This window comes from Protopterus annectens, chromosome 4.part1 (assembly GCF_019279795.1).
Source record: "Protopterus annectens isolate FY-2018-M chromosome 4.part1, PAN1.0, whole genome shotgun sequence".
Lineage (NCBI taxonomy): Eukaryota > Metazoa > Chordata > Ceratodontiformes > Protopteridae > Protopterus > Protopterus annectens.
In genome coordinates, this window is record NC_056734.1 from 7,900,379 (window position 1) to 8,044,557 (window position 144,179).

The window sequence follows — 144,179 nt, forward strand, 5'->3', positions numbered from 1 at the left end:
ACATTGCTGCAAGAATATTCCCACACTCCACACACTAAAAGGCATACTCCCATCCTCTTTAACAAACATGTTACAATCTTTGTCGCTCTATGGATCTACTACTAATAGCTGATAAATGGAAATGTCAATGTGCTTTATATCGACACTCTAAAGAGCATATACTGAGGCTAATCCTCAGAACATGCAAATAAAAGGGAAGCATTTTTTGCAGAGGAGCTGTATCCCCACATCCCCTTCTGATTATATATTTTATCTCAGTGATCACACAGCCCACAAGGAAAGGGGATACTCAGACCCCGAGGAGTGTTGATTCCACATAGCTGTCAACAATTTACATATTTCGATAGATGATATAGATATAGATAGATGATATAGATATATAGATATATTTGTATATAATTTACATCCATTTTATCTACAGTATCTATCTAGAGAAAGAGATATTAAGGATTACATAGTGGATGTTAAACAAGCAAGATGTATGAGGTTTTTTTCTAAGTACCAAAGAAATCTGTTGCTTTTTAGTTTTTGAGGTCCTAATATTGTATTTCTATGCAATGTATTATTGAAATGGTATTCCTACTTGTGACAAAAGGAGATACTACCAGCACAGCTAGCTAGAATTTTGTAAATAATTATATGTCATTGGTGAATATCAAAATGATTTATACAGGATGCTTCTGTTACAAATGCATTAGAAATGCATGCCATGTGTATACCAAACTGCTCTGTACAGGTGTTTGTGTTGAAAAGGTATTTATAAAAGTGTTGTGTTTAAAATGTATCCAAAGTGTGCCCTACTAGAAGAGAACAGAAATGAACATGCACTACTGTAACTGTTTAAATGTATATATTTTAACAGTGGAAACTGGGATATAGGAGGGTAACCTCAGTCTAGTAAACTTTAGAAAAATATCTGAAATTAAATTACTTTATAGCATGCAATAAAGAGGCTATCTCTCAAGTTTTCAATGCAGCCAGAGACATAGAGTCTGTGCTAGGAAGGTTTCTGTATTGTCCTTGGAGTGAACTAATTGCTACTTTTGAAGCATAAAGTAATGCAATTGTTTTATGTCTTCCAGCATCTGCCAAATATCTGAGGAAAAGCCCTTGTCTGTATATTTTTACAGGTAGATGATAAATGCTGCCAGCTTCTAGCAATGGGTGTTTTGGCCTGGGAACTAGACGTCAGATGACAAGAAGTGATGTCATCCTGAAAGCTGTCCCAGCAGTAATATTTTGGATAGTAATTTAAGTCTGTTAGTGAGACAGAGCATTCTGCATTCTGTCTTGGCTCTGACAGCAACAACAAGAAAAAAACATTCACCGCATCTGCCTTGCTATAATGAAGTAAGTTTCTAGGGAACAATATAACTCCCTTAGATACAGTCAGGAATATAGTAAAGCTTAGTTTAGATGTTTTTCTTTATTTGTGTGAGCCTGTACTGCAATGTTATTTTAAATATTTCCTGTGTTTTTTTTTTAATTCTTATGTCATTGTGAATATATATTTAGCATTGTCTAGTTCTTTTATTTATTATTAAATATATTTAAACCTTTCATTGTGGTGGATCTGTGTAGACATATTTAAGCTTTGAGAGTACTTGCATATATTATTTGGTGATACTGTGTGGGCCACTCCTAATAGCCTTGGTGTTGGTCAAACTACTATGTGTATTAGTATTAATATTACACAGTAAGATTGGACACCCTTTGTTAAGGGCCTTAAATAGCTGATAAGGAGTGATTGGTGGCAGTAGAAACTATCTTATATTCTGGGTAGAAGGGGGCATAGCTAGTAAACCTGTGCCAACCTCAAAGAGTGTGTGTGTCAGCTACTTGGGCAGGGACACAAAGCACTGGTTGGACAGAGAGAGTGCTGGAGGTCTTAGCTTGGTCACTCAGCTGAGATCTCAACTCTATAGCTGTGCCAGTAGGAAATCTTATTGGGGATCTGGAGGAAGAGGATGAAAACAGCCCCAGACTGAGTGGTCTCTGTGTGCTCCTAAGGGAAGTTACACTTGATACAGAGAGCTGCATCTGGAAATACTGTGTGCGTACTTGTCATCCTCTCAGTGAATATCCCCAACTGTTGCCAGTGGTGGGGATTGATGCCCCTTGATTACTGGTCCAGTGGTGGGTCATCACAATACTACAAGAATTATTATTTTTGAGCTGCAATATCTGTAATAGACATTGTGATAGAAAATAGCCCTCAAGAATCGAAAGTAAGTGAAAGCATCTGGTGTAACGATGCAAAGAGATAAAGCTGTAGTCTAGAAAGAAAGAAAAGATCATTTCTCATGGAATACAAGGTGTTTGGAGCCTTGATTTTTGCCAGCTAGTATTCTCACTACATAGTACAAGACCAACGAATAATAGGAAGAATTGCAGAAAGAGCCAAGTGAACGGTTGGATTTACAAGGACTGTTACATATACTGCTGGAGGTACAAAAAATTATGTTTTATGACAGCAGATGAAGAGTTTTTTTTTTTTTGTATCTTATCTGTTTGCCCATGTACATAAAGTGCACTGACCTTGCGAAGCCTGATATTTTTTTTACCAACTATACTGTGTGTTTTTTTTCCAGGCTGGCATAGCAGGGTCATGTCAAGAAATTACAAAATGTTGTCATTGCTTTGCCACCTGCTGTGCACATATATTTAGGACTGTTTCCCGAGCTGAGAAGATCATGAGACTTACTTCCTTGAGGTAAGAGAGAGAGAAAGAGTTGTGCTATATGAACTGTTACCCTTTTGGTTTGCCCAAAACAGAAAAGCATCTAGAAGTTATGGGAGATACTATAGAACATCTGAAGCTCTCTCTCTTTCTCTCTGTCTTGCTGTGTTACAACTGTGTTGTATTTATTTATTAATGCTACTCCTTTGATCACATTATCTCTTCCTGCTTTTCACTCTTTTTATTTTTCCTTTCCATTTAATCCTTTCAGACAGTTAAACTTTATACCTTTAAACAAAATGTATTTCTTTTGTTTTGTTTTTTGTTCATGTAAAAAATATTATATAGGTGAGACCAAAAGGACATTGGCAGAAAGAATAAAAGAGCATGTAAGAGGTGTTAAAAAGAATAAAATTATGAGCGCCATAGCGGAACATTTTAATGATAAACATCAAGGGGACATAAAATGTATGAAGGCAACAGTGTTGGAACAAATACCAGTGCAATATGGGAATGCAGAATTACAAAAAAACATGTTGATACATAAAGAATCTGTGCTAATAATGAAATATAACACACTATTTCCTTGTGGATTAAATAAAGAATGCAACTGGCAAAGTTTTATATAGTTTTTTAGCTTTATAGGGTGATTGTATCTTAATTAATTGTTTAATTGATTAATCAGAGTGTTAAATAATGATATAAAAAGAGCATGTTTTAATAAGTGAATTTTTACTCTGTAAAGGCTGTGGCCGAGGCGCTAGAGAAATTTGTATTGTGGAATAAATTTTATTCAGGAAAGTAGAGCTGTTATTCACTGGTCTCATTTTTTTGGTGGTTTGCATCAAAATGTATTTCTTATTTAATGTACTGCTCTGATTAAGAATATCATATTTATCATTTATTCATTCTGCCATTCCTTAAACTGTTTCTACTGTTGTAATTTGTTACAGCTGTATTTCTTTTAATTGTTACTGTTCTTTCGAGCTTTTCTACCCAGGTTTCCACTGAAAATGGGTTATTTTATGACCAGCCAGACCTCCCCTGTAAACAAATAGAAATAAACAATAAATATGCATACTGCAAAACAAATGCACAATGTACAACAAGCATGCCAGACTTATAGAATTTAAATCAGGGGAAATATATTAATGTTAGTCCCCTCTTCTGAGAATGACTTCTTAAAATATGGCAAGGATCCTTTGAGGTGAAAGAAAACATGCAAAATATGGACTATAAAATAAGATAGGCAGGAAATATGAAACTATATCAGATAGATTGAATACATATGTTAAAACCCAAGAGAGAGGCTTCACTAATCAGCCTGTGAGGTGAGACCGGTGACCATAGCTCTCAACCTTCCATCTCCAAAATGAGGAACACTAGCCCTTATAATGTGGAACAAATGGGCAAAATGTGGAACACATACTAACAGCTTACTAACAGCTTCAACTAGGAAGATTATAGGATGATTTAAATATGCTCCTTTTACTTATAAAAAAGATCTTTTGATGAATTATTATGATTCATTTCTATTTACCATGAATATCAGTTAAAAATGTCCTAATACTGAATGTGTGACAGACCCCTTCAATGTGGAACTTTGAGGAACATGAACTTTTAAGACCACGAATGAGGTACATTCCTCATAATGAGGTACGCTTGAGAAGTATGCCGGTGCCAATAGTGTAATACCAGGGGAATCTTGTCCCTCCTCTTTAAACAGAAGGCATTATGTTATTTAGAGTTGCAAAATGAATGTAGCAGTTCAATTGTCTTGGTCCTGAAACTGAATAACTGTATAAGATTTTGCAATGCCTTCTAGAAAGTGAATGTGTTATCCAAGTTTGACATTTATGTAATGCCCCAAATGGATAAGTTAACAAAGCAGATAAGGAAACAAGGTTTTTGTCCACCCTACATTTGACAAACAGATACTGGTAAGTTTCTCTTACTACTGTAGCCATAGAAAAGGCCTGAATGTCTGTTTTATCATACTGTCTTACCTTTTGAAGTTCACAGTGGATCTGCCACTTTTCAAAGGCTCATGCACAAACTATAGAAAACCTCACAGGTAATCAGCTGCATGCTTATTTACTCAGATGACTGAGAGTCACATTTATCCAAAATAAAACTGTGATGGGATTTATAAGTCAGGAAGGACTTACTTTTAATACTACCAAGGATAAGTTTTGCATGACAGAAAACCAGATACTTAGGATATGTTATTGGGAAAGGGGTGATTAAAACCCTAGCAGATAAGATAGCAGCAGTGAAAAAAATGCCTGATATCCAGCATCAAGCACCAGGTAAAGGCATTTCTAGGGCTAGTAAGCTATTATAGGAATGTCATATTCATTTTTTTCCATAGCATGTCCTCTAACAGGAGGTTTGGAAAATAAGGCCTCTAGTCAAGTAAGGTCATCTGTGGCAGCAGATGAAGCTTTTAATCAGTTAAAAATATTATGTGGTCAGACTAGTAGTCGTCTGACTTCATAGGTTTGTACTAGGCCAGCTACCTTCATGAACTGTTTAAGCCTAGACATGTTTTGTTGATGAAAAACTAAACCTGCATGTCTTGTCTGTGAGGTAAACACTTTCACCATTATGCTAACTCTGAAACCCAGTCACCAACTTTGATAAACCATTGACCATTTATGAAGTAAGGAAGGGCCCATACTTTCAGAAGCCATAAGTGGTCAAGAACACCTGGTTTGTTAACTTACAAGAGAGTTTACAATGCAGAGATGATATACTCAGGCTTTTAACAAGAGTCCCTCACCACTAAATTAGTACTCACTTCACAACAATACTATTTATTATCTCAGAGTTTTACTTCAGTCACTGTCCATGCACCATCATAATGACCATTCAATAAATTAAGAACTGACAGAGACATATGCTTTATCCCATAAAGGCAATCATGCTTTAGAAATTTACATCAGAGATGCTTGCCAATGTAAAACTTCAAAGCAACAGTATAGCCCACTGAAGCCATTTCAACGGGTCTGTATCATCTGATCAAAACTTTAGGTACTTGAATACCTAAAGCTCAATCTGTAAATGTCAAAAACTAAAAACCGTGAACGACCACTTCCATGAATTTTTGTTCAGCGAAAGAATTTGCTGGTCCATTATGCATAATTTGCCCCTTTGTCCAATGCAGAGTGATCTCAGAGTTGGTATATTTAGTTAGTGGGGTGTGGGGGGCACAACATCCCGCATCGGTTGGTGTGTGTGTGTGTGTGTGTGGGGGGGACTCACCACTTGATTTGGGTTTAAAAGGGTTTTTTTGCTTTTTTTTAATAGGGCATTGTCCATTAATTTCAGTGGGGACAGCTCACACAGTTCAAAATTGCAAAAGGTGGCATTAAGTTGTGGTGAAGAAATCCCCTTACATGCCCATCCTTCCTTGCTCAGAGTGAGAATGCTTAACATGACATCTTTTTAATGTGTCATGCATGCATTCTCCTGTCCATCGTAAAGGTGACACTGCCATGCATCAATGCCTAAAATACTTACAGCTCCACTTAAATCACACCACTGTAATGCAGGCAGGTTCAGTGCTTTCCGTACTACTACAGTGATACAACTGTAGCTGTAGTACCACTCAGTATAACACTGGCACTGCCATGCATCACTGTCTAAAATACTTACAGCACCACCTATATCACATCCGTGGTAGTGCAGACAGGCTCAATGTTTTCAGTACCACTAGAGTACAACAGTAATTGTAGCACCATCATTCATCTTTGGAAGGACTCAACAGGTCCACCCTGGTCTCTGAATGTGTAACATGATTCATTATAATGGAATGTCAAACAATGTAATCACTGACCCCTAACATAGTATGACTCCTTTGCATTAAGTACCTTGGCATTGAAAGTCACTGTTTAGGGTATACCCATTGCCCTGGCTTGATGTCATACCTGGGCAAGCTGTTCAATCAAGGTAGCAAAGCAGTACACAGGAGGCTCTGTACTACTCTACCATGATTGTTTTTGGATCCTCCTCTGTATATTTATATGTATAATAGATGCATTGCTTTGGTTTAGTTATTAAGAAGGCAGGTTATATTTGTGTGCATGTATGGTGCGTGTGTGTGTGCATGTGTGTATATGTGCATACACTTATGTCTGTATGTATTATATATAAATGTCAAGATTCACATTTCTCATATCAATGACACTTGTTTGTTTTCTAAAATAAATTAGGTTGCATAGAATTCATATTCATCTTTTTATCTGGGGGCGAATCTTCATTTTGTGCAGGGGGATTGCCATTACCCCTTGTTTAATAAAATCCCAAATGAGGTCACTGTAAATTAGAGTTTTCTTTGTACTGACCTTATTTATAAGCAGTACAATTCTGAAGTCTATGATATTTCCACAGCTGATAGTCATACCTAGTATGTACTTGTTTGTCTTTTCCCAGTTAGGGGTTGCCACAGCGGAACTCAGGTCCACTAATGATTGGCAGTCGATGTTTTATGGTGCCGTGTTGCCAGCCTGACACCCAACCTTCAGCGAAGGCAAGACCATTTGCGCATGTCTTTCAAAGGCCACTCAACTGTGGGGAGGACATGCAGACTCCACACAGAAAGCACTCCAGCCGAGAATCGAACAGGAGAACCCCTTGCTGTGAGGTAACAATGCTACTGCTGTACCACCATGGATAGCATACCTAGTATGTACTGTTGTCAATTAAAGTTTTACTTGGATGCTAGCTGCAAATTTTCTACAAATGCAGCACCACCCAGAAAATGTAAACCAAATGCCACATTTTTTAAAAATATAAAATATTAATACTCCACATAGCTACGTATGTATAACATTAACTATTAATCAGTGCTGAGAAACATTTATAGTAGAGAAGTCTGATGTCTAAAATGTAAACATAATGGGCAATGCTTTAAGACACAGGCACAAAGCTGAAGTGCACCATGATAGTGTATGTAAAAAACCTATGTATGTTTACCATTATACAGATTTAACTAAATTGTGCCCTTTAGGGAGTAGCTTCTGATGTGTTATTTAACTTCATCTTTAGTCAGTTCACTTACATTTTACATTTAAAATGATAAGAGTATTAAGTAGTTCACCTTCTTTACTTTGTGCTGAGACTTCAAAACTGTAGAGAAAAAGAGACACATGACCTTATAGCACTCTTAATTCCTTCCTTGCTGTTTTCATATTTCTTTCACCATGGCAAAGCGATGTTTGCTATTGTATTTTTGTGTTGCTCTGTTTTCTGTTATTATAAAGTCACTATGAGGTGAAAGCAGGCTATGAACCACAGCAAACATATTATAAATATGATGAAGTTTAATTCAATAAATGCATCATTTGATACTAATATAAACATACAGTGTCTCTACATAGGTTCATTTAGACATTCTACCTCAATGGCAGATACTAGAAATGGTATGCAAACAGTAAACTCTGCAGAGTATGTACTGCACTATAGTTTACATTGTTTGCTTAATTTTTCTAAGTATGTAAACCATAACTGTTAACATTTCTATATTTGACTTCCACTTGCCACTTAAAATGCTAACCATAGTATACAAGACACAATTAAATAAACTAGCATTGCTTTGCCAGTGACTGTATTATTTGGTAGAAAATGGTGGGAGTTGAAATGTCAGTGTTTTTGCTATACTCTTTTATGTTAGGTGTGGACACAGTTGTTATACCTAGACTGATTTTTGTGTATGGTTACTGTTACTGCATGCTTTACATCTGCAGAAAGCATAGACAGAAATGCAATGTGCAGACTGACCCTGCTGTCATCTCAACCAGTGCATATTAATTTATGCTTAGTAAGCAGAAGGCCTGTGTAAAGACTCCCTAGGCAACTGGAATGCCCTGTGCTCAGCAAAAGAATTTTGAGCTGGATGCTGTGTGTCGACATGAAAGCACTTATTCAGTGCATTGTCATGCAAGAGAAACAGTGCGTAATTAATCCCCCCACCACCTAGTGTGCTGCAACTCCTGTATCTCTTTTGGCTCTAGAACTATGAATGCTTTGCTTGAGGCTGCCTACTAGCTGGGGATCTTATTACAAGAACCTTACAGAAGATAATAGCATTGATGTAGAATGGTAATTAGAAGGCAGCCATCACAAGGGACTAACAGTTTTATTTAAAAAAAAAAAAAAAAACATCATTTATGACATGTTTTGTGCATTTTATATAAAAATATCAATGGCATTTAAGTGAGGGAGTTTTATTTTGATACAGTTAACACACCAGAATGTAACATAAATCTCACATCAGCCGTGATAATAAATAAAATAAATACAGTCTACACTCACAGTGTGCTCATATTCAGTTTTTCTTATTAGAGCTTTATTATGAATGCAAGAATGGATGTGGTAAAATGTCATTTCTACCTAGTTATGAAGATCACCGCTTTGAAGCAAATTTATATCCTATTATTCAATGACTCATGAACAAGCTTGCATGAAATACTCCATCCTGCTTATATTAATTTTTCTAATAGTTTAATTGTCAAATAAACACTCTGCTTCAAAACAATCATGATAGTATAGCAGAGAGCCTCTGTCATCCCACTTTACTACCCCAGTTCTGGTTCACAACTTTGTCCCCAGTTATGCCATCATAGTGCATGTGGGGTATTACCTACACAGTACCGAGAACACTGAGGTACTGCATCCGACTACATCAGGAGTGGGTAATGTGATTCATTACTAACATTATATGGTAATGAATCTATTATGTCTTTATCTTCTGAAATCCAAATTCTTCTTTTGTAATCAGAGTTAGGTCCGATCCTTATTGACATATGGCAGTTGAGGACAGATGGAGCCCCTGTTTATGAGATTGGATTTCAAGTAACTGCTTGGTTGGTTACTTCATGCAGAATTACTTATAGGGTGTCATAGTATATGTGGCGCTTTTCTTTCCACTTAGAGTAGTTAAACGATAAACAGTATATTCATCATGCTTCATGTAGGCCACAAGCAATCTATGTGCTTCTAACATGTAATATTATGGTTTAAAAATCATTTTTAATTACTTTTGTTTCATTTTACACAGTTTTACATGTCCTCTGTATATATTTACCCATTTAACACTGTGCTACCTGTTTACTCACACAAAACCAGTAGATTAAGGGAAGGTAAATTACTTAAACTCAATAACAAAGCTTTGGATTTATCTTCTTTTCAGTCTGATGTTGATGTCAAAGAGTTATACAGTTAAACATGCATTCAGTTTCACTAGACAATGGAAATGAACTTGTAGTATAACATAAAGTTTGTACTATACTGTTTCTGTCTGTTCATTACCTAGGATTATAGGTTTATAGGTTGCAACCACTAGGGCCCTTATAAACCTAGTTGTGCAACCCAAATGTGACCCACAAATCTGATTAATATAGGTGATGACTTTCTGACTGACTCTCTCCATCAAAGATGTAGCAAATAGACCCAGGTAGAATTTCTGATTACCTATTGATTGGTCCAAGTTGCACTTAAATAGGGATTGGGAGGAACTCTGTTTCACGCCTAAACCTTGTCACCATAATAAACAGAACATGCTGGAGGGATAGATTCCTGTCCCAGAGACTTCCCATACTCTGGAATAAACTACCTATCTATATCAAACAAAGCTCCTCATTAGCACTCTTCAAAAAAATCTTGATGATTGGATGGGAAATAGGAAACTCACCCTGGGATCACTTCTGTGGCTCTTCTCGACAGTGGCACAGGAAAATAATTTTCTTTGGTGGCAAAAGCCAGGGTACCTTTTTGGCTGGGCTTCTATAGGCCCCAGAGCTGACAGCCTAGTACCTACCTATGAACCTATGAACATGGATGCAGAACCTGTTCCAGAGAATGGAAATTCTCTAAGAAACATATTTGTCTTCCCAACATGTTCCATTTATGTCACAAGCAAAATTTAGGTCTTTTAATCTGCTAGCTCTGATTCTTTTTGTTTTGTGGATGAGCAAAAGGTTCATCAAAACAGGGTCCAGGAATGCCTTTTATGCCAGGCAAAGATCACCTCAAAGAAGTCTGCATGATACCGAAAAAGAGACAGGGCTTTGAGGTGATCAGCATAGGACATTGTATTTACTCCCTGTATTCTTTTTGTAAGGAACCTTTGTGGACATTCCAGCTGCTGCATGTGTTTGGTCAAGCACATACTAAAGGGAGCATTATAATCTATTATGGGTCTGAATGAGGGCCGAGTACAGTGGGGTGATGATATCTCAGGACTTAGATTCCATGCCCTTGCTTATAAGTTGAGCAACACAGAAGGATTTTCTTATTATTTTGGACACATGTTGGTTTAAAGCTAGGTTATTACCTACATGGACTCCCAGATCCATGCTAGTGAATTCACTTTTAATGTATTTTATTGATGATGTAGTTACCCAGGGTGGAAGACTTCACAAAAGGTAATACAATGCATGTCTTGGTGTTGAGTTGTAAGTCAAGGCTTTGGGACCGATCATTTGTCTGTATTAGACCTTCCTGAAGGATGTTCTTATCTTTTGGGGATTCAATGACTGCTCTCAGTTTGCAATCATCTGCAAACCTGGTTAGCCAAAGGCCTTTTACATTAGCTTTGACATCTGAGAAGTGGATGCCAAAGAGGAGTGGGCCAAGCACAGAGTCCTGGGGGACTTTACTGGTGACTGGCCTCTTTGAGGTGGTAATCTCACCAATTCTAACCTCTTGGGCCCTATCAGTGAGCCAGCATGTTATAAAGGGGTTTATACCTAGTTACATAAGTTTGTTGACAATGTCCATGCGGGGTATTGTATCAAATACTTTAGCCAGATCTAAGTAGGCAGTATGCACCATTTTCCCCTCATCCATTCCCTTAGTGACCTTTTCAAAGAGGTCTACTAGATTCAGTAAGCATGACCTTCCTTTGACAAAGCCAAACTGGGAGGGATCCAGTGTTTGGAGATTTCCTATGTCCATGTTGATAATTTTCATAATAATTCTTTTCATGGCTTTGCAAAAAAGACTAGTCAGATTAATGGGTCTGCAGTTTCCAGAATCTTTTGAAAGGTCTCTCTTATGAAGGGAGATGATTATCACAGTCCTCCATTCACATGCCACAGTATTGCGTTAACATTAAAGTCAGTAGAATTGTATAATGTTTAGCATAACCTGCTCCAATAAAGCACCCTTAATAGCCTTATAACTATAATATACCACCCCCTTGTAGCTCACAAATCAAAGGACTGGAGAGTATGGGTGTGGAATTTCCTAACTTCTCTCTAGCCATCTTGGTGGATATGGGCATCATGAGACAATGCAGAAATTGTCTCATGTTTACAGACAGCCACTTAATCCTTAAAAAAGCAAACACAGTATGAGAGATGTGTACTTAGGCAATGACACTAGATGCTAAACTTTTGCATACAAGTGCACATCAAGTTGTCAAAATCACATACACACCACCCACCTCACATAGTACACAACCCACACATAAACTAATGTCTGCTGAGACACTTAAAAGCAATCTTCCTAAACAATGCAGGATATGTGTGTGTGATTTGGACATACACTCAGTCTAAATGGTGGAAACCGAATAACATAGCTATGCAAAGGAGGTAAAACAAAATGGTTAAGTGATTTATAAATGTATAAAGAATGTGATGTGATGTGAGAATGCCAGTGTTAATGACCACAGCAAAATTCTGCTAGACATGCAGGAAAGTTGTAGAAATATGATAAGAATTGTTGCAACAATAGTATATGTGTGTATATACACAGGCTATTATTGCCACTGCATGCCATGTCATCTAACTAAGTTTAAGATTTAATGGCCTTCATAGCACAACATTGTAGACTGGTAACATATGAATATGGTAAACATGTGTCGGCCTTATCTTCAGACACACAGGAGTCATGGATTACCCATGCTGGTAGATACAATGGTATGGGTGGTTTTATGTATACGACCTACACTGACCTTTCAGTGTCCAACAGAGGATACAATGAATGTATATCAGGCATCTGCCTCAAGAATAGTCCATCACTTTCTCAATGCTGTACTGCTGCATGTTGAGGAATATATATGATATCTATGTACCTCAGAGAAGAAAGGCAATACCATGCAGGAATTCTATGATATAGCCTGTTTTGCTGTGGTGCTGGTGACCATAGACTGTACTCACATCACTCCATCAATTGCCAGGTAGTCTGTAATGCATAAGGTATCATCTGAAATATGTTTGCAGGACTTCCATGCAGTTAATGTGGCTCTCACAAATGGAGCATTTGTGACACTTACAACTAGTTTGTGAGGGGTGACTTCCCTGAGGGACATCTTATCGGCAATGCTAGATATGTCTTAAAGCTCTGGTTGATGACACCCATCCAAAATCCACCAACTGTAGCAGACCAGGGAGCATGTGCTTTGGTTGTTGAAGGCATACTTTTCTTTGTCTGGATGTATTAAGTGCTGTCTTGTAGTATGACCCTGACATGTACTAAAATATTCTCAATGTGTGCAGTGCTACACAGTATGGCAGTTAGGAAACAATTGCAGTGAGGAGGCCAGTTAAAAGATGAGCAACTCCCACCACAACAGACAGTAGAGGGTGAGCTAGATGAGATGTTAGTGGTAGACACTGCAGTGTGGGGTGGGCATGTTAGGGGGACATGTGTACAGTATGCTGTAGCATTGACAAGAGGCAGCATCTGGCACATAACTTCAACCCGTAGTAAAGCATATATATATTACAGCAAAATTGATGCCTAAAAAAACAGTATAAGACAGTGCTTACCCATTCTTTATCTGGACTCACTCTGCATCAGACATAGGCAACCCAAGCAAACTACAGAGGCACTGGGAAGGCTGCAGTGCTGCATGTGTGTGGGTATGCTGGGACACAGTCTCAGCAGTTGTTGCTTGCACTATGATTAAAACTAATGAACGAGACCAGGGTATGCATGGATGTTGAGCATGCATCCCATGCATCTCATCCATGGCCCTGCCCATGGGTCCTGCCTCTACCAGAAGTTTCTTGGGGGTAGTACCATAGCTCTGACTAGATGTAGGTATGCTGCATGACAGTGAGTGATGTCTGTTATAAGATGAGTCACAGCACTCTGCTGCCTGTAGGAATATCTGTACCTGACATCCATCTAGATCATCTAAAGTATAGCACCATTCCTGTAGGCATAGGAGTGTTTTGTACAACTTACCTCAACAAATAGGTACAGAAATACCACCACAAACAACTACCCGTGAATATACACATACACACGCACATACATACACACACACACACACACACACACACACACACACACACACACACACACACACACACAAAATGCCTAACACAGACTTACGCACACTGACAGTTGTTCCATCCAGTGTTACCATACATTGAAGTACACATTCTGCAACATACACCCTTCCATTGGTACAGCATTTGTAGTGCAGTACCGATATTCAGTTCTGTACTGGCATTTCTGAATGTTGGCATGAAAATGAAATTTGATGTTGCTTTTCTGCAATACTGAAGTGCCTTACTTCTTCATGTGTGGTTTAAGTTGTAGAAAGTGGCTTGCTGCATATTAAAAATAGGAGTAATTTTTGTTTTCTTTTTTGATCTGCTTATAATTGAGGGGCTCAGGAATGGGACCTGGTGGGTCCTTAGTTTTAGGAGTGTAAGCCAGATCATGAAACTTTTCTATTTCTTTTGTTCCTTAAATTACAGTTGAGGGGCACTTGATCTTAGAATCACTCTACTCAGGAGCTATGGCTCTGTTGAGTCTCACAGATATATTCGTTGTGTCATGTGCAGACCTAGGCAGTTCTGAGGTGCATTTCTCATGCATGGTATGCTAATGTTGACAGGAGGCTCGCTGCACTTCCACAGAAACACAACCATAACCACAACAGGACATAGGCTGAACCTTTATTGGTACAGAGTACTTATTAATTTATGCGTGTCACAAAGGAATGTAATATACATTCATATTTCTGTCCTAGCATATTGCAAAGCAGAGGTGGCCTTATTCATTTAAGAGCTACATTTCCCAATTGCTTTAGGGTGTCTCCCCAATTAACCTTCTCACCACTTGTATATAATCTCTCTGTGCTTCACTGAATACTTTACCCTTGTTAAAAAACTCAGCAAGCACTATACAGTTGCCTGCATCAAATATATATATATATATATATATATATATATATATATATATATATATATATATATACAGCAATAATCACATTGATTCACCACTAAACATACATCGGTGAAAGGAACATCTTGCATATACCATCAGTAAGTAGCAGTTCTGCTTTCTTCTGGGTTAATTAGCTTCCACAGATCAATTCCCTTTCCCCAGCACATTTCTATGTTTTCCTCCATGACACAATTTGTGTCTCTGCAGCTCATCATCATCAACATCCCCCCTTTTTCCCATTTTCTACATGGGGTTCGGGTGTTATGACAATGGTCACCATCTCGCTTGATTCAATGCCACACTCCTAATTTCTTTGACAGTCATGCTTCTTGTAGGTTTTCTCTCACACATTCCCTCCATCCATCCATCTCTTTGCTGGGTGCCCTCTTTCCACTTGCCTTCCTCCTGTGTGTCCCAAATCATCTTCACCAGTTTGTCTTCTGCTTTCCTACACATGTGCCCAAATGACAGTAATCGGTTATATTTGACCTTCTCTGCAATTAGAGATACTTGTCTTCTGCTCTGATTTCTTCATCTGTTACACAGTGTGCATCCTACCACCTGTCTCAGGCACTTCATTGCCATCACGTTTAGTTTCTCCAGTTTATCTGCCTTCAATGCCCAGGTGTCTGTACCAGCAGTACTGGCCACACCAATCTTTGAACACCTTACTTTTCAGCTTCTTGAGCATTTTTCTGTCATACACTACCCCTGGCATTCAGTATCACTTAGCTACAGTCCCTTTAATTCTGGCTTTGACCTCATCATTCATACTTCTGTCTTCCTCAACTACCCCTCCCACATACTTGAAGATGCTAACCTGTTCCACTATATTCCTTCTATCTCAGGTCTCAGATTTTTCTGATTACCCCCATTTTCTGCCATTACAACTGTCTTATTTTGTACTCAGTTTCATCCCATGTTCCTTCAGTTTTGTATTGCATTACCCTATCCTTTGCTGAAGTTCTTGATCTGCATCTGTTTGTAATACCACATCCTCCGCATACAGCAACTTTGTTGATCTGTTCCATTGCCTGTTTGGTAATGTAGTCCATCGCCAATAGCACTGGGCTCAGAGCTGATCCCTGATGTACATCCACTCCCACTGAGGAATCCTCTGAGTCTGAACAGTGTATTTGTGTCATTGAGTCTTTGTACATAGCCTGCACTGATTCTACCAGTGTTTCTGGGACTCTAAACTGTCACAAAACTACCCAAATCAGCTTTCTTGGAACCTTGTCATATATGTTCTCCAAGACTAGGAATGCCCAGTTGGATTTTCTTCATCTCTAGCTTCTTCTCAACTATTTATCTCTGTGCACATATCAGGTTAGTTTCTTTACATCCTGATCTAAATCCAAATAGCTCATCTCCCATCTAACTTTCTATTACTCTGTGTATTCATTTATCAGTCACCCTCTCCAGAACTTTCATGCAGTGTCACAGCAGACTGATGCCTCTCTGCACTGCTTACTGTTGTGAATGTCCCCTTTGTTTCTGTATACTGTCCCTAATATGCTTATTTCCAATTATCTGGGATATATTTTTCTCTCCACGCTGTTATGAGCATCCTCAAGACCCATTTTCCCCTAACTCACCCAAACTCTTGATCATATCTACTATGACCTCTTCTAAGCTTGCTACTTTCCCTGACTTCATTTTCTTACTCTTCAAGGGTCTGCTTCTCCTCTTTATTCATTGTAGACTGTGCCTGGGTCAGTACAGCTTCTGTGGGGTTTTCTTCATTCAGATGCTGCTGGAAGTACTCCTTCCATTTGCCTTTGATGTCCTGTAGACTTGTGAGCAAGTTGTTGCTGGCATCTCTTATGCAGAGTTTCTGATGAATATCTTCCTGATTTTTACTTGCAACCTGATATACTTTCTTTGTGCCTTGTACTGCGTTACTTTTCAAAAGCTGATGGAGTGCCTCTGATGCATTGTTTTTGGCTATTGCAACTGTTTTTGTAGACTCATTATTAGCTAACCAGTACTCCTTCCTAGCCTGGTCAGTCTTTTCTATCTTCCAATGTTTCCTGTATTCCTTCTTTCTTTTGATGACTTCCTGAACTTCTACATTCCACCACTGGCTTTTCTTATGTACCTTATTTCCATACCTGCCTCAGGTGCATATCTGTTCTATAGTCCTCAATCATAATGTGTTGAGGCATTGCCATTCTTCTTCCACTCCACCCATTTCCTCTTCTTCCTGATGTGCTACTGCCTTGACTATTTCTTTGAACTCTTATGCTTTCTCTCCAGGCAACTTCTAGGTCTTCACCCCAATTGATTTAGAGCCTTCTCTGACCACTGCATAAAGCTCATTATAGAACCAGTGGTTTATGCTGTTGGCTGACTGTTTAACTGGGGATGACTTTGCAATCACTAATTCTACCCCAGTGCTCATTCCTTACTAGGAGTAAGTCCACCTAAGTTGCTTATTGGCCATTCTTGTAAATGATCCTGTGACTGTCTCTGTTGCTGAAGCATGTGTTGGCCACCATTGAGCCATTTGCCAGACAGTAGTCTAGAATGGCATCTCCTTCTTTATTCCCCATTTGCCCAATAGTAGTCTAGAATGGCCTCTCTTTCCTTATTCCTGTTGCCCCATACAGGGTTTATATATCATACTGATTCAGGCCTCTGACCTCAGTGACCATGTAAATGAGCTCTCAACTCATTAATGTTGTTGAACCATTCATTCTATGTGTCACACCTATATGAAAAGTTTCAGTAGCGTAGCTATAGTGGCATGAAGGGGGCAGGTGTCCAGGGTGCAAAGTGTTGAGAGTGCAATTTGGAGATGCTCTTTGATCGGTAGTGCAATACCGATATTCAGTTCGGACCTGGCATTTCTGAATGTTGGTATGCAAATGAAATTTGATGTTGCTTTTCTGCAATACTGAAGTACTTTACTTCTTCATGTGTGGTTTAAGTTGTAGAAAGTGGCTTGCTACATATTAAAAATAGGAGCCCTTTTTGTTTTCTTTTTTGATCGGCTTATAATTGAGGGGCTCAGGAATGCGACCTGGTTCGTTGTGTCATGTGCAGACCTCGGCAGTTCTGAGGTGCATTTCTCATGCATGGTATGCTAATGTTGACAGGAGGCTCACTGCACTTCCTTAGTAAAGCCTGTTAAGCATGGGGTCACTAAAGAGCACTTTCTTTCTAATAGAAAGTATGAGCTATAAAGCCTAACTTTGTCTGTTAGCCTTTGCACCTTTTATCTTCATTTTAAACATGTTCAGAATGACATTGTCCATCTCAAACTCGGACACTGTCGGTGCTATTAAGTTGTTCTATGTTGTGCGGCCATTCTTACAACATGACAAGGTATGAGCATTAGATTATGAAACCTAGTGAATGGCCATAACCTCTCATGGCACTGGTACTTGCTGCATGCCCTGGAAATACTCACAAGAAAGTAAAAGCATTCTCGTTTTCCTTCACAGACAGCAGCAGACTGTTTGCTGGGGGACTGATTTGAGGGTTCCAGTATAACAGCTATGACTGGCACTGTCTTGCAGTGTCATATATTATTGCCGCAGACTTTCCCTGTACTGGTGAGCAATGCAGACACCACTACAGGGGCCCAAAGAGGTGCCATCCAGACCTTCTTCACCAATGAGAAGAAGATGTCAGTGAGAGCTCCTGGGATATACTGTAAGTATTTTTTTTTATATTTTTCATTAAATATTTTCTAAATATTAAATTATTATCATACAAGTTGTATCTATTTTTAACCAATGTTGTCACATTATGTCTAATATGGTATGATTATTTAAACTGTAGAAGTTTTTGTATTATTTATGAAGCTTGTAAAATTATTATTCTTAAAATGCTTTTGTAACTGTTCAGAGTTTTTTCTACCGGTGTCTCTGCTAAAATTGGATTCTTACCCAGTCTAACTTTTCAGTAATCAAATATTAGTAATAATAATAATAAAAATAATAATAAGTTATGTATCTCTATTTGTGGTCCATGTCCCAGGAGACTATAAGGCTATAGAGGAGGACACCCAGCAATACCAGAAGAGATTATCCCACCTTTTATAGGTATAAGCTACACAATCAGTCTGCAGACTATTACATGCCTAACCAATAGCCAGACAGTGACCAAAGGTGAAAATCAAACCCTAGCCTTGAGTCTGTGAGGTAAACACCTCAACTACTATGCCAAATCACAGCCCCTCTCAGGTGCAAGGTGAATATACCTGTTTTAAAATATACAGTGAGAGGCATAGTTATTACTTCCTCAGTATAATTATTGGACACACACCCATAATGCAATAAAAGACTTTCTAGTTAACCTAACTGAGGCAGATATGCTGCAGAGCTGTAGCCAGCTTAATTCCAAGTAAAGTTCCCTAATGTAATATGTAATGCCCTCAATTCTAATTTGAGCAGACAAAAAAGTTTGCTATCTGTAAACTATAGCAAACGTAACGGAAATATGTTTTTTTTTAATTGTATTTATTTATAAATCATCCTGACGTAGGTCTCCATCTTAAGGAGGGAGAAAGCATTATACTATTTTAGTTCCATTCTTCTTGTCATTTTTATTAATATATCCTCTAATGAAGTGGATTTATCAGAAATGAGCAGTCTTCCAGTTTGGGACAGGGAGGGGCAGTCTGTCAGCAACACCCTCTCCTATATGAGCACTTTTTCAGCTCTTTCTAGGGTACATCATCACAGTAGTCTTCCTGCTTTGGCATGTTGCTTAACTTCACAGAGAGTTTTGAGTATAGAAATTTCACACTCGAGATTTAACCAGCTTAATCTGATGAGGAGGGCAGAAAGTACTTCTCAGTAAACTCTGCAAACTGCTTGCCACAGATGTAGCAGATGGCTTGCTACAGTCTTAATACAACACGCTGAGCCCTGCCTGAAATGTAGTATTGGAACTGTCATTTCAGAATGGCGGTACTGATCTACCAACCAATCACCATCGGCAGATTGTGCCTACTGACACCTTGCACCTGGAATAGCTACCTTCCACACCTTGCTCTAACTATACCTCTGATATGTTATCACCTTTAGATTAGTGTGCATAGCATGTCAGCTGTTTAAATCCAGAATGTCACTGCAGTACTGTCTCACTATGTGTGTTTGTTCATTCCTGGTTTCATGGCTGTAGTAATACGGGTTCTATTCCCTCCACATGTGCATTAATTATATGGAAAGAGCAGTAAGCATAAGGGGGAGAACAATTCCAAGTATACTGTCCTTCGGTTGAGACTTTACTGAAGCCCTGTGTATCTGACTTTGTGGTAGCACCAGTGATTTTATCTGGCTTTGTAGCAGTCATCAAAACAGAGTAGTGTACATTCCATGGTGCCCTCTGCAATTTCACATACATAGTTAAAATTCCATTCTAGTGTCCCCTGGCATGAAACAACAGTTCTAATGGAACTTACACTATCCTCAACAGATACCTACCTATATGCGCAAGAAAGACAGGATAATGTCTGTAGAGAATAGAGAAGACACGTCTAAATACTCCCACACAGAGACATTATTGCATTTAATCCTACTTATTGCACACAACTTCTCTTGACATTCGCAGACAAGGCAGCCTGTTAGTATACAGCTGTACATACATCTGGTTCAGTTTATAAAGGTTGCACATAGCAGGTTACATATGTCTGCATTTGTAGTATACCCCTGCTAATTCACACTGATGTTTTCTGATGAGGCTATTGCAGTTTTAACTTAACATTTTTTGTTATTTATGTAGTACTGTATTTCATAGTATACCCGCGGTAGTGGTGCTGCGGTAGCGTTGTCGCCTCACAGCAAGATGTTGTCACGTTTGATTCTCAGCTAGCGCGTCTTGTGTGTGGAGGCATGCATGAATGGGCATGCCTTCGTTAAAGGTTGTGCATCAGGGCTGGTAACTCGGCACATAAAAATCCACTACCAAACATTAGCGGACCGGAGTTCCGCTGTGGGGACCCCTAACCGGGATAAGCCGAAAGACACAACAACAACAACTGTATTTCATAGTATGTTTGTGTTTTTCTTCCCCACTCTCTTTGTTGCTATACTTTCTGTCTAATTATTGTTTTTTGTTATGTAGCTATGTTGTTTTTCTCCAGTTAATTTTTCTTTTAATGTAGCAACATCCACATGACAACACCATAGGCCATCAAACCTCAACATATAACATCACAAGACCATTGGTAACTCATCCTGTCAGGGCTTCCTCCCCAGAACCATCTGTAGTGGAGGTGAATAGGCCCACTATCCCTGTCCATGGTGAGGCTTCATTATTAAGAAGCACTTTTGCTACCCCCTGTGGATTTATTAGGGGTAATGACCTCCTTGTAGACAGAGTCAGCTAGCATGATAGGGGATATTGCAGCCCCACCTCTTGATGCCTACATCAACCAATTAGAAAGACTCATCTTGCCCCTTGTAGAGTTACACTCCTGTTACTGGTGGCTGTACCATCTGACACAGGACCTAGTGGTGGGGGAGCATAAAACAGTGTCTGTTCTCCAATTGAGGATGACATAGCCATGGTGATACTGGTGTTTCATACTCAACCTACTCCCTTCCTTGTTTCTTTGTTTGTCAGTCCTCCCAATCACCACTGTCTTCTCCCTATCTGATGTCTCTTAATCCACTGTATTCCCCCTCACACAATGTGTCAGCATCTCATCTGTTAGTCTTGTCTGTCTTCTATGCTTGTGCATGTGCTCCTCCTAGCTACTTTAACCATTTTATCATTCCTGAAACTTCCCTTATGTCCTTCTTCACCTTACCCTCTTGCTATATGCAAAATGTGTACTTGTCTCACTGGTCCCTACTAAAAAATTACCCTATCTTTTCCTCTCCATCCTGTTCATTCCCTAACAGTGCCTCTTATGTGCTTCCCTCTGCCTGTTTTCCTCATTTTCACACTGGTCTAGACTCCCATTTCAACTTTTAGCCAAAAAAAGCTTAAAATAGTACATTGAGCCCTTTTAGGCTGCTAGCTTCCTTTCCCGTCTTGCTGCTTCTATGTGCATGTGAAAATGCTCAGCTACATTGACTTGTGTACTACATTGGCATGTGTATATGCATTATTTTCCTGAGATTTCATTGCCACTTTACTTATCCTTCACTTGGGAATACATACTGCTACCACAGGCCCTGCCGTGGCTGTGACTATTATTTTTTTTAAATAGCTTTTGTTTTCACACAGCTTTTTCTCTCTGTTAGTTGTTAAAGAGCTTAGAGCTGCATCAAGCCTGAAAGGTAAACAATGGCTGATTCAATGTGATTGCAGATGACATGCTTCTAAATCCTAGGGTCTGTCTCTTGAAATCCTTGGATATTATAGAAATGCAAATGAGCTACTAGACAAAGACAGCTGAAATCAAGCATAATGCTGTCTGATTTTTGTTTGATAAATTAAAGAAAACTTTTCCATAAAAAGAAGATGAGATTCATGTTTATATCAAGTATACATTCATACCATACTGTATCTTTAAATCATTGATAAACTGAAAATAACAAGGTCCTGGTAACAGGAGGAACTGGATTATACTAAACACCTCTTTTGAGACCATTCTCATTTAGCAGAGCATCTACAGTCACACTGGACTGTATATCACTACTTTATATTTCAGAACAATAAGCTCCAGGCAAAATGTATTTCAGAAATAATTAGAGCTTGGGTCTTCTAAACAGGCAGAAGTTGCAACTATATACATTGTTGATATAAATCATTTTTAATGGTGGCAATCAATAAGAATGCAGCTGAGGGTCTAATTTGATTTATTTACTTCTGATAACCATGCACATCCTCTGGAATTTGAGTGTATATGAATGTTTTCACATTTACTTCTGTGGTGACTGATAAAAATACAATTGCTAATGAAAGAGATAGCGTTTTTTTACCAGATTTGCTGAGGTTGTCAATTTCACAACTATTAACATGGAATGACATCAGTGCCAGAATAATAAAGTTCAATATTGCAGGTATCAGACATTCTCCCCAAGATATGTTTTTTTTTTCCAAAACTTAATTTTCAGTGCTGCAGGTGTCAGCAGATTGGGTGTCAACAAAAAAGCTGTCAGTCAATAGTCTTATGTATAAGGAATTCATTTTATAAGGGATAGCTAGATACAGTCATAACACAGACAGAAGAGCAGGCAAATGACACAATATTCTTCATAATTAAGCAGATCATACAGTAACCAAAGCAAAATAAAAGCAGAATGTATGTACAGTGTAAATCATTATCTTGATGGTAAAGTTCTGTGTTAACTTCTAATAACAATAGATGTATGAATTATAAAAGCATCACTGCAGCTTTCATATACTTCCTATATAAACTGGATGTCTGCCAGAGTCAGACGTTAGCCCTTAGCCAGATTCCTCAATAATTAAATGCCCCATGCCATATGAGTTTCATTTTCATTCAATGGCCGTGATAGAACAGCCCAGGCATAAAGGAGACAATCCTCATGTTTTCTTCTGGTCTTTTATTTCCATTTAAAAGAAAGGAAAGAGGACTGCACCAAGTCTTGTGTGGCAAGCTGAAACTTTAGGAAACGTAAGTCAGAAGAGTACAGACAGTTTGAAACAAAGCAAATGGAAAAGGAAGCAACAATATGAAATTGTGCACTTCATGAAATATTTGATCTAAAATGAAGCCTATAAAATAAGCAAATATAAAAGTACGCCAGCAATAGGAAACACAAAACATTCAAATGTTTCTTATACCTTTGATATACATAAAGAGCATACAGATAAAAATTCCCAAACAACAGACCATCAAGACATATGTTAAGGTGTATAGGTGTTACTGCAGCCAATATGCATATAGTACCAAGAGGCAGCAAAAGAGGGAGTTTAGCTTGGAGTACTATGTGCATAACTTTATATCTCCTGATGTTGTGCATTATCCTACTTCTGCACTAGTTAAATTATAAGGGCCATTACTGCAGGCTTCATTTGTAGGAATAAGAGTTGAAAGCAGTGCAATTTATATGCTTCATTATAGTGGTTGATCTACAGTTCCCTCTGAAGGACTGTGCTGGCCTTGTATTAGACATCCATAATGAGATAATACTCCATAAAATAAATGATTATGTAGCAGTCTCATAAATACTCTGAACAAAAAAACATTGCTGAAGACTGTTACTGACCTACAAAAGTAAAACTTTATCTCTTCAAACAATTATTTTTGTATGTATCATAACAGAAAACAATGAAATTACCTAACCATTACAGAAATGTTTTTTTTAACTAAACAACTTGTTTCACCTTCATGCAAGTGACAGCTGCTCGGTCTGCCAGGTGGGCTATGTCCCCTGTATAGAAACACTGCAGACCTTTGTACACAGCCATGTAGTATTTAAGATGCATTCTTCTTCATTCTCCTACCAGGGAGAGAAGAATGAAAGTGAGTAGACTAATTCAGGGTTTATTTTTAGACTACCTTAGTTGTAAAGGAGGAACTTGTTCTTAAGGATGCCTTTCCTTTTGGAATACTTTATAAGGCTTTTTAAAAATTAGGCCTTAGAGTTTGTAATGTACAAATCTTTCTAGAGAAATAACAGCCACTAGAAAGAAAATCCTCTGAGACAAATACTTCAGTTCTGTAAAATTGAATGAATTAAATGGAAGTAAAGTTATCTCTTGGAAAATAACATCTAGATCCAAAGAAGAAGCCCCAAAGCATATCCAGATGATCACAAATGGAGATGCCCTTTAGAAACTGTTTAACAATGGTGTCGGTGGTAAAAGGTGGATCCATAGTGAATCAAGAAATGGCAGAAATGTGCACTTCAACACATATTAAGCTAGGTCTGGATGTGCCTGTTAATCAGTTTGAATATTGACGAAATATGCATTCATCTCAATGACCATGACACATTTTGATTATGGAAAAGTAACTCTGGAATATTTATCATGATATCAGTTTAAAGGTAGTAGATTGAACGTGAATGCCATCAGCAAACTTAACAGACGAAAGGGAAATATTATCAAATCAAGCTAGAATAATAGATAAAATAAAGATCATGGCTGCTTTCAAATGATCTAATCATTGTACCTCTTGATTCAGGTCTTTTTCACATTGCAAAAGGTGTCTGTTTCAGAGCCTTGGAAGGTGGCTTTAATACTTTATTTACTAACAGATGTAGACTGGATTCCACAAGAACATTTTAATTAAGTGGTGTCTGAATTGACTGGTCAGTGTTTTAGTATAAAATGGAATTTTTCATTCAGAATGTTAAAGAAATTGGTATGTGAAAACGACTTCCTCAAGGCCCAGAGTGACAAGGTTTTTGTCCTTCTGACATATTTCCTTGTGTGGATAATGTGCTACATGCATTCTGCAAAAACTGGAATGTTACATTTCCAGATACATCTCCTTACTAAGAATAATGTGATTTTTCTAGATGACCCCCCCCCCCCACACACACACACACAAAACAAAATGCTTTGCTTCCACTATAAGTGGATGAAGATCAGCCTACCAAGGATCAGAATCCCTGAACTAAATTTCCCGGAAAAACAAACAAAAAAAAACCACCTTTAATTGGTTATGCAGGATGGCAAGCCCCTCACACCTCCCGAACCTATATACATCAACTCCACAGCTGAACCAACTAGAAGAAGGGAGAGATTCCTGCAAAAGGCCATCACTGTCTTCACAACTGACTGACAGCAGGTTCCTGTGGAGGAGCTCTGATCCTTGGCAGGCTTGAATTTCAAGCAAATGAGGCTGGAGGGGTCAATCTTTGTCCACTGGATTACTGATGATTTATCATTCTGTAAATGGAATGCTTATCAGTCACTGTTCTATATCAACAGACAACATATTGAATACTGTAAGTAATTTGGTATGATTAAGATAAATATTATATTTTACTTTGGATATTAGGACTTTTTGAATAAATATTTCTAGGTCCTTAAAGGCATAGTATCAGTCTAAGAGATTTGTAAATCTCGTAGTTACATGCCTTGTTGTAAATATTTTTCCTTTTTTTCTTTATATGTGGACTATTGATTTACTCATACATTTCACATTACAAGGTTATAAAACTGCAAGATGCCTCTCACACAACTAGATGTTTTGTTGCCATATAGCCTAAAGGAATAAAACATTGATCACTATATCAGAAAATAAGATGTCTGCATTAAGACAGAGAATTGTTGAAACTGGTTTGTTCTGACAATAATCGACATATAGATAAATTACCTAAGGCTATATTTGACTTGTTCCATAAAATGACTCGTTGCCAATAGGTTTATTGCAAGCTGTTTGCTACAGATACCATATTTCAGAAGCATGTTGTGACAGAATTGTCTTTCCTACCTTTGTTCGTTTCCTATTCAGACCTTTTTTACTGTTTAATGGTAATTTCAAAGGTATACATTTTAATTAGGCTGTTAAAAATGTTATACAAAATCAGATAAATGCAATTCCATTTATTAATGCATGTTTAAATTGTTCTATAAAATGAATCATGTCACCAATAGGTTTATCTTTAGTTCTTAGTTCCACATATCATATTTCAGAACCTCTTTGTTTCAGAATTTTGTTTCTTACCATGGCTTGATTGCATGTTCGAAACATTTTAAACTCTTAGTGATAATTTGAAAGCTATACATTTTAAATAGGCTGTTAAAGATTTTATTCAGTAATACATGAATTTAATTCTATTAATTAATCCATATTTGAATATGAATTAGCTTCTTATGCGATTACATATTGTTTATTCGACATTCTGGTATGGTAAGTGGTATTTAAGTATGTAATGGGCAATAAAGTACTTAATGTCAGCAAATGTTATACAAGAAATAATGTCGGTCCCTCTACTAACTTTGGTATTCAATATTCATTACATTTATCATTTTTCTTATGAGTAAAATTTACCTATGGAAAAAATCCTACTGCTCCCTAATAATGCTCATTTAACAAATATTTGTATGCTCATTTAACAAATATTTGTTGCATCAATTTTTAAGAAACTGCTTAAACTACTGAATTCATAAGCCAGCAACATAATTTGGCAAAATAATGATGAGTTTATATGTTTGACCAACTTTAATGCTTAGAATAATTTATATTTTGCTGAAGATTGTGTAATTTTTACTGTTTTATCTTTGTGGATGACGTACTTGTACTTAATGTAAAGTACCACTTCCTTTAATTTTCTTGATAGTCTGCACATTGGTATCAGCATGATAATGCTGTCATATTTTTCAGCACCAATGCTGATAGTTTATGAGATTCCAGTTTACTTGGTAGCCACAAAGGACAACCTAACAAGCCAGGCAAACTCATGTTCATGCAATTGCAGTTCAGCTATCCTAAAAGTATTTCAGCCTTCTAACAGTTTTGAACTCTGTATGACAAAGTTAGGGATGGGCTATTTATGTTACTCTGTCTTGCAGTGCAGCCATTCATTTGACATAGAATACTCAAATTGCTGTGTAGATCTTCAAATGTGAACAACACCATTGTCCTGCCCAGCATGTAATAAGAAAGCTCAGTCCTTGCAAAGCTATATCCAAGATGGATGCTGTAAAAGCATCCCATGATCTAGGCTGCATCCTTTGTGTTGAAGAGATGTTTGCCCATTACACATTCAGAGGCGCATTTGGCTTGTCCTAAATTAAGTTCACACATCTACTAGTGACAGTTATATTGATTTAGAAGTGATTCAGCACTGTTTTTTCTCTGTATTTGTTCCACCTTACAATCAGTGCATTTTTACTATCCCTTCAGTTACACACACACACACACGTGTGCAAAACAATTTCTGCTACTCCTGTTTAGTTCTTCATTTCTTAAAGAACCACTCTGATTATAAGCTTAAAAGCAGTATCAGGAGTTACTGATATTTTTTACTTTGTCATGTTTTACTTTGTTTTGCAGCAAATGTCAGGGCCTTGGTAGACATATTGATGTGATTTTATTTGCCTAAACTTTGTCTTTCCCTCAATGTAACTTGCATCCATAGAAGAGGATGTTGTGTTGTATAAGCCTCTTTTTATCACATAATTATCATTTATAATGACACTACTCATAAATAATGATTTAGAGCATCTGGTCATAGAGTCATTAATGATTTTCTTATGGCTCTTTCATATCGGTGTTCCTTGCCTTCCTGTATTTAAACTGTAATGTGTTTCCTTAAGTTGCTGAAAGTACTCTAAACACATTGCCTTTGTAAAGTCTATCTTAGTTAGCAGTTACTTAGTAGCAGGGAATTCTCATTGCATTTATTCCCTTTGTCATCCAATGGTTTCCAGTCTTTGCTGTTCTTCACAATGCATAACAAAAGCCATAGGGACAGAATAGGGCTATGTGGGATATTTCTTTACAAAAATGTCTGAAGCATGATTACCTGTATGATATACAAACAAGGAAGACAAATGATAACATAGTCCTGAACTTAACAACACCAGCATTTTAATTCCAAAGAATCAGGCATACAGACATACCCACTGTACAAAACAAAATCTAGTTTGATGTCCAAAATGGGGCTGGTTCAACTCTGTCTGCCAAGAGTACTGCATCTATCCTCTCACCCACCTTTTTAATATCTGCTTAACCAATTGTATATTAAAACAAACTTCAAAAACAAAAAAAAGATGATGATAGTTCCAACAAACACATTTATTGTTATCACTTTTGTCTACTACAATCGCTAAACTTCTTCAGACATCTACCATTCATTCATACAAGTTTAAACTGGATGCGTAAGTAGCAATGGCATCACTTCCTGAGATTCTTAAAGCTGCATTCCACATAAAATTAATTTGTTAATGTAAATGTTATAACTGCATCTAAAATACCAAATAATAAATTCACTATTAAGTGTGATTATAAATATATATATATATATATATATATATATATATATATATATAGGTATATTATATATATATATATATATATATATATAGATAGATAGATATATAATATATATATATATATATATATATATATATATATATATATATATATATACACACACATACACACAAAAAAAAACACAGTTATCTGTCTAGTGATTTTAACTTTAATACACACTTCAGGGAACTGTATTCATTTAGACCTGGGGAAGCTTGGGCATTTAGTCTTAGTTGCCACAATAATTCTCTCTCCTCTAACCTTAATGGCCAAATCCCCCCCAACGTGTTGTTGCACTTGATCAATAACCACATACTGAAATTCATAATCAGGGTACTCCATAACATGTCTAGCCAGGGCATTGTTATGATTGGCTTTGGATATATTGTACTGATGTTCATAGATATGTTGTTTTACACAACATTCTTTTTTTCTGTATAGAAACTTGGGCATAATTGGCATTGAGCCAAATATATCACACCTTTTGTTTCACATGCATATTTCCCATTGATGTTAAAAATCTTGCCACCTATGTTAAATTTTGTAGTAACTTCTATATATTTACAATAGTGGCAGTGGCCACATTTTTTCATACCCCTATCTGGTATGTATGATTTCCTTCTAGACTCTAGTAGGTTTTTCATATTCAAGCCACTTTTAAAAATAATTCTAGGTGTGTCACCCAGTTTCTGATTAATTCCAGTATCTTCATTTATTAAAGCCCATTTTTTAATCAAGATATTCCTAAGTGTCCTGGCATCATTTGAAAATGGGGTAATGAAGCTCAAATTATAACTAGTATTGGACATATTGTGACATCCTGTACTGACTCACTTGATGTTTGGCACCTAACAGTAACAGTGCTCCAGTTTAATATTGCTGCAAAGTGCCCCGGTTCCCTTTTTATGGTGACTTCCTTAATGACGTCATCCACCAACATTGTTGGATATGCCCTCTTAATAAACATCTGTCTTAAAAGTTCACATTCCTGATAACAATTATCATCCAAAGTCACCATTCTAGCAGCTCTAACTATTTGCCCCTTTATGACAGACCTTTTTTGGTGATTGGGGTGGGACCTGCTATAATGTAGGAAGCTGTTCAACTATGTTGACATTCTATAGATGTTGGCAATATAGATACCACTGATGTCACCCTTGGCTGGTCTCACATCAAGGTAAAGGGTAGAGGACGTGTTAAACAATGATGTGAAGTGAAAAAAGTTTATTAATGAAGTGATTTCATTGACAAAATCATTTGCCACCCTCTCATCACCTTGATGGCAAAAATGTCATACAGGTATCATGTGTACCAATGGACTTTTTCTTTAAACATGTGGTTTGGAAAAAGTAGTTCTTGCTCCCAATGAGCCATACCACAGTTGGCAAAGCTGCCCCCACATGGTGACCCCATTGTGACACCTGTTTCTGAAGGTAGAAAGAATTGTCAAACAAAATAAAGTTGTTGGGAGGAATAATTTCCAACAAACATTCGATATTTAATTTCTTCAGAATCTACCCCTTTCTTAAATAAAAATTCTCTAGTCCAATAAATACCTACTTGCTGGGGTATGTCTGTGTATAAATCACATACATCAATAGTAAGAAAATGATACGTTTCAACAAATTCTAAATTATTAATAGCTTCCAAAAGGTTCCATGAATCGGAACATATTTGTGATTCCCCATTCAGATATTTCTTAAGGTTGGCGTCTACAAGCTTAGCACAGGTATAGGTCAATGACCCCCTATCATCCACAATGGGTCAGAGGGGTGGGTTACCTAGATCTTTGTGAATTTTAGGTGCTCCAAACATAACCAGATACCTAGGTGCTATCATATTTAGATAGTTAAATGTATCAATATCAATAGTAGCTTCCATAAATAAATTATTTATTATTGTTTTAACTCTCTGGTAAGCTATATTTACTTCATTCTTAAATGCACCAATATAAGCTTCAGTTCCCAGTATGTTTTACTCTATTCTTGTAGTCATCATCATCCATAAAAATCAACCCCCCCCCATCTGGTTTCATTACTCTTATTCCCTGTAGTTTCAAAAATTCTGGAGCTTCTCTATCACTGTTAGTAATATTTGAACTGGTCAGGGGGTACATAGGCTTATTTAAGGCTGCCTTAATGTCCATCTCACATATTTTTTTCAAAAAGGCTTATATTATTCTGTATTTGGGTAAAGAGTAAAGAGCCTACTGATGCCATTTGATATGCTTTGAATCCTGGGAGCATTTCTTTTGGAAACTGTTGCTTCCAGAGGGAGCCCATATTCCAGTTACTTTAGTGGGATGCTTTTACCTATAGCATTCCTGGTCGAATCTAGGTGTAGCTATCATAAAATGCTCAAACCTCACAACAAACCCAAAGATCTGCAGGACAGCTTGCCCTTTTCTTCGATGAATTTACATTTAGAAAAGTGGCTATCGTAGTTAATATTGATTGGCTTTGAGAGTATTGCTTTCTCATCCTGTTTAGATAGTGCTGCTTTTGTTTTCTGTTCAAGAAAAAGTTTTCATTCTTCTGTGCATATGCAGAAGATTGTGACAGTATGAATGTTTTAGTACCTAACAGCAGCTAAACTGCAGCACAGACTGCATCACAGCCCATAATAACCCTGGTAGCTTCTGCTCAGGTAAGTACACTGCTATACCTGTAAGACAATAGCAATGCCATCCAACGTAGTCTTTCAGACTTACTGCAGTCAGTTTTGCAGGACCACATGTTTTTTAATTTCCTTAGTGGCAGCTGGAATAACAGCTGCACACCTGCACCATCTGTCTGATCTTTAAATAGATATTTAGTCACTATGGAAAATAATAACCCTCTGTTTTATTCCTTTTTTTAATCAGGAATGCTGGCATTCATATGTGAATATGAATCATTTATATGATACGTTTTTACTGAGATTACAAAACATTGACAAGTATTGTAGAAAATTGTGAAATGTCTATAAATGTGAAAATGCTCCCTTCTCAGTATATAACATTTTTATACAGAGTATAGCCTTGAGTACTATTTCTTATTTCCATGCAATTCATATTGACATTTTTCAGGGCAACTCTTCAGTCAGCCTTATGAATGTCTCATCAGTGTTACTTTTGGGAGAGATGATATACATTAAAGCATTTTGGTGATGCTTTAAAATATTTATTTAGTAAAAGGTGAAACAGATGAATGTTGTATTTTTCACCACTGCAACAGAAATAAGGCAGTGTGTTTTCTGATTATTTATAATCTTCCAGATGCAGTCTGTTTTTTTTCTGTATTATCTTTAATTGGTACCGTGTATTGACATATACACCAGCCACTGACTGGATATTATTCCTCTGTTACTGTATGTATAATCTCAACTTCCTCCATTAAATAATCATTTATACAATCTACTAGCTAAGTAATCAAGGGTTGTCTTAAATATAACTATCCTAATTTGAAAGCCAAATGTGCTGTTTTTTTCCATTAAAATTGTACAAATCAGATTCAAAAGACTTTGTTTAGATTGCTCTACACTGATATTTGCTAAATATGAGTAAAGTTGAATATTTGCAAATGGTGCCATAATAAATTGTCTTATGAACATGGATAGCTAATATACTGAGTTTCTATATTTATATGTTATTCAACAATAAGTGTAAGGAAAGGGATGATACTTGAAGTAATGTGGCTTCCAATGAATAGTGATACGGTAGCAGGTAAGATACCTACCATGTAAAAAGACTGTTATACCTGTTTCACAGGCAGATATAAATCACTTCAGGGAATAACATTTGGCATGCTTAGACTTAATTCATTGATACCTGAATGCCATAAAGGTTATGTGTACATTATATAGTTGTGTTACTTGTAAGGGTACATGACACCATAAAGGTTATGTGTACATTATATAGTTGCATTACTTGTAATGGGTACATGACAGCCATAAAGGTCATTTGTACATGATATAGTCACGTTACCTGTAAGGGTACATGACACCATAAAGGTTATGTGTACATTATATAGTTGCATTACTTGTAATGGGTACATGACAGCCATAAAGGTCATGTGTACATTATATAGTCACATTACTTGTAAGGGTACATGACACCAAAAAGTTTATGTGTACATTATATAGTTGCATTACTACTAAGGGTACATGACACCATAAAGGTTATGTGTACATTATATAGTTGCATTACTTGTAAGGGTATATGACATCATAAATGTTATGTGTACATTATATAGTTGAATTACTTGTAACGGATACACGACAGCCATAAAGGTTATGCGTACATTATTTAGCTGCGTTACTTGTAAGGGTACATGACACCATAAAGGTTATGTGTACATTACATAGTTGCATTACTTGTAAGGGTACATGACACCATAAGCTGGCACTTCCTTTGAACTCAATCTCTGCACCATACCAATGGGGTTACAGAAGTATAGGACACAGGCTCCATAGAAATGCTACCCCATTCTACAGTTTTGTATGTGTGAGCAAGACCTGCTATGGCAAGTGTATTTGGCCATATGCAGCATAATGATCTTTCCTTTGCTTTATTTCCTGATGAAGAAAATAAATGTGGCATCATGGGTCAACTAGTTAAGTTTCATCAGAGCTGCCTATATTTTTTGTTCAATATGAATGAATACAAAAATCTATAGATCATTAATGCAGACCACTGGAAATATGGCAACATTTTAGTACAGAATTTGCCTATTACAATCTACTATATAATTTGTTTTTCTTTTATTTGCTATTACACAGATAGAATAACATCTGTAAAGGTTGCTGTCAACTCTCTTTAAAAATGTTTTCTTTATTTATGTGTTTTAGTTTAATTTCTTTCATTTAAGCCAGTGGATAGGAATGAACTGCAAATGGCATTTTTTAATCCTCAAATAAAATACATCAGACAAAAGACAGAAGAGCAAAACATATAAGAGCGACAATGAGGCAATATACAAACAGAATATAAATTGTGGAATACCCCAACTCCCTTTTACTTAATACTGTAAACACTGCCTAAGCAGTATTGCTTTCATGTTTATTCAGTTAGAAAACAAATAGTGGATTTATTCCATTCTAAGATGCCGATGCTCATGCGCTATTGGTGACCCCCTTGTAACTCTATTTCCCTTTGTAATGTAAAATGATCAACAGTTTACATCTGCTTTGCAGGACCCAAATGCTTTCCTTCCTCTGGTCCCTTGTGACTACATATGTAGGACCTTCCTGGCATTTTTCAGGATTAGGCTTTAACTTTCTATCCAGTTCCAGGTCTAGCCTTAGACGTCCATTATTTTTTAACTGTTGTTATCTAATCTCATGTCAAGTTATTTACCAGCAGTCTACCTTGTTACCTTACTGATAGGTCTGACTGTCAAGCTTGCAATTTACTGGTCTTTGAGATGCCTGATTGTTGAAAAAATAAGTTGATTTTTTTGTATTTCTTAACTATGTATCAAGATTATCTTTAAAGATGTTAACTACAAACGTGTCCTAACTGTAAGGAAAGGCAGTTATTCCATAATCATAGAAGGTGTCAAATATTATTTTTTTGTAAAGTTCCCCATATTATTAATATTTTTATATGTAATGTATTTGTTTATAGCATTTTTATTAGAAATGTTCAACCTGGAGATTTCATTTTTATTGTTACTTTTGGAACATGAATCTTCTAAACATAAAATCAGAAAATATCTCAAAAGAAAAAAAATATTGTAAGACAATATAAAATGAATAGAATACAGTGCTTAACCACACAATAACTGCATAGTCTTCATAATATAAGCAAGCTGTTTGATGGCAGCTAAATTGAGGTTAATGAACATGTTGTCATACCTGGGATGTGAGCATCATAATGAGGTTGCAAAAAGGCAAGATGTAGAGAAGTCCCATTAGTTGGTGAGTCATCAGACATAAGAGTACAAGAGAACTTAATTCGCAAAGGATGAGGAGCAGAAAGAAGTTGAGGAAAACAGACTGTGGTTTAGAGGACAGCAGCTACACAACAGGGAAGCCACTACTGAAGACAAACATAGAAAACAGCAAAAAAAACAAAAAAAACCCCGCAAATCCGGGGGGGGGGGTGACTATTATGTTACTGCAGGAATCTGCATATGTGAGAAGAGCAGACTGAAACTAGGAGAACAGGTTACAGCTGAAGAAGGGCTTGACTGTGAATCTTTCAAAATCTGAAATGATGGCTTTAAGTCATACAACAGCTTTAGTTTGAACTCTGCTGAAGGCGACCCTGTTGCTGGGGACTTAAAACGAGTTTGATTTGTAGGAGCTATACTTAATACTGAACTGTATTCCAGAGTTTGACAATAGTGTCTGGAAATTTATGCTCATCATGTTTGTTATTTAACTCCTTGGCCATTAAAACCCAAAGGTTTTGAAGTAATTTCCTTCATGTGGAGAACTGAGATGAGGAACAGCAGTTGGGAGAACTCAGAAATGTATGCGCAAGGCATAACTGCAGCACTGTTTGCTGGTGATTCTATTTCATTCAGTTCAGACCATGTGTTGACAGGCAATGATGCTCCAAGTGTGGCTTGCAGCAGATATGGATATTCTCTTGTAATTTTCTTCAGGTTCATGTTACATGAATGAAGATATATTGTGTAAGAGACTGGGAGAATACATTGGAGAATGAAGAAAGTTTTTTGTTGCAATTACTCTTTCCCATTCTGTAAGGAATATTTCAGCGAATATATAGTTTTATGTCCTGTGATCTGGTTTTAGCTTCAGTAGCACTGCATTTCAGTCAGTGACGTCTAACAAAACTGTAACAAACATTGGGCCGGATTCACGAAGGCTTGCACGGAGTCTAAGAGTAGTGTAAGACTCCATGCAGCCTTCGCGATCCAGGAACAGCCCAAAGTCCGTGTAAGAGACAAGCTAAAACGTCTCTTACACGGAGTGGGCATGGATAAACTAATCACCTCACTTGCAGCCGAATAGCATGCAAATGAGGATGATTAGCGATCCAGGAAGCCCAGAACAGCCCGTGTAAGAGCCGTTTTAGCTGCAGAAATGTACTCACTTGACAACTGAGTACGTTTCTGCAAAAACTGCAATGGAGCCATGTCAGCTCCAAATAAAGGGTGCATATATGTCAGGCAGCATGCCAATGGCCAAATATGTGGCCATTGGCAAAGTAACCTGATGCAAATATATTAAAAATATAATTTTTTTTCGGCGATCGACGATGTTTAAACCAGCGCAGCCCAAGCAAACGGGCTGCGCTGTATAAAACATAAAAACGAAGGTTATAAACCCACAAATGTGGGTTTTATGCAATACATGGAATGTCAATGCAGGGACCAGCACACCAAAACCAACATGGCCACCGTGTAGTGGTTGCTAAGGGGGGAAGCTGAGTCTAAGACATGTAACTAAGCATTAGTAGGCAATCTGATGCAAATGAGTGTTAGGATACTGAATTCCACTGTCACATAGCAAATGAGCACAGTCTGAGTAGTGTAAGAGTTACAGAAGGGGGAGGAACAGAGTAGGAGATAGGTGACATCACAGGGGGGAATGGTAGAAAGAAATGCAGTTCATTGGAGGTCAGAGTTACATGACAGATGTCAGACAGATATCATGGAAAGAGGTGTGCCACTAGATAAGCATGAGAAAGTCAAGAAATGGAAGGTGTACACTGTTGCCTACACCAAAGTTTCTTGCTGGGTGTGCATGCACACGTGTGCGCACCATGAAGCGCGAGTAAGGCAGTGTGCACGCGTGTAAGGCAGACTGAGCATGTGGGAGCATGTTGGGAGATGTTTAACACTGTTTGCGTGGGTGTGCACGCGTTTTAATCCGAATAAGCAGATTCTGAACCGTGTAAGCATGTGTGCGCGTGTGTAAGCCACTTTGAGCATGTTTCTGCTGGTTTGCACACGGCTCCTCCCTGAGGAAACAGAGAGGAAAAAGGAAGCAACAAATTTAGTAGGAAGCTAGCCGGGAATACTGCTGGAGCTAGCAGGTGAAAACAATTAGAAGCAGGCAATTACACAGGCAGAATAGTAGCGCAGCCCAGCACATAAAACTCTGCAAACAGCAGTGCAGGATGTTTCTCTCAAGAGACACTGCAAGACAGGAGTAAGCTATTAGAAGTGAAAACTGAAAAAGCTGAACTCAGAGCAGAAATGTTAGGGGCTGCCATAGCTGTCATAATGAGACATAGGCGACTTGCTGAGGGTGGTGACAATGCAGATGGTGCCAGACAACCCACAGTGAGGAGACGGAGAAGAGTGTACAGGCCCAGGGTCACCTACCACGGGTTACATGAGCTGGAGATAGTAGAGCGCTATAGAGTGGACAGAGACCTCCTGCAGCAAATAGTGGAGCTGTGCAGGCCACACCTCACACACAGAACCGACAGAGGGGAACCCATCCCAGTGGAAACCAAGGTATGTGTTGGCCTAAGAATACTAGCAACAGGTACCTTCCAGAGACCAACTGATGATATGATGGGGATATCACAGGCATCAGCCTCCAGGGTACTGCACCAGTTCCTGGATGCCATGTCAGCACATGTCAGTGATCATGTATATTTCCCCAATGCCCTTGAGGTATTGGCCAGCAATATGCGTCTCTTCCAGCAAATAGCGGAATACCCTGAGATAGTGGGTGCAATAGACTGCACGCACATACGCATCAAAGCACCAGCCGGTGAGTGGGGTAGGGCATACATCAACCGCCAGGGCTTCCCCTCCATCAACTGCCAGGTCGTGTGTGATGCCCAGGGCATAATAATGAATGTGTGTGCTGGCTGTCCTGGGAGCTACCATGATTCCCACATCTGGCATTTGACGCAGCTGTACCAGACATTTGCCAATGGGGACATCCCGCACGGACACCTAGTGGGGGATTCAGGTTATGCACTGGAGCCGTGGCTGATGACACCCATCAGAAACGCACACACACCTGAACAGGACCACCATAATGAGGCACACGCACAAACACGTAATGTAATAGAGCGTGTGTTTGGGCTACTCAAGTCATGGTTCCGGTGTCTGGACACATCTGGTGGAGCCTTGCAGTACACACCAACTACATGTACCCAAATTGTCATGGTATGTGCACCCCACCATTGCCAAGGCCATCACAGGCAGAGCCTGACTCGGAGGAGGAACAACCTGAGCCTGCCCCAGTAGGCAGAAGGGGGCGTGCCCAGTATGCCCTGGCCTTGGCAAAGAGGCAACGCATAGCACATACACTGGCTCAGTAGGAACCCTGGGAATGATACCCCCTCTGACTCACTCAAATAATAACATGGATGCCTACAATGACATGACCTGCTCACAAACATGTACAGGGAAGTGTAATATGCGCATCCGACAGAGGCAGCCCTGCAGCACCACCTGAGGCATGAATGTCATGTGTTAAGTAATGTAACACCATGTACTATATGCACACCTGAGGACCCTGACTAACATCCTACCCTCACCAAGCATCATGCCACAATATGACAATGAGATGATCAAGTGCAATAATTGACTGAAGTATCGCAGTTAGTCAAAGGGGATCCAATGTGTGCCAGTCTGGGATGACATGCTGAGCATGACATGATGCTCCACCTGCTAGGACTGGCGTGCACCTATCAGTGCAGGCCATATGGATACTGGCAAAGGCTGTTGTTACCCACAGTGTGCCCTGAATAGGTAAGGCTCAAAACACAAACCTATCTCCATAGGTATCAGAAGGGATAAGAATAAGATAAGGGATAAGTCGAAACAGCAAGATGCATGCAGTCTAAACTCACCCAGTATGGAGAATGTTGATATCTGTGCTGTAACAGAAAACTGAGTCAAGGCTCACAACAGCACCCTAACACTACCAGGTTACACCTCATACTGTGCTGTACAGACTCAAAACATGGAACAAGCTACAAAAGGAGGGTGACTAGCAAGAATTGTCAAGGATAACCACACCCCATGTTGGTACCACAACAAGAAGCAGCATGGACTAGCCATGGTCAAGTAACAGTGACTAAAACTGCCCCCCAGTTTATAGCCTGCTACAGACTACTGTCCCAACACCAGGAACTGCACCTGGCCTATGCTGGAATACATGAATATATCAAGTCCTCCAAACCACATTATATTGGGCGACTGAAAATACCCAGACATAGACTGGGAGCATTATACTAGCTCCAACAGTGTAGGACAAAAGTTCATAGAATCCATAAACCAAAAGGCCCAGGAACAACGTACCACTCCCACAAGAGAGGTAAGCATACTGGATGTGATAATCAGCAACATGGGTACTGGATTGCAAGACGAGAAGTGTATTGCTCACTGGTAAAACCAGACCATAGAGTAATCACACCGGATATACAAATCCTGACCACAGTCCCTGGCCAGAAAACCACAGTGGAAAACATGTGTAAAGCAATATTTGCACTCCTCCAAACTGATGTGGAATCCATTAAAGGTCCTGTGCAGGTGCAAAATATGGGCCACACCTCAGAACCTGTAATACAGCCATTCCATGAACACTGCCAGGAATGCTTGGATTATGCAATCCTAAATTAAAACAAGACACAATGCCATACATGCAGGCATCTGGCATGGTGGACACCAGCCATAACCAAACCATGCAAGAGAATGAGGAAGCTACTACATGATAGAGCAAACATAAACAATGAAGTAATCACTGATCAGTAGTATGGCAATAAAATATGTCCACACATACAATCCACTAAGGCCAGCCACAACAAGTTGAATCTGTGAATCCTGAGGCAATGTTACACCTGCCCCAAGTACACAGACAACCCCCAACTCCACCCAAGAAATATAAATATATGTGAGAGATGCTACCATCTATCCAAACTGGAGGCTCAGCTCCCTCAACTCAGTACTCCCAAAACTAGTCAGGAGGAGAAGGTAACCACACACACCACAAACACAGTCCCACGTAGACCTATCACAACTGCAAACCAAAAACATAAACACAGAAAAACATTCCTGGAGGCACAAATTACAAACACAGCACACCAACAGAGGCCTCTAAAGCAGACACCCAATCAAACAACCTCCAAACATAGCACATGCAACACATAGTACACAAAGCTGGTGTGCCAAATAGTCACAGGCCAGAAGGAGAAACAACATGCCTGATAAAGTTGTAATAGGTGACTCCATAGTCAGACACACTGCTGTCCTGCACACCAGACTGAACAAGGGAAAGGGTACAGTAAGCTGCCTGTAGGCTGCCACAATACACCACATAACAGAAGTATGCAGGTCCCTCCAAAGCAAGTAGAAATATGATGCAGTCATAGTCCATGCTGGTGTGAATGACCTGAGATGTACCTCCTTAGACTACATGAAAAGAGACATAGATGAGCTCTCTGATTATTTAGTCCAGGCCAGTATGACACTCACCGTTTGCAGCATCCTACTCTTACCAAGAATAATGCCACAGTACAAACACGGAATGATCAATCATAGCAAGTGGCACACTTACTGGTGTCATTCCAAGGGGATCCAATGTCTGTCTGCTTGGGATGTCATGATTGACAAGCAACGCAGCTGTTCTTGGGATGGCTTGCACCTGTTACCCCTGGGCGTCTGGATATTGGATAAGACCTTTGCCCCCTCCATAGAGCCTTTTGTAGGCAAGGCTGAAAAGACTAACGCACCACCCTAGAAAACATAAGTGGAAAGAAACATAAGGGTAATGCTGACCAATGCCAGATGTGTAAACCCCAATATGCATGCTCCCAAGGCCATCCCCAGTATGGAGAACATCGATGTCTGTGCAGTGACAGAAACCTGCTGCAAGCCTCCTGACAGCACACCAGCACTACCAGGTTATACCACATATCATGTGTCATGGCCCCAAAACCTGGAATAAAACATAAAAGGAGGGTGAGTATCCATATTCAGCACAGACACCCATACGTCCAGGTAACTGACAATGCACAAGGCATTGGAGTCCACCCATGTGCAACTAACTGTAGGCAAGACTGCTGTACAGTCTGTAGCATGCTACAGACTACACTCTCACACACAGGAACCCCACCCAACCGTCCTGAAGACACTGGACAGTATGAATGTCCCACCAAATACCAAACAAGGTACCACAAATTACCACATAGGTGGTAAACCATTATGTATGGAAGGAGTAATCAGGGACCTAGGGACACAAGTGGACAGTAACCTGTTATGTGACACTCACATTGCCAATGTGGCTAGGAAGACTGTCTACATTTGACACCGTATCAGGAAAGGATTCACATCTACGTCAACAGAGGTCATTGTGCCCCTATACTGTTCTCTTATCACACCCATAATCTAGTACAATGCTTCATATGGGATGTACCTTACCTGACACCTGCAGCAGTTAGAAAGACCTCAAAGGTACCTCACCAAGAGGATAAAGGGTCTCAAATACATGTCATATGCTGCCTGGCTGTAGACACCCCAGCTGAATGCAGTCACATACTGCCTACACAGAGGCATTGCATGCCTGTTGTAGAAGGCCATGCCCAACACAGGAGTAATGGACATGCTCCACCCTAGAAAACTCAAAGCTATCGGAGCTGTGAGAGTGAGAGATGTCAACCTCAACAAATAATGAAATAGGATGTGCTGGGGGGACAGATACATAATCCAGAGGCTCCCCACACCCTGGACCAGAATCCCACTCCATGTTAGGCAGAGCCGCTCACTGACACTCTTCAACAGGAATCTTGCCAAGTGGATGGATGATTTTAGAGTTACACTGGGGGTCTTCACTGTGTCATGTCCAGACAGAGGCACAGCAAAGCAAATCATAAATGGCCATAATATTCACATAGCAAGGGGTGGCAAAAGCCACACACACTCTGGCTAGGCTAACAAATGCCCTAGGGTGGATAGCCTAGTATGAACCTATGAACCTATGAAGATACAAATTGTGCAGGACACTAAGGATAATACCAAGGCTTTCACAACTGATGGTAGGAACCATGTTGGGAATTCACAGATATGCTCTGAATCACACAAATATCACAAACACACACATATATTGCCAACATACATCCTGACAGGTGCAGTGCAACCCCCCCCCCCCCAGAATGCAGAATATCTATCCCAGCAGACTGCTGGCCCCCTGACATTGCAGATGCTGAGGTAACAGCCAGCATCTACAAAGCAAAACACACAGCAGCAATGGTATGAGATGGTGTCCTGGGCTGAGTGCAACATGGACTCCAAGATGAATGGAATGCCAAATCACACTACTGCTCAATGTCAGCCTTACCACAGAATATGTACCCAAAGAGCAGTGTACAACAACAGTGGTCCTTCTCAACAAAGGTGTTGCCTGAATGGATACTGAAAACTACTACCCAGAATCCTGAGAAGCTCGGTCTGCACAGCTATGGAAAGGATCAGCATGTACCACAGACATAAAGATATTGGGGACCTACTGACACCGGACCCTACCCAGTGTGGCTTTCTTAAGTGCAGATCCTGCCCCTAAACATGTTTGACTCAATTGAAACAGTCATTAAGGTCATTGATGAGGGCAATGTGGTCCACACAGTGTAGCTGGACCTTGCAAAGGCTTCTATACAATACCCTACGTGTTCATTATAGATAAACTCACCAGCTTAAATATAAACCCCTATGTCAGTAGAGGGGTTGCAAACCAGACCAAGGACAGAACAGACATGGTCAGACATGCTGCAGCCATGTCAGACTACAAACCAGATATAACTGTCATCCCACAAGGCTTGGTCCTGGGATCTCCCTCGTCTGGTATATATGTCCCATAGGTACAGACAAACATGGAAGGACTGTGTCTGAACATGTTTGCAGAGGACTACAAACTGCTCACCATATATGATCCACCAGCTGACACAAGCATCCCACAAAAGGGCCACATAGAAACAGACAACTGGTGCCATAGCCATGTCAGCAAGCTAATTGCAGAAAAGTGTATAGTCAACCCCCGTGGATATACAGTAAGTGCCCACCAATTACCACATAGGTGTTAACCCATTATGTAGTTAACATGTAATGAGAGACCTGGGGACACAAGGTGATAGATATCCTGCATTGGACAAACATGTGCTGTAGTGTTTACAGAAACATACCATATACCCACCTAATCATGAAGGTTGTCAGATCTAGATAAGGAGAGGTCATTGTGGCTCTGCAGTCATCCTCCATCAGCGGTACAATTGACTACAATAGCCCCTGTGGGATGTACCTCAGCAGACACCTCCATCAACCATAAAGTCCCCAACAGTACCTCACCAGGAGTATCAAAGAGCTTGCACAGATGCCATGTGTTGCCTGTGTTGCTGGTATCAATAAACATGCTGCACCTTGTACAATCTGAATGGCAGTGAGCTATGCACATGAGAGACCTGAACCCCAGCACTGACTTACATAGGACAAGCTGTACTGCATGATCCATAACACAGAAGCCACCCCCACCCATGAGTGAACTCCCAGTACAGGCTACCCATAGAGTCACTTATCAATTTTCCTCAATAGGAATCTTGATGAGTGGATGGGAGATGGTAGCTTTATCCTGGGTATCACTGTCATGTCACAGGTAGACAGAGGCACAGTATACTAACCATGACATATGTCATGGCAAACTCCACTTACAATGTGTGTTGAAGGACAAACACACTCTCCAACTAGCATTAGACATGGACTAGGGCACATCACTAGTGTTTGCAAATGTACACTTATGTTGTGGAATACACTACCAATGTTGGACAAGCCTGGTTTAAGTAGTTCATATCTGAACAGAATGCAACATGGTCAGATGTACACAACTGGTGCCTAACCAGGCTGTTGTGCTCACTATCGAAATGTAAAGCAGTGATAGCACTAAAGCCCAGGATACTGTCCACCACAGTCAAAGTACTACCAGTACACTATACAGTACTACAGTGTTAGGTCAGTGTGAAAGGATGTTGACAACTGTATGCAAAGTATCCCATGCAAACACTGCAGGCACAGTATAATCCTGTTGTGTTCACACACAAAGCAGTTGTACAGTAACTACACAACATGACACACAACACACAACCATAAACAGGTGATATTTGTTGAAGTTCACACTCATCCACAAATGTGGTGGGCTGCAGAGTTCAACATATGGAATGCTCACACTGGGCATGCTCACACACTTTGATAAATGAGACATATGTCAGACAACATGCCATGGGAAGGCTGAACTGGGCATGCTCACACAATTGGCCAAATCTCAGTTTAGCAGTTGGACACACATATCTGGTGTTAAATCTCAGTTTAGCAGTTGGACACACATATCTGGTGTTTTTACGTGTTATTCCAGGAACCAACCACATTACAGCAGTCTTCCCAGTGCACACAGTTAAATGACTACAGAGACATACGTGATATAGTGGATCCCTCCCATATGCAAACATCTTCCACAGATGCACAAGCTGTTCATACAAACAGGGAATGCTATGGCAATAAAGATGTGCAAACAGTCTATCAGCAACAAATAATGTGCATTTGACAATTAAACATATGGGTGTAGAGGTCAACACTAGGCTGTTTGCCCTAGGGAATGACAGCTTAGCCAGAGTGTGCTTGGTGTCTGCCTCCCCACAGGATGCACATTCCCCTTTCTAAACACCGATGATGTCAGCACCCTATAAGTACAGCAGGAGAAAAGACACCTCCCAGTAATGCGAATAGCGCGTTCCGCTAATGCGTCCGTCCCAAGTGTCATAGCATAGTTAGGTAGGGGTTTGAATCCTGTAAATGCTCAGTGTGAGTGGGGTTGGTGTTTGTGCAAGTCTGTGTGAGAGAAATGTCCCTTTTGGCAACTGGGAAAACACACTACAGGATGCACATTCCCCTTTCTAAACACAGATGATGTCAGCACTGTATAAGTAAAGCAGGAGAAGGGAAACCTCTCAGTAATGCGAATAGCACACTCTGCTAATGCGTCCGTCTCAAGTGTCATAACATAGTTAAGTAGGGGTTTGAATCCTGCCACTGGCAAGTGTGTGTGTTTGAGTGAGGGGGGTTAGTGTGTGTGCAAGAGAAATGTCCCTTTTGGCAACTAGGAGAACAGACTACAGGATGCACATTCCCCTTTCTAAACACCGATGATGTCAGCACTCTATAAGTATAGCAGGAGAAGGGAAACCTCTCAGTAATGCGAATAGTACGCTCTGCTCATGCATCTGTCTTAAATATCATAACATAGTTAGATAGGGGTTTGAATCCTACAAATGGCAAGTGTGTGTGTTTGTCTGAGAGGGATTAGTGTGTGTGCAATTTTGTGTGAGGGAAATGTCCCTTTTGACAACTAGGAGAACAGACTACAGGATGCACATTCCCCTTTCTAAACACCGATGATGTCAGCACTCTATAAGTATAGCAGGAGAAGAAAAACCTCCCAGTAATGCGAATAGCATGCTCTGCTAATGCGTCAGTCTCAAGTATCATAACATAGTCAGATAGGGGTTTGATTCCTGCAAATGGCAAGTGTGTGTTTTTGGCTGAAGGGGGTTAGTGTGTGTGAGGAAAATGTCCCTTTTGGCAACTAGGAGAACAGACTACAGGATGCACATTTCCCTTTCTAAACACTGTTCAGCTGAAGGCCATGGCTCTGGCACAAGTTGTCTGTTTCTATGATGCCCCTTTGGAAGATGCTCGTGTCGGCTGGAGAGTTGATTATGGTGGCCAGTTGGCAGTCATCTGCATATTTGGTCAGCCACAGTCCGTCCATGTTGGCCTGTACCTCCAATAAATATATACCAAACAAGAGAGGTCCCAGGACTGAGCCTTGTGGGACACAACTCGTAACTGGTTTGGAGTCTGGCATGGCTCCAGCAATTCTAACCATGTGGGTTCTGTCCTTGAGCCACTGTGCAATCCATCTAGTGACATAGGGGCTTATATTTAAGCTGGTGAGCTTCTCTAGAATGCCCAAGTGGGGTATTGTTGTGAAGGCTTTTGCGAGGTCCAGGTAGGCTGTGTGAACCACCTTTCCCTCGTCAATGGCCTTGGTGACTGTTTCAAAGAAATCAACCAGGTTAAACCTGGTAGTGCTGGTGTGCTCTCAGTAGCCCTGAACCAGGCATCTGTTACTGCACAGATATCGATGTTCTCCATGCCAAGGAGAGTTTCGGGTGCATGCATCTGGAGGTTTAGACTTCTGGCGTTGGGTATCATTACTCTTAGTTTCTTATCCCTTGTGATACCTATGAAGGTGGGTTTGTCATTTGAGCCTTGCCTAACATAGGCACTATGGGGGTAGCAAGAGCCTTTGCCAATATCTGAAAGCCCAGGGGTGACAGGTGCAGGCCATCCCTAGCGAAGCAGGTAGTTCAACAGAAGATGAATATGTGAAGGTGTAGTGCCTGTGATTAGTTAGCAGTAGCATATATGACTGCTCATGTGGACACATGCCAGGTAAGTCATATGCACTGTGTCACAGGCAATGTACATGTGAACAGGACAAACAGTGACATCCTGTCAAGTGGGACATGGAGATACATATAGTAAGCTATGCAGATGGCACTAGGAGTCCACAGAAGCTCTATAACTATGCATTGCAGGTGTGATCAGTATTCCAGGGTAATTGCAAGCAAACATGTATGCAAACAAAGCTACAGTAAACAGGGCTGCATGTAGTCCATTGTACAAAAAACAAGCTGTACCACTTCCAGTAGGTAACACTGCAAATATGCAGGCACTATGCACATGTACATGGAAATACAAGGGTCAGATGGCTAGGGTCCAGTCTCAGCGCACACAAGTGTACAGACCATGTACTGTCAGGATGTACAATAACTGGATGGAAACCCATGTGCTCATACCTGCAGTAATACACATGTCAAATAACAGACACTGAGCCTTCACTCAGTGGTTCCATACTTAGTAGGATGTATGCTACCTGGCCTGCCACCACAGTATCCCTGACATATATGGGGACTCTCCCTCCTGTGACAGTTAGTTTTGTGTGTTGGGGCTGTCTAGCATGGTATGAGATGTGAGCATGCAGTGCTAGGGTGCTCCTGTGTGTCCTGTACCAGTCGTGTAGTACTGCACACATATCAACATCCTCAAACATCTGCATTGCAGAGTCCAGTGTGGGCAACATGCCACTTGCAATTTACATGTCCATCATTGCGTATTACTACATTCATTACCTTATCCCCTGTGCTACCTATGTATGTAGCCTTCTGTTGACATCATTACCACCAGTATGCCAACATGTGCAGATGATACACTATGGTAATTACCATGGGTGTAGACAACAGTACATGACAATCACACACTTACTGCCTCAGGCATGCTGTGATATACCCACAATTAATTCAGCACACAGTACTGTTAACAACATGATAATATTACTACACATCTATGTGGTCACCCTGTGCATCAGCAACATGTTAACCTGTACCTGCACAGTTGTTACAGATTGCAGGAGGTGGCACAGTTTCATCATATGCACAGGGTGTGAACTTGGTATGCCTGAGTCAGCCACCGATACCACCGATTGACATGTATGTGTATGTGTGTTGGTGAGGGACAGCAGTAGAAGGTGGGGCAATGTTGATGCAGTGTGTGCGTGTATGCGGTAGCCCTAGGTGTTGTCAATTTGCATGTGTGTATGGATGCACACAGTTCCACCTCATGGCTGCCATATACTGGTGTTTGTGGACAGCCACAGACTGTACCTGCCAGGTCATACAGATCAGTGTCTCTGGCCACGGACACGGTACCTGTGCCTTGCAGGGATGCTACGGACCGTATCCAGTACCAACCCAGACTGGGTACTGTCATCAGAAGCAGGTGTTCGTTGACTGGACACAGATCCCTGTCGGGCCTGGCCAGAGCCACGTGCACGTGGTCTCCTGGGGCGGTCTGATGACAGCACAGACCCAGCATTGCTGGGGCTGCTGCTGGCACTACGGGGGCGGCCGCGGCCCTGTTGTCATCCGCAACGACTGCCAGCTGCTGCTGTTGCTGGCATACGGCCACGTCGAAGCCTCAACCGCCCACCATCACCCTGGCTCATGGACATGCAGTTGTGGAACAGGTCTAATATGTCCCCACAACGTCTGTCTATGACATCGGTGAAATCACGGATGGCAGCCGCAATGTCACGCATACTGTCAGTCATGGCTGTGCGACATGCTGTCAGCTCCCTCAGACCCTGTCTGGTGTACCATTCCATACATGACTGTGCCTGCATGACAGCCCGAAACATAGCTGAGGTTGTAAGACCTCTGTGGGCATGTCTGACAGGGGCAGTATGCCCATGGATGCTCCCACGAGAACCCCTGGACATCTGTCTGTGTGGTACCATCTCTGGGCCATGCCCATGGCTGCTGTGTGTGGAGGCATGTGCCACAGATACCACATTACCCTGGTCAATGCCCACTGTATGCTGTCCATGACCTAGGGACATTGGTGACAAAGGGTGTATTGGCAGGATAACTGTGCGCATTGATGGGGTCGACAGCTGTGTACTGTCAATCGGCTGACCAATGGCAGACCCTGGCATACCTTCCTGTGCCATTACACAGATGTCATCATTATCAGTACCGACGGCACCTGATTCAGGTTCCCTGCTACATGATACCAGAGCAGCACCAGAACCTGTGGGAGGGAAACAGGAAACACAGTTTAGAATGTCTACACATTACCAGTGATGCACACATGCACACGTGCACACGTGCACACATGTACACATGTACACATGCACCATGCACACATGCACAGGTGCACAGGTGCACACGTGCACACGTGCACACATGCACAGGTGCACATGCACACATGTACACATGCACACGTGCACAGGTGCACACATGTACACATGCACACATGCACAGGTGCACACATGCACACATGCACACATGCACACATACACACAATTGTACAGTACTCAGTATGTGTGATATCAACACACAGACATAGACACACCTACATGCATACAAAGAGCACTACTAAGTGAGCCAAATAGTACTATTACTATCCAAACTATTACAGGAATTGTTAATACACACTCACCAGCATGGATAGGCTGCAATGCTGTTATACCAGAGGGACCTGCAGACGTGAAGAAACTAATGTCAGTGGGCACAACTGTGCCATTGTTACTGAGTATGATACAGGTCAGTAGTACAACAGTCGCCTTTCACAGGTCAGCTGCTAATATTGAGGATATCACACTTGCACATTAAATACTATGGTGACAGCTACAAACCAAGGACACACCTCACACATGCATTAACTACCAGTGTACACAACAGTCAACTATACATATGGCATATTACCTGCACGTTCACTGTCTTGCTGCTGCGTGGCTCCAGCCTCCATCATAATGCATGTCTGCTGCTGTTGTTGTTGCTGGTGGACTGGAGCCACTACACTCGTGAGTAGTCCCTCCAGTCTGGTGAGTGGGGATGTGTAGCCACCCACCACCTGTGGCGACCTGTTGCCTGTGGATATCCGGCGACGCTGACGGACATGTCTGATTAAATCACTGCAGTGATGTCGCACCTGCTCATATGTCCTATTATGCGTGCCTATGTCATTTACCCGACGGACAAGGTCTTGCCACAGTGCAGCCCTCTCCTGCTGATTCTGGCTGGTGCGGAAAAGAGTATTGCATAATCCGCACCAGGCTCTGGTGTATCTCCTCATCCTCAGCTGTGGAGTAAGTGGGATTCGCTGGTGGGCCATGTACCTGAGAAAGAAAATAACCTGATATCAGCAATATATGTCAGCAGAATTTGGCACACATACTACACATGCTACTCGACTGTTATGATACAACATATCTCACATATATAGCATCTGTCTGTCTATTGGTGGATACACATGTAAATGGCCAGGTATCAGTGCTCAGCCAGCAACTGTGCAACAGTACCTGGCACACTCCATACGACATACTACCAAACCCCAGCAGTCAGAACACTGATTCAGGTCAAGAGCACCTCCTCACTCTGTGGGTTTGTATCTAGGTACTGTACGGCCTACATCATCAACTACTGTGAGCTGACCACACACTGATTGCCCTGGATATACATATCCCACCTCCACCACCAGCACAAACGACTATAGTGAATAACATTACAGATGCAAACTTTACACTTTGTAACAGTGACATGGTATCCTTTCAGCCCACTGGGCCAGTGGCAGATACAACCCACAATGCTGACCCCTACACAATTGCTTTCTACAGACATCTCTGAGAATGCATGGATCATGCAATCCCATATATGACCAAGACACTTTCCACAAAGGGACAGCATCCTGTCTGGTGGACCCCAGCCATAGACAGATTGTATTACAGAAGATGGAAGCTACTGCAAGACAGAGCATAATTCCATAAAGGGAGGGCATGTCTGAGCAGCACTAGTAAGGATCTATTTTCCATCATACAAACATCCATGGGCAACTTTGAGAGGGAAATCAAGAGGGACACTACAGATAACCAGAAGGCCTTCTTCAGTTATGCTAGCAACCTGGTCAGGATCCATCCTCTATGCCCATAGTTAGTACACAACAACAAATATTTCACTGACACCACAGATATTGACAACATTGTGGCAGACAGGTTCAGTGCAGGTGTCACCCCGCCCTCTCCCCCAAAATAAGACATAGTTATCCCAGCTGACTGTAACCTCCCTGTCATCACAGATGTCCAGGTGAGAGCCACCCACATGACAGCAGAATACACAACATGAATGGGACCTGTTGGTATCCCCAGTTGCATGCTACATAAACTCTGACAGGAGCTAAACACACATATAGAAGTGCTATGTAACACTAGCCTGACTACAGTATATGTACCTGTACACTGGCGCACAGCAGCAGTGGTTCCACTCCACGAAGAAGGCACCTCAACATACCAATACAATACAACACAATACATTACATTACAATACAATACAATACTATACAATATGCTATTGCCCCTGGGACTACAGCAGCGTACTGTTCTGCTACCCTGACCATTGTGACACATGTGGTGTGATGGTACCTGCTGCTGTCACACAGTTACACAGGGTGACTCATATGGCATATTACCTATCTGACTAACATTCAGCAGGGGTATGTGTGACATGTACTCATGGGGAGTCTTGCTTCTTAACACTGTGTGGTTTATTGCAGGGTATGTCTTATCTGTGGGTAGGAACTTTTACCTCCACATGTGCACTCTATTGCAGTGGCACGGATGACACACAGCAGTCATTTAGGTTGTGGATGGTGTGAGGTGTTACTATGGTTGTTGGACATCTGTCATGGGTGTGACTTACATATGTAAATCCGGGAGTGGTAACCTCTATGTGGGTAGTATATGTGTACACTGTGGTGTTGTCAGTCACTGTGCATTGGTAATGTGTTTGAGTGCATTGTCACAGTGTTGTACATGTCACTGTGTCCTTCTCCATATCTGTAGCTGTCATGTGAGGTCCATACCATGGCATCCATTATGTGGTGTGGAGGGGTACACCGACCTACATGTCCATAGCTGACACACCATGTTCGCTGACACATACCATGTGCAGGTATTCCAGGGATAGTGTGCCACTGTGAATATCATTGGGGCTACTATTGTACACATTTATGACCCTGTTCACCCCTGACACATGCAGTGGTGGGCAGCCAATCACATATCTGGTAGTTACTGGTGTAGGTGATTTGGAATGTGGTATGGTACTCCGGTTTTGACACTGGTGTTCACTCCATGCCTTTGTCACCAGGCACCTGTTGCAATACATCTGTACACATGTGCCTCACTCAGAATTTATATACATCTCTCTCTCTCTCTCTATATATATATATATATATATATATATATATATATATATAGATATATCTATATGTATATATATATATATATATATATATATATATATATATATATATATATGTCTGTATACATATACACATATATATATTGATGTACATATATTGCTATAGATGTGGAGAGGGGGGAGGACACAGAGGGGGTGGGACAGGGTGTGTTGAAGGTCGTCATATACAGTCATACCTGTAGATAGTCAGATCAGTCTGTCTATGTATATGTATCTACATATATCTATATCTGTATGTGTGCATTACATATATATGTTTGTACAATATTCTATCTACATCTGTCTATGTATTCCTACATCTCTCTCTATGTATGTATACATATATGCATGTCATATATATATATATATATATATATATATATATATATATATACACATACATATGTTGACATACATACGTATCCATATGATAGGTATATCAACATGTTTGTCTACCATACTGTATACACACACTAACATACTGCTAAACATACATAACTGTGAAACCTACTTTGTACATGGCACTACAACCTACAATCAACCAACATTGATATGTGCACATAGATGCTCTCACATACAAATGTATGTACAGCCTTCACTGATAGTTGCTGTATGTCCCCTGCTCTTTGCACATCTTCATATACATATGGATACAGACCAATGACACATATGGAGGGTTCACAGTATGTAGACCTTTATAGTATTACTTTACATTACCTGTGTTTGTCACAGCTGCTTGTGTTGCCGTCTGGTTCTCTGTCCTGCTGCTCCACTTCCCAGTTGTCAGCTTTCAGGTGGCTGTTGTTGAACAATTTGTTTGTGTCTGCTTAATTGCAATTTTCTCTGTCTCTGTCTCTGTCTCTCTCTCTCTCTCTCTCTCTGTCTGTCTCTCACGTCCTTCTCAGGGTGCAATGAAAGTATTGCATGTGTGGACTGGGAGTACAGCATACTTTTGTAGGTATCTGCATATGCCAATGTGATGGCCTCTGCACCAATTGTTAGCCAGCATTTGCTAATTGCATGCAGCCAGTTGTGTACTGATTGCAGTTCTCACTGTGATTTCAGAACAGTACTATAAAAAGGTATGTGAGATAGGCGCAGCCCTTTCAGATTTTAAGGGCAGAGACCATGCTGTTATGCTGTGGACAATGTTCTGTGAGTGTAAAGGTTGGTATCGCTCTCATATTTCCAGGTGTGTTGTAGATTAACATTCCTCCATTCATTTCTCCAGTTTCCTGTACTAACTGTGCATGTACACTGACACCTACAACTACTACTACTGTTAATGTGTGTGTGTGTGCTTTCCTTTCACTTTTGCTTGCACTTTGTTGCTAAGGCTTCAATATTTTCCCTTAACAGTCACTACTTGTATGCCTGCTAGGTCTCCTGACTGTAGTGTGCTGCTGAAGCTTTCCTATTTTACATGTACATTCACACCTTGGAATGCTTGCTATATCTGCTAGGGTGTTACAGCATGCAGTGTGGTCTGGCCATGGTGTGGGCCTTGACATCTATTAGGGTATTTGAGTATGCTGCTGAGCAGGCCCCAGAGACTTTCAGGTTCATCTGTTATCTGCCTCATGGAATGGCACATATCAGTGGGGTACACCCATTAAAATGTCTGGTATGCTGCAGTTGTGACTGTGGGCTAGCATGAGCATATGTATTACTAAACTTTTTCTGCCATGCAAGTGGTGAATACTTTCAGGACTCCATAGTTACCATTGCATGTGTTACACCTTTCTGCCTACTGTTTGTACATTTCACATGGAGTCTATGGGGCATCCCTGTAAGTCATTCACTGTTGCTATGCCTAGGCTCTTAACTATTCAAATATGGTGGTGTCAGACCCGTCATGTGTACAGATATTTGCAGGTTGTCCACATTTCTGCCTCATATTTTGGTCAATATCTCATGCACACCTTTTTCTGGCAAATCACTCTGGGCTCAAGTCAGAATATGGTGACAAACATTCAAGTTTCAGACTTCATACCCTTCCAAACATCCCACAAAATGCAGACCCTGTTACTCTCTGAACTGTCTGCATTTGTTGTAACATTATTTGTAATGTGTCCCTGGTTTTGGGCCTTTGCTCCACATATTTTATTACTTGGTCCAGATGTGTTCCTGTAAGAGGTTGTGGGGTATGGGCAGTGATTATCCTGCTGTGAGTATGTGTGTGGCTTGCAAGGTGCTATAGTGACATTATTACCTACTAGCTACCAATTAGCATGGCTGTTTCTGTTCACACACTACTATTATGGAAATCCACTAGTTTTGATAGTAATTCTAAATGGCATGCTTTGTGTACTACACATCTATATTCCCTTTACATTCATTCCTACTATTACATGATATATTTATTTTAGCACAATGTTCTTGTATAAGATTCATGGCTTAGTGGTAAGTCATGCGGACTACTGTTTCCAAGGTCCTGGGTTAGGGACTGCCAGTGGGATTTTATTTTGCTTCTGAACTGACTATAAGACCTGTCAATCAAAGTGACTAAGGCACTTTTAAGCAGTTGTAACCTGGTTAGCGCTGGTTTGCGCGGAGCTCACGCATGCGCACTGGCGGTTAGCTCCGCGCACACATGCGCACACCCGCTTACAACCGCTTAAACGTGCTTACTCTTGCACACACCCGCGCTATTTTCTTTGAAAGAAAAGAAAATGGGGAGACAGGAAAGTGGTGAAAAAGGGGTCACAAAGAGGGTAAGACAGTAGGGAAACAAGCTTGGGATGTGCAGGAGGGATGTAGGTAAGGCCCATAGCTGCCCATTTCTTCATCAGGAACAGCTGTGCATATGTATGTAATTTGGTGTGACATTTGAAACCTTCCACCCCTGAGAGAGGTGTCAGGACAACAATAATACTTGTTGTACAGCCAATTGTAATTGATAGGTTCCATGTCCAGCAGACATGTGTGCGGAATGGGCAGCTATGTATGGGGCGTAATTGTTTTGTGGGTACAGAGTGCCCTTTTTTTTTTTTTTTCAGGTGAGAGTGGTATGTCAGGTGAAGGAAGTCGGTACAGCTGGGGAGGTAAGTTGGGTAGGTAAACAGACAAGACAAACAAGACGCATACAGGGGCAGTGTATGACACGTGTGGGGGGGTTACACAATTGACGGGGATGGAGGTTTGGATATCCAGAGCCTATGAGCCCACAGATGGCAACAGTGGAACTGATATCCCCACCCATAGGCAGTTGCCACTGTTCCTTCACTGCCCAGGATGGGGCTGTGCTGGGGGCTGTGTAGGCGGGGCAACAGGCATTCCCGTTAGTTGCACCACCCATGACTCTAGCTGGCGTAGGGGCTCGAGAACAGAGTCCCGAATCTCCCTACGCACCACAGTCCGGACGCTACGGAGGGTGAGTGGTGGTTCTCCTCTGGCTACACTTGCAGAGGGGAGGCGAGCCCCATCCCCTGCAGCGCTTCCACCCGCAGGTGGCACAGGGCCACCGGAGGAGGGTCGGACTCGGCACTAGTGCCAGGTGCACTCGCCAGCTGAGGTGGGAGAGGTGGGTCCGCTGGAACCCGCCTTCCCTGTCGTCCTATGTTTTGCATTATGTCATGACAGTTTGGGTTAGTGACATATAATACCATTCACAATTAGTTGTAACAACATGCATTAGTATTCCCATTAACCAAACACCCAGATATAAACACCATTGAACAGCGTGCATAACACATGCATAATTTGAATAGAAATACACAGTCCAACAACATGCAGGGTTAATTGATGGCAACAGGCCATCAGGTGTGGATGTATGAACAGGGCAGATGCATCAACGGACATGCAAATATATATGACCCAACAGGACAAACGTCCAGGGGTGTTAATTGTGATTGCACATACCATTTTCACGTGGAATGGGTTATATGTGGTTATAGGGTGGGGTAAAGAAAGTAATATTAACACCTTCGAATAACAATACATATGCTGTACATTTCTAATAGCTACAGTTATATACACACTACTGTTCTGACTACAGTTTCCTATATGATAACTATTTCAACTTGGTGATAGGACTGTTACTGCAACATCAATATACATTTTATGGTTCTTCATACACATTCATATCTAGCTATGTTTAGCTACATCATCCTGCTACATTTGCTTTATATAGCTGTAGACAAGTGTGGATGTTTGGTATATCAGACAATCATCCTATCTGCATATTGCAGACTGAGAGCAACATATCCAGATTTTGGGATACACATTCCAGATGCAGCAATACTTTGAACAGATTTAGCTGTTTGGTTTTGAATCTCACATGCATTTCATTCTGTCTTGACTGCAGTATACTTTATTCAGGGGTTATTACTACTGTATTGCTGGATTCATGACACTTTCTCACACTCTCTCACTTGCTTTCATTTTACTATTCAGGATGGTACTTACTTCTAGGCTTTATTGACATGTTTTACCTGTAGTTATTACAATACTTTCCAGCAGTCTCACTTCTGTCATGTTTCAGTATTTCCACAGGGATATATTTCACACATGTGATTTCATCATCTTCTGCAGCTATACTTTTCAGCCTGCTGCAGGTTGTGTACTATTTTTTTATAGGTAGGGCATTTTTATTTCAGAATATATGTCAGACAGTTTCATTTTTCGGTTTAACTTACAGGCTGAAACACACTTTTGTAATCAAGCAATACTTGCATACACTTTCACACTGTTACTTGCAGATTTTATTCCATACTGACTACACTGCACTCTTTTTCTGACTGTCATACTTTTATATTTCTTTACAGTTACTGGTAGTGGATTACTGACCTGTCTGGTGGCGCAACCACACCAGCCTATCGCCATAGGCTCTGCGGTTCGCAGAACGGACACCTGCAGCTGTAATATAAATGAAGTAATATTGGAATACACATCTCCATAATATCAGCTAGTTTAATTTCTTACATACGTAATTAAATGTTACTTACTCAGTAGTGGGGCGTTGGGTGTTTGCCGGGCCTCCTGGATCCAAAGTTTCAGTTGGTCCTGCTTGCGTCTCTTCAGGTCCGCATGGTGGTGATGGACCTGCTCACCAGTCCTTGGAATCCCTGTGGCACTGGTGAGATCATGAGCCAACCGGTCCCACGCCTTGCCTTGTATGCTCCCCAGAGGACCTGGCCCTGCATGAGTTGGGCCTCATGATTATGGACTAGGAGCCAGACCATGTACCTGGACTCCTCAACACCCCACCTCTGTGCTCGAAAGCAACTACCCTCTCCTACTCCTGTCATTCTGCCTGCAGGTCAGTTCTACAATCATTTATGCTGTGCATTCCCACCTATGGGGCTTATATAGTCCATTTTTCCCGCACATATCTGTGATTGGCCATTTTGGAATTGTATCAACTTCAGTAAACCTGCATTGTCATGCTCCAGTTTGTATTCATTCCTATATATTAGCTATTATTGCATTTTTAGGTACTGCTGTCATGGCTTAGTGGTTTTGTACCTTGACTATGGTGTATAGTATCCTGGGTTCGAACCTGGCCACTGCTTTTTATTTTTCATGACTGTCTAGACATGCTGATGGGTGTGTCTGTGTAAAGGCAGTTTTGACACGGCTTGCTCAATGTTGCCCGTCGGTTAGCTTGTTTGCGCGGTGCGCAGCTCCGCGCAAACGGGGTACGCTGCTTTAAGCCTCATTTGGCTATCGGCATGCATATTACACTCAGCTCAGTTAGGGGCACATAGATTTAGCATGTTAAACCACTGCTCAGCTACGGGCACTCATTTTGCCCCAGTTAAACCACTGCTCATCTCCGGGCAGATGCACTCACTCTGTTAAACTGTAGCTCAGCTATGAGCACATCTGGCATTTTTTATTCTTTTGTTACCTCACATTTCTTCAATATAAATGGGCTATTTCATTACATTTTACATAAATTGTGGTTTTATGTGTACATATTTGTCAGGGACTTGTTTCCTGCTTATTTTGCAAAAAAAAAAAATTGGTGTTGTGGGGGCTCGAACCATGAATGCCTGCTCTTCAGTCAACATCTCTACTGCTACGCTATTGCTTCCTGGCTTATTTTGCATATTTAGTTCTTATATGCTTTCCCACTGACTGCTAACTGTAGCTGCGCTACGGGCACGCCTGCGCATACGAGCGCACTCACGGTTAAACATCTTTACAATTTAAAAAAAAAATATAACATGTTCATTTATATATTTTATGTTCATAGTCTGTGGGGGCATGTGTTGTGCTGTGTTTATTCACATTTCCGTGGACTCTGTTGTGGGTGTTTACTTTGGGCACTTTTACACTTCTGGGGGCGTGTCCGCTTGCAGGGCTCGGCCTACGGACACGCCCCCTACTGTCTTACATGGACTGTGTTAGACTTAGGTGTGATTCAGCATGCTCTCATGAATATGCAAAGCATGCTGACATCACTCCGTTTAACTGCAGCCTCTGTGTAAGAGTTATAACTCTTACACGGAGGCTTCGTGAATCCTTGCCATTGTCTTATAGACCAGACAGAGTTCACCTACCTGCAGGGGAATAAAATGGTAGGCTAGAAAAGTATTATTATCCATGCCTGAAATAGCTGTATGTAATTTATGGTATATTTTTCTGCAATTCAAAATTTTCAACTGTTTGACTCTTCTAGCAAGGACACATGATTCAGAGGTCAACTCTCAGGAAGGGAATACAATTTAAATTTTGGAAGCCTTTCCAAATAGTTCCAGCTTTCCAACTCTATACATTTTATAGAACAGAATCATTAAAGCCATCTAGCTGCTTCAAGAAACTTGTTCAAATGCTATAGAACATAGCAAAGTATTCAATAATGGGTCAGATCAGGGGAGTATAAATTGACAACATTATATCATCATAGTGAACAGACATGCCTTTTTGGTTTTGATATCTACAGAATATACATTTCTTTTTTTAGTTGATATACTTGTGCCAAATTTGAAATTGTTTTCTATTGTTTTCTATCCCCTTCCCCTAGATCTGTAATGATACTGTCATTTTCATGCATCTATCCTTTTTTTGGACAGCTCACCTCATTCTTTACAGTGACAGGGATGCCAAAGGTTATTCAGGCAGCCAGTGCATATAAGGCATTGAAACTCATTCCAGACAGAGCACCAGTCCATTACAGAATATATATATATATTTAACTTCACTACACACTGCATGACTATCTACAAGCAATATGGAGAATGTCACATCATCTTCTGAATATCTTTGGGATAGTAAAGAAATGGAGCTGTGAAGATAGGTGAAGGCTGCCAGCCTAGCCAGATAGAATTTTGTAGATAATTCTGTCATCTGCAAATATTAATGTAAACCACAGGCTTGTCTTAAATGGAAAAAAATGCTGTTACAAAAATGTAACAACAGCGCACTCTACTGACTAAGTAAAACATGTTGTGACCCTTTGATCTAAAGTCAACTCTGGCCAGACTAGATGAAGGAATTCTTGCTGTTTGTTTTAAGGCCAGAGTTAATGACCAGAATTTGCATGCATAAATGTCCTTTATTGCTGTGTTTTCTGCTCAGAGGTGAAGAATGTAAATATAGTTTCTGTTAGCCTGATAATCCAGGGAAGTATGAAGAATGATGTAATGGGAACCCAGGGAAGTGTGAAGAATGATGTAATGTGAACCAGGAATGTGATTTTAAAAACAGAGAGAATTAGAGACCATCACGCATTTTTGTCTTGACCATCCAACTCATCAGCACTCTGCCTTTGCTCTATATGTAAGTTATCTTAGACTTGTGTTTTCTCTTAGAAATATCTAGAAACTAGAAATATTAGTGTTTTTCTGTGATGTCATAACTGTACTACTGAATTATTTTATGTTTTTTCTCTGTGATCTCTGAACTCTTGACTAGCACTGTGTAGTAAAAAGTATTGTCTTGTGTTTTTAATTATTTATTATTAAATATTTTTAAACCCTTTTAACTGTGGCTGTTTTGTGTAGAGATAATTTAAGCTCTAGAGTACACTGCATGTATATAGAGATCCTGTACCAAGTCACTCTGATAAGCCTTGACTATTCAGTCACGCTTACCAATTGGATAATAATATTGCACAGTAATAATTGGACACCCTTTTAAGGGCCTTTGAGTAGCTGACAAATATTAGCTGGGTGGTGGCAGTGATTTCTACCGTATAGTCTGGGTAAAAGGGGCACAGCTGGAGAACCTGTGCCAGCCTTCCCCAGGAGTGTCTCTGTGGTTGTATACAACTCTTATCTCAAAGTGTGTGTGGGTCAGCTATTTGGGCAAGGACATGAAGCACTGGTTGAACAGAGAGGGTGCTGGAGGTTTTAGCTTGCCCAGCTGGCTGAGATCTGGACCCTATAACTGCCAGTGGAGAATCTTATTGGGGACCTGGAGAGCAAGGAAGCGACCAGCCCCGGACTGACTGTGATCTCTGTGTGCTCTTAAGGGAAATTGCACTTTACTGTGTGTATTTGTTATCCTTTCCTCCTATATGAGACACCCTTCACAGGTGCTTTTGGTGAGGATTGAGGCTCCTTGATTTCTGGGCCAGGGCACGGGCATCACATATTAATTGTTTGGCAGTGGTGGGATATCAACACCACATAGTAATTGGTTGGCAAATACTAATTGGCTTGTAGTGGTGTGGGTAGAGTGAATTCCTGCAGCTTGTGTACAGTGAGCTTTGAAGGTGTTTTGTGCTCTAAATCAGCCACACACTGAATACTCAGAGTTCAGATCACAATTGTTTTATTTTTTTTTGTTAGCTTAGTTAGTCAGGGTGAGCAGGCAGCATGTTAGCAGAGGAGTATGGAAAGCTGACAAGGAGCCAGGCTAGGGGACTGGTGCATGGAGACCTGACTAAGGCAGACCTTATTGCAGCCTTGGTTACAGCTGCATCAGAAAACAGCAACCAGGAGGACAATCAGACTGGCAGTGGAGATATAATATCCTCGGAGAATGGGCAGCTCAACCTTTCTGCATAGGACTTAAAAATCCATCTGGAGCTAAATAGACTTGAGTTAGAGGCCAGGCATTTGGAGATAAAAGCCGAGGAAAAGGAGCGGCAGAGGAGGCATGAGAGGGAAATGTTGACTCTTCACCAGAGTCATGGAGAAGGGAGTAACTCGACCCCAGAAGCACAAAAGGTCAGTAAATTTCTTCCACAGTTTAAAGAAGGGGATCATTTTGATAGTTTCATTCATATGTTTGAGAGGGTATGCAAACAGTATAGTGTTGACCAAAGGCTCTGGGTACGGTTCCTGACCCCCTTAGTTTTGATTATACTGCTGTTAAAAATAACTTGTTAGAATTGTTTAAGCTAACACCTGAAACATATAGGAAAATGTTTTGAGAGTATTGATGCAAGGCAGATGAAAGTTTGTATGAATATGTTGCTGAACTGAGCACTTATTTCCATAGATGGGTGAGTGGATATCAGGGCACCACTTCTGAAGGGCTGGCAGACCGTTTGGTGAGGGAACAAGCCCTTAGCAGTTTGCCTGAGGACATGATGATCTGGTTAGCTGATAGACAATGTGCTATTTCACTGTACTCCCTACAGGAGAGGAACTACACACTACTGAACTGACCAGACCGACCTCAGTTATTGCTTGCGCGCATTCTTTTTGAACGCTGGAGGAATGACGAACTAGTGTTACCGGCATCTACCTCTCAATGTCTAATATGCACTTTTGGATTCTTTGGCTTCTACCAGAGCTTCCACCTTTAACTCTCTACTTACCTGCCCATTCCTAGCTCTCTTGTTCATGTGCGTTTTTCTGTACGCTGAAAGAACCTATAATTCACTGTGAAATAGCAGCTACCTTTTTTTGCACTTTAAGCTTGTCTTTTTTAACAGAACTCTGTTGTTTGTTCGAGGCGCGCCTAGAACGCTGAACCCTGTTGTAGTTTGCGCATGTTCCTTTGAATACTGAAGGAACTACATACCTCTTTTTTACTGCTGCCTTATACAAACCCGAACTCTGTGGTTTGTTTGCACGTGTTCCTTTGAACGCTGAAGTAACTACGAACCACTCTTTAAACTTCATTATTATAGCCTTTTAAGCCTTTTGTGCGCGTTCCTTTGAACACTGAAGGAATTTCAACCCTCATCTTACACTTCATTAGTATTGCCTTTTGCAAAACCGAACTCTGTTGTCTGTTTGTATGCGTTCCTTTGAACGCTGAAGCAATTTCAACCTCTGTCTTAAACTTTATTATTGTAGCTTTTTTAAAAAAAAAAAGAAAATAGAACTCTACACACTACAGAACGGCTAATGTTTTTAACTGCTGTTTCCTTTGAGTGCTGAAGTAACTATAACCACTGTCTTAAACCTTATTATTGTAGCATAATGTTTATAAACTGCTGTTTGCTTTCGCTACAGAAGGGCTAAAAGATTTTAAACTACCTAGTAGTCCTACTTTTTATAAGACTTTGTGTGACTGAGATAATATAGCCTAGACTATCACAATTTGGCATTACAAGCTGTGGCTTTTAAATATGATGGTTCAGAATATATAACTTAATCTATTACAAATTAGTATTGCAAGCTTTGGCTTCAGATATGATGTTTTTCCCTTGTATAATTTGTACTTGCTGCCCAGGTAAAGGTTCCTGTGTCTTCTAGATGTACATTTATTTACTATATGAATTGAATGTGTTAGAGTATGCCTAATTCCACTGCTGCCTAATTGACTCTCTTATTCTATGGTTATTGTAACAGTACCTTCTACCAGTCCTGTAGATGTGTTGCACGTATTGTGTATCACTATAAATGGTGCTTAACTGCTGCTGCCTATACTAATGCATAGTCTACATTGTTCTGTGTCCTTAATACTTTCTCACTACTTCCCTTCAAGCCTACAACCCTCCTGCTAGGGAATCCCCTCAGCGTCCGTGTCCTGCTGTCTGACTGAAGACCTGAACTTTCCTAGTCATCAGCTAATTTTCTGATACCTCCTCCCAGTGCAGGAATTAGAGCCTTGCCCTCCATAAACTGTACTGCCTTGAGAACCAGGACTATTTATTTGGAAGTATGTGTACATTACATCTTACAGCTTAACTGAACAATATCCTGTCACTGTTTTCATGTAAGCAAATGCTCCCTGACAGGACAACCAGCAGCTATAGCCATCTATACTATATCCCCAATACTCCCAAACTAGCCTCCCTGCTGTAACTCACCCTCCTCCTTGTATCTACTTATTGCTTTTCTTTTCTCTATTCTCCTATTTCCCACACTATTACCCATTCTACTTCTGAAAGAGCATTATTTAACAGTACCTCGAGTGTCCACTTGAGGGCAGTAGTACCCTTACACTCCCCATTACTTACTAGTATTCTATCCTGGGTTAATAAAATAGATTCTTACTCTCTTTGCCTCAGTCTTCCACATTACAAGTCCCTTTGCCACTACTTTATGCCCTTTTTCAGCTCTCTACTCCCTTACTTCATAGTCCTTTAAAGCTTAGATACCTTACTTGCCCTCATCCCCCTACCTCTCTGATTGTTTTTCCTCTGCTCTGGTCTTCTTGGCTCTGCCCCGCCCTGCCCTGCGGGCTCACTCCGCTCCCCTACCCTAACCCCAATTCCCACCCACCCCCAGTGGTCCTACACTTATACTTCACTGACCACTCCCCCCTGTTTCTCTTCCTATCAGCATCACTAGGCCACTCCCCTATCTCTATCTCTCCTAAATTGTACTAATTACTCTATTTTGAACCACTCCTTCCACTTTCTAACCTTTTTCCATACAATACACCTCCCAATACTAACTCCTATCCAAACCTCCACTAATATCTTACCAATATATTTTAAACCCTGCTCAATCTCTTGAAACACTCTCCTCTATTTTCTACACCACCTACCAATCACAAACTACTCCCTACAAAATCTACTTATTACTATGGCCTCAACAAATAAAACTCTTTTCACAAACATACTACTCTTAACTACCATAATAGCCTATCTTACCATACCTTATTCACTCACCTCCATTGAAAATCTTACTCTACCTGAACAAAACCATTACATCCAACAAACTTTACCATCTTCATTCAGCTACTCCCTTAACTACAGTAACATAACCTATACCTCTAACTATATACTACCTAAATATCATAGAGCAACACACATTATTTACTTCAATACCAAAAAGACCTTTATCAGCCTCTTTAAATTCCTTAAAGCTATACCACACCCCCAGCAACATCCCCTCCTAGACGGTGATATTCATCTTAACCCAGGCCCCAATGATGACTATACTAATAACCTTGACAATGTAACAGTGCCTATGGTCTCTACATTAACTAAACCATCTAACTCCCTCTTGATAGCTCACCTTAACATTAGAAGTATTAACAATAAAATTTCCCACCTGCATGCTCTCCTCGATGTCCACTCATTTGACATTTTATGTCTTACAGAAACTTGGCTAAAACCATCCACTCTAGACCAGGAAATTACCCCTCCTGGCTACAATGTCCTTAGAAGTGACCGTAAAACCAAAAAAGGTGGAGGTATAGCCATTCTCTATAAATCTAACCTCCAAATCTCAACCTTTAATGTGCTTCTACCGTCAGACACCAAATCTGAAATCCTAACTACCAAACTCCAAATCAATACCTCCAAATCCATCTATCTAATTTGCATGTATCTCCCCCCAGGTAATAATACCAATACTCTTAAAAACCTACTTAGTTACCTCTCTACCCAACTACCCCAAGAGACAATTGTACTGGGTGACTTTAACATCGACTGGTCTACTTGTAGTTCTCCTAACCCTACTAACCACATAAACCTCTTTGGATTCTCACAATTAATAACAACTCCTACTAGAATCCACAAACCTAGCAGTAAGGAAACTACTCTGGACTGGATCCTTATTAACAGCCACCCTAGAACTTATACTCCAGGAAACCTTCCCGACAATATCAGTGACCATATGCTTACCAACATTATTTGACAAAAAGTCCATACTCCAACTACTCATAATCTTAGAACCTCTCGCTCAAAAAAATTCTTCAATCCTGACAGCTTCCTAAATGAATTACAAGCATGTGACTGGTCACCACTAACCCATCTTGAACTGGATGAGGCTGTCACCTACTTTAATACTAAATTTCTTCAAATCCTTGACTCATGCACCTTATCATTCTACTAGAATAAAAAACAAATCTGCCCCTTGGCTCACAAAACAAACGAGGCAAAAGATACTCCTCAGAAATAAAATCTGGACTAAATGGAGAGCCACCGAATGTCCAACAGATCACCTCCTCTTTAAACAGCTAAGAAATGCCACCAAGAAAGATATTCTTAGAGACAAAAAAGACTTCTACCTTCACCTCCAACAAACCAGTCAACAAACACCACAAACATTTTGGTCAGGGATAAACAAACTTCTTCAACCAGGCCACCCTACTACTCCAGACCCAGCTGGTTTCAACCATAACAACTCCAAACAGATACCGGACACCTTTAATAACTATTTTACATAAGCCATTCAAACTCCAGCTAATTCCTTACCACCCTTCACTGCTTCCCCACTAGATATACCCAAGACTTCATCTCCCGCCTTTCATATACAACCTGTATCTACATCTCTCATCTGTAAATTACTTCAAAAATTGAAATCTTGCACTCCTTCTGCTGACCATCTCCCATCTGAATACATACAAATTGCTGCAAAAGCCATAGACATTCCCATCTCTGTCCGTATTAACAGAACCATCTCAGAAGGCAAAATTCCCACTCTATGGAAAGTATCCCACATCATCCTGCTACATAAAGGTGGACCTTCTACTGAGCTTTCTAACTTTCATCCTATTGCTTTACTCCCCCCATTAGCTAAGATAATGGAAAAATGTATTCACAAACAACTACTTAACCACTTACTACAAAATAACCTACTAGCAAACTGCCAACATGGCTTTAGGCCATTCCATAGCACATCAACTGCCCTCTTATCCTTTACTGACTCTATAAACAAAAATCGTAACAATAACTCTTTTTCCTCTGCACTATTTATTGACCTGTCAAAAGCCTTTGATATGGTTACCCATAACTTACTTCTAGACAAACTTAAGGCCCATTCTCTCCATCCTCAATCTATACAATGGTTTAGGTCTTATTTGGAAAATAGACATCAAGCAGTACTTTGACAAAACAGTCTGTCTTCACTACTCCCAGTAAATATTGGAGTTCCTCAAGGCTCTATCTTAGGTCCCCTACTCTTTTCCTTATTTATTAACAATCTACACATGAACATACCTCAAGTGACCTGCATTCAATATGCTGACGACTCCACCTTAATCTGTTCAGCCAAGAATCTACCCTCTCTCCACTCTCTCACCCAAACTGTTTTTAATAATGTTGAAAACTGGTTTTTGGAACACTGCTTACTCCTGAATCCCAAAAAAACAAAACTACTGCTTTTTACTCCAACCCATAAATCACCTACTCCATTCTTCTCTGTAACCTCTAACAGTGGTACCAATATAACCCCAGACAGTACAACCCGCCTACTAGGTGTAACAATTGATAATCGTCTCAGCTTTGATGGCCATATCAACTGCACCATAAAGTCTGTCAACAGAAAACTTGGTACCCTTTATAGAATTAAACCCTTCCTTACCCCTTCTGCAAGAAAAACTATTGCCCAGACCCACCTAATTTCCACCCTCTTCTATGCCTCTGTTATATATACTAACCTATCCAAAACCAACTTCTCTAAACTCTCCACCTGTTATAATAGCATAGCTAGATTCATTACATGCTCCCACTTTAAAACTCACCACTGCCTTAACCTCAAACAACTTGGATGGCTAGAATTGCAAAACCACATACTCTGTCAACAACTACTTATTACTCAAAAGATCCTTTACCACCCTAACAACACTCCTATCCTCACTAATCTAATTACACCATATAAAAATCTAGCTACACTATGCTCTGCTAATAAGCTTCTAGTTTCCTCTATTAAATCCAACAACAAAGCCGATGATTCACTTTTCTCAAACACTGCAGGTAAAAACTGGAATTTCCTTCCTTCTGAATTATCAACCCTTGCTTCGACTTCTCTATTTAAAAAACATCTTAAAGAACATCTCAAAACTCATTGGCTCTGTCCATGTGCTAACCCAGACTGATATCTTTTTCCCCTTCCTTTCTACCCCTCTAACCTATGCCTTCAAATCTAGCTATTACCCTTTTCTTCATAATATGAAGATAAAATATAACTTCTTTTTCTCTTAACTGACTCCTGCTCATACCTTCTCATATGTGTAGTATATTGATTAGTATAATTTTTTACTAAACTTTTTATAGTTTATAATTTTTAATTTTTCTTTGAACAACACTGCCTCTGTATTTGCTTTATTATGTCTTTTTATATTGTTAACTTTGTCACTGTTCATGCTTGGAGCTTTTCTACCCAGGCCTCTACTGAAAATGGACATATATCCAGCTAGACTAGCCCGGTCAACAAATGTAAAATAAATAAATGTAAAATAAATAAATAAATAATAAGAAGGGAGACCTATACCTGACAATCAGGGCAGTCCTGCACAGGAAGGAGACCCCCAGTACTGCTCATGGGTCTAAAGGAACCCATGGTGGGCAGCACAGACTGTCCCAACAGAATCTGCCAGTAGCAGGGGAAGCCACTAGTCCAGGTACATGTCCAGGAGCTAGGTTTAAATGTTTTGAATGCAACCAGTGGGGCCATGTGGCATACAGGTGTCCACGGAGACAAGGAGGGGAACAAAAGGTGAGGGAGCCAGTAAGTGGGAAAGACAAAATGCCAATAGTAGGTTGTCTTGAGACAACAGGGGTACCATATTACCATCCTGCAGATGTCCTGATAGGGAAGGATTTGGATGAGGCAGTACCATGTGCTTATGCAGTTACATGCAGTCAGGCTAGGAGACAAGCATGTGAGTCTGGTAGCCTGGGAGAGACCCAGACAGACTGCATGCTTGCAGCTAGGACTAGTGAGGTGGTTACTTCAGGGAGGGAGCTACCGTAAAGCAGTAAGACTGAAGGTGAGCCACAGCTGCTTGGGGGTACTGATGGTCCCTTGGACAGAGTGACTGCAAAGGTAGAGGTGAGTAGGAGTACTCAGGCTGACAGTGAGGCAACACTGTCAGAGGATGCCAGACTTCCTGTGGAAGGGGAGCTGGGAAGGGTTACAAGGAGAGAGTTGAGGCAGGCTCAGCTCTCAGATCCTACATTGCAAGGCCTGAGTTAAGTAGCTAAGGAGATACCTGATTCTCAAGGAAAGGGGGAATCCGTATACAGGTACAAAGGGTTAATATACAGAGAGTGGGCCCCTGAAGGAGGGGTAGAAGGTGAGAGAGTACAGCAGTTGGTAGTGCCTAGAGCCTACCATCTGGCGCTTCTAGCCATAGCCCATGATATTCCCTTTGCAGGTTATTTGGGCATAAAACATACAAAGAGGCATATTATGCAGAACTTCTATTGGTCTGGCATTTCCAGAGATGTAACAGGGTACTGCAGGACCTGTGAGCAGTGCCAAGAGGTAGGCAAGGCAGGAGACAAGGTGAGAGCTCCTTTGATGCCTTTGCCTGTGATTGAGGAGCCATTTCAGATGGTAGCTATGGATATTGTGGGTCCTCTGAGTACACCAAGTTCCACAGGGAAAAAGTATATCCTAGTGATAGTGGATTATGCTACACAATACCCTGAGGCAGTGGCTTTGTCTTCCATTGAGGCAGAAAAGGTGGCAAATGATTTGTTAGAGATTTTCAGCAGGGTAAATTTCCCAAAAGAAATACTGACTGACAGAGGTGCCAATTTCATGTCAGACCTGCTGGCTTGTCTGTGGAAGTCCTGTGGGGTGAAACACATGAAGGCCACCCCCTACCATCCCCAGAATAATAGTCTTGTTGAGAGGTTAAACTCTACAATCAAGTCCATGCTACAGGCATTTGCAGATCAGTTTAAGCGGGAGTGGGACAAATATTTGCCCCATCTGTTGTTTGCTTACAGAGAGGTTCCCCAGGAATCCACCGGTTTTTCACCATTCGAGTTGCTGTATGGGCATAGGGTGTGGGGATCTCTAGATTTAATTCGAGATGAGTGGAAAGGTGAGTGCAAGTCTCACAAAGAGTCTGTTGTGACATACGTCTTAAACCTCAGGACAAGGCTCAGGGAACTCATGGGCTTGGCCCATGAGAACCTGGCAGAAGCCCAACAACAGAAAAAGGTGTGGTATGAAAAGAATGCTCAAGCTAGAGAGTATGCTGTGGGGCAGCAGGTAATGGTTCTCATTCCTATCAGACATAACAAGCTGCAAGTAGCTTGGGAGGGACCCTACAAGGTGGTAAGAAAGGTAAGTGATGTTAACTACATGGTGGAACTGCTAGGCAGAAGGCAGGGGCAGAAATTGTACCATGTTAATATGATGAAACCTTACCATGATAGGGAGGCCCTTGTGCTGTGCATTTGCATTTGATTGCAGGAGTCTGAGGGAGATCTGGGGACTAACCTCCTCAGTAAAGCTCGGGCTCACACCTCAGTGGAAGGGGTAGCAATGTCCCAGCAGCTATCTCCTACCCAGGTTCGAGAAATCGGAGCGGTGTTGCAGGAATTTGGGGACATGTTCACTGGGAAACCAGGGTGCACCCACCTAGGGCAGCTCCAGGTGGATACAGGCCCCCAAGGGCCTATTAGGCAGGCCCCTTACAGAGTGCTGAGAGAGTCAGACTCTGAGGGAGGAGGTACAGGAGATGTTGGAACTAGGGGTGATTCAAGAGTCCAACAGTCCTTGGGCCTCCCCAGTGGTGCTGTGCCAAAGAAGGATGGCAGCACCAGGTTCTGTGTGGACTACAGGAAATTAAACAATCACACAGAGTCAGATGCTTACCCCATGTTTAGGACAGATGAGGCCCTATAGCAGCTGGGTGGGGCTAAGTATCTTACAATTGATCTTACCAAGGGTTACTGGCAGGTGCCCTTGACTCCCAGTGCTAGAGAGAAGTCAGCCTTTGTGACTCCTTTTGGCTTGTATGAGTTCACAAAAATGCCCTTTGGGATGAAGAATGCCCCAGCAACTTTCCAGAGGCTGGTAGATAATATCCTGGCAGAAGCAGGAGGGTTTCCCTTACTTACCTAGATGATATTGCCATCTACAGCTATTCCTTGCCAAAGCACCTTTGGCATGTCAGGCAGGTGCTGGGCAGACTACACAGGGAAGGGTTGACCATTAAGCCACGCAAAGGTCAGGTGGGTATGGCAGAAGTCTACTACCTAGGACATAGAGTGGGGAGTGGTAAGATAAGGTCAGAACCTGCCAAAAGTGGAAGCCATTCAGGCATGGCTTGCACCTGTTACTAAAAAGCAGGTGAGGGCATTTTTAGGGACAGCAGGTTACTACAGAAAGTTCGTCCCCAGTTATAGTACCATAGCTGCTCCCCTCACAGACCTGACAAGGAAAACAGGCCAGATAAGATAGTGTGGACCCCAGCATGTGAGCAGGCATTCCAGAAGCTTAAAGAAGCTTTGGGAGGACCCCCCCTGTGCTAGCCAGTCCAGATTACAGCAAAGAATTTGTTGTGCAGGTGGATGCTTCCAACCATGGGGTGGGGGCTGTACTTAACCAGATTTCTTCAGAGGGTGAAGAGCACCCAATGGTTTATCTCAGTCGTAGGCTCCAACTCAGGGAGGAATGCTATGCAGCTGTAGAAATGGAATGTCTGGCCATAGTGTAGGCACTGCAGAAACTTCAGCCTTATCTGTATGGAAGGAAATTCACTGTTATGACAGATCACAACCCTCTAACATGGTTAAACAGAGCCAGCCAGCAAAATGCCAAGTTGCTAAGATGGAGCCTGGGGTTGCAAGCATATGATATGTCTGTGCAGCACCACAGTGGGATTAGAAATGCCAATGCAGATGGTCTCTCAAGACAGGGAATGAGGTAAGGTATCCTCAGATAGACCAAACTCCCTTAAGCAGCATTTCTCAAGGGTCACTTGAAAAACTAGCTTGAATTCTCCAGGGGGTGAGATATGTGAAGATAAGTGAAGGCTGCCAGCCTAGCCAGATAGAATTTTGTAGATAATTTTGTCATCTGTAAATATTAATGTAAACTACAGGCTTGTTGTCTTAAATGGAAAAAAATGCTGTTACAAAAATGTAACAATACTGCACTCTGCTGACCAAGTAAAACATGTTGTGACCCTTTGATCTAAAGTCGGCTCTGGCCAGTCTAGATGAAGGAATTCCTGATATTGTTTTAAGGCCAGAGTTAATGACCAGATATTGCATGCATACATGTCCTTTATTGCTCTGGTTTCTGTCCAGAGGTAAAGAATGTAAATGTAGTTTCTGTTAGCATGGAAACCCAGGGAAGTGTGAAGAATGATGTAATGGTAACCCAGGGAAGTGTGAAGAATGATGCAATGTCAACCAGGAATGTGATTTTAAAAACAGAGAGAATCAGAGAGCATCAAGCATTTTTGTCTTGACCATCCAACATCAGCACTCTGCCTTTGCTGTATATGTAAGTTATCATAGACTTGTATTTTCTCTTAAAAATAGCTAGAAACTAGAAAGATTAGACTAAGTGTTTTCTGAGATGTCAGAACTGTACTACTAAATTATTTTAAGTATTTCTCTGTGATCTCTGAACTCTTGACTAGCACTGTGTAGTAAAAAGTATTCTCTTTAATTTTAATTTTAATTATTTATTATTAAATATGTTTAAACCCTTTTAACTGTGGCTGTTTTGTGTAGAGATAATTTAAGCTCTAGAGTACATTGTATGCATATAGAGATCTTGTATCAATTCACTCTAATAAGCCTTGACTGTTCAGTCACACTTACTAATTGGATAATAATATTGCACAGTATTAATTGGACACCCTTTTAAGGGCCTTTGCATAGATGATACATATTAGCTGGGTGGTGGCAGTGATTTCTACTGTATAGTCTGGGTAATAGGGGCACAGCTGGAGAACCTGTGCCAGCCTTCCCCAGGAGTGTCTGTGTGGTTGTATAAAACTCTTATCTCAGAATGTGTGTGTGTGTCAGCTACTTGGGCAGGGACACAAAGCACTGGTTGGACAGAGAAGGTGCTGGAGGTTTTAGCTTTCCCAGCTGGCTGAGATCTGGACCCTATAGCTGTGCCAGTGGGGAGTCTTATTGGGGACCTGGAGAGCAAGGGAGTGACCAGCCACAGACTATGATCCCTGTGTGCTCTTAAGGGAAATTGCACTTTACTGTGTGTATTTGTTATCCTTTCCTCCTATATGAGACGCCCCTCACTGGTGTTAGTGGTGAGGATTGAGGCCCCTTGATTGCTGGGCCAGGGCACGGGTGTCACAGGAGCATCCAAAGAAAACCCACATGATCACAGGGACTACATTAAGACAAGCCATTCCTGCTGAGTTTTTTTGGAATTATAATTTATAAGTTTTTTTTTTTTTTTGCTAAGTCTCATGATATTACAAATTGATATTTTAAGCAAGGGCATCAGTACTGCATAGTATGAAAATTTATGAATCCACTTGTAAAACTTCAGCATAGTAGTTGAATTAATTAAGTTACCAGATTTCCAATCATCGAGATATCTGATTATAAAGAACTTATTTTCTAGGTTCATATCTAAGAAGAATAGTCCATAACAAAATGACTTCAAGAGGCAGGCAGACATCTAAGAGATTAATGGTAACCGCCATTGGGATGGACTTGGTTTTTAGAACCTGATGACTCCTACTTTGTTTATTTTCCTGTTCTTTTTTCACTTGTTTTATTCTCATTTAAGTGATATGTATGTGAGATTATAGTTGTATCCAGACTGCAACCAGAGGCAGGGTATTGTGATGTACAGTCTTTTAACCTATGATGTCATTCTGATCTTATGCTTGCTTTCTTGTCCCTTTAGTTGCATGTTTCTTCTTTTAGCCTCTGCCCAAGAAGGGGGTGGGGGGTTAGTCAGTTTACTAAATGTACCCTAACATGCTGACATCTCTGTATCCTTCCACCCTTTATTGGCCATTTAACATTACTCTGCCTGTCTGTTGCTTCAGTTACACAGCCATCTGTTAAACATAGACTTCTTGTCATCATGAGAAATGGGGGGGGTGTCTAATAAGGTGAATTTACTTCTCCAGACCTCCTTTTGTTAACAGCTCAACATTCCTTTAACATGATACCACCAGAACTCTATTAAAATTTACTAGTTTGATCACTATTCATTCAAAAAGGATGTATTCATTTGTGTCATGTCAATATTGTACATTAAACACAATTCACCTTGTTAATCTTTAGTAATTTTAACTTTTTCAAATGATCAAAAATTTGCAACTTTCACTACAAGCTCCTCTTAGCTTTTTATTACTGTTAGGTTTTATCCTTCATATTAATCCAATTCCTGTTTCTTGCCACCCGGGGTTTTGTCTATCACCCATCATGGGCAGTTGATTGTTTTTTTGTAAGTTGGTGACATGCCCATGCCACTAACCAGCAGGTTTAACATCATGCTAACCCATTTTCTAACATGTCCAGTGTCCTAACAGCCAGATAACAACCATGCCACTGAATTTTCTTTTCTTTCTTACCACTACTTGACAGACTGCCTGTCATACTCTACCAAGTATTCCCCCTTTTTCTTTCTCCCACACCCTTTAAGTTGCTTTCTGATATTTAAAGTGAATCAATAGCTATACTTGCTTTGAAAATATTGCAGAATATATCAGTGAGATGTACACTATCCCACAAAAACAACTTTGTCTCTGTGTACATGAAAATCAAGTTCACCATGCTTTAAATGCATCTTTCCAATTCTGCTTTTGATGGTTGTATTTTTCCATTTCATCTGCTCTCTCTCCTTTTCCCCACACTGTACTTTTGGCAGTTTATGACAAAGTTCATGCCTTCCTTCCTTCCTTCTCCATTTATTTCCTTAATCTAGAGCAGAAACCTATTCTAGCACTTAATAAACACATGGTATAGAAGCTAACGCTGAACTTGAAGTCAGACATTCACAGGATTTACCACACTTAGTCTTACACTGCAGGTACACCTACAGGCAATTTTGAGGAATCCAATTTACCTACAGCATGTATTCTCAGTGCGCAGGGAATCTGCAGCACAGAGCTAAAACTTGTGCAGACACATTGAAGATGTACAGAATCAGCAGAAAAAGCACTCTAACTGAAAATGCAGTCTGGAGAACCAAGCATTGTGATCCATGAGTGATATGCATTTTGGAGCATATATCGCACAAAGAAAAGCAAACAGTCAATGACCCAGTCAGTAGCTGCATAGCCCTCACATTGCTAATGTCATTTTACACAATCTACATCATCAAGATGTTTGCCATCATTTACTAATTAATCCATTGCAGCAGAAATAACAATATCTGGTCCCACTGCATTATTTCAAATGTTTTTATGTGATTTCCACTTGTGCAGCTTCAAGGTCAAATGACAGCCCTTCTGAGCTCATTCTGATACACTCAGCACAGTAGCAAATGTGAAAAAAGTGGCACACTATAGAGACTTTCTGTTGATGTGCATAGTCAAAATCAGAAAATTAGATTTTAACATGTTTTTTAACTCTATTAATGCATGACACATTTTTGTATTGCAAAGCTAACATCAACAAAATACCTTAACTCCTGTCAATGCTTTGCTCTTCATTTTTTTATTTATCTAATTATATTAACTTTTGTTTATTTTTTTATCATTGGTATAGCTTTTGTGTTTATCTGAAGTTCACTTATCACTGCCAATAATTTAGCTTATAAGATCCCTTGTGAGTATTCTCTTCTTTAGAAAGTATGAGTGCTGACAATATCCAGGAAGCTTTGGCTCCTTAAAGCTGTAGTAATAACCCCATCTATAAGCCTCCTAACATTTTGTCTGCCACCACAGTGTTTAAAATCTGTGCCTTCCAGACCTCCTGTGTTTACCACCCATATCATCCAGGTGTTCACAGCCCTGGCCAGGGACAGTACAGAGTTCTCATGCTGTCTGACTGGGACTTACCTTTAACTTCTAAACCGATTATCTTGATTCTTGTAAGCCAAAGTACTAAGGTATTACTCAGTCACTTGAAATGCTACCAGCCCAGTGATTGTTTCTATGATCCACTTTCAGTATTTAGGGCCTTGATAATTTTGAGGACCCATTAATACAGTCAGATAATCTGTGCTATGAACCTTTTAATATTTGCCTCTATCCATTTGATTTTCTTGAAGTCATTCACCATCTTGTCTAGTATGTCCTTGTGCAAAGACTTCATTCCATTTGGCTCTACTTCTCCTGTCCAGTTACTTCCAGCCATGTAATGTGCCTTACTACCCAGACTTATGTCACGTCTGCCTTCATTTCACCACTATTATGTTAGACTATCTCCTTGCCATCTGACTTACCACTGTGCTGACCAGTGTTCATTCCCTCAACTACTCTAACACTATAGGAGTTTGCCTCTTCCTTCTCCAGCCATCCTACTTTTAAACCAAATGCACTTTTCAGACTTCTTCCACCTGCAGCCTCATTACGCTAAGGGTGTTTGAGGGACAGATTAATTGACTAGGGTTATATCACCAACCAGACATACAGCAGGAGGAATCACTTTACTCTATACCTGAGCCACTGGCACCACATTAAGAAACCTATGTAACTTCTAGAACATTCCACAGATCACTTTGCTGCTTCTATTAAGAGTCAAAAAGAGACTTCCCCGTTTATACTGCATGGTTCATATTCTCTATTCCTTAGGCTCATCTTCTTTTTACTTAACACTTTCATCTTGTTTCCTTTCTTTGTTTACTTAACACTTTCATCTTGTTTTCTTTCTTTGTGGCCTATTGTAATCTTTAGGGAGGGAAGGAAGGAAGAAGAAAAGGTAGGAAGGAGTCCTGTCTTACTACTCCAAGTATTAAAACTAAGTGTTAACCAGTAAAGAACAGCTAAACCTCTGGGGTCTTGTGTCATTTTGGCTATTATTCCTGCTAAACCATTAATCCATATAATAGAAAAATGCATATGAAGTGACCATAAGTAACTTCTTACTTTCTTTATTATGCTGTGCAAAAAGGAAGATTTTGTAACGGGTCTGTCAAGCTAAATATCTTCCTTGATCTAAGGGCACTTAGTCTAGCATTATTAATTCAGGGCTGCATTATAACCTACTGAGTGCTGCTAACTTGTCAAACAACTCTGAACCCCAAGAAAAGTGAGTTAAGGAAGATAATCTACATTTACTTGCGCAGTTATTCTCAGCTGTACCTTGATGCCAGTCTTTATCCTTGGAATTCTACCAAATTGTAGTTCTGCTGCGGTTCTAAGATTATCTCCTTCCCATCTCATTACCTGAATGCTATCAGCAAGAAACAGTATTAAAGTAGGCTTATATGGCTTTAATCATACAGTCATTATTCTAATTATACTCAAAAGATGCTCAGTCTCTAACAACTATTGCACAACTTCCTAATAAACTGCTATTAATTTATGCACTTTCTTAGGCAGAAAGTTGATGAATGTCCTTGAAATAGCAAAATTTCCTTAGGAAATTGCTGCAGCTTCTGCCCAGTCATGTCTTTCGGTAAATGGAATTTTAGTGTGCTAAACACTGATATTACTTTCCTGTTGGCTAGAACTGTGATATTGTTCTATCTTGTATATGTGCTGGTGCCTTTGTACAGAACTATGTACCTGAATTTCTTTCACTAGTGACTTTGTTTGGTTTGCTGTAACTATGTGTTGTATCAGGTTGCTTCTGTAAAGGAAGAAATGGCATTCATTCCTACATACCAAGCAAACAGTGAAGTATTAAGAATGAAAACAATGAATCTGTGGAAGTACGTTAATTTACTTTAATCACCAGGTAAAGACTAGAACTGTGCCCATGTTGTACAAAGAATCACTATATCAGTTTCTGTCATTACATGCCAGTCCTCACTAATTAGCCATATCTATGAGCTATAATGCAGGAGTGAGAGGCAACCTTTTCTGTAAGTGCATTTGTGCATGTTCATGCAAACGTGTGTGTGTGTGCGTCTGCATGTGTTTATATATTTAACGCAGCTGATGTGGCAGATTGACTGCTGAGCCTTGGAGACATGCCATCATGCCACTGCTGATGGTGTAATAGCATACATTTACAAAGTTGCTTTTACTAAAGGTTTGCTCATGGAAGTACAGAGGAGGCAGACAAACCAGAGAGAGGCAAATTTCCATAGCACCTAATAGGGAGCCTACTTATGGGTATTTTGATGGTCACCACCACTTGAGGAAATCAGATTTCTGCCCTCTGGGTTGTGATGAGGAATCTGCTAGGAGTTACATGTGAAGCAAGAAGGCAGTGTATAAGGGTGACCTAAAAAACAGAAAAGGAAGAGAAAGCAGTATCTGTTGTTCTGTAACCAGAAACTAATGGCATTAACTCTGCTTATAAGGTACAGAATATTGAAAAAGGAAACAAGATATGAATTCATAAGTACTGTTTTTCTTACTGGTCAGCTTTAAGGAAAGCCTTTTATATTCTTAAATAATGCAATTGTTGAAGGGATTATTGAAAAATAAACTAGCAGGACATGAATAACTTTATATTTTATTGTATTTCCCACTTTTTTGTAAATAAGACTCTAGCCACAGTGGTGCAGCGGTAGCGTTGTCGCCTCACAGCAAGAGGTTCTCCCATTCGATTGACGGCTGGAGCGCCTTCTGTGTGGAGTCTGCATGTCCTCCCTGCGGTCGAGTGGCATTTGAAAGACATGCATGAATAGGCATGCCTTCGTGGAAGGTTGGGCGTCGGGTTGGCACCTCGGTACCGTAAAAATCTACTGCCAATCATTAGTGGACCAGAGTTCCGCTGTGCCAACCCCTAACCGGGGAAAGCCGAAAGAAGAACAAACTCCATTAAAAACCATGAAAAATGGATTCATATGCAAATATTGGCCTTATATGATGGTCACTGTTGATGTAACACCTGACCACATGTGCAAAAATGGGAAAAATGGGGTTGTACATGTATGTATCTGTATGTCTAGCTATGTAAATATGCATATAAATATGCATATAAATATAAATATGTATGCAATACTGTTGACGAACAGCACATTTGGTGAATATGTTAATACAAAAAGTGTGACAGCACTAATTGCTGAGTGCATTTTTGTGGTTGAATGCAAGGTTTATATAGTGTAGGTAAGACTGTTCAGTGAAAAGAATGTTTGACTGAAAATGTGGTGGTTGTAAAAATGTGCGAGACTGCTTTTTACCAGGTAGTGTGTATGTGTGAATGTCTACGTGTTAGGGTTAGAGTTATGATTAGGCAGTGTTGCTCCTGGGAGGTGGTGGTGGTGCTCAGTGTCCTTTCATCTTGATTACTGGTACTGTTAGAGAAAAGATTTTTAGAAAAGTAATGGGCTTAGGGTTAGGGACAGGGGGAGGGCCAGTGTTAGGGATATGTTTAGCCCACATAAGTAAGGTGTTAGGAAGGGTGGCTAAAAATCTTCTGTCTGTATAACATCTTTTAGAGACGTATAATATGAATTCAACCTATGTAGCTGCTATATGGCTTGTATTCAGTGTAGGCGTTTTAATTAAAATAATTAGTCAAACAAACTGACATATTTCAGTTGTCCCACTTACAGACATAGAGTTCAAGGCCTACTCACAGGCAGTCCATTCAACATTTACTGGAGATCCTTAAATTGCTGAGACATGCAGTATTCCATTGCAGCATACATAAAAACTGATGAACTTTTATAGCTGATAATCAGAAACACTCCAGCAATCCATCCAAAATGAAGTCACATACCACTCAATGACAAAATGCCAACCCCTTACATAATGCAATTTTATGTCTAATGTAGTGTATTCATCTTTCAACATGAGAGCAGCCATTTGTGATGGGAAGGAGATTTTGATAGTACCAAAGGACCAAAGCTGAGAACATATTTGGCTTTCAACTGCTACGACAGCAATGCTAACATCATAACAGAGCTGCTAAGAAAACTATGACAATCATGCAACAACACAATATATGCCAACCTCACCAAATGGTAATCATGTCACGCAAGCACAAGTCATATCAATTGAGTAATATCTGGGCATGCTGACTGCATTCTAAAATCAGGAAGAAAATAAGCTTATTATAATAAGGTTCAAATATACTGCTTTCCAAAATCAGGAAAGAAATAGCATTGTTATAGTAAGGTTTCTGTGCATGAATATTGCTGTAACAAGCTTCTTAGTGAGGTTCATATATATATATATATATATATATATATATATATATATATATATATATATATATATATATATATATATATATATATATATATATATATGAACCTCGTTATTAATACAATTTGAGACACATACAGGTCAACCAAAACAGAACTACACTGGAAAACAACTAACAGCTTTATAAGTCAGCACACTTTCTGCAGCCACACAGACTAAACAACAAAAGTATGACAGATTACAGTGTCTAATGGCTGATTAGAGGTGTATTTTATTTCTGACTGCCATTTGTGCAACAATGCTAGTTGTGTTACAACTCTTAAAACTTTTAGCGTATACTGACACATTTGTTTTCTTAATAGTGGTAGGAGCAATGTATAAGACAGCTCGAACACTTGATATATTACATAGATTTATACTGCGGCTTCTGGTTATAACGGGTTGCTAAAATGAATTCAAAAAATTCAGCCCTTGATCTTCACTTTCAAGGTGAATGACTTGAACCTATTGCTTGAGCATCTGTGACCCAGTTATTATTATTTACAATTTGTATTCTAACTCAGAAATCATTTAACTGACAGGAAATGAAAACATATGGTTATGATCCCATATTTGTACTCCATGAAGTAGTAATAACTCTGTATCATCTAAGTAGTTAATAGCATCTCATTCAGTTGTTCCACCCTATTCTGACAATATCTATAGCTGCTTTCTTTCTACTGTACCAAAGTGGAATGTTTGTTACTAAATTGCAAGTTATGCAAGAGAGCCACTATCTCATCCAACTGACATTTTACTAACCCTTTTGTCCTTGAATTGTACTCATATCAGCCAACTTGCAATTCATGATAAATTTGCAGCTATCTTAACATAATGCTTTGCAAGCCTGGCATGCTAATATTACCCTTACTACAGTAACATGTGATACTGTATTCCAACAATATTCATTAAAGCATTTGTGCATACTGAAATATATATCTATTTTTAAATGCATTTATGTAAATAAGACTGTGTATCTGATACTGTGCTTTTGTTATGCTTGAACATTTATTGATCAGAGTAAAAATAAAAGGTTAAATAACATAACATAACATAACATATAAATGATGGTTCACTATCAGCAGGATGAAAGCTGACAAGAGCGAACTTCAAAAAACTGAACCAGGAACATTAAAAACCCAGAAGATCAAACAGCAAAAAACTTGATAATGTGGGATCAGGATACACTATGGATTGGGGTTTTGTTCCTTTCCAAACTGCAGTAAAATTTCATCATTTGTCTATAATTAGCAGGGTGTGTTGGGGAGCTGCAGCAGGGCTTCCCTCCCTGCATAAATGCATATGCTGTGTTTTCCTTTGTTTCTTGACCTTCTGGGTTTTTGATGTTCCCGATTCGGACTTTTAACATTCACTCTTGTGAGCTTTTGTCCTTCTGATAGGGACTCGCAAATATGTGTGTGTATGTGTTGGTATATACATATGTATATATATATATATATATATATATATATATATATATATAGAGAGAGAGAGAGAGAGAGAGAAATAGATCTAGATCTAGATAAATATATATATATGTGTGTATCTACACACATGTATATATATATATATATATATATATATATATATATATATATATATATATATGGGTCTACTTTAAAACATCGACTTACCACAACATCAAAACCCAGTTCATTGAGACAACATCGGCAGCGAAACCTGAAAATATAGAACACCAGGAACATCGAAAACTAACCCCTGGAAAAGAACCACTTGGCCACCATCGTGAACTTTGCCATTTCCCCACTGTAGTGCGATCTCTGAGTTTGTATATCTAGGCAGGGGAGTGGGGGGCAGAGCCCTCCACATCAAGGGTGTGGGGGGAGAAGACCCCTACTCAGGTGGGTGTTACTTGCTGTGCTGTCTTTTTTTTTTTGTCTTGGTGGCCAAATGGTTCAGTTCCCAGTGTTAGGTTTTGCAATTCCGGATGTACGATATTTTAAGGTTTCACTGATATGGTCTCAATGAACTGGGTTTCGATGTTGTGGTAATTCGATGTTTTGAAGTAGACCCATTTATATGTATATGTGTGTGTATATATATATATATATATATATATATATATATATATATATATAGGTTCACTACATAATCTCGAAATTTTGAAATATCGAATTTCAAAATCTCGAGACCATATAGCTGAAACCCCTAAATACCAAAAGACCAGAAGCACGAATTACAAAATCCCAAACACTACACTAAACATACACCACACACATACACACACCTTCACCCAAAACACAAACCTATAGTACATACAAGCAGGGGGACAAGCCTCCCTGAACCCCCCCACACCCCCCTACTTAAATATTCTAACTCCAAGGTTGCACTACATAGACAAAAACATGAAAACACCACCACACACCTATATACCCCTAGCACACACACGTCACAGTCACAACACACACTTACACACACACACTAAAGCCTCTAACCAACACACTTAAAAATAGATACTTACATGACCTTCCACCTATCCATTCACAAACCGCAACACCAGAAGCATTACTTCAACATCTCTGAACTTCGGGATTTTGAAATTTGTGCTTCTGATCTTTCGGTATTTAAGGAATTCAGCTATAGGGTCTCGAGATTTTGAAATTTGATATTTCAAAATTTTGAGATTATGTCGTGAATATATATAAATATGTGTGTGTGTGTTTGTGTCTGCACATTAAATGTTTACATACCTTATATTTTAGATATTAAACACTTCCTCCAATAAAAATGACATATACTATACCAAATTTAAAACATTAGGTGGTGGAATTATTTTACATTAAATATAATAAATGTATATAGCAATAGCAATAGCTATATAGATATATCCTAATTAAAACAGCATATACAAAATATTTTAACAGGTAGCCACTAAGTGTGATAATGCCTCCAGGGCGGTCATTATTAGGGAAATGATGGATCTGCTAGGGGTGGTAAGGGGTCACAACACCTTTGGATAATCCATTATTTCCTTGATAATGCCTACCCTGGGGGGTTCTGTGGCAGCATCAGTGGCACAACAGGTAGCACACCTGCTTTTGATGCTGCAGGACAGAGTGCTGTAGGTTATATTCACACCCCAGGTGATTGGATTACTAATGCTAAAGTGCAACATTAGGGGGATACCAATAAACAGTTTGCCTACTTCATTTGAATGGATAGGATTTACCTTTTTTTTTCTTTTAATGTTTGTAAGGATGTAAAATTTCTGTGGAAATCAAATGTCTTCTTATTATGCCAAATTTTTAAAAAATTATATCTTATATGTATGAAAATAGCATCCATTTTGTTGACGGTTGTTTGTTGTACCATTTTTTGCTTACAGTACCTGTTATTATGCTTGGTTTTTAAGTTATTCAAATAAATTTGCTAAGAAATATAGAAAATTGCCTTCTATTTCTCTTTTTGCTCAATAGGCAGCTGAGTATTTTGATTTGCATGTCATGCTTTGAAGTTGCTCAAGTGTTTATTAAAAATGAAAAAAATCATTTTTCTCTATCAAAATGAGTCCACATGAAAATATTTATTATAAAATGTTTACTTTGCCGTTTTTTTTGTGCCAAGTAATGTAATGTGCAGTACAAGTACATTTTATTTAATTTTTAAGATGTATGAATTTGATTATGCTGAGTACTGCTGCAGTAAATTAAAATATTTAAATGTTCATTAGACCCTGATGATGCTGGTAGAGTGATAAGAGATTTCTGTGATGATGGTATTATAGTTGCACTCTAGATTAGGTATATACTTTTATGACAAACCCAGATTACTGGTAACTAAGTGTGGTAAGGTGTATTCAGATATTTGTGATCAGTAGATCAAGACAGGAGTTATTATTGGAATCAACTTTGTGTCTTGTACTAACTGAATGAGTTCCAAGACAGCTTCTGAAAATTCTGTCATGTCCTGTTTTTGTTGTCCTGTGAGATATATGTTAAATTCCGCTAACATATGTAAGTTATTTCCATACTGGAATGGTCGAGGCCCGGGTTAACAATGACCGCCACCAGTACTCTTAGCCAACAGGGTGTTGGCGGAAATTGGGCTACTGTTGGCCAAAGGCGAAGAGGAGGGGGAAGGCATGCCTGAAGGCAGGAAGAGAGGAGGAAGGTTAGGAGTGTAGTAGTGAGGGTAGGAACTTTGAATGCTAGCAGTATGACTGGTATAGGGAGACAGCTAGCTGATATGATGGAAAGAAGGAAGGTTGATATATTGTGTGTGTAAGAAACCAGATGGAAGGGAAGTAAGGCTAGGTGTATAGGAGGCGGGTTCAAATTGTTCTATCATGGTGTGGATGGCAGGAGAAATGGGGTAGGGGTTATCCTAAAGGAACAGTATGCCAAGAGTGTTTTGGAGGTGAAAAGAGTGTCAGATAGAGTGATGTTTATGAAGCTGGAAATTGATGGTGTAATAATGAATGTTGTTAGTGCATATGCTCCCCAAGTTGGGTGTGCGATGGATGAGAAAGAAAAATTTTGGAGTGAGTTGGATGAAGTGGTGGTGAGTGTACCCAAGGGTGAGATACAAGAGATTGGAGCGGACTTCAATGGGAATGTTGGTGAAGTGAACAGAGGGGATGAAGAAGTGATGCATAGGTATGGTGTTAAGGAGAGGAATGCAGAAGGTCAAATGATTGTGGATTTTGTGAAAAGGATGGACATGGCTGTGGTGAATACATATTTTAAGAAGAGGGAGGAGCATAGGGTAACGTACAAGAGTGGAGGAAGATGCACACAGGTGGATTATATCCTATGTAGGAGGGCCAGTCTGAAGGAGATTGGAGACTGTAAAGTGGTGACAGGGGAAAGTGTAGTTAAGCAGCATAGAATTGTGGTCTGTAGGATGATGTTGGTGATCAAGAAGAGGAGGAGGAGTGTGAAAGCAGTGCCAAGGATTAAATGGTGGAAGTTAAAAAAGGGTGATTGTGAGGTGGACTTCAGGGAAGAGTTAAGACAGGCACTGGGAGGCAGTGAAGAGTTACAGAATAGCTGGGTAACTACAGCAGAGCTAGTAAGGGAGACTGCTAGAAAGGTGCTTGGTGTGACATCTGGACAGAGGAAGGAGGACAAGGAGACCTGGTGGTGGAATGAGGAAGTACAGGAGAGTATACAGAGGAAGAGGTGTGAAGAACTGGGATTGTCAAAGAGATGAAGAAAGTAGACATGAGTATAAGGAGATGAGGTGCATGGCAAAGAGAGAGGTGGCGAAGGCTAAGGATAAGGCATATGGAGAGTTGTATGAGAGATTGGACACCAAAGAGGGAGAAAAGGACCTGTACCAATTGGCTAGACAGAGGGACAGAGCTGGGAATGATGTGCAGCTGGTAAGGGTGATAAAGGATAGTGAGGGAAAAGTACTCACAAGCGAGGAGAGTGTGTTGAGTAGATGGAAAGAGTACTTTGAGGGGTTGATGAATGAAGCGAATGAGAGAGAGAGAAGGTTGGATGATCTGGGGATAGTGAAACAGATTAGCAAGGAGGAAGTAAGGACAGCTATGAAGAGGATGAAGAATAGAAAGGCTGTTGGCCCAGATGACATACCAGTGGAAGCATGGAGGTGCTTAAGAGAAATGGCAGTGGAATTTTTAACCAGATTGTTTAATGAAATTTTGGAAAGTCAGAGGATGCCTGAGGAGTGGAGAAAAAGTGTTCTGGTACCTATCTTTAAGAATAAGGGTGATGTGCAGAGCTGCAGTAACTACAGAGGGATAAAACTGATCAGTCACAGCTTGAAGATATGGGAAAGAGTAGTGGAAGCTAGGTTAAGAAGAGAGGTGATGATTAGTGATCAGCAGTATGGTTTCATGCCAGGAAAGAGCACTACAGATGCAATGTTTGCTCTGAGAGTATTGTTGGAGAAATACAGAAAAGGTCTGAAGGAGTTGCATTGTGTCTTTGTGGACTTAGAGAAAGCATATGACAGGGTGCCTAGAGAGGAGTTGTGGTATTGTATGAGGAAGTCGGGAGTAGCAGAGAAGTATGTAAGAGTGGTACAGGATATGTACGAGGGTAGTGTGACATTGGTGAGGACTGTGGTGGGCGTGACAGATATGTTTAAGGTGGAGGTGGGATTACATCAAAGATCAGCTCTGAGCCCTTTCTTATTTGCAGTGGTGATGGACAGGTTGACAGATGAGATCAGACAGGAGGCCCCATGGACTAAGATGTTTGCAGATGACATTGTGATATGTAATGAGAGTAGGGACCAGGTTGAGGAGACCCTGAGGAAGTGGATATATGCTTTAGAGAGGAGAGAAATGAAGGTCAGCAAGGCTAAAACAGAATATATGTGTGTAAATGAGAGGGAGGGTAGAGGAATGGTGAGGATGCAGGGAGTAGAGTTGGTAAAGGTGGATGAGTTTAAGTACTTGGGATCAACAGTTCAGAGTAATGGTGAGTGTGGAAGAGAGGTGAAGAAGAGAGTACAGGCAGGGTGGAATGGGTGGAGAAGAGTGTCAGGAGTGATTTGTGAGAGACAGGTAACAGTAAGAGTGAAAGGGAAGGTCTACAAGTGAGACCAGCTATGTTATATGGGTTGGAGACGGTGGCATTGACAAAAAGGCAGGAGTCAGAGCTGGATGTGGCAGAGTTAAAGATGTTAAGATTTGCCCTGGGTGTGACTAGGATGGACAGGATTAGGAATCAGTATATTAAAGGGTCAGCTCAGGTTGGACAGTTTAGAGACAAAGCAAGAGAGGCGAGATTGCATTGGTTTGGACATGTGCTGAGGAGGGATGCTGGGTATATTGGGCAAAGGATGCCAAGTATGGAGCTGCCAGGTAAAAGGAAAAGAGGAAGGCCTAAGATAAGGTTTATGGATGTGGTGAGAGAGGACATGCAGATGGTTGGTGTGAAAGAGCATGATGCAGAAGACAGGAAGAAATGGAAACAGATGATCCGCTGTGGCGACCCCTAACGGGAACAGCTGAAAGAAGATGATGAACATATGTAAGTTATTTAGGCAGTTAATAATATGTCAGATGAGTGTTCAAATCTCATCTAATGACAACAGCAGTGGGAGACAGTATTGTAAAGTATAATGCCTGGGTTTTGTGAAGAGTATTAGATCTTTGATGGTTATGCTACTATTTTATATGATCATGTAATATATCTCTTTCTCTTTAAATGGATTTAAGGAGGTATAATATAAAAGACATGTATTTCAGTTAGACACAATCCTTGAGAAGTAACTAAATGTGCTATACAGAACAAGGATCTGCTAGCAAGACAAAGACAGTGGATTGTAAAAAAAATGCAGCTGTGAGTTGATAAAGAAGAATACATGCAAATAGCATATCTTGTCCTAAAATCTAGTTGCTTGATTACGCATGCATGTGTCAATGAAAGGCAAGAAGAATTGACAAATGACAAAAATTGATGGATTCAACCCAGCTGGCAACAGAAAGAGTGAGAGCGAGCAAGCAAGAGAGTGACAAGATGTATAAAGTAACTGGCAAAAAACTAAGTTTTTGATATTTTGTGACCATTAGAAGGAGCACCTCATCATAGATATTTTAGAATAGTATAAAAATAACAGAATTAGATTCTTAGTCTGTGCTTTTATTAGAATTCACATTGGTTAAGGTTTAAGTGTTTTGTGCTTTCTTGTAAAGTTTCTGTAATGCCTTCATTACTGATAACTGCTAAATTGTCTTATAAAATAAAACACTTTAACCCCAATATCAGCTTGTCTCATTCTACTTCAAATGGTCATAGGATTTCATTGTTAAAAAGGGAAGAATATCTTTGTGAGGTGTGGTAGATTACAAAAGTATATTCCATGTCCGCACATAGGGTATGGCTCCACACAGCAGCAAGAACCTGCAAACCACAATAAACCTGGAAAAAGATCAACAGACAAGGTAAAAAAAGAAAATGGGACACAAATAGAAAAAAGACAAATTATAAGTAGTAATAGAATTTATAGTTCCTGGATAATGTGAGTTTCATTGCATTTTCAAGGAATTGAGTTTCAGTGATTTTTTAAGGAATTGCAAGTTTCAAGATAATAGAAGTTTGCTGCTGCTCATGCTAAGACTGTCTTAAATGTGCAGCTGTTTTGTTTAGTATTTGGCCATCAGTGTTTATGTTATAGAATTTGAAAGCAATGTTAATAACACAACAGGTCACATACTTGACTTTATAGGTTCTACTCCTACACCATGTGGATGGATTACTGTGGATTTCTTTAAGGGGAGATGGAGGTACTGCACTGCTGAGTGTGTTCTCCTTTGGATGAGATGTCTAGTAACAGTGAAACTGTTGATGGTTCACCAACCATTCCTTATTGCAATATTACCAGCTTACCCATGTTTTTAAATGTAAGATAAGAAATTTATTCTTCAAGGGCAGCAGGCACTGAATTTATACATGAAACACTGAAATCTAAATTTGTTTGCCAGCAGCAAAATCTTCATTAGTTACAGATCTCTTTAATATGGAATTGTTCAGATGACTTTTACTTCTGCAGAAATTGTGCATATCAACTCATATTGGTGAATTGTAATGACAGAAGCTTGAGTGGCCTTTTATGGTTGAAATCTTCTTAAATGGGTAGTTTTGTCGTTATTGGTACAGAAGTTTTATTTCATTGTTAATGGAAAAATATTCAAAACTACAAATGTAAAACACAGTCTAATAGTTGTGCTTTATTATACAATGAATATAATGTAATACAATCAGGAAGGCAAATCAAAGAACATTTGCATGCATGCATGGTCCTAAAAATGTGTGCAAGGGGACTATGGTTTGAGAACAGCCTAAAGGTAAACTTAATGTGCCAATGGCCAGATGCATTTTCTTCAAATGTGGGTTTCAATGCCATCTCAATGAATGTGAGTTTCAAGGGCAGAGAAGTTTACTTTTCATGCTAAGTCTGTTTTCATTGTGAGACTGTATTGTTTTGTTTAGCAAATGGCTATCAGTGCTTGTGCTATAAAATTTGACATAAAAGTTTTAAATTAAATCCAAATATCTGTAATCATTGTAGAAGTAAAGAATAAAATAGTATATATACTGACAGGTTTAAACAGTGTTTATGGTAACTGGGGAGAAATCAGCAATTAATGGAATATGGAATTCTGGAATGGCTGTGGGGGGGGGGGGGCCCAATCCATTACCCTGCCTAAGTACCCATTTGACCAAGATCCAGCTCTGGTGCAACTCTATTTGATCTCCTGTTCTCAAGACTAATGGTACATCAAATACTCAGTTAAACGAACTAAACCTTCATCAGCAGATACATAAGACATGTTGGCATGACTGAGGCATATCCTAATGTATTGCTTGCCTCTAGAACAAGTTTCTACATGTAAACAAGAGTAGCACCCTTGCCACCTTCAAGGTAAACCTAAATAATGGGATGGGCGGCATTAAATTCTCTCAAAGTCTAACTTGTCTTGCCCTCCTTAACACTAGAGGGAAATTTTGAATAGGGTTTTTTTTCGCTAGGCTTGAAATGGCCTGAAGACTGATTGCCTAGTACTTACCTATGACCCTATAGAAGAAATGTTATGGAGCAAGTCCTTAACACCATTCTGACATCCTAAATTTCTGCATCCATCAACTTTTTAAATTCTGCTTTGACATCTGCCAGTTTTGTTTCCCTCACCTTCACCTGTTTTTAAATGGGACATCATTACATGGTGGACAAACATGCTGACCCTCGTTAATCTTTGTTGTTCTTCCTCAGAATCCCAAGCTGAACCCTGAAGGAAAATCTTCGTTGTTCTTCCTCAGAATCCCAAGCTGAACCCTGAAGGAAAGAGCAATCATTAGTAGGAGTCTTTGAGAAAGGGGCTGAGTTGTGGTAGACTGTTTAAGACTAAATTGGTAGAAGACTGTATGGATTATAACTATAGATTTAGGAAGGGTTAGTATAATAAAATGCATTATGTCTGCATACATTATAAAGGGTTTCATGTCACCTGCAATTTGTAAATATTTTAATAGCTGGTTAATGAACAGTTGGTGGATTTTATGTTTAGCATGGTATTTTGAGGTAGTGGGAGCTTAAAGAGATTATCAAAAATGTATATTACAGTTTGGACAGAAAAGAAGGCTATTCTAGATCTATTTAAATGTATTGACCCAGGAATGGATGAAACTGGGTGGGAAAAGTTTTAGGGCCTTAATTTATGGATTTCCATAAGTTCAACTGACTTGTACAAGAGAAACTCACAGTGATTTTTCAATATCAAGAAGCACAACTCAAGAATGCATAAAAAAACTTTTTTTTTTGAAGGGACAGCACCATGCTATATTCCTTATGAAAGAGTTTTCACCCTACATCTCTGTAACGTATTACCAATTCCACTGTCTCAGTACAGTGAGAGAAAATGAAAAAAAAAAATCTGTGCATTCCATGGCTGGTTCACTTCATAAAACTCACTATAGTTTTGAAAAACAGTAACAAAACAAAATTAAAGAAATGCCACATAATGGAAAATTCTACTATGGAATGTAAATATGCTACTCTCATGCTGTTAAATAATAAATATTTCCTTTTTATGTGTAAATTCTGTGAGAATAAAAATTTATGGTCTGATAGTACAGACTGCTAAAAAAAATAAACAGACGATATCAAAACTGAACTTTGTCTGAAAAGGGGTGATCACTGCTATTTACATTCAGTGTGATCCACCAATTCCTTAATGTAGAATTACCACTTTTAATAAAGCATCTTTGTATATTACAAATGAAACAAAATAAGGATGCAAATGGTTGATGTTCTTCTATATCATAATTGCAGCATTCATTATAGAAGGGATATCCTGCCGTAGGGAGCCCAATGCTTGGCCAGTATGAAGAAGCCTAAAAGAGATCTTGTTTGCACCCTATGCCACATTTACGTTCCCTGCACAGAATGTAGAGCATAAAAGAGACGTACAGACGCAACTATCTAAAACTTCCTTTGCCACCAGTTTGAGCGCTGTTTGCCAGTTGGTTTGAATGCTTTGTTGCTGTACTGCATATTTAGCAACACCAGATGAGTGTCCTCATCCAAGAGGAGAAAATGTCAGTGTGGGAGGCAGATTCCATATACGAATCGTCATAAACAGTATCTTTTTTTGTCTGGGTTATTCCCACAACCATACCTCTTATATAGTATCTGTAAGGGTATTTGTGCCTAAGGCACTTAGAAGCTTTTTGTCTTCCCTGGCAATTTATCTTGAAAATGCTAGGCTTAGACAGTTAGCCAAGGGTACCATGGCATAATCCTTTAACCCTGAGATACTCCTGCTAGGTGAGAAGAAGGCCAAGAAGTCTTGACTGGATTTTTTAGCTGTCTGGCCTCCACCAGACATCCCTCTAAAAGCAGGTAATAGCTCTGTAGGTCATTCAATGTTTACATCAAATTCCTCTACTGCGACCCAGCTGGAGGCCAGCACAGATCCATCTTTTTGCACATCCTCTGTGCTTTGCAGGTGTCTGCTTCAGACATTGAGGTGTGTAACTGTAGTTGATTATCTCAGAGGGTCCTACAGGGATTCCACAGATATTGATCAGGGAGGATGTTCTGGATTCTTTTCTCGAATCTCACCAAGGGTTGGAACCTTTGACATTTGTTAGGGCTTATATCCCTTCTAAGAAAAGACAAAAACTGAAGCATGTTTCCATCTGTCCTCTGCATCCTCAAAGGGCATGGCAGGAGTTTACTCAGGGCTTGTTCTCTGCCTTAATAGTCTTAAAGCCTCCTCAAGGGATTTCAGTACCCACTCCTCCTTGGACCTCTACCCCTTCTAAATAGCTTAGGGAACCAAATTTCTTGGATGAGTATTCAGTGTCTGGTGAGGGATCTTTGTCCTATGCTTCATAGGTGCCTTTGCCTTTGGCTTATGATTTTGATGCAGAGGAGTCTGTTGACCCTGAGTCACCTTTTGAGGAATTGTCCTCTGGAGACACAGTTGCTAGGATGATGTAATTTTTTAAGTGAGATTCTTCTCAAGTATCTGATATTCAGAGAAGATATTATGTGTTGCTTCAGGTGGATACTCTTAAACCATCAGCAGTTCAACTTCCTCCTTTGTTGGCTGCCTTGCTAGATACTGTCATTGCTGCTTCCAAGTCTCCAGTTCTCAGCCTCCTGCTCCTAAGACACCTGATAGGTCCTGTATGGTTCCTGAGGATTGTCTAGTTTTATTTGATAGGTCCTGTATGGTTCCTGAGGATTGTCTAGTTTTATTTAAATGTCCTTCTGCTGATACTGCTCTGGTGTCAGTCTCTTCTAGTAAACATTCTATACTTTTGCCATCTTCCAAACTTTTGCTTCCTGATAAGGATAGTAGGGCAATGAAGAGGATGGCAAGAAAGTTTACACTGCTTCTACTTTGTCCTTTAGTGCAATTAATTACTAGATCCACATGACCAGGTATGCTCTGGCCTTGATTGTTCAGGCTTGTCAGGTTATCTTTGTCATCCCTGATTCTGATGGTAAATCCGCTGCCTTATCTTTTCTTGGTTCTGCTTCTGCAGTGGCTTGCCAGTCTATTATCTGTAGCTATAAGGTTACTGACATCTCTTCTAGGGCTGTGGCTTTTGGGATTGTCACAAGGCATTATTCTTGGCTTCATCTCCAGTCTCTTCCTGAGGACATTAATGCCAAGTTGTTAGAAGCTCCTTTGGATAACACACATCTTTTTGGGACTGCTGCTGCTAACATGTTTGTCTCTTCAAGAGAAAGGCAAAGCCTTGCACGATCTTAAGCATATTTTTGTCTCTCCTTTCCCTAAGGTCCAGAGGAATTATCCTTCTAGGTCTGCTTTTGTTCCCAGGCATTCCTCCCAGGCCTCTAAGGGCAGGAATGGTGGGAGGTGGGCTCCCTCTGCTAAGGCTTCTCAGATTTCTGTGGCCCAGAAGCATCTATTATCTGATAAGCCTTCTCTTTGACAATTCACCCCCATGCCTTTAGGCCAGGTTAATTTGTCCCTTTGGCTCTCTCTGTCTTCCAAATTGACATCTCATCACTTTAGACTCTCTGGTTCTTTCTATCATCTGGCAGGGTTACTTCCTTGTATAAAAATCTCTCCCTCCATTTTCTGGGATTCCTCAACCTCCTCTAGAGCAACTTCTTCATTTCCAGTAGGTTCTAGGATCCCTGGTGAACCAAGAGCCCATTCAACCTGCCCCCCCTTCCCAAATGGGAAAGGATTTTTATTCCAGGATGTTCTTAGTTGCTCAAAAGGAAGGCACTTTTGAGACCTATTTTGGATATCTCCCAGCTCAACACCTTTCTCAAGATCCCTTCTTTTCAGTTGCTTACTCTTCAAACTCTGTTTCCTCTTTTATTACCTCAGGGTTTTCTGGTGTCCTTGGATCTGAAGAATGCTTACCTTCATATCCCTTTTCATCCTCTCTTCAGGAAGTTTTTACATTTTTTTGTGTCTTCCAGTTATTTTCAGTTCTCTGCTTTGCCCTTTGGCCTCTCTATTGCTCCAAGGGTATTCACAAAATGCCTAGCTCCTATGATTGCCTTCTGCAGGCTCCAAGGCATTCATATTTTTCCTTATCTAGATGGCCTGTTGATCAGGCACCTTCTCCCAGTCAGTTGTTGCAGGGTCTGCAGTTCACCATCTCTCTTCTTCAAAGTCTGGGTTTACTATCAACTTCCAAAAGTCTGTCCTGACTCCATTTCAGGATCATGTGTATCTGGGATGCAGGACTCAGATGGGACAATGTTAGCCTCTCTTCTGCCTCCAAAAGTATTGTCATCGACAGCCTTCTTTCAGTCTCTTCTTCTTCTGACTACCATACCAGTCAGGGAGTATCTTCAGTCCCAGGAATTCATGGCCTCTTCTATTCTGATGCTTCCTCTTGCCAGACTGCATATTCAAAAGCTTCACTGGTACCTCAGGCTGATTTTGCTACAGCATCATTACCCTTTGAATTTTGGTATACCCCTCCTTCCTTGTCTCAAGAAGGAATTCTAGTAGTGGATTCGACAGTTTGATCTCAACCCAGGTTGGCCCTTTCAGCCTCCAGTCCATTCTCAAGAGCTGTTCACCAATTCCTCAGACATGGGGTGGGGAGCATCTCTTGGGCACCTGAAGAATCAGGGTCTTTGAATCCTCTGCCTTATCTTTTTTAGGTTCTGCTTCTGAAGTGGCTTGCTAGTCTATTAAGTGTAGCTATAAGGTTGCTGACATCTCTTCTAGGGCTGTGGCTTTTGGGATTGTCACGAGGTATTACTCTTGGCTTCATCTCCAGTCTCTTCCTGAGGACATTAAGACCAAGTTGTTGGATGATCCTTTGGATAACACATCAGAAGTCAGACCATATCAGCATCAAAGAAATGAGGGCTCTGATTCTGGCCCTTTAGGCTTTTCACTCAATGTTATCTCCAGGCCCCTTGAAGGTGTACACAGACACCGTTACAGCAGTGGGAAATGTCAAAAAGCAGGCAGGCATGAAATCTTACCTTCTCTGCAGGATGGTGCTTCAAGCTTGGGAAGTGACTCCCAGTTATCAGTTAACTTTTTAGGCAGTATACATTTCTTCAGGGCATGATCTTGTGGCAGACTCTCTGAGGAGGTACAAATCACAGGCTCATGAATGGATACTTCACAGAGACATTTTCTGGACATTGTCCATTGGTGGAATACTCCTCACATAGATCTTTTTGCCTCCCATCTGAACAGACAACTTCCTCTCTTCTGTTACATAGTGCCATGCCATCTGGCATGGAAGAGGGATGCCCTTTTCTTTTCTTGGAAGGAGAGGTTTCTTTTTGCTTTCTAGACTCTTCCTCTACTTCCAAGAGTCCCACAGAAGATTTAGCTGGACTCCCCAGAAATCATACTAGTGACTCCCTTTTGGCCAAGACAGCACAGTTTCCCCCTCTTAATGCATCTGGACAGGAGCAATCATCACCATTTACCTCACTGGTTGGATCTCCATGCACAGGGCAATGGGTATCGCGTCTATTCCTACTTGTCCGCATTGCAGCTGATATTGTGGGTGGTAGAGTTTTGATCCCTTTCAGGCACCTCTTTTCTCAGGATGTGCTCACACTTTTACAGGAGGCAAAGAAATTCTCAACTAGAAAATCTTACATGTACAAATGGAAAAGATTTTTGTCTGGTGCCATGTTCGTAACCAGGGCCCTTTGTCAGTGGTCCCTCTGGTCCTGTCTTATTTGTGTGAGCTGCTCCAGTCTGGCTTGGCCTATTCTTCTATGAAGGCCCATTTGTCAGCCATTTCTGCTTGTCCACCCTTGAATCCTCCTTTGACTTCTCATTTTGAGGTCAAACAATTTCTTAAAGGAGTCCTGCATATTAGGCTTCCAAGAAAAACTATTCCTCCTCCTCCTGCTTGGGACCTTAATTTTGGTTTGGGAAAAAATGACTCAGGCTCCACTTGAGCCTGCAGATTCTACTTCTTTGCAGCATTGTACTTGGAAGACTGTTTTGTTGCTGGCTCTTACTTCTGTTCAGAAGGTTTCTGAGCTCCAGGCCCTTATGTCCATTACTTCATTTTTGTTTTTTCTCTGGGACGTGGTGTCGCTTCATACTAATCCTTCTTTTATGCCCAAGTTAGTCAATGAATTGTACTTGAATCAGTCAGTGCAACTCCCTCCTTTTTTCCCTTCTCCTTAGTCTGCAAGTGAGGGGGTCCTGCATACCTTGGATATGCACACACAGTTCAGGTACTATTTGGATAAAACTAGGAAAATTCATAAGTCTGACTTTTGTTTTCCTTCATCCAAGTTCTTTGGGTGTGGCTGTTTCTAAATAAGCCATCTCATCCTGGATATCTAAACCCATTTCCATTTGTTATTCTTTTTGTGGCAAATCTCTGTCTGCCACTGTTAGAGCTCATTCCTCTAGGGTCATTGCCTCCTCTGGTGTATTCTTCAAGAGTTTGGACACCAATTCCATCCCTGAAGCTGCTACTTGGTCTTCAGTGCATGCCTTTACTAAGCATTATAAGTTGGATATGGTTTCTAGGGCCAGAGCAGGCTTTACTGAAACCATTTTATGTGGGTTTGCAGAGGGCTCTTCTCAGCCTTTCACCTCCCATTCTGTTTCTTGAGCTTTTTACTCTCCTTTCTATAATGAATATTGCAACAGTGATATAGAAGTACATGGTACAGTTGTGTAAACTCTTACCATAGCAGTAGATGTCCTTCTGTTCATTGTTGTAGTATTCACTCACTCCATCCAACCCCCTCTTGTTTATTCTACATTGTTTTCTTCTGGATGTGCATAGACTCATTTGTCCTGTGGTGACTGTTCTCTTCTAGTGGACCTCAGTTCTAGGTAGTTGTGTCTGCACATCTTTTTAATGCCCTACGTTCTGTGCAGGAAGCATAAATATGACATATGGTGCAAACAAGATCTCTTTTAAGTTGTTTTATACTGGGCAAGCATCAGGCTGCCCAGGTAGCTCATCCCTTCTATAACAAATACTGCAACAATGAAGAGAAGGACAGCTACTGTTATGGTAAGATTTTATACAACTGTACTTTTCAGAAGTGCATCCTGAACATATTTAATACAACCTTTCTGGAAGCCACAGAATGCTCCTTCAGTCAAAAAGACTTAAAATCCCAGTTAGTCAATGAAATGTGTGTGTGTGTGTGTGTGTGTGTGTGTGTGTGTGTGTGTGTGTGTGTGTGTGTGTGCGTATGTGTGCGTATGTGTGCGTGTGTGTGTGTGTGTGTGTGTGTGTGTGTGTGTGTGTGTGTGTGTGTGTGTGTGTGTCATTCTGCTAACACCTTTTGTTCACGGCCTTCAAAACATTCTCCTCACCCTAGATACACCTCTGCCATAAACCTATGTGTATTTACACATCTGCATGTATGGACATGTTAGTAATTGCTGTTATCTGTGCAGTGTGTTGATAAACTGTGATACTCAAACCATACATCTGCAATAAGCAAGGTATTATTTCTCTTCCATAAAGAGTGTAATTGATCAGTCACAGCTACATTTTACATGCAGAAAATTAGTTTTAGTTCTGTCTGCATTTGCAAACTTCATAAACTATTAAGCTATTGGGGTTGTAATTGTTTATATTACAGAATAAAAAATAAGGCTGCATTACAAACATTTTTATCTTTCTAGAAATGTTTAAACACAATAAACCATGTAATGTAACAGGATGCTTGGCTGTAGACTTGTTAAATATCTTCAAAAGTGGAACCAGATATGTTGCAAGAAATTAAGATACAAGTTTCTTTTATATGCCATAGCCCATGAGTCTAATCTTAAAAAGTAGATTTTCTGAAATGGATTTTAAAACTACAGTGTCTTGCTGGGTCAGCAAATACTCAGGCTTCTGTAAAAAAACAAATTGATATGTATGTCTCTTGAGATGCAGTTCATGGTATCAGAGCACCATCATTTGTAAGTTGTGGAAACAAAAGCAAAATGAAGCAGAATAAGTTATCAACTCAATCTGTGGAGGATTACACTAATGCCAGGAGAAGCCTTCTCTGTTTCTCTGCATCACATAACCCTTATGACCAAGTAATACTGCTGAAGTTAGCAAAATATTTCTATTACAAAATCTCTCTTTCTCTTATAAGGAGCCTGCAGTCCTTCAACATTACTCCTACAAAATATGCAAAATAATAAAATGTAGTTCTAATAGTAATAGCACGCCATTTTCTTCAAAGTGCTTATAAAAACAATCTTAAAATTATTGCTTTATCATTTAACTGCAGATGTCACAGCAGTATATATGACAAAATGTTTCAACACATTCAACGTGAAAAACATCAACTATTCTAAAACTTTGCACCTCTCTGTAAGCACTTGCAATGAAATTGTAAGAAAAACGTACGGTCAAATACTAGTAAATTTAGCAGAAACACAAAGCTATACAAAAATAACTGTGGATAAATAGTAAATGCAGCTATTAGTTTTAACAAATCTGAATGTAAGTATGAGAGAGTATATTAAACAGCTGGAGCCAAGAGGTGGAATGTGATATATTTAAATTTAATTCTAATCTGAAAAAATACATTATACAAAAATGTTAACTGTAGCAATTTAGAATACCTTTGAGACATGCAAAAGCAGATGTTTGTTCAGCAAGTTACAATAATGTGTCACTAAGGCTGGATTTGCATACATTTCTACCAAAAGATTCACTGAGTTATGGATTTTCCTGCTCACTGATTGTAGTTATGCGGTGCACGGCAATGTAGCTTTTGCCAGCTGTCTGGCTTTATGTTGCTTCTGAACCATGTCTTACATCTCTAACTACCTCCAAGTTAAAGATATAATTTTCTGAACAAAAAACTACAAACTTATAGATGTTCCCTAAAGCACCTTTATGTAATATTAATGAATAAAAACAGAACAGCACTAGCATTTACCACACTTTGTCCTTCATGTAATACACACATTTATTTTATTTATGTTTACCTTTTATCGACCAGATTAATCCCAATAGGCTAGTAGTCTTATTTCAGGGCAGACCCAAGGTTGTATTGTTACTATTAAGTGAAATTTGACCATGGCATCAGGGAACTTCCTGTATACTTTCCAATAAGTGCTGTGAGATTTTTAACAAGACACCTGAGCTACTATCTACTGAACCAGATGGGGCCACGGGTTTAACATCTAATCCAAAGGACAGCACACTCTGGAATGCAGAGCCCTCCTTATGATACACTGCAGCATCAACAATCAATCTGGTGTGGGAATAGAACACACAGCCTTCTGCATCAAAGGCGGGTGTGGTACATGTTGTGCCAAGGACACAGTATGTGGCATATTGTTCTGCTCTCTCCCATCAGTCCATGCCATTTAAGCTTAGCACAGCTACTAGCTGCATGTACTGTGTTTAAAGTATGTTGCCAGCAGGGCAGAATGAAAATGTGTTTCTTTTTATTTATTTGTATTGTATTTATTTGTTAACTTGGCAAGTGAACTGGTTTATTTCAGTCCTTTTCAGCCATAGACAAGGCCACATGGGCAAGCATAACAGCAATGTATGCAGACAATTACAGAGTAATCAATTAATGAAGATATTTCTATAAAAAAGTTAGTACTCAGAGAAACTATAAGACAGTCATCAGAGATGAGGACTGAACCTTGGATTCAGGAGAAATGAAGCAGAAATTAAATCACTGAGTCACCATGCTACTTTTATTTTATTATTTGCATTACCATTATGTAATGCCATTATTGCTCTTTTATCTTGTAGTTTGTTGATGAGATGAAGCACACATGCCGTCATCACACTATAAATATTTAATTCCCAGATCAATAATATGTTTCCTCCTGTTCTAATTATGCTATTCATTTTCTTCTAGTTTTCAGTTTGAGCCAGTTGTCTCCGTAGCAGTATTCCAAATCAAGAGATATAACTGGGAAAACAAATCATGGTTTCTTACATTGTTTCCTTAACTGAAAGAAGATTAAAATAGGTAGCATAATACATATATCTTCAGATGCATCATCCCTTGTTGAGCATTTTTAAATACTTGCTGTTGTCCACCCAGATATCATCCAGTTATGGAATTTCCCATGTTGCCACTAGATTAAGTGTGGTATGTCTGTAGTCATTCAGGCATGTCAGTCTGCATTATTCTATTTCTGCGAAATGTAGCAAGTGTTGACTTTTTCTTTTTCCTGTATCATTTATTCAGAAGATATTTATAAAAGCTCAGTCTCACTTTTTTAATTTCATATTATTACCAACACAAACCACATCATATCTGTAAAGTAAGCAACCCAAACTTTTTTTAAATTTATTTGAACACTACACTGACAGTTTTGTAGAGTATTAGTAGGTTATTATGGGAAACAATCAAAGGTCAGTTTCATGACTGCCCACAGAATGTTTCAGAGTCTAAGGCTAGCTGAGTGAAACATGAACATGAAATGGTGTTGCTATTCCAGCAGTACCGGTTTTCACTGGAATATACATACATACATACATACAAATATTTCAAGAATTGGCATTAATGCCCTTCTAACCTGCCAGAACTGCTATTTTTACACCATAAAACTGAAATGCAGGTAAAGTAAACATGAATGAATACTGTCAGGTTCTGTGACTAATGTGCCTGTTAGGCTTAATTTGGTGAAGGATTTTGTTGACATAGATTGCATTTAGTATGAATGATGATTATGTGAAGATTTGTAAGGCTGTGAAATTTGACGCATTAATTCTTTTGTTTCAAATAAAATCACATGATGTGCTACAGTGTCAAAAACTAATGCTTGAAATATACAAGGGTGAAAAATTAAGCTATAAGTATTTTTTGCTGAGGTGCAAGTCTCCCTGCACCCTACAAATGTAGGAAGCAGGCCCCCAATCTTATATATACAAATTCTGCAGTTGCACCAACACAAAGGGAAAGCTTTCCCAAAACAGAGGAACTTCTGATGGTGAACACTAATAAATCACACAAGCAGGGGCTTCCTATCGAAAACATACATGTGCATTCTGTTCCAAAGCATCTTGTGTTTCAGGCACCAGACACTTCAGGAAAAGTAACTTGACAACCTTTAGAGAAAACGAAAAAATACTAAGCAGGACGATTTGTAGTGTAAAATGCTATAATTTCCTTTGCTATTATAGTAATACAGTGTATATTTATCAAATGAACCTCCCCTGGCATCATACCTGCTATACTTGCTATATCAATGTCCATTCTAAAATACTGATTATAGAGTTATATACAAAATAACTGGAAAAAAATATTGTATAAGGGAGTAACAATATTGTTAGTGGACAATAAGGGTAATTCAATAAGCCTTACATGGAGTGAATTTCCACGTAAGAATAGTGGTAAGGCTCGGACACAGAATATGGCCGTCGAGAGATCCAGGAAACAAGGCTCGGGGTATGCACAAGCATCCTGACACTGTGCAGACATGGAGGTGCCGTGGAATGCAAATCACCTCATCTGTTGGTAAAAACCATGCAAATGAGTTGATTTTGTGATCCAGAAAGCCTAAAGGCATCTGTGAAGGTGCCGTGTAAGGCTGAAGATGTACATGGTTACAAACCGTGTACCGAAGGTTTAAAATTAAACAGGAGCTGTAACAGCCCAAATAAAAGGTTGTACAAGGTGCAGTAGGCATGCAAATGGCCAAAACTATGTAAAATGAAAAAGTAGAATCTGGTCTGGCAGCAAAAGAAAATCTTTTAATTAAAATAATCCAAAATACAATAAATAAAAAGCAATAATCCAGGTAAGCGCTTTCGTTTGTCACACTGACAAACTTCTTCTGACAATAAGAAACATCACTTCCTACCATTTGAAATTCCCTCCTTTTAATACTATTGGTCCATTTTGCAAAAAACATGATGTCAGCAAAGTGACAGCAAATTCACCACCCACCTTAGACACACAAGGCAGAAGCATATCTAAAAGGTGTAGTCATATAAATAAGCTGAATATACCTCAAATAATTGCATTGTAAGACTATTGTAAAACCTTAAGAATATAATAAACAACCCAAATACTGAGAGTATGTGTAATACCTACATAAATAATTATAAATGTAAAATAAAATAATGAAAAATTATGACCACATTATGCTGAACGCATGCATAGTTTGGCAGTGTATAAATGTATATGTTTTATGTGTGAAATACAAGTATAAAGAACGATAAAAGTATAATACTAATAATAATAGAAAATGTAATAGTAAATATAACAAGGAATAATAGCCATTATGAATATTGACGATGGAAAAATAAATAGAATAAATTATCACTCCAAAGATTTTCATTTTAATATGCTGTTAAGGGAAAGAGACTCATTCAGACCTGGCCAAAAATGTGCGCACAGGTGAATTTGCCACCCCAATTCCATTTTTTCTAAGTGGGCTAGCCATGCTCCCCCCATCATTGTTTTTTAAAATATCTAAAACAATGAATTTGAACTGATCTGTGGGGTTTAAGCACATGTGTTTTGCTAAAGCATTATTTTCAACTTTGTCTCTAATAGCTCTAAGATGTTCACCCATCCTTTCTTTCAATTTCCTTTCTGTTTTCCCCACATAAAATGACACGCAATGGGTACACATAGCACAATAAACAACCTTTTCAGAAAAACAACAAAATCTACCCATGATCTTTATATATTGCCCATTTACAAGAACCCCACAGGTTCCTAAAATAAGGTTACAAAATTTACATCAACCACATTTATACATGTAGCCTTGACTGTTATTGAAAGTAGTCTCAAAACATTTCTTGAGGTTGTAACTTTTTTTGTACACAATGGGGGGATGTATATCTAATTTATTCCTGACCAAAGAATCATTCAACAAAAAAAGCCCAATTTTTCTCTAAAATAGATCTAATAGCAGAGCTATCGGAATTAAAGGTGGTAACAAAACTACACTTAAAATTCCGATTAATAGTATTATTGTTATTAGTAGAAGTAACCAGATTGTTCTCTGCGTTAGGTATTGCTGAATGTTCATTATCATTATTGCTTGGAATAAAAATATCAGGATTTGTTTCTTGCACAATGGTTTCATTTGTATGGCCACAGATGTAAAAAAGCAATGCAATATATTAAAAATATTTTTTTAAGACATATGCCATGTTTAAGTGGCACGCAGCAATGCACAAACATGCTATTTTGCAAAATAAATAAATAAATAAAAAACTGAAAAATATGATATTTAAAGATATTTTGATTTTTTTCCATTATAGTGGCCAGCATGCAGACTCATACAATGACAGGTTATAGTGGTTGCTAAGGACATAGGCTTTGGTGTAGTGCAGTATCAAAGGTATAAGCAATTAGGTGTATGTAAATAAGGCAAGTTTACTGAACAGCAAAATGGGCCACTGTGTCTGCAAGTACTAAATGTGTAAGGGCTAGAGCGATGGTAGTGTAGGCAGAAGAGTCAGCTGACATGAAAAGGGGCTGTGCCAGGGTTTGTGTGCAAGCAGATTGGAGCTCAGTGGCACCTCTTTGCACTCAGCTAAGCACAGCTAGACAGGAGGGTGTGTCTGAGGCTGCTAAGCTATGCTTAGCTGGTTAAAGGAAAGCTAAGCATGGTCATGTACAGTGAAGGGCTCTTTCTGCTCAGTGATGTTTACACTAGCACTGCAGGTTTGCATAGAGTGCCATGGGGCTGAGCAGTGGAAGAAATTTCAAAAAAAGGGGGGGGGTATTTCCTAGGAAAGCCAATCAAGCATAAATGATTGATAAGCACTGTTCCACTCACACAGGCCCATTCAACCCCCTCAATAATATACCTGGCCTTTGGAATGTATCATAGTCAGCCAATCACACAAGCTGCATCTGCAGCACACCAGTATAAAGTATGCATACACCTTTCAATCTGATTTTTCCCACATACTCTGCACCATTGGAGTACACACTTGTGAATTTTAACAGACAAAATGATAAGGGCTGCTGCTGCTCTGCTGCATCTATACACAGTACAGGCTGAGGTCAGTGATGATGATGATGATGATGCTGACAATAGGCCCAGACTGAGGAGGAGAAGAGTGTTCAGGCCCAGGGTAACCTATCAGGGGCTACATGAGCTGGAGATAGCGGAGTGCTACAAGGTGGACAGGGACATACTACAGTAACTCATCGAGCTGTGCCAGCCTCACCTCAGACCCAGAGCCAACAGAGGAGAACCCATCCCAGTGGAAACAAAGGTATGTTTAGCCTTAAGAATATTAGCTACAGGTACTTTTCAAAGACCTATTGGGGACATCATGGGGATCTCACAGGCATCCACATCCAGGGTACTCTACCAGTTCCTGGATGTCATGCTAACATATGCGAGTGAGCACATTTATTTTCTCAGCACCCCTGAGGAGAGGACCAGCAATATGCATCTCTTCCACCACAGAGTACACTACCCAGAGATACTGGGTGCCATAGACTGCACTCATGTGCACATCAAGGCACCACCTGGTGAGGAGGTTAGAGTCTACGTCAACCACAAGGGGTATCACTCCATCAACTGCCAGGTTGTGTGCAATGCCCAGGGCATTATCATCAATGTGTATGCTGGCAGTTATCATGACTCCCACATCTGGCATGCATCACAGCTGTACCAGGCATTTGCCAGGGGGGACATCCCGTATGGCCATCTTGTGGGGGATGCTGGTTACACACTGGAACCATGGATGATGACACCCATCAGAAATGCACACACAACTGAAGAATGCCATAATGAGACACATACACACAAACTAGGAACATCATAGAGCATGTGTTTGGGCTGCTCAAGTCATGGTTCCATTGCCTTGACATATCTGGTGGAACCCTGCAGTACTCTCCAGCCACATGTGCACACTTGTTCATAGTATCTGCCATGCTACACAATATGATCCTGCAGAAACACCTGCAGTAGGAACATCACAGGGAAGGGACACACAGCCCCCCAATATTGGCAAGGTCACTACAGGCACAGAGGGACTTGGAGGAGGAATCCCTGACCCTGTAGGCAGATGTAGGCATGCTCAGTATGCCCTGGCCTTGGCAAAGAGGCAACACATAGCACATACACTGACACCCTAGGAGCCCAGGGACTGACGCCTCCCCTCACTCCGACTCACATACACAGTAAAACAGATGCCTGCCATATCACACTACCTATACCTTACCATGTATAGACTGTGTACTGCATGCATCCGACAGAGTCAGCCCTGAAGCACTGTCCTTGCAACTTCTACTGGCACAAGGTAAGTCCCTCTTCTTAATAATAAATGAATGGGGTAGTAGACTGTGGTAGCATATGTATGGTATTGTTGCATGTATGCATGGGAATGGAGTGGGCTACTGGGATATCAGCAGACAACAGACAGCTATGTGAGACAATAGGAACTCTCTTCCAAATACTGGCTGCCACACAATATGCAGTAGGCCCTAAGACAGCAAAATCTACTGCACTATGTGAGGGACTTACAAACAGTGGTGTCATAGGACACATGCATGGTTGTCAATGTTGGAGTCCCATACATAGCTCTAAACCTCTTACAGCAAGAAATCTGTACAAAGTCATAAAGAAATGTAGGGCAAAGGCCCCCACATAGGGACAAGTCTTAAATATTGCTCTTACAAACATAGAAAGTTGATAGAATAACAGGTGTTGCAATAACATGAATTATCTGAAGGGCAAGAAGTCTGAAACTAAAATGTCTGCCATTACTTTATAACTTCAGTCTTAAATGATTTCATTATTATTGGCCCCACAACCACAATTTTATGATAAATGGATCCAAAATATGAGCCAAACATCTGGACAGTCTGTGAAGATGTATACAGTTGAGGGGTATGCCCCTCCCCCAACACACCCATTTTCAGATACAACAGCAGTAACATTTATGTTTTTAAGGTAATAACAGCAGACCACACATTCCCTGGGCTGTCACAATCAACTTGATAACTTGTTCCATTTCTACAATATGTAGGAGTCAATGTGCTATGCATATTTTTGGTTAATAGTATCAGGAGGTAGACAGCACTTACTGGTGGCTGCCGTGGCTACTGGTCTAAGTACAGTACTGAGTTTGTCAGGGTCCATGCTTTGACACTGGCTGTGCCAACTATTTTGCATGTCAGCTACACCAACGGTAGGAGTGGTACACACTGTCCAGAAGTCAATATGTATTACTGCAGGAAAGCTGGACAATGGAGGGACAGGGACCACAGATATAGACAGTACACAGCTCTGAGTAATCCACACAGTGTCTAGTAGAACAGCAGGCTGTGACAGGTCAGTCTAGTGGCAGGATATAAAGGCTGCCATGTTACTGTGTCAGCACTGATGACAAGTCAGTGAGCACCATCCATATACCCTGGAATGAAAGGGTGTCACAGAATGTCCTTATGTATGCCTCATATATCTGTTCTGCTTGTCATAACATTACATTTGCCTGGCAAACTATTTGCAAACCAATAAAGGTTGATGTGAAAACAACAATGACAGACAGTTGAGATGCAGATGTCATACCCATAAGTAAATACCAGCTAATACAAAACTGTTCTACCAACTGTGCATGTTTGGAAGAGCAATATTAAGAACCCACCCCCATGTCTGAGCCTCTGTCTGACTGCTATATATAGGCCTGTGCAGATGTCTGCCAGTAAGAGTTTGAGAGCTATGGCCAACATGTAGCCTTATAACAACAGTGCAACACAAACCATCTGATGACCAATGCAGATGTATGGGGCACAATGCTAAACAGGTGCAGTCAGAGGTGTGAAGTCTGTAACCCTGTGTGTGATGTTATGACTTCTACCCCACTCACACCATAACTACAAATACATAACAGCAGCAACTGTGGACAAAGGTTCTGACTGGACAACAGAAGGACAAAGAGACACATATGAGGGGAAGAGGAACCAATGACCAGACAAACATAGAATGTGCACACTAGAACAATTTCTGCTGTAACATAGTTCCCTGCATTGTATGGAGTTAGTAAACACATGTCCATCAGTGCTCCCTCACATTACACTGCCACTGACATACCAGGAAATCACAGTGCTATGTAGAATATACTACACATATTATGGAAAACTCTGCTCAGTCCAATGCACTCTGTACCCACCCCAGGGCATGACTCAGTTAATAAGGACAGCAGACAGCCAGGAGATCCCTCAGCCAGTATATCACTGAGATGCTGGACTGTTTACACAGGTTCATCAGCCAATCGGCTATAGCACAAACAATCCTGGACCAGACTACAGGTAGCTCTGGACTGGAATCCCACTGTTACTATTGAAGGTCATACTGGGCATGCTCCACTTAAATAATTACAGCCCATGTCTAAACCCACATCTGACTATTGAGCTGTGTTGTCCATATATGCCTTTGCTTACACACAGCTATGCACACCTTAACTGTCTCTCACCACCCCCATCAGACAGGATAACCCTCATTTATCTGTATATGGCACATATAAGATATATCTGCATCTGATGAGTGTGATATACATACATACATATAGGTGACATATACAAATATAACAATTATAGACAGGGAAACACAGTGGGAGAGAGAGAGAGGAAGAGATAGAGAGAGAGAGAGGAAGGGATAGAGAGACAGAGAGAGACCTTGAAAGACATACAGTGAAGTACTGCTGCAGCCATTTTCACAGCAATTGTAACCAGTGGCACGTGCAAGTATGAAGGTGAGTTCCATTGTGTAATAGTAGTGAGATAGGGGTTGTAATGTCACATAACCTGCCCTGTGCATGTGTGTGTGTATGTGTGTGTGTGTGCTCATGTATATGTGTGTGTGTGAGTGTGTGTGTGTGTGTGTCTGTGTGTGTGTGTGTGTGTGTGTGTGTGTGTGTGTGTGTGTGTGTGTGTGTGTGTGTGTGTGTATGTTTCTGTTTCTATTACATTTACAGCAGAATACACACACCCAGCAGGTCTGTGTGTAATAGTCACCCATTTTATGGACCTGATACTAGTGTCATCCACAACAGTGGCCCAGCTGTCAGCAGCTACTGATGTCATCCACCCCAACAGCAGTTTCAGACACTATTCACAAAAAAAAGCCTTGTGGTGCATGCAATAAGTACATATCACTATAGTATAAACAACTGGATAGATAGGAGTTCTAATCTCACTACAACTGTGTGTGTGTTTGTAGGTTAAACCATTTTGAGTCCTTTTCCACCCAGTAAACCTCCATTGCCTATTTTACAAGGCCTACTAATGTAATTCACCTTAGAAGCACCATTGGACACTCTTCAGATATATAAGCTCCACGATGCATGCAATAAGTACATAGCACTATAGTACAATAAACTAGATAGGTAGGGATTCTAATCTCAAGACTGACAATTGTGTTTGTAGATTAAACCATTCTGAGGCCTGTTTCACTCAGTAAACAACCCATTGCCCTACTTTACAGGGCCTGTTGATGTCATCCTCCTTAGACACAGCATTGGACATTTTGCAGGCATATAATCTCCATGGAACACACAATAAATGTGTAGCAATATTGTACAGTAAACTAGAGAGGTTGGGGTTCTAATCTTAAGACTGCCAACTTTGTGTGTGTGTGTGTGTGTGTGTGTGTGTGTGTGTGTGTGTGTGTGTGTGTGTGTGTGTGTGTGTGTGTGTGTGTGTGTGTGTGTGTGCGAATCATATCCCCTATGGTTGTATGTGGGGGTTGGTTATACCATTCTGAGGCTTACTCTGCCCTTCTGATACCCCCATTGCATTAACTGACAGGGCCTGTTGATGTCATCAAACTTGGATGCACCGTTTCACACTCTGCAGACCATACCTCTCAAATGTATATAGTGTTGTAGAATGTCCAGATAATTGGCTCATATATTTTTGTCTGTGTGTCATAAACTTATGGTTTCCTGGCCAATCATTGGCAATGCACTAAGAGCTGAAGTTAGACAGTAATGACAGACATTTGAGTGTCAAACTTCCTACCCTTCAGACAAGTAATGGTAATAAGAAACTGATCCCTCTATCAGTTATCTATGTTTGTAAGAGCAATATGTAAAACCTGTCTCTATTGTTGGGGCTGTATTACCCCATTATTGAAGGCTTTGTCCACATGTATTGTTCTAACAGGTTTAGAGGTATGCCCCAGGCATATCAGTGCCATGGCATATGTATTAAGGACATAGCACTATACTATATATAACTTGATGGGTAGGGGCTGTAATCTCAATACTGGTGACTCTGTGAGTATGTGTCTGTGTATGCATATCCTCTGTAGCAGTGTGGCTGTCTTACCTGTGTGTGTGCAATGCCTATACTATTTTGTGTGCCTGTGCCACCCTGTTAATTCCAGAGTAGTAATGGGAGACACTGCAAAACTGTATAACCTCTGTGGTTCATGCTCCCTGTATATTGCACAATTGTACATATTACTAGCCAGGTAGGAGATCTACTATTAATGAGGGTGGTTCATGAGTGGAGTGTGTGTGTACATATGTAAATCCCTTTGTAGTAGTCTGCCTGTGTTATGGCCACAAACTTACCTTTCGACCCCTTACAGAAAGACATCTGAAGAAAGCCATACAGAAAACTGGGACAAAGCCCACATATTAGGGGTCAAACTTTAAATATTGCCCTGACAAACATACACAGGGGATAGTATAACAGGATGTGCATTTTCATGCATTTTCTGAAAGGTATGAGGTCTGACAGGCAAATATATGTCAGTATTGTGTAATGTCAATCTTTAATGAATTCACACAACTTTGCCAGAAAACCACAATGTTATGTGAAATGTAACAAAAATAAGTGGCAAAGAACAGGACATTCTGAACATATCTGTAGAGGTGGGGGTTCTGGCCACCAATTGTCCCACCCTGCAGGTTACCATCCATGTTTAGCCAGGTGTGACCTGTGACAATAAGACAAACAATACAAAGATCCCCAGAGTGTAGGACAACAAACATCTTCTAAGGTTGTCTACTACCTGCATAAGGCAGTTACTTCACATCAGAAGCACCTTACTGGCATGAGAATTAGCATAACCTATGGTGATGTGATACAAATAAGCAGTCATATTATCAAACAAAGGGAAGTCCTGTCTGGTGCACTTGCCATGGGTTATGGTATGTCCTGCCAAGTGTCACAATACTACAAGATGTGTCCCACATTACACATTTGATAAGGTGGCAAACCTACCCTGTGTTGCATATGTGTGTGCAATATGTAGATATGTGTATGTCCTGTGAGTAGCTTCCAGCCACAATGACCCACATGTATGAAGACATGCCATCTGCCACATATGTAGGTACCACCTAAAGCTGTGGCAACTGTGAGTAGTGTGCTGTCTGTCATTGACACAAACTGATGTTAACACACTATAATGGGTTCGTACAGCAGGTATGGAATGGTGGCCAGGTCTTGGCCACGAGCTGAATGCAGAAAACAGTACCATCATACCATATGGTGAGGACATGGACCCACTATTTCCCACATCAACAACAACCCCATAAACACACAAACTGCAGTGACAGAGCTGGCTACTTAGGCTGATAACGCTGTTGCAGCCACCCATGAAGTAGTGGCAGTGGTCAGAAAAGGCTTGCGCATGATTCACCACATAAGTAAAGGGACTGGATCCAGACAAAAGTGGACATTACCTCTGTATAGTACTCAGTCAGTACAAGACATTAGCAGCATGGCTGGTCTGGTATGTACCTGTGCAGACATCTGCACCAAATGGTAAGGATATGTTAACACCCACAAAGGTTATCCATGGCTTTCAACACCTGTGCCATGCAGACAGCCTCAAATTAGTACTGCACCACTTGGTATTGGACAGGTTGTCCACAGGTGGGTTGTGGCATGCAACCCTTCAACAGCTGCCCCATATATGTCAGTATAACTCTGTGTGCATTACTGGCATGACAGGCTTGAATCACATATGAAACAGCAAAATAAACAGCTGGAGAGATAGGTTTGTCTCCCAGAGGCTGCCCCGTGTCAGGAATGCACTCCCAAAAAATGTCAAAAAGCATACCATGCAGACCCTAATCAACTGCATCAAGGTTGAGTGGATGTCCAACAATATCTGTCCTAGGAGTCCAAAGTGTGTCAAGCAATGGCAGGGGCAACAGATGCTGATAGATGATTCTGATGGGGATACAGTTCTCGATAGGCTTGTAGTACTGTAGTAACCTACTCTGTACCTATGAACCTGTTATGCTACGGAACACCCAGGTGACATGTAACAAGATTAGCATGCTGTGTCAAGGTGTATGCATGCAAGGTACGCTGTCTGCCCCCATTGTCCTTCACACTTTTTCATGCATACACACCTAGGTAAACTTGGACACATACAGCTGTACCTTGCCAATGAATATATCTCTGTGTTACCACTCTGCCATCCTCAGCTGCCATACTTGCAGCAATCCACCATGACTTACACACACTGACACCTGGAATGGAAAGAGAATAAGGTCTATGAGACAGCAGTCAGTTATCAGTACTAACAGCAATAAAGCATTATGGCACAAAGGTACATACACTTTGATGTGTACGCATGACAAATGCCAGCAGACAGCACCTTACAGGCCATAACACTACTAAACTGCACACTGCCATTACCTGTAGTATATTCACCCTGTGCAACAGACACATATTAGCATGTTCCTGCATCGATGGTATGGATAACAGGAATGCGGCACAGATATCATCACATGCACAGGGTGAGGTGTGGGGTTGGCAAAGGCCTATGCTGTGCCATACAGTTGACATCATGTGTGTGTGCATCTGGAGGGGTGCTGGTCAGCTGGGCCATGGAGAGGAGCTGTGTGTGTCTGTCACTGACCTGCATATGACAGTGATATGTGAGTGTGTGCATGCACACAGTCAAGCCATGTGGTAGCCCTGCACGAAGGTATGTTGGACAGCTGTGGACTGTACATGGCAGAGTGTACAGTTCACTGTCTCTGGCCATGAACATGGGAACTGGTTCTGACAGGAGTGGCACTGCCACCACTATGCCCAAGGCCAGATGTGGTACTACTTCCTGATAGTGACCGTTGTCTGCTAACTCTTTATCCCTCATGGGACCATCCAGGAACATGTGCCCATGGCTTGCCATGTTGTGGTGTGGACAGCATCTTTCCTTTCTTAGTGCTGGTGATACTGCCACTACGGGAGTGTGAATGTGCATGGCCATGTGGGCTCTGGGCTGGTGTTGTTGTTGACCTACATCCATGTGTCCGATGCCCTACTCCCACCACATGTTGAAGCACAGACATTGCATGGTTAAGGTCTGACAATGTCTCACCCCACCACCTATCCATTACTTCAGCAAAATGACGTAAGGCATCACCAATACTGTGGAGGGTGTCATGCATGCCAGGCAGTGTTGCTTCCATGTCCCTGAGAATCCATCTGGTGTACTGTTCACAATGTGCCTGTTCCTCCATGATGGACTGAAACATGCTTTGGGTGACATGTGCTGTGACATCTCTGACAGGGGTTGGATGGACAGCAGTCCTCCTTTGAGCACCCCATCAATTTGCCTGTGTGGGACCTCACCAGCTTTCTGGCTATGTCTAGTGTCTGCAGTCAGTGATGCCATAGTCACCACACTACCCTGTTTGATGCCACCACCCTCTGACTGCCCAATATCTGTGGCTGCTGGGGACTGGGTATGTGTGGGCATACTGACCATGGGCGGGAACATTGTGGATGGAAGTGGGATGCCAATCAATGCGACAGATTCAGCCCCCAACAGCACCAGCTGTGCCTCACAATGGCCACCATCATCATCAGAGTCTGATGAGACACTGACATCAGGTTGTGAGGTGGACACACTCCAACCCCCGTGGTCACTTGTGAGGGGAAGACAACATAACTACATTACTTCCTGCACTATAATGTTTGCTGATACACACACATGTGCATATGCACAGACACACACACACACACACACACACACACACACACACACACACACACACACACACACACACACACACAGGTGAAGTGCCACAATGGCATTATACAAACCACACCGTCTGATTGATTCCATGCACAGCACACAGTCAGACCACAACAGACACACTCTGGACAGGATCTCAACAACATGCAGTTCAGCTATGTCCAGTTAATGTTGCTAGTACTATACACCTGTGAGATACGTGACAAGTCGGAGTATGTGATAGACCTTCATCTAACATACACTACACCTGTGTACACAATAGTAATGAACTCCTGTACAGCACAGTGGCTACACCTATACACAATTATGTGCTAATGTGTTACAGCTCCTACAAATATGCTACTGTGATTACCAGTGTGATGCACTGCAGTGAACATCACCACAACTTAACATGCATATATTGCAATATGGGTACACTTGACAGTTGTGTGCATGGCAAAATGGCAGCTCATAAAATGCCTAGGGTGTAGGTGAGCCATAACATGACAGTTCCACACTCGCTGGCTACAGGCTGATATTGCCCAGTCACATTAGAGGTACCTATGAAGTTGTGGGGGAGAGGTAGTGTCAGCACATACACATATGGCAATGGTACAGGATAATATGTGCATTTATCAACCTGCAATACTATCCAAATTGCTGACATTCATAATATGTGTGCACATGTGTGCAGTAATAAACCCCAACCAAAAATGCAGATTGACCTGACATATGCATACAGGTATGCAGAGGCTGCCAGCATGAATGTTGCAGTATTAACGTGATGATCACTAGAGGCTTACCTGGATGCTCCTTGGCTGTGGACTTGGTGCCACCCACCTCCACGTCATATGTACTGATGGTTTCCTGTGAGCAGGTGGCTGACACTAGGTTTGCCAGGAACTCCTCTGTGGCTGAGAGTGGTGGGTGTGCAGCAGGCCCTCCCCCTGTGCCAATATGTTCCCCGGCCACATGCAGTCCTTTGCTGTGCATGGTGTATGAGAACAGTAACACAGCATCAGACCTGTTTGTAGCTCTTGTCTTTGTGGCCCATATTATTCACTGTTGTACCAGGTCTGCCCACAGGACAGCTCGTTGCTGCTGGTTATGGCAGCTCCTTGACAATAGCACCCAGTGATGGAGTCTCGGGGCATCGATAATTGCAGTGGTCTCAGCTTCTGAGAAGGCTGGGTTGCATTGTGTGTACATCCCACCTGAAAGACATGAACAGGGGAACACATCACAGGATGGCATACATTGCTCACCATTATGTAAAGATTCTGCACATCCACTTTTGCCAGCAATATCCACCGCTAAACCCCACATTATACCCCCGACATCTATCAGCACATTATGTCTGTGGGTATCGGCAACATACTGGCAATGCAGCATGTGTTGACCCCTGATCCTGATGTCTCATGTTACTTGCTGCATGTACTATGAGGTGTTGCACTGCATGCAGCTTTTGTACCTATTACTGCTTGTTCAATAGGCTGTCTACATGGACTGATGTGGTGTCAGCCTCCCACTTTAGTAGTACTCACCTGGTCTGTAGGCCCATCCCTGGCCTTCCCTCCCTCAGAGTCTGGACTATATGGCTGGACCATGTCCTACAGTTTCCCCAGTGAGAGAGGTTGATATTGGTGACCTGGCACTGTGTAGCACCTGCCTCATGCACACAGATGGACAGCCATCTACAGACACCAACAAACAAACTGTGTGAGAGATGCAATGACTGTAGGAGCCTGCAGTCCATGCTCTCTGCCTGTCAAGGCTGCATATCTGTCCCCAAACAGGTTGTCAACACAAGCATTGTACCTCACACACCACCCATACCTACACCACGCACACAAAGATCTGCAGTGGTCTTCAACATCCACAAAAAAACAGATCTCTGAGGCAAAGCCATACATGAATGCCACAGCCGTACACAGCACATACAACACATGGCCACACATCTGTGTCCCACAGCCACGCAGACATGACCCCATGTCAAACATGTTAGACATAGGGGACTCCAGTGGAGACACACTGGTGTGCCTCTGACCGGGATGGGTATGTGGATAGTCAGTTACTTTTGTGTCAGCTGCCAGACTCAGCCATATTGCATACACACTGCTGCCTCTCACCAACAGGTACTGTCAGGGGTCTGTCACTGTACATGTTGGCATGCTTGACCTGACATAACATGTACTTCCCTGGACTATATGCAGTGAGATTTGAATGAGCATACTGGTTATGTATCCCAAGCAGGTATGCCGCTAGCCTTACGCAGCATTATGCTATCACCCAGATGGATGCCGCAGTACAATCAGGAAATGATTGCCCTTAACATGTGCACATTTATCGTGTGATATTCCAGGGGTTCCAGGACCTGTGTGGCTGGGATGATATGGTACACAAACCATGATGCTCTGCAAGAGATGGCCACCATCTGTCTTCACTAGTCTTCATGCATCTGGCAGTGGTTCCCACCAGACCTATAGTGACTCCATTACTAACAATGGTGGAGTTATCACTACCAACAGTACAGTACACATTGAAGGCCATGCTGCTAAATGCTAGAGGTGTACACATGACTTTGCTCTCATCGCAAGCAGGCCTACACTGGTAACAGCAGACATCTGTGCACTCACACAGACCATGGTTCCAAGCTGTAGAGAGCACCCCAGCCTTACATGGTCAACCATCCTATCATACATACAGAAGGCAAAGTGTAGCTAGTAATGCCATGGGACATGTCAGGTATACCCAACAAGCCTATATAATCCTCTGCTAGGATATGTACACCTGTCGGGTGGACATGTGCAATGCATACTGTCCATAACAGGGAAGACATACCACTGCCCAACACAAAATAGGGGCAGGTACCCATTCTAGGGCAATGTCTCCTTAGTGTATACATGAGAATGGGATTGGTCCTGCAAACCTGCACAACAAACACAGTGCTTACATTGTCTACATCCAATACAGACAGTCATCTCCTCTACTGCACATCACATATGTCTGAAACAGCACAGGTAGCGGCTGCTCACTTGTGATGTGCAAGGACACCAGCTATACCAGTGCTGTTGGTATAGCATACTGGATGTCTGACAGGTTTGATGTAGGCTTCAACCCCCACCTGTGTTCCACATCAATATATCAGCATATGCACAGTAACACCCTCATCTCCTATATGTGGGGAACAGGTCACCACTGCCATGTGATACTCATGGTAGACACCTGCCATGGGAGCCTATCACATCACAAAATGCATCCTACATGACTCCAAGCAAGGAGGCTTGTTATAGCCGAGACGTCAGAGTGTGCTTTTTATTAAACTACAGTGTTGGATCATCAGACAGTGGTTTTATTCTTCATTCGTTTCTTCATTTGTGGTGTTGTTGACTCCAAGCATAACCTTGCAACACTATAAGAAACCACATTGAAAGGAGGACTTATTACCGTCTTTGTCCCATCTGTCTGATGGATGACCACAGTCACCCCTTTACACTAAGGTGGGGCGTCCCCCACTCAATCACATGATAGACCCAGCAGCCCTACTAGGCTATTCTACAAGGTCATAGTACAGTTTCATGTGAACTCCATTCACAAGGACATGTGCAACCTGACCACACTCCATTATGCATGCTTAGGCTTTGTCAAGGAAGGGGTCATGTCTGCTACACTCAGAAGACATCTATGACACAGTCACCAAAGGTGTGGATGGGGGGGGGGTGACAGTACAGAATGCCTACCTTGACCTAGACAAACTATGTGACAGCATAACCCACATGGCCATTATGGATATAACACTCACAAGTATGCATCATACCATATGTTACCATAGGGTTAGCACACTGTGCGTTGACACGATCCACCGATTCCACATATGGAAATGTACCACAAACAGTTGCCCATACATTGGTGTGTAACCTGTTGTTCCATGTTTTGGATTCTGTTATGTGTGATGTACACATCTGAGGTGAATGTAACAGCCATTAGCCTATGTCCGACCATTTTAGTGGGCGACTGCATGCTGTGTGCCATCACTGGATTCCCTTTTGATGTGGACATTTGCCTAGGAGGGTTTCACAAAGATACATGACTGTTGCCAGACACATGACCTCAGGCTGCATAGCAGGACATGCAGTGTGAACCTCTATGGGGAGAGTGACATCCCCACATATTATCAGAGTATGAACAACATCCTAGGCATGCAATTAGTCATGAAGCTGCTGTGGACACAATTCCTTGGCAACATGACATGTCAACACAATGTTGCTTCCATTGTAAGATAAACCTTCTACATGGCCCATGTCATACATAAGGATATGTCATCATGGCACACGGGGTATAAACTTCCCTTCATTTCCCCCAATGAGGACTATTAATGTGAATAAGTCCCTGTTCATCATTCACATCACACAGCACATGCAGCAGCTGGGGACATCACAGAGGTTCCCCAACAGGGAATACCAGGACATCAAACATCTACCACACACCAATAGGCTATAAGGCCAACTCTCTACCCAGTTTCATACATAACCATCATGGGTGACCTCAGTGTGGCATGAAAGGCACTCACGGACTCCACATTGCTGGGACTGTTGCATGAGTGCAAGTCATGCTCCACTCTGTTAACACACACACACACACACACACACACACACACACACACACACACACACACACACACACACACACACACACACACACACACCCTCAACCTGGTGTGTGACATGAAGTGGGCTTGTTGCCAGCTCAGATATGTGTCCGACACAATCAGCCTGCAGTGGAATGGGCACCCTGTCCACATCGGGTAGGGTAGCTATTTACACCTTTGCAGGCATAGCCTGGATAACTGGATGGTTAACTGCACATACACCCTTGGGATACCACCTGTGTCCCTGTTGGACAGGGGCATCAGGTACTGCCTTGCATACACATGGGCTAACATCAGGCCTAGAGATATGGCTGCTCAGGGCCCATAGCCTAGTAACCTCATATTGCACCAGGATTACCAGATATGGCCTGTTGGACAGGGGCATCAGGTACTGCCTTGCATACACATGGCCTAACATCAGGCCTAGGGATATTGCTGTTCAGGGCCCATAGCCTAGTAACCTATTGTACCAGGACTACCAGATATGGCCTGAGTGGTATGACACACTGTGTTATGTGCCCACAGCAATCACTGTCATCGACAGCTAGGTGTCCCCTATGGGCAACATCACTGTACCATGTCATCCAGCCTACATCTGAAAAATAGGTAAGTGGTATTGTAGTTGCATGTGGACATTCCAGCAACATCTGTACGACACAATAACTGAGAGCAGTGCATATGTGGTGTAGGCTGCTTGTAGCTGTCTGACATCTGCAGTACCCAGATGTTTGCGGAATGTGTACCTGTGCCTGATAGATGTATACCCCTTGCTAGACAAATGTGTATTTCCACACACCAGTTGGACAATATGTAATGGCTGTCTCCAGCATTTGGGGAATGTGTCTGTGACATGGCAGACCCATGGAAACACAGTAATGGTACATACATATGTAGTACTGTATGCATTCTGTTACATTGTGTGCTCAATATGTATGCACTGTTGCTGAGCCAGAGCCAATGTCCCCCCACTACTAGTACTTATAACCTGCTGTCCTGCTGTAGGGGGCCACCAGGTATGCTAGCCATAGGTGTCAGGCAATCAGATATGGATGTGGCATACACAGTCACCTAGCCAGAGTACATCATGAATGGTCAGGGACACCTGGATAATCTTTGAAGTAAGCCTGTATGACATTCACAGACTGAGAGGGGCTCACTGACAGCATGATGTCATATGCTGACTGTATACACCAGTACTTACTGTCAGTATTGTACAACAGACAATAAAAGTAGCCATCATACGTGAGCTGACCATTGCTGGGGTGATTCAGGGTCCAGAGCTGTGATCTATGTCACTGCAGACAGAGCCATAATATATGGCTGTAGGTGCTGGATAGCAGACTAACAGCAACATATCAGTCCAGGCAATGTTGCTGAGACCTACTGTTTAAGTTCTTATTTCCCATGACTGCATCCCTTCATCTGCATTCTATTACATGCTTCATTCAATGACATACCTGGTATAGTGCTGTGCTCCTCTGAGAGAAGAAATCCAGTTGTAGTATCTGAGAGAATCAGTCTGTCTTCATGAATAAAGTGTCAGACCTGTTTACCATAGGCAGCAGCTTGCCTTTTGTAGGTAATGCTCAAGTACAGGTGATTGCCTGTGTGCCAATCTGTGACTCTCACTTGCTAATTGCATCCAGAACATCTGGGTTGTCTTTCCATTAGCCAATGGCATGACAACACAGTGCTATAATTAAGGCCTTCATGTAGGCCCTTGCCCCTTTTCCTGGCCTGTGAGGAGGACATTATCGAGGTGTGGGAGCTACAGCACCATGGAGGGTGAGTAGGTAGGAATACTGTCCACTGCTTGGATTGACGTGTTATGTCCACAGTTTTTCATGCTATGTGTGGCCACTGTTAACAGACTTTCAGATTCTGTAGCAGTGTACTGTTGAACAATGTGTGTTGGGGTCACTAAGGAGACAGGCAGATGTGAGTGTCATACATCCTTTTTATCTGAATGTGCATGCTGCTACAGTTGATGCTGTTCTTTCAGCTGTGTATGTTTGTAGGGGGAGACTGTCATATTTCACTTTCACACGAGCACCCCCCCCCCCAACCTTTGATATATTGATGTGATGTAGATGCTCTGTTCAAGGTGTTTGGGATGTATGTTAGGTCTGTAGAAGGTAGCTGGAAATACTGCTGCATGTGAAGCAGGCCACAGCTGCTGCATTCTGGCCAAGAGTCAGACTAGGGATTGTGATGATATAGGGGGACAGCAGGCTGTTACGGTCAGTGAGGGAGTGGTGTCAGCTGTTGTGTCACAGCATTGCCTGATTGATGGTACCCATAAAAGTCTAAGTGCAGCATGTGCCTCTGGTAAATATGTTACATCATAGTTCCATCCAGAGAGTGGTAGGTGACATTTAAAACACATATTCATAATTGTGAAATGTGCCCCACCCTGCAGGCCTTTAACATGCTAGTGTGGGTGGCAGTGACTGCGGTGGGAGCAACCAGTTTTGCTGGACATTGCATGGCTCAGTTATTCTTATGTTGTATTGACATGCATGTAGTTGTTTTGCCACAGACTGGGCTGTGGGCCAGGACTGTGGGTGTCCATATGTGACACATGATAGGAACATAACAGATAGATTATATGTAATATATTAATAATATACATTAACATCATTATAGTTTATATATCATAACATGATAATATATATTATATGATATATTACTAATAATATATTATATTATATTATATTATATTATATTATAGCAGGTGTTTTTTGTAAGACATATGTGCATGCCTACAGTGTGTTACACATGATTGGCATGGACATGTGTGCTCAGATGGGTATGAAGTATGACACTGAACTGTCTGTCATGGTTTGTAACCCCAGTCTGCACTGCATTGTCAGTATGTCAGCACACAGAATAAGTTTTATGACAACTCTGCCATATGTAGGGGGTGCAACTGTGTTCATTCAGCAACAGCCTGTGCAGTTGTGAGCTTGTAGGCCTCCCATACATCCAGCAGCATTTGTCTGTGTAGTGGTTTGTCGTCTACATCAAAGGCCCAAGCCAAGTACACTGTCATTTGTCCGAGTATATATAGTAGTAGTGTGTCACTGGCAATCAGGATATGTTTGTGAAAACAGTACTTGTTCTCCAGAGTTCAGTTGCTTTACTGGTGTAATGCACTATGTTGTAGTTGACAAGGTCCTGGGTGGGATACTTGGCAGCAGTGTCTTTTTTCATTAATGTTGCATGACTTTACTGCATGATATATCTACAAAAGCAGTACTACTTCCCCAGAGCTGATTTGGCCTAATGGTGCATTGCTATGACTCTAGTGCACATGGTCCTTTTTCAATAATTGGCAGTGGTGTATTTGTTACAAAAATGTACTTCATGATATATTTACAAAAGTAGTACTAAATCCTTTGAATTGCTTTGGCCTAGTGGTGACTTGCTCTGACTCTAGTGCATAGGGTCCTGAGTTTGAGACTTGCCAGTGTGGCTTATTTTGTTGCTGGGCAGAACAGTGCCTGAATGAGATAGAGTGATTAAAGCAGTTTTAAGCAGGTTTGCATGGTTTTGCACGACATGTCACAATGCCAAGCAGCACTTAGTCCGCTTAGCATTGCTTATCCCCGATTAAACCCGCTCTGTTTCCCAAAAACGAAAAGAAAAAAGGGGTGAGAGGAAAGTGGTGAAATGGGGACAAACAGGGGGAAAAACATTATGAAAGGCAGCTAGGTATGTGTAGGATGGGTGTAGGAAAGGACCATAGCTCTCCATTTCTTGTGCAGTGACAGCTGGGCATGATGTGGACAATTTGGAATTTGAAGACTCACACCCCACAGGGAGGGATGTGGGTGACATAAATTTGTTGATTAATTCATGGGGTAATTGATTAATGTCAGTGTATGTGAGAGCAAAATGGAAGGCTATGTATGGGATGAAATCTGTTTTTGGGGACAGATGCCCCTTTTTTAATTTTTAAGGTGAGAGTGGGATTATTTATTATTTATTTATTTACATTTGTTTACCGGGAAATTCCAACTGGACGCAGGTCCTTTTTCAGTGGATGCCCGGGGAGAAAAGCTCCACATCATGTACATGATAGAGATACAAAGTTGCAGCAATAGTAAACAACATTACAGGTTGTGAGCTTTAATACAATAACAAGATATTGATTATCAACAGTATATACAGAAAATGTTGCAAGTTAGGATAGTTTCTTGTCATTTATAATATTAGTAACAAAGTTGTCAGACAAGATGTTAAAGTATGTAAAGACAACTAGCTATTTCTGACTGTGGTTAGTAGTGGCGGTAGTATAGTTGGGTTAAGAGTCTAGGTGGGGGGGGGGGTAAGGGCGGGGGGGTGTTAGTCTGGATTAGAACAAGGACAAAGCCAGTGCAAATTTAAGTGGAATTTGAGTGCAGTCTTGAAACGGCTGCTGGAAGGTAGAGTTGTTATAGAGGGTGGAAGATTGTTCCAAAGTTTAGATATGGTACATGAAAATATGGCTTCTCCTGCTGAGTTTTTGCATTTGATAACAGTGAGTTGATTTTTGTTGCTTGATCTTAGGGGCCTAGTGGGGTGATTGAGTTGGAGAAGTGTTTGAAGGGATGTTAAGGGGGTGGTTAATAAGTTTATGAGCGAGGGTGAGTTGATTAAAGTGAAGGAGTTGTGGGAGTTTGTGAGAGTTCTAGCCAGTTTAGTTCTTTAAGGGAGACACAATGATGGCTGCGGTAGGAGGTTCCAGTGGCAAATTTAGCAATTTTGTTGTAACAAGCACCCAGCTTGTGTAGGTCTGTCTATCTAAGGTTGGTAAGTATCGGGGATGCATAGAGTAGGGTGGAGATTAGCTGGGAATTGGCTATGGAGATTCTAGCTGCTTGGTTAGGAATTGCCGGCTTCGATATAATATACCAAGTTTCTTGTGAACTTTTTTTATTGTGAGAGATATGTGGGTGTCAAATCTAAGTTTGTTGTCTATTTCCACACCAAGTAATTTTGTGTGTTCTGATGGAGAGATGATGGTATTGTCTCTGGCAAGAATGTTGAAGTGGGGGTGTTTTGGGTGGCTTTGGAAAGTTGGAACAGAAGTTTTGTCTTACTTGGGCTGAGTAGGAGCTGAGCATTGGACAGCCAGCTTTCTACAGAAGAGAACGATTCCTGTGTGACTTGTTGTAGAACTGGTAGAGTGGGGGCAGAGCAGATGAGAGTAGATTTATCTGTGTACTGTATAAGAGATGCTTGTGTGGTGGCAGTATGTAGGTTGTTAGTGAAAAGTGAGAATAGCAGAGGGCCAAGGATAGACACTTGGGGAACTCTGAGAGTAACTGAGAGGCAAGGTGATTTGTTATTGTCTTAGATTACTGATTGCTGGTGCCTGTGTAGATAGCTGTGGAACCAGATACAGGTTGGTTGTGAGAAGGAGAGGTTGGGGAGAGTAGTAGCTCATGAGATACCATGTCAAAGGCCTTTGAGAGCTCTAGAAATATGGCAGTAGAGAAAAGGCCATTGTTTTTGTTATGAAGTATAGTGTTGGTGAAGGAGAGCAGAGCTGAGGTAGTGCTGTGATGTGGCCTGAAACTATGTTGATTTTGGAGAGGAGGTTATTAGCTAGGAGGTAGTTGGAGACCTGGGTGTTGATACATTTTTCAAGTATCTTGGAGAGGGGAGAGGATAGCAATGGGGCAGTAACTGGAGAGGTCAGTGGAGGGGGTGCCTTTGTGGAGGGGAATGATGTGGGATATCTTCCATATTGAGGGAACATAGCCTTCTGTTATGGAACGGTTGATTAGAATTGAAATTGAGTAGGCTAGTGTATCAGATGCAATTTTCAAGTATTCAGAGGGGAGGTTGTCAGCTGCGAGTTTGGTGGGTTTAAGTTTTGACAATAGTCTTTTTATGTTTGAGGTAGGTACTGAGGTGAAGAAGAAAACAGGAGTGGGGGGTTTAGGGTTAGAAGTTGGGGGGGGCTGTTGTAGGGAAGTGTTGTTTGTTTAGAAATGCTATAGTTTTAATGAAGTGTGTGTTGAAGGATTCAGCAATACTGCTGGAGGAGGGGGGAATGGATGGCTGAGGTGCATCAACCTTCCCTGGGTGGAGGATATTGTTAATAGTGGACCAGAATTGCTTAGGGTTGTGATTGGTAAAGTTTAGGGTGGATTTATAGTAGAGGGATTTGTCTAATTTTATATGCTTTTTGGCTTTATTTGGCAGTTCAAGGAATGATTGCCTGAGTTATTTTTTGTTAGTCGCCAGTGCTCTGGATTTCATTAGGGTTCTGGTGGTCTTTTGTAAGCATGGGGCATGCCTGGATCTGACTTTGGCATTTCTTATAGGAGCATGGGAGTTTAGGATGAAGAGGAAGGTACTGTTGAAGAAGTGGACAGCCTCATCTAGGTTATGGTATTTTAGTGGTGACCAGTTAATTTTTTTGCAGGGAGGAGATGAAGGAGTTGGGGTTGAAGTTGGACTTGTTCCGTATTTGCCTGTGGATAATGGGCTTCAGACTGTTTGTGTGGTGCTGAATTAGGAAAGTGGTCTCTAAGACTGTCAGGTAAGCAGCCTGCTAGGTAAGAGTGAGGGGCTTTGTTGACTAGGATCCAGTCAAGTAAGGTATGATTGTTAAGGTTTTTGTTGATTTGGGTAGGGGTTGAATGAGTTGAGTGAACCCATGGAGATTAAGGTGAATGGTTGGGAGACCGTTATTACAAGATAGCCAGTTGATGTCAAAGTCACCGAGAATGATGGTTTCCTGGGAAAGAGAGAGTACCCCAGCTCAGGAGATTTTCTAGGGGTGTGATATTTTTCCCTGGTTGGAAATAGCATCCTATAATATTGATTGTTTTGTTTGGGTTTAGTTTGAGATTGGCATAAACGGTTTCTTCATTGTTGCGGTGAGGGGCTGATGAGGTCAGGAGTTAAATATTGAGGTGGTGTTTAACTATCAATGCTACACACACCACCTCCTTTTTGGGACACTCTGTCTATGCAAAAGATGTTCTGTTCAGGTAGAAGTATTTTCTCACTTTTGCTGTGAGATTTGAGACAGGTTTCAGTTAGGAAGAGAATATCTGGGGAATATATGGTTATGCTGGTGTGTAGTTCTTGGATTTTATTTCATATGCTTCTTTTGTTTAGGGACATTATAAGAAGGTCTTGTTTTCTTGTTAGCTAGGAGTAGAGTTGTGGGGGGTTGCTTGGACTAGGGTTTGTCATTGGGTTGGATTTGGGAGGACCAGGGTTTGGATGGATGTCTCCAGCAAGTGCAAGTTTATAGAGGGGGTTTAGGATATGTTTTATATACATAGTAAATTGCTTATGGTATCTTAGGGATATTTTATTTTTGAGTGTGTTAGATGTTTGGTAATGGAGTGTATGTATTGGGAGGATGGTTTTGGTGGCAGGGGTTGTGTAGTTATAGTGTAAATGTTTGAGGGAGGGTGTTGATAGAGTACAGTGGAAGTTGTTGGTGCATGTGATGGTGGAGCCTTGGTAGGATGTAATATGAGTTAGAACTACACAGGTTAGGATTGTTATTATATTAGGTAGTAGCATGATTGTGTAGGATGGAGGGGGAGGGAGTGAGTAGTGGTGTAGCCTAATTGCTGGCAATTAGGTGTGGGGTTAGGGCTAAGAATAAATGCAGAGGTAATAGGGGTGGGTGAGAATAGGAGGCAGGGAGGGGAGTGAAGTGAGCGTAGCAAATGGAGCGGGTAGAACCCCCAGGCTAAAGATTGCAGGGTAAGTGTCTAAATAGCCAAATTGTTAGGAGTTATTAGAATCTAGTAGGGAAAAACAATCTATAGACCTGATTTCAGCTGTGTCCTTTCTGGGTAGATACCTAGTTTGAAGCAGACAAATAGTGGCAGTTTAAGTAGCTTTTTGCCTCTGTTTTACAAGTAGGCAATTCCAGTATATCTACTGTGTTACCTTTTTTCACCTAGAGCTTTATATTGGTTTACTGATAACTAAAAAGAAAAAGTTAACTGGGGAATGTATTTACAGCAGATGGGGGTAGGGGTGCAGCTACCGTCCCTAGCCATGTGGGTAGAGCCAGTTATTTCTGCTTTAGACAAGGTACTTTCTACAGTAGCAGGCTAAGAGGGAAACGTAGCTAGACACCTACAGTAACCTATCTTCTTTCCAAAGCCCTTGAGTCCTTGTGGCTGGTTTCTCCACTGCAGATGCGGCCAATGGCCAAGGATTCAGCAAGTGAGGGACAGAGAGAGAACCCGTTCGTAGGGACAGTGGTCACTAAATGAAAAGATGGAGACAAAAACAATTATTACGTTAAGGTCTCTGAAAGGGGAATGAGAGAGAAGTGCTGTAAAAAGTAACTGAAATAATAAATTATCACCCGAGCAGGAAGGGTATTGGGTTTAAGAGTAGCAGCACATTACACTATGTACACAAGTACACAGTGTTTAATAAAAAAGGCTCAGACAACTGTTATGCATTCACATATGAAGCCCTTGACATAACAAAACACCTTACTTAGTGATATATACCAGATAATTTAGGTAGCCCATGAATTTAAAGAGACAGTTCTATCACAGATATAGCAGTAGTAAACTATCAACAATTGTATACAACAGTAGCTAAATATCGGAAAACAGAGATTTACATATTTACATTGCTATAATATTTCTCATGGTACAGCAATTAAAACAACTAAGGATCACTCTAACTTGGCAGCAAAACAGGACTTTAGCCGTAATATGGTGTTTTGTATTTAACTTATTGCTTTCCTACAAAATGAATCACAGAACACACAGTCACACCGCTTAGCATCTATATTAACTAAAACGTATTTACTAAACAAAAGTGATGAGGAGTAGCAACCCAGTTTGATACTACAGCATCTGTAGGTGCTAGCAGCACTAAGCACCAAGACAGATTGGAAAATGATAAATTGTAAGACTTTGTCTACAACATTTATAAATAGGAAACCAGTTCTGCAACAGTAGCCATGCTGAGCGTAACAAAGCAATACAACAATTAAGTTTGTAGAGACCTTTGCTGCAATGTAAAAAAATAAAGCTCAAACACTTACAATGAAATACACCACAAGCTGAACTGGCAGCTGATGTGAGCAAGCCAAGATGGATCCAGGGGTTTAAAAAAACTTTGCTGAGATAATATTGGAGGAGGGGGGTGGGAGTGGTTACAGGTAATGTGAAGTAGTTAGTTCATGTAGAAAATCACACTCAGGAGACATTGAGTAGCAAATGCTGGAAACAACAATCTATAAACCTGAGTTCATAGAACCCCCCCCCCCCCCCAGGCTAAAGATTGCAGGATAAGTGTCTAAATAGCCAAATTGTTAGGAGTTATTAGAATCTAGTAGGGAAAAACAATCTATAGACCTGATTTCAGCTGTGTCCTTTCTGGGTAGATACCTAGTTTGAAGCAGACAAAAAGTGGCAGTTTAAGTAGCTTTTTGCCTCTATTTTACAAGTGGGCAATTCCACTGTATCTACTGGGTTACCTTTTTTCACCTAGAGCTTTATCTTGGTTTACTGATAACTAAAAAGAAAATGTTAACTGGGGGAATGTATTTACAGCAGATGGGGTGGGGGTGCAGCTGCCATCCCTAGCCATGTGGGTAGAACCAGTTATTTCTACTTTAGACCAGGTACTTTCTACAGTAGCAGGCTAAGAAGAAAACATAGCTAGACACCTACAGTAACCTATCTTCTTTGCAAAGCCCTTGAGTGCTTGTGGCTGGTTTCTCCACTGCAGATGCAGCCAATGGTCAAGGATTCAGTAAGTGGGGGACTGAGAGAGAACCCATTTGCAGGGACAGTGTCAAGTAACCGATCTTCTTTCCAAAGCCCTTGAGTCCTTGCGGCTGGTTTCTCCACTGCAGATGCGGTCAATGGCCAAGGATTCAACAAGTGGGGGACTGAGAGAGAACCCATTTGCAAGGACAGTGGTCAAGTAACCTATCCTCTTTCCAAAGCCCTTGAGTCCTTGTGGCTGGTTTATCCACTCCAGATGCGGCCAGTGGCCAAGGATTCAGCAAGTGGGGGACAGAGAGAGAAACCATTTGCAGGGACAGTGGTCAAGTAACCTATCTTCTTTCCAAAGCCCTTGAGCCCTTGTGGCTAGTTTCTCCACTGCAGATGCAGCCAATGGCCAATGATTCAGCAGGTGGGGGACTTAGAGAGAACCCATTTGCAGGGACAGTGGTCAAATGAGATACATCATGAGCTGAAGGGAATTGACAACTGCTGTGAGTAAGCCAAGATGGCTGCAGGGGATGTTGAGGAAGGGTTGTAGGTACATTTGGGGAGGTAAGTTGGGTAGGGGAGGTTGCATTTGTAGACAGACAAGATAGACAAGACAGCAGACAGGGTGCAGAATGACACATGAGGGAGATAAACACCTTGGATGGGGAGGGTGGTTGGGAATCGGATGACCAGTACCCCATGATGGAAAAGTGGGACTCAGGTCCCCACCCATGGGCAGTTACCACTGCCCCTTTGTTGCACCAAAGGTGGCTGTGCTGGAGGCTGGGTGCCAGGGACAGTTTGCCCCTTAAGGTGCACCAGTCTGCCCTCTATCTGGCACAGGAGGTCCTCCAAATCCTGCTGGATGACCCTGCACACCATACCTCTGAACTGGTGTCAGGTGACAGGGTCCCCTCCGTGCCTGCAGGGGGACGGGACCCATCCTCTAAGGCAGCTTCACCCAAGGGTGGTACAGGATCACCGAAGGAAGCAGCTCGAGGTTGGGTCCTAGAAGAGCTGGGACCCAGTGCCACAGCCAGATGAGGGGGGGATAGGCAGATCTACTGGGATCTGCCTACCTAAATGTGCTATGGTGTTGAGGTTTGTCAAAGTGCATTGGTTAGTCATGAACAAAACATTTCAATGTTAGTTATAACCGCATGCATGGGTGTTCCAATTAACCCAGAACAATAGAATTTAATAGAATTGCATAGGAAACAGAACACATGCATATATGGAATTACAGTCATTATTATAACAGCATGCCAGTAACAGTTACAGCAACAGGCCAACAACAGTGGAATTTCAACAAGGTATGTTACTATGCAACCATTGAAATATATGAACAATAATACAGCACGAGCACCAACATTAGAGTTTGAGAACAACATACCTGTAATATATGAATAATAATTACTGATGCAGATAAGGGGTGGGGGAGAAAAAAAATATTTCATTAACAACTGTATAGGCTATATTTTTCACAACAGTACTGCTCAATACTCTACAGGTCTGCCCTTACTTTACATCTACCTGTGCCCTGTAGCTTCTGTAGCATGTACATACCTGTTAAGCTGTCATTCTGGAATGGTATGGGCCAAGCTGTGAGAACTATAGGTACATAACTACACAGAACTTGTGCATGTCAGGGTTACATGTATGACTAACAGGGTGTACCCAGCACTGATGTGTGAGTGTGCTACTGGCATACTTCAACTGGATTTATATCTGTGTCCAAGGTTATTGGCAACAGTGATCACTATCTGTGACAGAGTGGCAATTCAGAGACATGTATCGGGAAGAGTGCATGGTATATATACCTATCCTGCTGTCATTTGTAGGCACGGGGTTGGACTATTGGCACACATTCACAGACACACCAGGTGTACACTAGTACATCTGTACACAGTTTATTAGTATACCCTTCATATAGCAAATACAAACATTTCTTTACCTGTAAGCCCTGTGGATAAAATATATGTCAATACTACATGACTGTTTCTACAAATAGTCAGGAATACTTGTCTGTAACTATAAATACATCTTAATACCAATCCCTGGATTCAAACTGTTGTCTGTGTGTTCAAAAGTGAACATCATATCTACTTCTTATCACACTGAGCTAGTGGGCCACTGCTGTTGGCTGCTTATCTGATTTGTGCCTAAAAGTCACTTGGTTACAAAGACTAAACTGATAATATAAGTACAGTGTCACAGAAGACTGCAGTGACAGTTGAACATACATGCATGAGATTCATGCCTGACAGAGATATCTGGTGACCTCTGTATTAATACTTTAAATGCAGGTGTACACATTTAAACCCTAGTGGATGTGAATATGTGTGATCTGTACAGACCATAGCAGGGTGCTGGGTTGCATACCCGACCCATATACATTTGCACATCGTATATTTGCAGTCTCCACTTATTACAGTGTCATACTTGTCTGCATCACCATACCTACATTCAGGAATATGTATAGCTGAAATGCAAAGGTTAACACAACACGATCCTAAAGGGAACACACTATAATACATTACACATTACTATTCAAGGTTCAGATCTTAGTGCAGAACATATATCAAATTGCATTTTATCTTGTTTTACAGCTCCACATCTACACTTTAGCATAACAGTTATTTATCAGCTAAATGTCAGTAAATTTATGGTGTCATAGCCATATTTGCTGTGGAACACCTGTATAATTGTATTTCTTCAACAACAGACTAGAATAAACAAAACAGTTGTTGCAAATAACTTTATTGAGGGTGACATGACACAGTAGTTTACTACATTCAAAATTCTGACTTCAGTTGTGCTGCATATCCTGTAGATGATGAATGAATGTCATTTATTACCTTCACAGTTTCAGTCACAGTGTACTTTATTACAAGATCCTTAGTATTGTTACAGAATATACTTATGTCATTCCTATGCATTATTTCTACAGTATTAGCTTTCTTTCATCAATAGTAACTAGTTTGATGTCTTCATCTGTATTGCACTGTACCTGGCATTACTCAATTATATCAGTGTGGGTCTAAGGACACATTTATTGCAGTACACTCAGAACACACTATACCTACTGGCAATAAACAATGTACTCTTTCTTATTTATTGTACTATACGCCTCACAGTAAGACGTTGTGTCATTCAATTCTCAGCTAAAGCGTCTTCTGTGTGGAGACATGCGTGAATGGGCGTACCTTCGTTGAAGGTTGTGCGTCAGAGCTGGCAACTCAGTATGTAAAAATCTACTGCCAATCATTAGCAGACCAGAGTTCCGCTGTGGTGACCCCTAACAAGGAAAAGCCAAAAGACACAGCAACAACATATTGCATCTGCATCTGCAAGCACTGTAACACACCCCCTACTACTTATTCGGTAACCGTGTGCATGGGTCTCCCTCAGTAGCACACTTTCATTAATATGCAAGGCATGCTGTCGAGGGGGAGCTGTGGACATGGCCACCATACACTCCATGTAGGAATTACACTATTCCTACACAGAGTTTATTAAATCTTGGGGAATGTCTATAAATAGCTTCAGCTCTATATATGTCTTAATGTCTGCTTCAAAAATATGACTATAACAGCCTCAATATTTCTAACCCAAAATATTTGAGTCAAAACACAGATGATTTTACCAGTTTCACATGAACTGGAGATTCTGAAGCATCAATATTCACTAAGTATTCCTTGACCATTCCTGGGCACCATACACATTAAACTTGATAAAATTAGAAAATATGAGTTTGTATCTGCCCATGCACTATAAATAATAAAGTTTGGTGTTTATGTCTCATACTGTATACATTTCTACTTAAGCCAGGTGCAGTTAAATGAGAACTTGGTTGTTTCTTGTCAGAAATTATTTTCTGTATACTGTACAGTACAATGCAACTTAATCTTGCACTAAATACAAGAGTAAAGCTTGAAAATTATGTATCCACAAATCCTTGGGCACTTTGTAATATACCATGCAGTATTATAACAGTATGTTCTATGTACAGATAAAATATTCAGAACAAGTCTGTTGGAATTGAGTACTAGATGCTGTATATTTTGAAGCATCTGAATGTCTCGCAATGGGTTTCAGTCTTAACTAGCAGTGTGCTCATCTATGCTGAGTCTGTGCATGGCTAAACAGGTTCTCTTGTCATCCTTAATGTACATGCCTTTTCATGAATTACTGAAGTTATTTAAGAAAAGTGATTCAGCAAGCAAGGTCTGATTCTGTTTATTTAGCTGATATCCTGAATAAAGGGTCTAGGCTCAATAGCACAAAGACCAACTTTATACTGTCCAAAGGAGCAGTTGGGAAATGCTTCTTGCATCTTCCTTCTTAAGCACTATGAAGGAAAAACAGAATTGAAAACAATATAATTCTAGCCTTGTGACTTTTTGACAAGACAAGAGATAGACTTCCTGTAGTATATGCATGTCCGAGTGACTCATTTCAAAAGTGAAGACGTCTTGTATATAAAACCAATACTTATTTACAGGAATGCTATTTCTTTGATTAAAAGCTGAGGTGATTTTTCTTTAGCTTTTTAGTTGTAGAAGAAGTATGTCAGTACATTGCAAACTCTGTAATAGAACATTATTTGTTATGACTGAGAAGAATATTTGTATAGGCTTGCATTATTTTTTAGTTACTTTAATGAGCAAAATATATGCACACACATACACCCCCCATATATATATATATATATATATATATATATATATATATATATATATATATATATATATATATTCCATGTTCTCTGCATTGCTTTTTCTCAACAGAAATGCACTGGCAAGTCATTGATAAACTGTGCTGACTGTTCCTGAACAAACTGCATACTTATAATCCAATATAATGTGGATGAAGGATGTTATTACAGACATTTGAAGATTAATAATTAAAGGTGGACTGGAATGAAATAAGGAAAACAAGTAAAGGATTAGGTAATGGAATAAAAGTAAAACCAATTTGCTTTAATAGGGGAGAAATGTCAGTTTTCGGGATGAAGATCAGAAACAGGAAAATGAATGACAGTGATATGAGAACAAGGTTATACGTAAAGTTAAAGATTTCAATGCAATAGAAAACTTTTTGGTTATTTTTTAGGAAAGAAAGCATATTTGATAAATTCTATAATATTAGGTAAATGAGATTGTCTTGGTGGCATATACATGTTTCCAAGAAGTAATAAGAAATATTTATTACAGTTATTCTTCTTTATGATATAGGGGTCAAGGCTGAACAAAACAAAAAGAGGAGTACTACATATGAAATTAGAAATGGTGGTGTGGTATTAATCAATCTCATAGTGCATTTAATATTTTGCATTTATATTGTATGATAACATTTTAAGACAGGACAAATGAGGAATGATTGCATGTATTTTAAGTGAGATGTTGGCAATGTTTTTAAAAGAATGGCTGAGTGAAAATAATAAAAATAATATAGAAAAAAAGAAAATTCAAGGACATCCTGTCAAGATTAAGAAAGAAAAAGTAAATGCAAAACTGGTTTAAGATGAAGAGGACTAAGGTATGAGGACATTATGACATCATGCTGTTACGCTGACTCATAAGAAGAAGATGAATGAAAGATTAAAAAGACAACAAAAGAAAGGAGATGTAGAGAAGTGTGTTATGAGGATATTATGACATTGTGTTTTTATTTCAAAGTGACCCACAAGAGAGCGGAAATAAAGGGATATAAAGCAATGAAAGGAAGGCAAACAGAATTTAAATGTTTAAAAAGATGACAGGATTTTATACAAAGACTTTTAATGGATAAGTACCTCATCAGAGGGGACAAGAAATATTAGATTATGGTAGAAATATGCTAGTTTTGTATAGAACAGAAACATCAAAAATGCTTTTTTTAAAAAAAATGTTAATGATTAATTCATAGTCTGAAAATAAGAATATGAAAATGATCTGTTGAATTCTGAAAAGAATGATAATTTGGATATGATGTTAAGTGGTTATTATAAAAAAACACCAGAAAAGGAAACAAAAATCAATGTTAATCTATTTTATATGATAGAGGAAACATAGAAGATGAAGAAGGTTGAGATTAATAAAAAGTGAGTACTGGCAGATGCTTTGTGAAAAATTAAAATGTTGTTGTCGAAAATTAGTTGGGATTGAAGGAATAAATTACTTTGTTGTATGTAGCAATATATTTATGAAGAAGTGTGAATTAAAATAATTTGCTTAAATGAAGGCATATCTTTCTAAATATGAAAATATGCATATGAACATGTAAATATATAGAAACATAAATATTATCATATAAATAAATGATCCCTACTCTGTCAGTCTGTGGTGCTAGAGAACACTTCCTGATACAGTTGGCAAGAGATGTACCTAACATGGCAGAGCCTGTTGTAAATAAGAAATGTCTGCTCATTTGGATTTTGCTGTTTCCTTTACAGTTGCTGTTTCTGGGGGGGGGGGGGGGGGTTATGTCATGAAGACTTGGTAGCAATGTTCGATAAGGTAAGAACCTGCCATAGCAGTTGCATCTGTCAGGGATTCGACTGTATCTCAAAAATGTCCACTTCTTTGTTGTTGTCGTTGATTTCTTTGCTTCAAAGAGTTTTTGTGAGGAAAATATGGATACAGAAAGAAATGCTGATGTGAGAACGTTATCTTCTGAAGAAGATTTGCGTGCTGCAGAAAAGCTACTTACTTATGCTGCACTGATGGCTGAGATGGTCTCTGAAGCAACAGTGCTCAGACAGTTTTGACTATGCAATGTAGTTGCTGTGGTACAGGGTTTGAGTCCCTCAACCCTCATGTGTCTATTCTGTGACTTTAAGCAAGCTACTTAATGAGACATGGCTCCTGGGGTGAAACTGAAAAAGGAGCTGTGCACCCAATCAGCCACCCTGGTTAACAAATAGGTAATACTATTATTATTTATTTCCATTTGTTTACTAAGAAAGTCTGGCTGGGAAAACAAGCCCCTTTTCAGCAGTGGCCCAGGGATAAAACACCACAAGAAGTAATAACAGTAGTACATATACAACATACAGGGTACTTTGGTAACATTTAGCACCATTACAAACAAAGCTCCATGAGAACTATTTACAGTAGTACTTATACAGCATCCAGAATGCACAGGTAACAATAGCAGCATTATACAAAGTGAGGATGAATAAAGCAAATAAGTATTAAATAAACAAGTACATTCCCAGCATCATAATTAGCATTGGGTGCAGTTAGGTAGTACTACATTAGGTCAGATATCCAGAGTGGTGTGGGTGGCCATGGTGGTGCAGCAGTTAGCATTGTCACCTCACAGCAAGAGGCTCTCCAGTTCGATCCTTGGCTGGGGTGCCTTCTGTGTGGAGTCTACATGTCCTCCCTGTGGTTGCATGGGTTTTCTCCGGGTGCTCCTGTTTCCTCCCAAAGACATGCTGTAGGTGGATTGGACACACTGAATTGGCCCTAGGTGTGAGTGTGTGCATGTGTGTGCCTTCTGTGGAAGGTTGGGTGCCAGGCTGGAAACTCAACACTGTAAAACTGCACTGCCAATCATGAGCGGACAGGTGATCCGCTGTGGCGACCCTTAACCAGGAACAGTCAAAAGAAGATCAGAAATCTAATGAAGTTCATTACAAGTGTATGGATGAAAGCATTAATCTATTAAAGGAACAAGCTTGGTAAACTTTTAGTGATTGTTGGTATATTTTGCTTTGTTCTTGGTTATTTTCAGCACTATACATCATTTCTACAATTGCATCTGCTTTTTTGTTTTTTGGTTTCATTAGGTCAGATTTAATTATATGCATTTTGTCATAAGAAGAGTAGGAGAGAGAAAAATAAGAGAGAAGAGAACGTTACTGATAGTTTTGTACCCTAAATCTGCTCTTTTCCAGAATAAAAAGCAGTCTAAATGAAATATATGTTGAAAGTTAAGAACAATATTATATTGCGTTTTAGATTTAATGATGTTTGCAAACAATATAGTGTGTACACTGTGCTTCTGTTACACATGTTGCTAAATCTATAGATGTAAGGGGTGTATAGACAGGGGGGTGTTGTATAAACAGAAGTTGTTTTACACATCAATAATACTGAAAAATAGAACTCAGTCTTGAATTTGAATTTTCCATTTTCCACTTTTTAAGACTACATTTTCTATGCTTGGTTTACAGTTTTAAAACTGTTTTTTTCTGATACATTGTTAATGGTTCTGATGCTACAGAGATAGGATAAAGGCATGTTTGATTTTAAAAATGCTGAAAATGTACATTTGCCTAGTGTTTGCTACATAGGTGATACACGTTGTTGCATCAGGACTTTGGTAGATAATGGCTTGCTAGGTATCAAACTGTTTTGTACACTAAAAGCTGGACGATGAATAATATTATTTCACATCTGCAGTTTTACTAATGGCAAAATGTTGGTGGGGGTGAATTTGTTCTATGTACCTCTTTTAATTTGTGACATACTTTGATATCTTTTCCTTCTTTTTGCTCTGCCAATCTCCAGTTCTGCATTTGTCTGTATGCTCATCTCTAATTCTATATGGAGAAATGATAGGGATCTGAATGGAGAGATGATAAGTCAGAAAGTAAAGGAGAGTAGTATGCTGAAACTGAATTCATCCTCAAGTCTTGGTGAGTACCTTCACAAGGTGGACCCTATTTTTCACAAAATCTCTCCAAGATGACACTGATATATAGACTGTATTTATATAGCATATATCATGGACAGAAGTAGGTCAAAAATTAAAAAAAGATAGCTGGGTGCACAAGACCCAGGATAAAAAAGTGCACAATCCTGGCAGGCACACTGGTGACAAGACTGGAAAAAATTACAGTGTAGAATCCTCAAAATATGGAAACATTCCTACAATGGGGCAAGGCCAGGTGCAGAGGGAGGATGTTCCCCCATTGTAGAAGGAAGTAGCAGTCCACAAAAATCACAAAAACTGATAGGCCAAATAAGAGCCATAAAGATGATAGAGTAGACTATTGAGGTTTTGAGAATAAGAAATACATTATGTATTGTTACAACTATGCAAAAAGCCCAGGATTTCCAGACACAAGATATACAAAAAAATTAAGAGAGAAATTAAAGGAAAGAAAAATACTTCCACAAGAAAAACTGTCCAAAGTCTCAAATAAAAATGTATGTTCATTAATACAACAGATTTGTGAAAAACAATATATAGACCATGAAACTTTGATCTGTTTGGAAAAAGAATCATCTGAGGAAGTTATAAAATATAAATAACAAAGCCTAGATATTTTTTAAAAGCATAAAAAAGAAATATGGACATGGGAAAGAAAGAGAGATTTGATATGGTACAATATTTATCCAAAGCCAAAAGCCAAATTAATCAATATAAAGAAGGCAGCCACAAAGATATTTGAAGAGAAATTCAGGCAAAGGCATCCAGATATGGACAAATTTACAATAAAAAATAATGTTACAAAGAGGGAATGTAGAAAAGATTAATAAAGTAGATGTTAAAAAAAAAATAGAAGTTGAAATTATGGAGTACCTGCATAGTGAAGGATTTGGTATAGAAGGTCTAACACCGATTACTTCACAGCATGATGGTACAAGTCCCCAAAGTAAGGAGAAACAGGAAGATCAGGAGACATCTGAAGAAGAAATATGAACATAGGAAAGAAAGAGAGATTTAATATGGTGTAATATATATGCAAAGGAGAAAGCAAAACTAGCCAACACAAAAAGAGCAGCACCAAAGATATTTGAAGAGAAATACAGGCAAAGGAATCTAGACATGGAAAACTTTACAATACAAAAAATAAGGAGACAAAGAGGAAAAGTAGAAAAGGACATTAGTAATGGAGAAGTTAAAGAAATGGAAACTGAGGTTATGGAGTACCTGTGAAGTGAAGGATTCAGTGTAGAAAATCTAACTCTGATAACACCACAGCAGGATAGAGCACTGGATCCCCAAATTAAGAAGAAACCAGTGGAGTGGGAAACATCTGATCAGTTGCCATATGAAGATACTTTGAAGCCTTCCACAGGAAACCAGTACACAAGTTCAGTTGAAGTTGCACAGCAAGGGCATTAGCAGGAAACTGTGGCAACTATGACTCAGTCAATGTTGTGGAGTGATAGGTAAGTGATTTCCTATATGAAAGAACATTGGATGACATAGGATGAAAATGAACAGAATGTGGCACAGAAGATGCTCTGGAATTTTCTGTAGAATACCCACAGGAAACGGAGAACAAAGAATGTGTCCTCAATTTAGAAGAAAATAATCTAAGAGAAGAACTGCTTGATTTAATAGAGATGGACAGACATATTAAGAATAAATGAAGGAAACAGAATACAGAAAGTCAATAAAACCCAAAAAGTTAGACGTTTGATAAAATAAATGAACACAGTAATGAGGGCTGTTTATAGAAATTGATTTGATCTAACAGAAGTAAATAGAATATATTACTGTGCAGCTAAATTATTAACAGATAAAATCTTACCAAAAAATGCAGGGCAGTAAGGCAAAGGAAGGGTAAAAATCAAATGCCATCATGGAACTATCGAAAAGAGACAACTATAAAGCAATTAAGACAAGAAGTGTCACTGTTTGAAGGATACAGAAGAGGGAATAGAGCAACAAAAATACTCAGAAAGATAGATGTGATAAAAGCAGTGTGCAGTATCAAAATAGATCAGTCTCTATCATGTTCTATCACAAATAATAAACTAAAATATCAACACAGGCAGAAAAAGTTAGAAGATATGCATATAAATATAAAGGAAAAGTACAAAATAAGCAATTTATTGATGACCCAAAAAAGTTTCATAGAGAACTGGGAAACCAGGCAAAAGTAATTAATTTACCACAAAAAAAAGAACTTGATACATATTTTTTGGGAATATCTATGAAGAGCCTGTGGAACATAACAAAGATGCTGAATGGATAGAAAAAGCAAAAGAAAGAATAAAAAGTTCAAATGTACATGATATGAAATTGGATGAAGTAACAGCCAGAGAAATTGAAACAAAATTAAGAAAAGCTCCTAATCAGAAACCCCAAGCCCAGATACAGCACCTAACTTCTGGCTAAAAGTATTAACTTCTTTACATGAAGATTTAGCCCTGAGTAAGAACTATTTATATGTGCACCACAAACAGACACTGACCTGGTTAACAGCAATAAAAACAATAATCCTACTTAAGAATGAATCTGCAAGCCATCCTAAAATATAGAGACCTATAACCTTCCTTCTAACAATGTACAAATTATGCACTGGAATTGATGCCAACAGAGTTTATAGTCATTTAGAAGAAAAGTCAATAATGGTATTAGAACAAAAGGGTGATAAAAGAAAGTCATATGGAAAAAAGGATCATTTGTTGTTAAATAAAGTCAGAATGGAGAACTGCAAGAAGGTGAAGAACCTAAGTATGGTATGAATGGACTTCAATAAAAGCATTTGCCAATATCTCACATTCATAGATAAAAGAGTGCTTAAAATGTATAAGATACACCCTACACTGATCCATTACATTACAGCAACCAGGAAGCAATGGCAATCCACTTTGCAGTTATGCCATGATAAAGGACAAATTATTATTCCATGGATACACATTCAAAGGGTGATATTCCAGGACGACTCTTTGCCAGCAGTGCTCATCTGTCTTGCCCTTAACCCACTAAGCTGTTTACTTAACAGATTAGGTCATGGCTACAATTTTGCTCCCAGAAAAAAACAAAGTTTGAAACTTCTCATATTTTATTGATGGATGATTTAAAATTGTAATGTTCACCAGAAAAGGAACTGAAAACACAACTGCAAGTGGTGAAGACTTTTTCAGATGATATAAGAATGCTATTAGGTCTTGATAAATGTGCAGAAGTAACCTTTAAAGCAGGAAAGCTGCAACACTAAGAAAACATCAGCCTGGGATAGGAATGTGATATAAAAGAACTTGAACAAGAGAAAGTGCATAAAGATTTGGGAAATGATGAAGAATCAACAATAAAACATTAACAGATGCAAATAAAACTTAATAAGGAATATTTCACAAGACTAAAATTAATCCTGAAAACAGCTCTGACATCTAGGAACAAAATCCATGATATAAACCAATTTGCTCTTCCTGTCCTAACTTACAGTTTTGGAGTGACTGACTGGACCCAAAAGATGTTGGATTAGTTCAATAGGAAAACAAGAAGGATTTTTCATGCTTATCAAATGATTTATAAAAATCAGTGTTATATGAAGACTATATATTCTCCATTCTGAAGGCAGTATGGGCCTCCTCAAAATTGATTACATGTCTAGATCTACAAGTGTAGGACTGCATACATATCTGCTGACATCACAAAACCCAAACATAGTGAATGTTTTAAAACACGAGGAGAATAAATCTAAGATTAATTTCCTGCTTAGTTTAGCAGAAGCAGGTGGGAATGGAAATCAATCCAAAAATAGCTAAAAATCAGGCAGTAGCTGAATGTGCCAAAAAACAAAAAAAAAGTATATAAGGAGAAGGATCAGATGAGAAGACAAGAAATGTGGAAAATGCATAAATATAGTTGCAAGTACAGTAAACTCTCGGAACAACCTCATGTTGGGATGAAATGGCTAGGCTTGGAATGACCGCCAGGTCGATAGCCTAGTGATCCTGTGATCCTATGTTGATCAGGATTGAGCACAGGAATGGTTAATGTGAGGTGAATTTAAACAAAAAGACACAAAATTAATATTGGCAATCCAAGACAGTGGACTATGTACACGTTGGTTTACAAAGTCCATTGAACATGTGGGAGAAACAGATAAATGTAGGTATTGTAAAACAGAATTGGAAACAGTCACACATCTTGTTGCTGGGTGTGCTATACTAATGGTAGAAGGACTATATACTGAAAGGCATAATAATGTGGCAAGACTGTTGCACTGGGGATTATGCAAGCATTATAATATTGAAGTCGCTGGAAAACAATGGAAACATAACCAATAAAGCATTACAGAAAATGATTACGTTTATATCAAAAGGGATCACCCATTATCAACAGTTCAAAAAATAGATGTGAGAAAACCAGATATAGTAGTCCATGAGAAGAAGACAAAAGTTAGCATTGATCTTTGTAATTACTACACCCAGTGACAGTGTCTTACATACAGAGACACACAAAGTCATAAAATACCAGGGTTTGCAGGCAGAAACAAGGCCAATGTGGAAGAAGGATACCCAAACATTTCCAATAGTAGTAGGAGAAAAGGGTCTTATAAAATTAATTATTTACAATCATACTTGGATATGTTACCGATACATGTAACTCTGAATTGAAGAAGGAATCAATACTGGGCACATTGCAGGTGTTGTGAAGAGCACTTCTGGCTAACACCAAAGATTGAAAGAATACTAATTTAATGAACTTTAATCATACTTTGACTTAGGAATGGGGTCCATTCCTGGCATGTTATTAGAATCCCAAAAGACTTGGAGACATTAAAAAGAGACCATATCTGTTTGCACAATCAAATACGAATTATGAAGTTTATATCACATGGGATTACCCATTACCAGCAGTTCAAAAAAATAGATGCACGAAAAACAGATATAGTAGTCTATGAAAAAAGGGCAAAAGTAGCACTGATCATTAAAATTGCTACACCCAGTGTTTACAATGTTTTGCATGCAGAGAGACACAAAGTCATAAAATACCAGGATTTTCAGGCAGAAATGAGATCACCATGAAAGATGAATGCCCAGACAGTTCAAATAGCAGTAGGAGCAATGGGTCTCATAAAAAAAATTACAGTCTTATTTAGATTTGCTATTGATACATGTAAATCTGTATGAACTGCAAAAGGAGTAATTTCTGAGCACATTGTGGGAGCTGCGAAGGTCACTTTTGACTAAATATCAAAGATTAAAACAATACTAATTTCACAAGCTTTAATCTGACTTAGAAATGGGATCCATTCCCATCATGGTATTAGAAACTCAACATACTTGGTGAAATTAAACTAGAGACAAACCGTATATGCATACTAATCAATACAAAAAGCAGGATCAAATATATTTGAATAGAAATATAGCAAAGGTATCCAGATATAGAAAATTTCATAATATGAAAAATAAAAAATAAAGGGGGAAGTAGAAAAGAGGATTAGTAATGGAAAAGTTAAAGCAATAGGAACTGAGGTTATGGATTATATGTAAAGTGAAAGATTTATGGCCAGATTCAATAAAGCCTACATGGTCTGTTTATATCCGCACATGGCAGCGAATTGTTTTAGATTCAATAATCAACTCTATGTGGTGTGTAGAGCCATGCAAACAAGGTAAACACCATGGCATGCTAATTACAGCATAAGCAGCTGAACTGTATGCTAATTAACCAATCCAAGATAGAGGAGCTATTCTACAAGTTATAAAGCAAGCATGTGGACTCAGTGCTGGTTTTCCCTGTGAATTCCAAAACCTATTGGAATACAGGCACAGAAAGGAGTCTACACAGAAACAATGTTAGGGGCTGCTGTTGCTTTAATTCATGTGTACATGCAACAGGCTGAAGTCTATGCTGCTGCTGCTGCTACTGCTAATAGACCAAGGCTAGGAAGGAGAAGAGTTTTCAGACTCCATTTAACTTATCACAATTTACATGACACAGAAATTGTAGAACACTACAATGTGGATGGAGACATACTACAGGAACTCTGCAACCTCTGTTGTCGTCAAATCAGAGTCAGGACAAATTGAGGGGAACCCATACCAGTGAAGTCAAAGGTATGTGTAGCACTTAGAATTCTAGCTACTGGAGCCTTTCAGAGACCAACAGGGGACATTCTGAAGGTGTCACAGGCATCAGCATCTATGACTCGCCATCAGTTCCTAAATGATATGCTACAACATGCCAGTGACCATGCATATTTTCCCCATACTCCTGAGGACAAGGCCACAAATATGCAGGAGTTCTACCCTCTAGCACACTGCCTCATAGTACTGGATACCATAGATTGTAAACATACAGAAATTAAGGCACCACCTGGGGAACAGGGAAGGCTTTACATAAATAGAAAGGGCTTCCCCTCGATTAACTACCAAGTCATGTGCAATGCCAAAGGAATTATCTTGAAACTGTGTGCTGGTAACCCTGGTAGTTACTATGGCTCACATATCTGATATACCTCCCAACCGTATCAGATGTTCACTAGGGGGCTATCACACAGGGTAATTTACTAGGGAATGCAGGTTATGCACTGGAACCGTGGCTGATGATGCCCATCACAAATGCACACACACCCACTGAAGAATACCAAAATGAGTAACACGCTCAAACCAGAAATATCATAGAGTGTGTGTTTTTGGGCTGCTGAAGTCACTGTTCCAGTGCCTAGATATGTCTGGAGACAATACAATCCACATACACATACTGAAATATTCACTCTATGTGCCATGCTACACAACATCATCCTAAGAAAACAGCATCAGCAAAAGGAAGGGGCACAGATCCCACCACCAATGGCAAGGTCGCCACAGTCACATGCAGGTGAAGAGTCAGAGGGGGAACCAGCAACTGCTGTGGGTGTAGGCAGACATAGGTGTGTTCAATGTGCCCTTGCATTGGCTAAGAAGCAATGCATAGCACACTCACTCACCAGCTACGGGGCTAAAACCTTCCTCCTATGCATACATATAGTAGTATTGATGCCAGGCAATGCTCACAACCTTTTCCTACCCACGTAATGGTTGCATACTCCTAGCATCAGACAGAATCAGCCCTGAACTAAAACTGTTGCAACTGCTGGATTTACAAGGTCAGTGTTGAACCTGGAGTGTAATGTTTAATAATGGGAATAAATGGCATATCCTTGCATGTTGTTACTTGGTAAGCAAGTAAAAGGTGGGTTATTTGTACAGAAATTACTTTAACATGTGACAGCAGAGACTTATGCAACTTATATGTGCCCATTATCAAGCAGCAGGCCTCATGCAACAAAGATTCACACAGTCATACATCCCATAAGTACTGATGGGTCACCGAATACCTTCAGTTTAGCACCATACTTTTGTACTGCAAACTCATTAAAGAGAGATGTTAGAAATAATAAGACACGTTTCAGTTTCATACTTCACAACCGTCACAAGATCATTAACAACACTGATGCAATAAATGTTTGATTCTATCAACTGTCTAACTTTCTAAAACCAATATAAGTAAAAGGTACAATTACCAAATCAACATCACAAATGCAGATATACTAAGCACTGTCAGCTATGCAGCCTGAACATCAAACACAAATGTTATGTATCCCTGAATCCAAAAGATAGAAAACAGGGATATGGCACAGTTAGCAGGTGTTCGGGGGGGGGGGGGTCAGGGAGCCTAGGCTGACACAAAAGATTGGTGAGTGCATATGAGTAAGAAAGAGAAGCAGGCAAACATTTGGTTAAAGTAACAAATGGCCACTGAGACAAAATGAGCTTTAAGCTTCATAGCTGAACCATGTAACTCTTGTGTTTGTGTCTGTATGGGTCCTCCAGGTGAAACTGGTGTGTAAATGTCTGCATAAACACAGCCAAGCTATGTGCTAGCTCTACATCTTGGTATGTTGGACAGGTGTGAGCAGTGCATGGTAGAGGTGGCAGTTCATTGTTATCATACCAGACCACAAGAACTTGCTCTGCCAGGAGTTGCACTGGCATGACCATGTCCATGGTCAGATGCACTGCTGCATGGTCAGATGCACTGCTGCTACTTGAATGTGACTGATGTCTGCTGGATGAGCTCCCCTCACAAGGACACCCAGGACCATGACCCCATGGCCTGCCATGTTTGGGTGTGGATAAATCAACCACTGATGAAGCAGTGGAAGTAGTACCACTATGGGAGCATAATTGGGCAGGGTCACATTGGCTAAAAGCAGATGATGTGGCTGACCTGCATGCACAAGGATGCTATCCCCCTCTCAGTAGATGTTCCATCACAGACACCACCCGTTCCAATATGTCATTCAACCAATCCATTGACTCGGCAACATGGTGGAGGTAGTCATGCATGTCAGCCTGTGACACATCTACAACCCTAAGCATTTCTCTGGAGGACCTATAGGAACATGCCTGTGCCTCCATGATGGCCCTAAATATATGTTGAGTGGCAGGGGAAGACACACCCGGATTAGGTGGGGGATGGACAGCTGGCCTCCTCTAAGCATCCCTTACAACCTTCATGTGTGGCACCTCACCCACACTTTGGCTACTGCCAGACTCAACAGGCACTGAAGCCAGATTAACCACACTTCCCTGATTGAGTGTCTCACACTCTACCTGTCCAATATCTGAGGGCTCACTGGAATGGGTTGCTGTAGGCCTACTGGCTGTGTCCAAATGTCAACCTCAGTCAAATTCAAACTCTGCACCCTCTAACTGTGCCTTTATTTTACCACCATCATCATCAGAGTCTGCCGACACTCTAACATCAGGTGGTAAGGGTACTACTCTTCCACTGTCAGGATCACCTGTGATAATAATCAAAAATCACAGGAAATAAATTAATAGCTACACTACTGTAGTCAAATGTATGCTAACAAACTAACAGTGAACAGTGATGCCACTACTACAGACAGTACAGCAATACACACAACAGTCCTGACACCCACACCACAAATATGGATAAAATATATATATTTTTGAACTGCTCATTACCACTCACAAAGAAGATATTTGGCTTACCATGTGCAGTTGAAGGTATGCTTCCCATGGACGATGGTGCTGGAAAAAGTTAAGCAAAAGTTAAGGACAGCATCATCATAATTAACAGTTAAACAGTAAGACTTCTTTGCCCTTTATATGTCCATTAACTATACTTTCAACAAGAACTTGTATACGTCCAAACTAAGCCCATGTGTGATCAGTCAGAATGTGTTGTTAACTGTACCAATCTACAATCCTCCCAAACCAATATATTGTTAAAGAGAACTAACATATTGCTGTAAATATTTTACAAGAGTATTTAACAAATGAGACATGTACGCCTACCTGGAGGCTCCTCCTGGAACATACTAGCTGTCCCTGAAACAGCAGCACCAACGGCAAGGACATGTTATTTTGCACTTTCCTGGAAGCTGTCTGGATCTCTGACAGTGGACAGGAACTCCTCATTATCTGTTAGTGATTGCTCTGTGGCAGCCCCCCTCCCAGTACCCATCCACTCACAGACCACTGCAGCTGCTTCTTCTGTGCAGATGAGATCATGTCAGTGGCCCTATGGTGCAGCTGATCATATGTCCTGCTGTGGCTGCCTACTGCATTCACATCAGCAACTATCTGCTGCTAAATCTGCATTCTGCCTGACTTATTTCCATATCCCCTTTCAAGGAGAAAGGCACCATGTCACCTAAAATCTTCCACAATGACCCGATTCTTAGGGTCACAGAAGGGGGGTTTCTGGGTGCCATAGTACTAAGTTACCTAAAACACAAGGGAAGGATAAGACATATAAGTATCACATAACTAAAAAATTCCTGTTCCCAAATGAAACAGAAAAGGTAGAATTTCACTATCTCCCACTGGAGAAACATAAAACAGTCAAGATATTTGAAATATGAACAACAGGAATTGTGTGGTTGCAACATTACATTCACACACAAAGCAAGGCTGGATGAAAAACAAGAAGAGTAACAATAGCAACATATCATTGTTTGTGCCAAAACAGAAATGCAACTTTGCTCCCCTACCCC